Below are 144179 nucleotides of genomic sequence, written 5' to 3' on the forward strand. Positions count from 1 at the left end.
ACTCATGCTGCCAAACATACCCTTGTCAAACTGACCATCCTACCAATCCTCGACTTCGGCGATGTCATTTACAAAATAGCATCCAATACCCTACTCAACAAATTGGATGCAGTCTATCACAGTGCAATCCGTTTTGTCACCAAAGCCCCATATACTACCCACCATTGCGACCTGTACGCTCTCGTTGGCTGGGCCTCGCTTCATACTCGTCGCCAAACCCACTGGCTCCATGTCATCTCCAAGACCCTGCTAGGTAAAGTCCCCCCTTATCTCAGCTCGCTGGTCACCATAGCATCACCCACCTGTAGCATGCGCTCCAGCAGGTATATCTCTCTGGTCACCCCCAAAACCAATTATTTCTTTGGCCGCCTCTCCTTCCAGTTCTCTGCTGCCAATGACTGGAACGAACTACAAAAATCTCTGAAACTGGAAACACTTATCTCCCTCACTAGCTTTAAGCACCAACTGTCAGAGCAGCTCACATATTACTGCACCTGTACATAGCCCACCTATAATTTAGCCCAAACAACTACCTCTTTCCCTACTGTATTTATTTTATTTACTTAGCTCCCCATTATTTGTATTTCTACTTTGCACATTCTTCCACTGCAAATCTACCATTCCAGTGTGGATATATTGAAGCAACATCTCAAGACATCAGTCAGGAAGTTAAAGGTTGGGTTAAATGGGTCTTCCAAATGGACAATGACCCCAAGCATACTTTCAAAGTTGTGGCAAAATGGCTTAAGGACAACAAAGTCAAGGTATTGGAGTGGCCATCACAAAGCCCTGACCTCAATCCTATAGAAAATCTGTGGGCAGAACTGAAAAATTGTGTGCTAGCAAGGAGGCCTACACACCTGACAGTTACACCAGCTCTGTCAGGAGGAATGGGCCAAAATTCACCCAACTTATTGTGGGATGCTTGTGGAAGGCTACCTGAAACGTTTGACCCAAGTTAAACAATTTAAATGCAATGCTACCAAATACTAATTGAGTGTCGTAAACTTCTGATCCACTGGGAATGTGATGAAAGAAATTAAAGCTGAAATAAATAATTCTCTCTACTATTATTCTGACATTTTACATTTTCTAAAATAAAGTGGTGATTGTAACTGACCTAAAACAGGGAATTTGTACTAGGATTAAATGTCAGGAATTGTGAAAACCTGAGTTTAAATGTATTTGGCTAAGGTGTATGTAAACTTCCGACTTCAACTGTATCTAGATTTTTTTAAACACACATTTCCTTAGTCATATTAATGGTGTAAATATGAAATGTGGTATTGGAAATCATAACTCACTTGTATGCGATTGACTGTTGTAATACTGATTTATGTTTATGATGTAACCGCTGATGCAGTGTATTTTAATACATGAATCAGAGCCCCACTGCCTGAACTCAAACATGATCTCATCAACTGTCAATACCAGTGTCAGTGTGTGCCATGCTAGGGCCACCCTCCCTGACTTTCCATCCCTCATCTCCCCAGCCGACTGAGCCAAGTCAGACACAGATCTGTCTAAAACAATCTTCCACACACACTTCATACAGTCAACACAGTCTGATAAACACATGGTATGGTTTCAGGCAACCTTGCAAAGAGAGTGGACATACTGTATTCTCCAGCCCCCAAAAATGATTATGCTCACACTCAGTCACACAGTTAGTTCATCTGTTATTCTCTTAGCTAACATGGATTAATAGAAAGCGAAGACATTAGGTGTGACCTTTCCAAATGAAGTCCTTTCCTTTAGGTTCACTCAAAGTCAAGATGATATCGTCCAAGGAAGCTTCTGTTGCTAGGGAAATAAATAAACCCAGGATATTCATTAGCTAGTTAGCTACTGGCTACACCTGAGAATGTTAAGTATTATTCGATGATGGAATTAGTTGCTTAGTTGCTCAAATTACAGTGTGAATTTAACTCTAGTTCCACCGAGCCATACGTGTGCGTGCATTTCTGATTCGGTCTCTGTCCGGCATACCCTAACAAGTGTGTTTGGAGTGAGATGCATTAGTCTGTTAAAATGTGTTTTGAAGTGTGTAGTTGTATTTTGAATCAAATCCAAACTGCCAAGGCACCACTCCTTCACAGGTGAAAGAGATAGAAAGGGTGAAATATGAGAACATACAAGACGGTTTGTTTTACTCTTAAAATATGCCAGAGCAGAGATCTGAATAGGGTTGAAAAAGCTACCGGTAGTTTATCAAAGTTACCGGAACCTTCAGTAATTTTGGTAATTAATACTTGAATAACGTATATATGAGAGAGAGTATCACTTTTTTATATCGGTCTCCACATTGTCCATGAGTGTCTAGTACATAGACCATATGGTTCAATTAGTAATAAGGCCCAAGGAGGTGTGGTATATGGCCAATATACCACAGCTGAAGGCTGTTCTTATGCACGACGCAACGCAGTGTCTGGACACAGCCCTTAGCCGTGGTTTATTGGCCATATACCACAAACCCCCGAGGTGCCTTATTGCTATTATAAACTGGTTACCAATGTAATTAGAGCAGTAAAAATAAAATGTTTTGTCATACCCGTGGTACGGTCTGATATACCATGGCTGTCAGCCAATCGGTATTCAGGGCTGGAACCACCAAGTTCATAAGAGAAAATAGCCTAACTAATAAAAAATCTCCCCACTGGGCACAGATGTCAACTAACGTGAATGCAACGTGGAATCGACCAAAAATGTAACCCTATCATTGGATTTAGGTTAAAAGTTGGGTGAACAAAAATACAAAATTCGCTTATTTTGATAACTTTTGGCAAGTCCAGAAGTATTTTGGGGTTGAAATTACATGGAAACAAAGTTGATTCAACTCGTTTTTGTAATCAACAACGGCATTATTTTCAATTAACTCTGCAACTTTTCCAACTATTTATGTTTTTCAAAACTGCCATCAGTTTGACACCAAAACATTGACAACAAATACATACTGACATCGTAAAATAAACAAGTGTGTAAAATATAGATATTTCATGCTGAAACCCTAATACTAAACAACGGTATTCACTAAGTTGATGGTTTATATTTAACATTGTTTTGTTTTTTGGAAAATCATATTGAATTATTTAATGCATTTTACATGTGATAAGGCCACACAGAGGGACAGAGATAATTACAGACACCTGTAAAAATCTGAAGTACCCAAAAGGGCCACTAGATGTCTTAAATCCTTAAAAAAGTAAAGCATTTGGGTATTTTACTAGTAAACTTAGAAAGTTTCAAGTGATATACCCTTCTTTTGTAACCCTAGATCTGAATAAGATAAAATGACATGAAAGCCCTTTCTTCCAGAGAACAACTCTAGAGGAATCCACACAACTCCATACATCAACCATCATGACAAATGTTTTCCCGCTTTATTTTGACAGGGAGTCAATGCTGAGACCAAGGGCTCTTTTCCAGATGAGTCATGTTTAGCCCAACAATACACATCAAAATACAACATACACATTAACAACACATCCACATACACATTAAAATGCATGTTATAATACGCAACAATACATGAAAAGCAAAACACAGTCATAAAATATAGCTGGAAGCAGCAATGAATGGGGTTCACAGGATGACAGAAATGACAAGATCAGAGTGGATTTACAGTGGTTTAAAATGGACAGGTAAAATCTGACCAATTCCTTAGCTAAGTTAAGACATACGATAGGCCTACATTCCAAATGTGGTGTCATTTGGTCCTATGGTTCATGAGAAGAAGATTTCTTTAGTATTTTTAGCATCTTTGAATGCATCAATGTTATTTTCTCAAACTCTTTAGGGACTATTGACAAAGATTAAATTCAGAGTGAATCAGACTTTTAGACCATGACAAGATGATATGATTATTTGAAGTATTAGCGTTACATCGTCAAAAGTCAACTATTAAATAGTTTCCTTATTTTTTAAGATGTCAATGCCAAACTTAACATGGTTCATAATGTCTTCGGTAACCCTAAACAGTTTCAAGCGGTTATGCCATTGTGAAGTGGATTCACAAAGGATTTAAATGGACACATAACATCTGATTTCCTGCTTTATCACCAAGTCAGCCATCTCTTAACAAATCCTTTAGCTTTTCTCAAACTAAGTTAAGATATGTAGCATGGGCCCACATACTGAATTTGGCATTATATGGTTTTCCAAAATGTTGAAAGACAATCTATTCTGATGGCCCTTATCGGTCTTTGAGGCAAATTTGTTTAGTACACCTATTGTACATTTTCTTTAGGAATATAGTGGAGTAAAAGTAAAAGTTGTTAAAAATAGTAAAATACAGATATCCCCAAAAACGAGTCAAGTAGAACTTAAGTATTTTTACCTAAGTTCTTCCATAAAAACTAAAAGCAGATCAACCCAACTGAAGGGATCTCCAGAGTTAACCATCCATGAGACAGGGTCTGGCATCTCGTACATCTGTTAACAATGAAGTAAGGTACGGTGGAAGCTTATGCAGGAGGGATTTATAAACAAAGAGTGCAATGCGACAATCTACGATACTTCAAAGAGTGCAAGCCTACGTTCTGATACAAAATACAGTGATGCGTACTGAACCTATCGCCCACCAGGTGCTTTTGCTCTCTGAGCCTGACGTGAGGAAAACTCTCAATAGAGTAAACACTCACAAAGCAGCCAGCCCAGATGGTCTCCCAGGCTGTGTCCTCAGAGTGTGTGCTGACCAGCTAGCGGGCGTCTTCTCTGAAATCTTTTACCTGTTCCTGTCCCAGGCTGTAGTCCCTACTTGCTTTAAGGAGACCCCCATCGTCCCAGTGCCCAAAAATAACTACGTGACATGCGCAAATGACTATTGTCCCATCGTGCTCAACTATGTGATCCTGAAGTGCTTCGAGAGGCTGGTCATGGCCCATATCAAGGCCGCATGCCAGGCACACTGGACCCACTCCAATTTGCCTACAGCCACAACAGATCCACTGAAGATGCCATTTCTATCACTATTCACACAGCCATAACACATCTGGACACGAGGAACACCTATGTGAGAATGCTGTTAATTGACTGCAGTTCAGCAATCAACACTATTGTTCCCTCCAAGCTCGACACCAAGCTCAGAGCCCTGAGTCTGGACACCCTCTGCAACAGGATCCTGGACTTCCTGACAGGCAGACCACAAGCTGTGAGGATTGGCAAGAACACCTCCTCCACACTGACTCAACACAGCGGTGTGTCATCAGTACTCCCTGTTCACCCCACGACTGCGTGGCTTTGCACGACACCAACTCCACCAAGTTTGCTGATGACACCACGATTGTAGGCCTGATAACCAACCACGACAAGTCAGCCTATAGTGAGGAGGTAAGTGAACTGGTGTTGTGGCATCATGACAACAACCTCTCCCTCATCGTCAGAAAACAAAGGAGTTGATTGTTGACTTCAGGAAGCATTGGAGGGAACATGCCCCGATCCACATCAATGGGACATTTTCAGAGAGTTCCTCGGTGTCCACATTGTCATGAACCAACACCATCACCACACTTGGCAAGAGGGTGCAACAGCGTCTCTACTTCCTTCACCTTGTCGAGCTAACCACTATGTGCCGGGTTACCAGAGGTATTGCCGGATATATGAGACAGATGTGAAGAAAACATTTCCGACCAAACTGATATGAAAGGAAACAGCAAGAGGTCATAACTTCAGCAGAAGAAGAAAAACACGCAGCGAGAAGGCATTTCATGCATCACTGAGTACAGTGTGTCACTGCTAACGCCAGGCATGACTGCATGGTCACAAAGCAAATCTCCCAAACAGCAAGAGAAAATAACATTAAACCAATGAATTGGTTACAGTACTTGCTCTACAGATTTATGTTCATATTTTCATGATGTGGTTAAACATAAAACATTTAAACAAATTACATTTGATCCCATTAGAGCCCCTGTGAAATGTTATATAAAGAGTCAACAGTATTGTTACACTGGCTCCTTCGGTGTGAATTGATTGACCCCTGGGTTCTTGTTCTGCTTTGAAACTTTGATTTATGAACTCTGAATGTCTCAATGTTTGACCGCTTAGAGCAACCAGTCCATCTTTCATTGATTTACAACTGCATAATTCACAATAGAAAAGCCTATTTCTCTCTCTCTCTCTCTCTCTCTGTTCTGGGGAGATGTTGTACTTTAAAACCAAACTCCTAATGTAAGGAGGGAAAACATGCAGCAGAAAATAATCTGTGCAGAGTGTGAAAGGTCAGCTACGTTAGTTCCCATGTGGGTCGTTTAACCTAAAATTACTCAGGCTGTGTGGCCAGGACATGGCCTGGGAAGACATGGGAACGGGAAAAGGGATGGGGGCATCATGGGGCAGTTCCAACTAAGACATCCTTAACAGGGGCAGGGCAAACCCCTGGGAAAGAGAGTGCAGTAGAGAACACTGTGAACAACTTATGCTAAACACAGAAGTCAAGTAAGTCAAGACCTCTGGGTTACTACTGAGCTTGACCCAGTGCTGATGCTTCCCTGAAGGCTCTCAACCAATGATGTATGTCTATGCTCTCCACACACCTTCAGTTATGAATCTGAGCTGAGGAATCCTTACGTACCCCTGAAACTGGGAGCAATTCACATATATTGAGCAGCAAGAATCCCAGAGGACCTATTAAGATAATAACTACTTGTACATTGAACATAAACTAAACATGCAACAATTTCAAACATTTTACTGAGTTACATTATATATAAGGAATATAGTCAATTGAAATAAATTAAATTGGCCCTAATCTTTAAATGACTGGGAATACAGAGACGCATGTGTTGGTCACAAATACCTTAAAAAGAAAAAGGTAGGGGTGTGGATCAGAAAAACTGTCGTACACGTCGACCCAGAGCATCCCAAACATGCTCTAATCGGTGAGTTTGCAGGCCATGGAAGGACTGGGACATTTTCACAACTCCAGGAATTGTGTATATATCCTTGCGACATGGGGCCGTGCATTGCCATGCTGAAACATGAGGTGATGGCGGCGGATGAATGGCACGACAATGGGCCTCAGGATCTCGTCACGGTATCTCTGTGCATTTAAATTGCCATCGATAAAATACAATTGTGTTCGTTGCTCGTAGCTTACGCCTGCCCAAATCATAACCCCACTGCCACCATGGGGAACTCTGTTCACAACGTTGACATCAGCAAACCGTTCCCCCATACAACGCCGTAAACGCTGTCTGCCATGTGCCCGGTACAGTTGAAACTGGGAGTCAGCCGTGAAGAGCAAACTTCTCCAGCGTGTTAGTGAAGTCGATTACGACGCAGAACTGCAGTCAGGTCAATACCCCGGTGAGGACGCAGAGCACACAAATGAGCTGCGCTGAGATGGTTTCTGACAGTTTGTGCAGAAATTCTTTGGTTGTGCAAAGCCACAGTTTCATCAACTGTCCGAGTGGCTGGTCTCAGACAACACCGCAGGTGAAGAAGCCAGTACTGGAGATCCTGGACTGGCATGGTTACACGTGGTCTGCAGTTGTGAGGCCGGTTGGAAGTACTGCCAAATTCTCTAAAATGACAGCTCTGGTTGACATTCCTGCAGTCAGCATGCCAATTGCACGCTCCCTCAAAACTTGAGACATCTGTGGCATTGTGTTGTGTGACAAAACTGCACATTTTAGAGTGACTTTTTATTGTCCCCAGCACAAGGTGTAATGATCATGCTGTTTAATCAGCTTCTTGTTATGCCACACCTGTCAGGTGGATTATTATCTTGGCAAAGGAGAAATGCTCACCAACAGGAATGTAAACAAATGTGTGCACAACATTTAAGAGAAATAAGCTATTGTGTGTTTGAAACATTTCTGGGATATTTTATTTCAGCTCATGAAACCAACACTTTATATATTTTTGTTCAGTGTACTTAAAAAGAAACAAACAGGAAATAGAGATAAGTTTGCTCAAGAGGCTATGTTGATATGTCGTATCTGTGCTGATATGTCGAATCTGTGCTGATATGTTGTATGAATTCAGAGTCACTCTCAAAACCAAAAACACACAATGAATATTACATAATGTGATGAACGATAAAAACCTGACAATGTTGCAGAAAGAACCTGGTATTGAAGATAGTTTTCAACTCAAGCTTATACACAAGGCAGCATCACCTGTGCCTGCACATGTTAAAGAAAGTATTAAACATTCATTTAAAAAACAAAAAGCATCATATTCATATGTTATTACCTTAATTATAACACTTTTACTATGTCATATGTCCAAGGCTACTGTAACAGAATGACACAGACTGTATGCCAGACAAAAACTATTGATTGCAAAGTTCAACAAAGCATACAGCTCTATGCACAAGGACTACTTTTAACATTTTCCACTGAATATTTTACAAAAACATTACCTCAAAGAACAGTGCAGATGTAAAGTTTGGTAACAGAATGCCAATATAATCTCCCTCAGTTTTTTTGGACCACGTTTTACTCCAAATTAAGATTCAAAGAATCGGTGTCAGCTATGATATGACAACTTGAGTTTGAAAAGAAAAATCTACTTTGGTTATTGAACTACATACAGTAAGTGAAGTGGATTAACACCCAGAAACAGATGGTCACATCATGAGACCATGATCTGTACTATACAGAAGTGCATAATTATGAATGTCCTTCTCCTCATTGTGATGTATCTTGAAAAGGTACACAAAGGTAGAACAAATGTAATGCATTATTCTACACAATGGCTATTATTCTGATGAGCTCTGGCCCCAAACAAGACCAAATTTGGTTGGTCCGGTTCGGACCAAATCTGTACCAATCATAGACGTCATTGTTTCACACGTTTGGACAACAAAGTACAGCACCAAAATACAGCACAGTAGAGCAGAGTACAGTAAATGTCAGTACAGCACAGTATAGTTCAGCATAGTAAAGGTCAGTACAGTACAGTAGAAACAGACATCTATGATTGGTTTAGATTTGGACTGACAAAATGTAAACCAGTTTTCCACGTCCATGGACGTCCGGTGTCCGTCGGTGCTCAGTGGGTGAGAGGGCTGGTTACAGTAAATGGAAATAGAGAGGGCTCATGAGAGTCATGGCTAGGTGACAATAAGAACCAGGAGAAGTGACTTCAACTGGAGAAGTCATTCCGTTACCAATTTGGTAACAAAATGACATGTTTTAAATCACTTAATAAATCATAAACCAAATTGTTATCAGTAAAAACACTCAAATCGGTAGGTCTACCTTTAATTGTTACTTATGTGAACTTTCATTATCCTCCCTCCTCATGAGGGAGAGAAATTAGAAAATATCTTAAAGATATGTTTCTGGCAAGAGAATGATAAGACACAAGGCAATATTCCTTAAACTTACAGATGCCAAAACTTTTCTGCAAAACTAAATATAAATATATAGATATTACTTGGAAGGGTCTTTACTTCAGCATTACTGGGTTTTGATGTATTTCTAATACCTTTAAGACTTTTTCTGGTATATGTTTTATAAGACCCCTTTTCTATCTGGTTGAACAGAAATCAAAGCCTTTGCTTATTCCACGTTTTGCATTGGAAATGGTTGAAAAATGTATATATAAGTTAATTTCTCAAAAATATAGACTCTTAGCTTTCATTTGACAGCAAATTTGATGGGCTCCGATGAACTTCACATGTTACTGCTCATGGGACTGCCCATAATCATATCATTGTCCAATGTCTCATGTCCAATGTCCTGTCACTGTATGTATTTTTTCCCCGACCTTCTCTCTCATCCAAATACAACCCTAGCTCCTAGTCTACTATTCAAGTGTCTTTAGGTCCTTCAAAAGAGCTTCATAAAACCCATGTATTATTAATATTACTACTAGACGTCAGCAGTGTGACTGAGACTTTTCTGTTCTCGTTGGAGGTGGCCACCTCGGAGTCTGTACCTGTGGCTGTGACGGGGCTGTGCTGTCCCCTGTGGCAGCAGCAGCAGAGGGCCTGGGTACAGGCCTCCTGGGCTTGTTGGATACCCTGCTGGGCCCTCTCACTGACGAAACAGTACAGCGCTGGGTCGGCCACGCAGTTGAAGCTGGTGAGCAGCAGGGAGACGTGGTAGTAGTTGAAGATGTTGATGATGAAGGGGCAGTCTCTTTCTAAGATGGTACGCACCAGCAGGAACACGTGGTATGGAGAGAAACACACCAGGAAAATGACAATGGTGCTGGTCACCAGGTTCTTGATGCGCGTTTTCTGGGTGCTTTGCGTGCCTACACTTTTTCCGACCGCCCGCAGGACGCGGAGATACGACACGGACAGGATGCCTAGTGGGAACAGGAAGCCAACGGCGAAACGGTAGTAGTTGATTGGGTACTCCCACGGCTGCATGGGGTAGTGCTCAAAGCACACCGATTGGTTGGTGCTGTCCCTGCTTAGCTCCTTGTGTCTGAAAAAGACAACACCCACAGCAATCTCTTTCAGCCAGATGAAGGCGCTGGCCAACGTGGCTGCCCGCATACTTCGAAAAGCTGTGAAGCGGAATGGGTACACTACGGCCAGGTAACGGTCTATAGAGATACAACATAAGAATCCGATACTAACATAAATGTTTTCATAGAGCAGGAAGCCACACAGCTGGCAAAGCCACTCAGTTTGTCTCCAGTCATCTCCCTGGAAGATGTACTGCAGCCAGAGAGGCAGAGAGGCCAGATAGAGGAGGTCTGACACGGTCAGGTTGAGCAGGTAGATCCCCAGCTCGTTCTTGTCTCTCAGCTGAAGCCAGGCATGGTAGAGGGAGTAGGCGTTGGTGGGAACGCCAATCAAAAGAACCAGGATGTAGGCCACAGAGAACAGGTACTGGTGGATCTCATGGCTGATGGTGCAGTTAATGTGGTCTGGCTCAGACATGTTGACTGTCATAGCAGACGTGGTCCACATGCTTTGTTCCTCTCTGTTAGCACCCACACAGTACCAGGCTGTGGGGCCCAGCACAGTGAGTTTGACTCAAAACAACGACAGTCCCGGCCATTCCACTCACTCAGCTCTGGAAGAAGAAGAAACAACAAAATGTCACGAGGAAAGGATTTTTGTTTTGTCATTGAGTTCCTGAAATCAAAATGATACAATGAGAGTCCTTTGATAGAGTAATATAATAATGCACGGACTAAGAACAAGGCTTTAGCAGCAGACTGGGACAATCTGATTTTCTCCCCCAATTTTCACCCAAAATGACTAACTGCCTGTAGCTCAGGACAGAAAGGAAGGATATGCATATTATTGATACCATTTGAAAGGAAACACGTTGAAGTTTGTGGAAATGTGAAATGAATGTAGGAGAATGTAACACATTAGATCTGGTAAAAGATGATTAAATAAAATACATGCATTGTCTATAAAAAAATTGTTCCATCATATTTGAAATGCAAGAGAAAGGCCATAATGTAATATAGGGGTTTAGGAGCAATTTAGATTTTGGCCATTAGATGGCAGCAGTGCATGTGTAAAGTTTCAGATTGACCCAGTGAAGCATTGCAATACTGCACAGTATTTTGTATTAAGTCTGCCCAAATGTGCCGAACTGGTCAATTGATACATTTTCAAGTACATAACTACAGAAACATACAAAAATTATGGGTGCACGTGGGTGTGGACCCAGAGACGGCATGGCCTTAAACTGTAGAACCCTGTTCCTACATTTGAATTATAAAAATTGATTTTATCAATCTATGCTACGTTTCATCTCTGGGACCCTCAGGATGACAAATCAGAGCAAGATTACTGAATGTAAGTACATTATTTACCTTCAGAGGTGAATATATCAAACCAGTAGCCGTGATAAAAGTGTTTTGTTGTTGTGCACTCTCCTCAAACAATAGCATGGTCTTCTTTCACTGTAATAGCTACTGTAAATTGGACAGTGCAGTTAGATTAACAAGAATGTAAGCTTTCTGCCCATATAAAGACATGTGTATGTCCTGGTAAGTTTGCTGTTACTTACAACAGCATTATAGTCACATTAGCGCACGTGAGCAACAACCGTCCCGGTATGGGGACACCGTAGTGTCTGGAAGAAGAAACAACAAAATGTCACGAGGATTTATGTTTTGTCATTGTGTTCCTGAAATCAAAATGATACAATGAGAGTCCTTTGGTAGAGTAATATAATAATGCACGGACTAAGAACAAGGCTTTAGCAGCAGACTGGGACAATCTGAGATAGCTACTCACATCCTAAAATGTGACTAGTTTCAGCAAATTAGGCGTATATCGCAAGTCACAACTTCACAGGAGAGGCATTCGAAAGTTTATTTTTTATATTTGTTTTGTATGCTGTTTTTTGGCAGAAATGCCTTCTGTAACATTTGAGCTTCCGTGTTTTATTTAACCATGTACCTTAATAACAAAGTTGTATGTCATGTGTAAATACGAAAAAAACTTAAGGTTAAATTAAAAGCCTAGTTGGTTTAGCCACAGAAAAAAAGACAGGAACCTTCCCGCTAGCCGTGATTGGCTGAGATAATGAATGGGCTGGACATCCTGGGAGATGAGTTTCAGATTGGTCTGCTGTGTAGCATCTTCTGTCTATAAAATGAGCTGCTCGCTATGTGCAATCCTTTCTACAGCAGTTGTTTTTTCTAAAGATATAAAGTTAGCCATGGAGTACTGCAAATGTGTTGCTACTGCTCCCAATAGCATTGATCCCATGAATTTATCAGGCGCTATCGACAAAGGTCAGTGGGAAAGAGTTGTGATGGACTACTTTCAGGTGGACGATTCTTATGCCATTTGCACACGGTCAGTGTGAACCAGAGTGACTTGACACAACGGACCAAGTAAGCTGTACAAACAAAACTCAAAACGACGTCTTATTTAATGAAAGGGGTCTGCCGTGAAGTGTTCATTTTTATTTTATAATTTTAGTTAAGAACAAATTCTTATTTACAATGACGTCCTACCCCAGCCAAACCCTAACCCGGACGACGCTGGGCTAATTGTGCACCGCCCTATGGGACTCCCAATCATGGCCGGTTATGATACAGTTAAGAGTCTAGCTATAGTTTCCGATATTATACATTTCTAGAAAGACCAGAGTGAACACCTTTGCCTGAGATTGCTGGTGTAGTGAAGGACAGCACTGTGACAGGGGTCAACATCCCACAGCTGGTTGGACTGGAGGATGGTACGGTGCTGGTGGAAAGCTATGGCTGGCAACAACACCTTCAGGCTGCTGCCACAGATCAAGCAGTACCAGCACTTCAGGTGAATATCATTTTCATTGCATGAGGTTATTCTTCTTATCTAAACTTGGGAGGTGAATTGATGTCATGCAAGGTTGTAATGTATTTTCAATTTGTTTTGTTATTTCCTGTTTTACAGCTTAGATGCAGATATGGGGCTGGCTGCAGGGTAGCCTAGTGGTTAGAGCATTGGACTAGTAACCGAAAGGTTGCTGACAAGGTACAAATCTGTTGTTCTGCCCCTGAACAGGCAGTTATAACCCACTGTTCCTAGGCCATCATTGAAAATAAGAATTTGTTCTTAACTGACTTGCCTAGTTAAATAAAGGTCAAATAAAGATGCATTGGAGCCTGGTGTGGTCGCCAAGGAGCATTCGGACTCAGTTGGGACCAGGTTTCAACTGCTGAGCAACACTGACATTCTTCCTCCCATAGATGGTCTGCCTGTACAAGCACCACTTGGACTGGACACAGCTAGACAAACTTCTATTTTTGAGAAGATCAGGGAGTTTTGCGACAAAGAGACTATGGACATCACATGACCTACACCAAAGTCAAGGGCAGGACAGAAACAGGCTCTCCGAATAGATTCCCTTGTTCATGTGTGGTTCGGACAGACCAGTTCATCACTGGTGGTGAGTTCAGTCATCAACACTATCTGCAGTGCCTCTATTCACATTACTCTCTCCTAACACACACCATATGTTGCTGCTACTATTTATTTTTTTATCCTGCTGCTCTGCCACTTTGCCCCTTATTGTATGCATACAGCTTACAGTTGAAGTCGGAAGTTTACATACACTTAGGTTGGAGTCATTTTCAACCACTCCACAAATGAATTGTTAACAAACTATAGTTTTGGCAAGTCGGTTAGGACACCTACTTTGTGCATGACACAAGTAATGTTTCCAACAATTGTTTGCAGACAGATTATTTCACTGTATCACAATTCCAGTGGGTCAGAAGTTTACATACACTAAGTTGACTGTGCCTTTAAACAGCTTGGAAAATTCCAGAAAAGTATGTCATGGCTTTAGAAGGTGTACCTGTGGATGTATTTCAAGGCCTACCTTCAAACTCAGTGCCTGTTTACGTGACATCATGGGGAAATCGAAAGAAATCAGCCAACCTCAGAAAAAGAATTGTAGACCTCCACAAGTCTGGTTCATCCTTGGGAGCAATTTATAAACGCCTGAAGGTACCACGTTCATCTGTACAAACAATAGTACGCAAGTATAAACACCATGGGACCACGCAGCCATCATACCGCTCAGGAAGGAGACGCGTTCTGTCTCCTAGAGATGTACTTTGGTGCGAAAAGTGCAAATCAATTCCAGAACACCAGCAAAGGACCTTGTGAAGATGCTGGAGGAAACAGGTACAAAAGTATCTATATCCACAGTATAACGAGTCCTATATCGAGAGTTGCACCCCTTCTGAAAAAACCTACACTCGATCCCTCCGATGTCAACAACTACAGACCAGTATCCCTTCTTTCTTTTCTCTCCAAAACTCTTGAACGTGCCGTCCTTGGCCAGCTCTCCCGCTATCTCTCTCAGAATGACCTTCTTGATCCAAATCAGTCAGGTTTCAAGACTAGTCATTCAACTGAGACTGCTCTTCTCTGCATCACGGAGGCGCTTCGCACTGCTAAAGCTAACTCTCTCTCCTCTGCTCTCATCCTTCTAGACCTATCGGCTGCCTTCGATACTGTGAACCATCAGATCCTCCTCTCCACCCTCTCCGAGTTGGGCATCTCCGGCGCGGCCCACGCTTGGATTGCGTCCTACCTGACAGGTCGCTCCTACCAGGTGGCGTGGCGAGAATCTGTCTCCTCGCCACGCGCTCTCACCACTGGTGTCCCCCAGGGCTCTGTTCTAGGCCCTCTCCTATTCTCGCTATACACCAAGTCACTTGGCTCTGTCATAACCTCACATGGTCTCTCCTATCATTGCTATGCAGACGACACACAATTAATCTTCTCCTTTCCCCCTTCTGATGACCAGGTGGCGAATCGCATCTCTGCATGTCTGGCAGACATATCAGTGTGGATGACGGATCACCACCTCAAGCTGAACCTCGGCAAGACGGAGCTGCTCTTCCTCCCGGGGAAGGACTGCCCGTTCCATGATCTCGCCATCACGGTTGACAACTCCATTGTGTCCTCCTCCCAGAGCGCTAAGAACCTTGGCGTGATCCTGGACAACACCCTGTCGTTCTCAACCAACATCATGGCGGTGGCCCGTTCCTGTAGGTTCATGCTCTACAACATCCGCAGAGTACGACCCTGCCTCACACAGGAAGCGGCGCAGGTCCTAATCCAGGCACTTGTCATCTCCCGTCTGGATTACTGCAACTCGCTGTTGGCTGGGCTCCCTGCCTGTGCCATTAAACCCCTACAACTCATCCAGAACGCCGCAGCCCGTCTGGTGTTCAACCTTCCCAAGTTCTCTCACGTCACCCCGCTCCTCCGCTCTCTCCACTGGCTTCCAGTTGAAGCTCGCATCCGCTACAAGACCATGGTGCTTGCCTACGGAGCTGTGAGGGGAACGGCACCGCAGTACCTCCAGGCTCTGATCAGGCCCTACACCCAAGCAAGGGCACTGCGTTCATCCACCTCTGGCCTGCTCGCCTCCCTACCATTGAGGAAGTACAGTTCCCGCTCAGCCCAGTCAAAACTGTTCGCTGCTCTGGCCCCCCAATGGTGGAACAAACTCCCTCACGACGCCAGGACAGCGGAGTCAATCACCACCTTCCGGAGACACCTGAAACCCCACCTCTTCAAGGAATACCTAGGATAGGATAAGTAATCCTTCTCACCCCCCCCTTAATGATTTAGATGCACTATTGTAAAGTGGCTGTTCCACTGGATGTCAGAAGGTGAATTCACCAATTTGTAAGTCGCTCTGGATAAGAGCGTCTGCTAAATGACTTAAATGTAAATGTATATCGACATAACCTGAAAGGCCGCTCAGCAAGGAAGAAGCCACTGCTCCAAAACCACCATAAAAAAGTCAGACTACGGTTTGCAACTGCACATGGGGACGAAGATCATACGTTTTGGAGAAATGTCCTCTGGTCTGATGAAACAAAAATTGAAATGTTATAATTTATATGGATATATTGAAGCAACATCTCAAGACATCCGTCAGAAAGTTAAAGCTTGGTCACAAATGGGTCTTCCAAATGAAAAATGACCCCAAGCATAGGCTTAAGGACAACAAAGTCAGGGTATTGGAGTGGCCATCACAAAGCTCTGACCTCAATCCTATAGAAAACTTGTGGGCAGAACTGAAAAAGCATGTGCGAGCAAGGAGCCCTACAAACCTGACTCAGTTACACCAGCTCTGTCAGGAGGAATGGGCCAAAATTCCCCTAACTTATTGTGGGAAGCTTGTGGAAGGCTACCCGAAACGTTTGACCCAAGTTAAGCCATTTAAAGGCAATGCTACCAAATACTAATTGAGTGTATGTAAACTTCTGACCCACTGGGAATGTGATGAAAGAAATAAAAGCTTAAATAAATAATTCACTCTACTATTGTTCTGACATTTCACATTCTTAAAATAAAGTGGTGATCCTAAACTGACCTAAGACGGGGCATTTTTACTAGGATTAAATGTCAGGATTGTGAAAAACTGAGTTTAAATGAATTTGGCTAAGGTGTATGTAAACTTCTGACTTCAACTGTAACTACCCCATCACCAGTATCATTGATATTGATATTGCTATTGTATACACAGTATATTACTTTGTTCTCTCTCTCGAGAATTGACACCATCTATTTTTGATAGTATGCAAGTAACCATTTCGCTGTAGAGACACCCACTTAGCAAGAGTCTGGGTAAGTGTCATTTAATATTTGGACACTTTCTGTTTGCCGTATTTTAGGCTTCTACGTTTACCACTTTTGGTCGTAATCTTTACTACACTACTCACTGTTTAGCACATGACCTCACATGTGAATCCTTAAAGAGATGGGTGGGGCTGGTTTAAGGGGATGTGAACAATGCTGAATTGGTGTAGACAAAGAAGAGCTCTCCACTAGGTACCACAGCATTCAAGGGACATTTTCTCGAAAAATACTTTCCCCATTCTTCCTCAACTGTAGTGTATGACATACCATTTTATGGCTGTGTCTCTGATTTTATCCAATGTAAAAAAAAAATCCTACATAAGACCGAATCAAGGCGGTCGGTAAAAAATAGCATACCAGTATCCTGTTACAGATGCAACTATTTGCAAGCTTTACATAATAACTCCAGACCTCCAATTGGAGTGATTCTTCTGTGCTGCTGTGAGTAACCTCAGGAGGACAGAGGAGAGTACAGGGAACAGTTTGCCCAACTTTATCTCAGACTAGCCCTCCACAAAAAGGCCTGCAGGACAGAGAGAAGATCTCATCATAACTTAGACCCAGTCAAAACTTCACAGCTTCTCAGGGAAGCCATATGCTCTTTTGTAAACCATTAACATATGAATGACAAACCTAATGAAAACGTATATTATGCCTGTGTAGTAACAGTTTATTGCACTAGTAACAACACTCAAACATTCAGTGTGTGAGCATTAAAATACAGGGAATTGCTCTGTTCAGGCATGATAAATTACACACACTAGCTGGTGTGATTTCCCAAGAGCTTTTGCTGTCCTATGTGAAATGATCCTCTGCTTTATCACACAGGCAGAGATCAGAGAGGTCTGCACTCTACTAGCTGGCCTGAACTACATGTATTGATTGGCCAGGCCTTGCTACCAGGTGATTAGTGAGTCTGCCAACAGCCCCAAGCATTTTACCTTGGCAAACTAAATTGGAACTACTGTGGCTTTATATCAGAAATACAAGATAGTCGACACAGAGGGAGGACAGCATGGTAACCATGGAAACATGACAAGCAAGAGAGTGTATGTCACATGACCAACATTTGATAAAAGTTCCCCCTGTGGCCAAGATGCACTGTACTCATGCCTGGAGTAGTAACACGTGCTGCTGAAGAACAAGGAGTTTGTCTCAAATCAACATCACTTTTCAAGAATGATGTGATGAAATATTAAAACGCATCATTAGCCTCAGGTCCTTCCTACACTGTGATATTATTCCAAAATGAACACGTCCATCAGTTACTCTGCGCTAACGTCTGTCCTCATATAACCTGTTTAAATATGCCCATGCCCATGTGCAGATGGAGATTTGGATCAACACAAAGCCATAAACCATCCCCACTGAAACTGAAGTGTAGCCACGGGCGTGTTCAGTAGGCAGGAAATGTGAAACCATTTAGAACACACATTTGGTTGCAAAAACGCTTAACTACGTTGTGCTGAACACAACAAATATTTGTTTAAACTGTGTCCCCTATTTCACACAGCAGATCTCTGTAGTCGAGGAACAGCCAACCCCTAGAGGTGCTCAGGCTGAGGCTGATGATGTTGTTGACAGGCAGGTCCATCTCACAGCAAGTCCTGGAATTCCCAGTGGACCCTTAGCATGTAATGAGCATCTATTTCCAATAAAGACAAGCCTAGAATAACAAATTTGTCCTATCTGGGCTAATTCAGTCTAATCACGTCTGACATGGAATTATGTACGTGTCTGAAATAGCACCTTATTCCCTATATAATGTACCATATTTCCTATATAGTACCTTATTCCATCTATAGTGCAATACTTTTGACCAGAGTCCCATTGGGTCCCATTTCAGACACAAACCATGAGAACTCAAGTAACGCATCAACATGTGGTCATTCTGTATTGTCACAAGCAAGACTATACACTGAGAAAAAATATTTCCAAAAGGGTTCTTTGGCTGTCCCCATAGGATAACCCTTTTTGGTTCCAGGTAGAACCATTTTGGGTTCCATGTAGAGCCATCTGTGGAAATGGTTCTACATGGAACCCAAAAGGGTTCTACCCGGAACCAAAAACAGTTCTTCCAATACCCACACCAGTATACCACTTGAAAAAAGCAATGTACTGGTAATGCATTCTAATTTGAAGTGTTATGCAGGTGTGGATATTGGAACATGCCTGTTCCACAGGCGTATGTCCTTCTCTGGTTCTATTCAGTTCAATTAAATACAGATTTATATATCCCATCAGGGGCAATTACAGAGCCGTGGAGGAGAAGCAGAGAGAGCAACAGGTGTACCAGGCAGCAAGTTGGTCATTATAACCACCACATCCTCATTATAATCATAATGTACACTCACATTAGTCCTTTGTTGTGTGATCCATTGGGCAAAAGTACAGTACCAAATCATAATTGGTTTACGAGGACATTAGCTACTGATTGTTATTGTATTAGGATGATTTCTAGTATTAATATGTTAGATCAATAACAACATTCCCTGTCCTTTCTACAGGATGTGGCTGACATTATGGTCATAAAGAGGAGTCTGTAAGTGCATACCAAAACTTCCTCTACCAGCACCAGACCAATAAAGACTGAACAATAAATCAGCAGAATACAAACATCACAGCACAATCATACCTTGAGCTAATATCTTACTGAAAGTTTAAAGGATGTCACGCTGCTTGCTTAGGAAGTCCCACTTCCTCCTGACTCGAACACCGAAGCTCCAACCCAGGCCCTCTGCCTTGCTAGAACAAGTGACCGCTCTCCTGAAGCTTCTTACCAGTCTGGGTCTCACGAAAAGCTAGCTATTCGCTGGAGCGGGTGAGGACACTTCAGGCTTACGATTAAGATTCACACATCCCTATGTGCAACATTCATCCCTCAAACTTCATTAACAGTGAACCCAGCATTGAACTGAGTGCAACTGTAGATCTAGGTCACAGCACCACTGTAAATATATGACCGCACATTACTTACTTAGAGAGCACTGCTTCCTCCTGATTCGGCGCACACCGACGCTTGAACCTAGGACCTCTGCTTCGCTAACACAAGTTACCACCCTCCTTGACAATGTACCAACCATTCGAGTTATCCAAATAGGATAGCTCCATCGGTGACATTTCAAGCAAGCTGTGGAGTGAGTTTACGGTGCGTTCTTAAGTCTGTTACAAAAGCACTACTGTAAGTTGCCAATGAGTATTGAGATCCACTTCATGTCTGGTTAATTTCAGCAGTCTTTCCTTTCTAAATAGTCATTTGGGGATTGTGTGTGTAGGAGACAAAGTCTGAATCAATTCATAGCTCAATGCCAGCCAAGCTATTCATTCATAGACTAATGCCACAGGAGATGAAGACTGGCAGCTCTGTGGTACCCAACTTTTGTCACCGGAGGGCATTGCTTGGTCCACTAAGAGAGACTGAGGACATGGTTTGGCCCACTGAGAAGCTCCAATATGCATCGGCATATTTTCTTTTCCTCTTTGTTTGACTTCTTAAACTTCTTAAACTTCTTAACCTACGTAGTACTCTTGTGCTAAACTCCCAAACAGTACTTATTCCACCACCAGTTGAACATAATTTAATGCATACTCCAATATCGGACAATGATAAAAATATAGCCTAATACCACCCAGAATAAAAAATACGTTAGAATAATGTCCCCAACGAGGATATGCTACTATGTTTATTTTTTTTAAGCTAGAAAATACATTACTGTTATTGATATTACTCGCTCAACAATATGCAAAATCCTTTCCAAAATCTTGCACCTGTTAATCGCATTGGTCTCCATGCAGAACTCTTGTCCACTGGCTAACCTACGGTCCACACCACAGCACCATGCACTTCCCATTAAGTAAGCTACTGTAAAGATGTTCAATAGGATAACTGTATTTAGAAGGCGTTAATAGGATACATACAAATGCAGGCTACTTAGGATACATACAATCTAGGCTACTTCCCTCAGACACCAAACACAGGAAAGCCTATTGTACAATTGCAAATAGCACAACATTTTGTAATTATTTGCACAGATAAATAAGCGTACTGAGAAAATATAATAGTGCATTTCAAACAATACTTTTAAAAAAACAATTAGATCCACCAAGGCTTAGCCTATACATTATTCAAAAACTCGAAATGCATTGGTAGTGCCGCAATGAACAGGCTATATTGCACTATACAGTAGACTAATTAAGCCACAAACGCCAATAATTAGCGATATACTAAAGATATGATTTTACCTTAGCCAGGCCCCTTGAAATAGGCTGTTCGCGGTCTTTGGTGAGAGTCGCTAGGTTTCTCGGCAGTAACTCTCTCAGTGCTTTGAAGAACCAAGCGCTTGGTTACTGACCAATCCGAAAGTAAGGCTGCTGTAGCGCGAAAGAGGCACTGCTCACATCTGGCGTTAGAGACGGGAGGGCACGGCGGTTACGGTCTTTATAGGGCTCAGTGCCACAGACCGACAGATACTGAGAAACCCTACTTTCATTATAAGAATGCTGGTTTCGCTAGTGCCTTATTTTGTCAGCATATCTTCTTGAGCTATATCATCATTCAGAGTAATTTCATTCCCCTTCCCAGTACATTTACAACCCTAGCCTGTGTGTCTATTCATGCGATTAATGTTAGAAACAACCCTCTGGTAATATTTAAACTTGAGTCAGTTGCACGGTATGGGTGGGTCTAGCTCTTATTCAGCAGTGGCTGTATGGTTAAAGGATAAGGTATTTTTCATGTAAAGGTACCAAAGAGAACCAAGTTTATATGAGTATATCAAATTGTGTCAAATTAAAGTGAAGTGTCTATATTTTTGTGAAATGAAGGCCTGGATACGTTTGCTTATTCTTAATATTTAGGATAAAAATGGTTGACAAAGGCTTTGATTTCTGGGTCTAAAAAACGACTAGAAAATGTATTCAAAAGTATTAGAAACACAATGTTTAACTAAAGGCCCCTGAAAACGAATATTAACATTTATATTCAATTTTGCATTAATGATTTGCCTTCATAATAGTCACAAACCACGTTGCAGTAGAGCATAGTCCAGCACTGTAGAGTATAGTTCAGCACAGTAGAGCATAGTCCAGCACTGTAGAGTATAGTTCAGCACAGTAGAGCATAGTTCAGCACAGTAGAGCATAGTCCAGCACAGTAGAGTATAGTTCAGCACAGTAGAGCATAGTCCAGCACTGTAGAGTATAGTTCAGCACAGTAGAGCATAGTCCAGCACAGTAGAGTATAGTATAGTTCAGCACAGTAGAGCATAGTCCAGCACTGTAGAGTATAGTTCAGCACAGTAGAGCATAGTTCAGCACAGTAGAGCATAGTCCAGCACTGTAGAGTATAGTTCAGCACAGTAGAGCATAGTTCAGCACAGTAGAGCATAGTCCAGCACAGTAGAGTATAGTTCAGCACAGTAGAGCATAGTCCAGCACTGTAGAGTATAGTTCAGCACAGTAGAGCATAGTCCAGCACAGTAGAGTATAGTTCAGCACAGTAGAGCATAGTCCAGCACAGTAGAGTATAGTTCAGCACAGTAGAGCATAGTCCAGCACAGTAGAGTATAGTTCAGCACAGTAGAGCATAGTCCAGCACAGTAGAGCATAGTTCAGCACAGTAGAGCATAGTTCAGCACAGTAGAGTATAGTATAGTTCAGCACAGTAGAGCATAGTTCAGCACAGTAGAGCATAGTTCAGCACAGTAGAGCATAGTCCAGCACAGTAGAGTATAGTTCAGCACAGTAGAGCATAGTTCAGCACAGTAGAGCATAGTCCAGCACAGTAGAGCATAGTCCAGCACAGTAGAGTATAGTCCAGCACAGTAGAGCATAGTCCAGCACAGTAGAGCATAGTCCAGCACAGTAGAGCATAGTCCAGCACAGTAGAGTATAGTTCAGCACAGTAGAGTATAGTCCAGCACAGTATAGTCCAGCACAGTAGAGCATAGTCCAGCACAGTAGAGTATAGTCCAGCACAGTAGAGTATAGTCCAGCACAGTAGAGTATAGTTCAGCACAGTAGAGCATAGTCCAGCACAGTAGAGTATAGTCCAGCACAGTAGAGTATAGTCCAGCACAGTAGAGTATAGTTCAGCACAGTAGAGCATAGTCCAGCACAGTAGAGCATAGTCCAGCACAGTAGAGCATAGTCCAGCACAGTAGAGTATAGTCCAGCACAGTAGAGTATAGTTCAGCACAGTAGAGCATAGTCCAGCACAGTAGAGCATAGTCCAGCACAGTAGAGTATAGTTCAGCACAGTAGAGTATAGTCCAGCACAGTAGAGTATAGTTCAGCACAGTAGAGTATAGTCCAGCACAGTAGAGTATAGTTCAGCACAGTAGAGTATAGTTCAGCACAGTAGAGCATAGTCCAGCACAGTAGAGTATAGTTCAGCACAGTAGAGCATAGTTCAGCACAGTAGAGTATAGTCCAGCACAGTAGAGTATAGTTCAGCACAGTAGAGCATAGTCCAGCACAGTAGAGCATATTTCAGCACAGTAGAGCATAGTCCAGCACAGTAGAGCATAGTCCAGCACAGTAGAGCATAGTTCAGCACAGTAGAGCATAGTCCAGCACAGTAGAGTATAGTCCAGCACTGTAGAGTATAGTTCAGTGCATTACAGTTCAGTACAGTAGAACACACATGAGTAGTGTACAGTATGTAATATTCAACTTAACTACACTCTTTACTGTGCTCTACCGTACTGAACTCTACGGTAATGTACTGTGCTGTGATGTCCAAACTTGTGAAATATAGACATATATGATTGGTACAGATTTAGTCTGGCTTGGACCAACCAAATTTGGTCTTGTTTGGGGATCGAGCTCATTATAATAATAGCTTGTGTGTAGAATAATACCCAAACAAATATAACGAAGGGAGGGACATTCATAATTATTCATTTCTATAGAGTACAGATCAACGACCCATAATGTCCCGTTACCAGGTTTTACTGTCATTCTGTTATGAAACGTTGCATCTGCACTGTTACTCAAATAAAATGTGTTTTAGTAACATTTTCAGTGACAATTGTTAGACTACTACATATAGTGTGTAGTTTGATACACGGTAATAATCACTTTCACTTTAGAATGTATGCCAAGCAAGAGCCATTTGATTGCAAAGTGTAACTGCCCATAATACAATGACATGACAGTCATCTCTTAACAACCTGATGGTGACATATTACCATGACAATGGTCAAACCATAGTAACACAGAAACAGAAATGCACTACATGACCAGAAGTATGTGGACACCTGCTCGTCGAACATCTCATTCCAAAAGCATGGGGATTAATATGGAGTCGGTCTCCACGTTTGCTGCTATGACAGCCTCCACTCTTCTTGGAAGGCTTTCCACTAGATGAATGAACATTGCTGAGGGGACTTGCTTCCATTTAGCCACAAGACCATTAGAGGTTGGGCACTGATGTTGGGCGATTAGGCCTTGCTCGCAGTCGACATTCCAATTCATCCCAATGGTGTTTGATGGGGTTGAGGTCAAGGCTCTGTGCAGGCCTGTCAAGTTCTTCCACATCAATCTCAACAAGCCATTTATGTATGGATCTCGCTTTATGCACAGGGGCATTGCCATGCTGAAACAGGAAAGGGCTTTCCCCAAACTGTTGCCACAAAGTTGGAAGCACAGAAGCGTCTAGAATGTCATTGTATGCTGTAGAGTTAAGATTTCCCTTCACTAGAATTAAGGGGACTAGCCCGAACCATGAAAAACAGCCCCAGACCATTATTCCTCCTCCACCTAACGTTGGCACTATGCATTCAGGCAGGTAGTGTTCTCCTGGCATCCGCCAATCCCAGATTTGTCTGTCGGACTGCCAGATGGTGAAGCGTGAGTCATCACTCCAGAGAACGCGTTTCCACTGCTCCAGAGTCCAATGGCGGCGAGCTTTACACCACTCCAGAAGATGCTTGACATGGTGCATGATGATCTTAGGCTTGTGTGCGGCTGCTTGGCCATGGAAACCCATTTCATGAAGCTCCCGACAAACAGTTATTGTGCTGACGTTGCTTCCAAAGGCAGTTTGGAACTCTGTAGTGAGTGTTGCAACCGAGGGCCGGTGATTTTTACGTTCTTCAGTACTCACCGGTCCCGTTATGTGAGATTGTGCGACCTACCACTTTGCGACGGAGCTGCTGCTGCTCCTAGATTTTTCCACTTCAAAGTAACAGCACTTACAGTTGACCGGGGCAGCTCTAGCAGGGCAGAAATTTGACTAACTGACTTGGAAAGGTGGCATCCTATGACAGTGCCATGTTGAAAGTCACTGAGCTCTTCAGTAAGGCCATTCTACTGCCAATGTTTGTCTATGGAGACTGCATGTGTGCTAAATTTTACATCTGTCAGAAACAGGTGTGGCTAAAATAGGCAAATACACTAATTTCAAGGGGTGTCCACATTCTTTGTAGGTCTACACTACATATACAAAAGTGAGTCAGGAGAAACGTAATTTTACAAATCTTTATTTAAAAAGGTTTCCATTGTTTTTGGACAGAAAAGGTCTATGTATCTACATTAAGCTATGAAAACATTTGCAATATTTTCATTTCAGTATCTGTGCACGTTGGTAGGTGTGTCTTTTAGAACTCCAGTCATTTTTTAGTAGTGTTTGGTCATGATTATCAAAATCAAATCTCTAACCTACTGTACATTACACACAGAAACTGTGCACCAGTTAGACAAGACCTTAGACACCTGTACACATGGTGATGGCACACATTGTGCATAGGTGTGTATGTGTGCACCCACACACACACACAAACACGTGTGAGATTCAATGCAAAACAGATGATATTTCTCTTGGGAATGCCAACCATACCAACCTTTCATCAATCTGAAGAGAACAGCTGTGGAAGGGAAATTTGATTTAGTAGAGAAAAGTGCCAAATATGGTCAATTTTCATGCTCTATATAGTGATCTAATGCATTGTTACACTGTAACAGGCAGACTAATCATCCACCTAATACAGGAGTCTAATTAGAATTTTATCCACTGACTTTTTACGAATACAGAAAACGCATCGATACTTTTTAAATTAATGAGCTTGTGCACAATTCAAACACCACCAACCTTACAATGAAACACACACTGTTCACTTCACAACAAACACATTTAGGTGAGAAAAAAAAAAACATGCAGACAAAGTGTAGTTTTATCATCGAGGGGAACATAAATACATCGAGTCTTATTGCCATTTTATAGCTGGGTAGCAGACAGTATCTAAAAAAAACAACTTACATTTAACACTATCAAGAACTCAAAATGAAAAAGACAAACTCTTAACCCTTGGTCGACAATGTACTCGTTTTCTGTAGTAAAAATGTATCCAGTGTTCAGACTCATTATCTACTTCATTGTATAGTGCTTTTTGGAATGATTTTGGAAAATAATATTCATCATATGCATATAGAAAACATCAAAACTGACAGTGTTCTACTGTATATAGCAGGGCTCTCCAACCGTCCTGTACGTTTTCACTTCAACCACAATCTAGTGCACCAGATTCTAATAATTAGCTGAATCAGGTTAGTTACAACTGGAGTTGGAGTGAAAACCTACATGAAGGTATCTCTCCGGGAACAGGGTTGGAGAGCTCTGGTATAGACACTAGTTTCTGGGGGCATTCACGGTGGTCAGTCATGGACAGTACGAAATATTTCACCGTTTTATTTCTCAACCTGACCAATCTCTAACTCTCATCTTCATCTGTTTTAATCATCATGTCACCATTTCCATCGTTGTCCATATTTTATTTTTAAACTCACTTTCGCTCCATCTCCATCACTTTCTCAATCCTCCTTCACTCCTTTCATTTAAAAAGTATCCCCCCTCTTGCTACAAAATCCCTGCCTTTTCTCTTTTCGGAAGTTGGTCAGTGCGGTGCTCTCTCCCTCTACTTTCTCGTCCTGCCTCGCGTGCACAAGGACAGATATGGGATGAATTACATGCTCCCCACAAGCCAGTTTCACAAAGCCCATAGTTTGGTCACCCACAGGCCACAACAGAAAACAGTATGTTCGAAGTTGGAGCAGACCTTTTTCCAGTAATGTGTCACTCCGAGGCTGTGTTGAGACAATCAAACACTGTCTGTCCTTAAGCTCCTAAAGATGGAGGACAGAAATTACCATGCAATTACTCTGGGAGTGGTTCTTTTCTCCTTCCCCAAAATGTTTGTTTTTCAGATTCAGAATATAACTTCTTGGACGAGGCCAAGGTTGTATATACAGTGCACAGAGAGCTGAGGGGAATCAGTGGTGTCCAATAGAAAAATATTAAAATACATTCGTCGCTCCCTAGTGCCTTTTGTCTCCCTCAAAGCATTCATGTGCTAATGTAACTGCGGTACTGGTGGTCCCTTGGTCATGCAAATCAAATCAACCATATGTTTTGCCAGCTGGGTACAGGCCCCTGTGATGTGTTGAGGTGGTCTCTGTGTGGCAGCATCTCCTTTATGAAGCTTTAAATCCGCAGTAGGAGGAAACAGCGCCACTGGCCGCCACACCAACACCGTTATTGTTTTTGATGCCGAGCTGAGAAGACGTTGCGCAGCATGGTAAAAAAACAAACAAGCAGTACATATTTTGCTCTCCTGTCGTGCGTGTAATGATGTCTGAGGGGAAAAACAGTGTTCGTTGTGTGCAGTAACTTCTTTGTTGTTGGCTGTTTCACCATTAAAGATTACAGTTAGGAAGTTTCAAACAGTCCGAATCACAAAGGATATATCCAGTACAGTAAGGACCAGCCGAGGAGTGCCAGACAAGACCAGGCCAGACATCATGTGGTTTAGCAGGAAGAACAGTGTTTGTACAGTACTGAGGCTGTGGTCTGTAACTACACTAACGCCTCCTAGACACAGCCATATTCATACCACACAGTCTGGGGGTCGTTATTGGGGTCTGGGGAGGCAGGGGTGCTCGTGGGGGGCTCCTCTGTGCCACAGCTCAGCCCCCCTCCTCCTCCCACCTCCGGTTTCTTCAGTAACGGGGAGTCCGCCTGTAGCCGCACCTCCCTGCGCTGCACCTCTTCCTCCTGTGCCTCCTCCAGTCTCAGAGCCGGCACTGCCCTGACTGGCGTCACCATGGCAACCTCCCCACGATGGTTCTTCTGATTCTGCTGGGGGTTGGGTCGTCCCTGTTGCTGTCCGGTGCTGGGTCCGTTGTTCCTGGGGGTGGAGCCTGGTGTTGTTCTTCCTCCGTATCGCTCGGGCTGCAAGGATAGGGAGGAGGAGTGGTGCTGGGGAAGGGTCAGGCTGAGTGGTTCCTCTTTGGGTGGAGCCAGAGGCAGCCTGCGGGGGTCTATGTCCGAGGGTCCTGCTAGCCTGGCAGAGTGGGGGCGCTCTCTGGCCATGGTTCCAGCCCCAGGCCTCCTGACCACCCCATCCACACTTCCACCACCTCCACTCTGGCTGGGTGAGCCACCTGCCTCCCTGTCTGTCCGGTAGCTATCTGGACCGTTTGAGCGCAGCAGGTCAGCAGAGGCCAGGCTGAAGGTCCGAGACAGACTGCTGCTGCCCAGACCACCTCCACGGGGTGCAGGAGGTCCCAGGGGTGAGGGCCATCCCCCTGTCCCTAACCCGTTGCTGGCCCGGTTGGGTAGGGTCTGGGACTGAGGTGTGGAGGTGGATCCCTCAGGGAGCTGGACGATGGGCCTGACGCTCTGGCCTGGTTTGGAGTTCCTGCCTGGCACCTCGCCGGCCCGTTGGAGGTCTGTGTCTCTCTTCACGGTGGGCGTGACATAGCTGGTTGGGGTCTTGGCTCCATCTCTCAGAGCGGGCCGGCCAGAGGTGGATCTCTCCCGCTCTCCTGTTCTGCTGAAGTATTCCTCCATCAGGTCCTCCCGACTGCCTGTCTGCACCTGAGGGGAGGGATGAGGGAGACGGACACACAGCACTTAGATGAATCAAGGAAGTAGACTTCAACACCAAACCCTTATCACACAAACCCCCATCCAAAGCTATTATTGTCCATGTTCAACTACCTGGATTACTGTACAGACACAACATGGGACTCAGGACTGATCCAATCAGTGAAGTGCTTGTTTAGATTGTCTATTGTTAAACAGTATAAAGATTCCTGGAAATATGACCCATGGGTCTGTCTGCCTGCCTATGCCTCTATGATGCAGATTCATTAGGGAATGTGTTTACAACACCAGGGACCATACACATCTCACTGCAGCACTATATAAATGATATTACATTAATGGAAAGACAAGCAGAGCGGCCCGCTGCTCGCAAGGCTAACAGCCAACGACATGAGAAAACAAAGCTAATCTAATGAGGAAGAAGAAATGCCTTTATAAACAAAGAGAAGTATTGATTTGGTCTCATCTACTTGCACCATTAAAAATAGAGGGACTATGGGAGGTAACACCACTGCTCAGATGTTGATTGATACAGCACTTTGGGATGCAGGTAAATGTGAGTGTTTAGGCATGAACATCTCTCAATCATATTTAGTCAGGTTTGTAGGCAAAAACTTTAGGTGTGTTAGCCCATTTTACACCGATTTAGGTGGTTAGTCAGGGAAGCGAGAATCAGATTGATCTCTACATTCTTTAAAACAGAGGTAGGAAGAGAACAAGAGACATGGCGAAAAAGAGCAAGAAAGAAAAATGTACATTGTGTGGTGTTGAACCCCCCCTGTTGCCACAGTATGCCCACTAAGTGATGACCATTTTATTTACTGTGTGAGTTAGGAAGTGAGGTGAATGGAGAGTGTGTAGATGTGCACATCCTAACATTTCATCTACAAAAGCCTGTCAAGTGAGGTGAATGACCAAAAACTAACAGTGCCACCCATCCATCATCCTGGCCTGGTGGCACCAATACAGAGCCTCAGTCAGAAGAGTTCTCCTGCAGAGGGGCTGGAGAGAGGGAAGCTGTGCTTTATGTAGCATCACTTCAATTGAAGCTACAACGCCTTCCCAAACCTTTCATCCATTTCTCTATGACACTATATGCTTATAGCTGGTTGGGAAAATTAACTCAGAATGTGTCATATTAAACTAGAAGCTATATCCACGATTCCATCCATGCCAAACCACCATACATCACTTTATGGCATAGAATGTGCAAGTTCGTACAGTGGTTGATGTACAGTGCATTCAGAAATTATTCAGGCCCCTTGACTTTTTCCACATTTTGTAACATTAAAAATAATGACAAAGTGAAAACCGGTTTTAGATTATCTTTGCAAATGTATTAAAAATAAAAAAAACAGAAATACCTTATTTACATAAGTATTCAGACCCTTTGCTATGAGACTCAAAACTGAGCTCAGGTGCATCCTGTTTCCATTGATCATCATTGAGATGTTTCTACAACTTGATTGGAGTCCATCTGTGGTCAATTCAATTGATTGGACATGATTTGGAAAGGCACACACCAGTCTATATAAGGTTCCACAGTTGACAGTGCATGTCAGAGCAAAAACCAAGCCATGAGATTGAAGGAACTGTCCGAAAGAGCTCCAAGGCAGGAATGTGTAGAGGCACAGATCTGGGGAAGGGTGCCAAAAAATGTCTGCAGCATTGAAGGTCCACAAGAACACAGTGACCGCCATCATTCTTGAATGGAAGAAGTTTGGAACCACCAAGACTCTCCCTAGAGCTGGCCGTCCAGCCAAATGGAGCAATTGGGGGAGAAGGGCCTTGGTCAGGGAGGTGACCAAGAACCCAATGGTTAATCTGACAGTGCTCCAGAGTTCCTCTGTGGAGATAAAATAACTTTCCAGAGGGACAACTATCTCTTCAGCACTCTACCAATCAGGCCTTTATAGTAGAATGGCCAGGTGGAAGCCACTCCTCTGTAAAAGGCACACGACTGCCCAATTGGAGTTTGCCAAAAGGCACCTAAATGACTCAGACCGTGAGAAACAAGATTCTCTGGTTTAATTGAAAACTTTAGCTTGAATGCCAAGCATCATGTCTGGAAGAAACCTGGCACCATCCCTACAGGGAAGCATGGTGGTGACAGCATCATGCTGTAGGGATATTTTTCAGCAGCAGGGACTGGGGGACCAGTCAGGATCGAGGGAAAGATGAATGGAGCGAAGTACAGAGAGATCCTTGATGAAAACCTGCTCCAGAGCATTCAGGACCTCAGACTGGGGCGACGGTTCACCTTCCAACAGACAACGACCTTAAGAACACAACCAAGACAATGCAGGAGTGGCTTCGGGACAAGTCTCTACGTCCTTGAGTGGCCCAGCCACAGCCCGGACTTGTACCCAATCTACCATCTCTGGAGAGACCTGAAAATAGCTGTGCAGCAACACTCCTCATCCAACCTGACAGTGCTTGAGAGGATCTGCAGAGAAGAATGGGAGAAACTCCCCAAATATAGGTGTGCCAAACTTGTAGCGTCACACCCAAGAAGACTCGAAGTACCTTTGGCAGCAATTACAGAATCAACAAAGTATTGAGAAAAGGGTCTGAATACCTAAATGTAATCAGTTTATTTTTTATACATTTAAAAAAAAACAGTTTTACTTCATCATTATGGGGTAGTTTGTATATAGAGAGAAAAACATCCACATCCCAAACCATTCATCCATCTCCCTATGACACATTATCCCTCTATTCTTACAGTCGGTGGTGAGAGGGTGTTGCTCTCCTCCAGGAACTCTTCCAAGGTGACCATATCGCTGCCAGGGGAGGAGGTTCGGTGGCGGCCCGGCCGGGGTGCACTCCTCTTGGTCGGGGTGTGTGTATGGGTGTCGTAGGGAACCGTGGAGCTCCGGGGGAGAGACAGGGAGTGGGAAACGTCTTGACTAACGCCCACTACGTCATCACTGGACAGGCTGGCAGAACGGCCCTGCAGGCGCTCCAGGGAATCTAGATGGACAGAGGGAGGTAGAGAGGTAAAGATAAACAATCAGGATAAGAGATACAGTATTGCTTTTTAGTCAACTAAACGCTGAAAATGACTTAAGTCCACAGTGGGGGACAGTACTAGAAAGCAGGCTAAAACAATGGCCTGAGATATGCCCAATATAATGACACATCTGGTATAGAAATCAGTTAAATATAAAATGGCATTTATTGAAGTAATTTGCAGGGTTTGCAGATAGGCATAATGTTGGTTGTACCTTTGCAGTTAACAGGGGAGTTGCTGCTGGAGGTGTTGTGGCTGAGCTCAGCAGAGCCTGGTCGATAACCTGCAGAGAAAGAGACAGAGGCGGGAAAGAGAGCAAGAAAGAATGAAACAGAGCGGGACAGAGAGTGAAAGGGAGCCCAAGGGTCCAGCAGCCGTCTGAACTTGTATTGATCAGCCTGGTCTTTTACCTGCGTTTCCATGGATACTGCTCCCAAACAGGGTGTCGGGGGAGTGAACCCGAGGGTCGTCCTCGTGGATAAAACCTGCAGAGCACAGAGGGAAGTGAGTTACTCCGCCACGTCATCACATATTGATAGAGAGATGAAGGTATGTGTGTTACGAGTCATTTGTCCCAACAGACAGGTAACCACACATGCTGATACTGTCCCACTTTACAATTACAACTGTGCACACTAAAGGGCAGTAGTGTTTAAGGATGATTAAGGGGATATTTCTAAGCTGTAGGAAAACCCCATGTTTATACACAGTAGATCAACTATAGATAATCCACTTCACTTCTACATACTGAATTAAAATGATGCTACTGATTAATATAATGTAACAACTGGCTCTGTACGATGATGTCGCCTTGAGCCACAAGGCTCCTTCCTGTAAGTGTTTGTTCCATCAACTGGAGAATAGATACACAAAGTTCTGAGATTGGACCACAAGGTTTCAAGGAAAGTAAACAAATGTTCCGACTGTGATTATTGATTAAGGATGGCAGAATTATTCCAAAACACTGATAACTGACCTCTTGGTAGACTAAGTGACGTGTCAATTTTCAGCACTGCGCTCTGGGAGATTAGGGATTTAAGTCACCTGTTGGTGTTATTCTGGAACACTAGATAGGTTTCCATCCAATTGGCGACAGATTTTCATGCAAATATTCTAAAACCTGCATTAAAAAAAATGCATGTTCTCTCACTGGAGGTACGCGTCTTTCAAACTGATTTATTGTGGATAAAATGGTGTGTGTGATAACGCAGTGCACATAAAAATCACTTTGGTGCTGAAGTTTCCATGCACCAAATTTAAAGCAGAAGTTCAATGCCGTGTCGACCCTCTCTACCGCACTTGCTGTCTCAAACTCTGAATGAATGCTTGGCTATGAAAAGCCAACTGACATTAACTTCTGACCTGTGGCAACCACTTATTATTTGACCCTGCTGGTCATCTATGAACATTTGAACATCTTGAAGAACGATCTGGCCTTAATGGCCATGTACTCTTATAATCTCCACCAGGCACAGCCAGAAGAGGACTGTCCATCCCTCAGAGCCTAGTTCCTCTAAGTTTCTTCCTAGCTTCCTGCCTTTTTAATGAGTTTTTCCTAGCCACCATGCTTCTACATCTGCATAGCTCACTCTTTGGGGTATTAGGCTGGGTTTCTGTATAAGCACTGTGACAATTGGTGACGTAAAAAAGGGCTTTATGAACACATTTGATTGATTGAATGGGGTTTCGTCACATTTTAAACTCTACCGATGGCTTTGTCACAAAAACTGTTGCTATAAATTGGAAACTTGCCCAATCTGGTTTTGGAGCATTCTCTCTAGACAACAAGTCGCTAATAAAGTGGACGGGATAGGTTATGAAGAGATATGGATAAGAGCAATATAATGTATTTGATCATTTGCAGCCAAGCATCGATCATCATGTCACCAGCATTCAAATAATACCCTTGATCTTTATTGTAAATTTGCATCAAGCTCATCACCATCCATCAGTTAACCACCATGAAGTTGAACTTATTTAATCTGCCTACAAACGCAACGCTTTTCCACATTGTGGTGGTAGTACAACATAGCATATCATCACGTGACTCCATATCGTGGGCATAAAGGACTTTCCACCGCATAATACATTTTACCGACTCAAAAACACCACACCATGTCAAACAAATTGTCTGTCAACATTTGACATTGTACAGACATCGTGTTTCCATCACACCCATCTTGATTTATTTAACGGAATGACTTTACTTAATTGTGAATGGAAACTTAAATGACTGACTTTAAGAAGAGACATAAGCAAACGTGTAGTTTCATAGAAAGAACATACTGCAGATCTACACTACATCATAACATCTTAACATTGAAGATGGCAGCTAGTCAGTAAATGGGCATTGGGGCCTACCGTACCTTTGGGTCTGCGTCCAGGCCTGGAGCTTGAGTTGGGTGTCAGGCCTGAAGTGGAGGTGTGGTTGGCGAGGGTGGAGTGAGCAGCACCCCCTAGCTCCACACCTCTTCTTCTGGCGTAGAGCTCTTCTGTGCCATTGACACTCTCACTGCTACCCCCTGGAATTCGGTACAGCTCCCTGCCTCGGGACACTCCACTGTCGTTTAGTGCTAGGGGAACAATAACAGAGCAGTTAGTATCTATGATGGTACCACATCCGTCCAAACAAACAACCCCATTCTCCACACAGCAGAGGCAGGTGAGCTGGAGGCTGCTGGACAGTGGACAGTTAGGGCAGGTAGACGCTAGAGTGCGTGCTAGAGCAGTGAAGCGCAAGTGTCAGCAAAAAGCTTTCAAAGGACACAAGTTGACTCCATTTGCACATTTGCTACAGTACACAATGATATACAATAGTCTCAACTAGCATTTCTTCAGTCAGACCACTTTCCAAATGGCAAGATACTGTACGCACATCAATGGTTTTTAGATGCATTTTGGACCTACCAATGTTTCTATCTGATCAGTCTTTTTTTTTTACCAAAGAATAAAAAGCTAAATCCCTTTATAGTAAGTCAGACTGAACCTTGGACTGCTGAGACAGAATAGAACACTGACAGTTCTACTATTCTATAGGAAGTGAAGGCTTTGAAGAAAGTGAAAGAAAGAGAGTGTGTGGGTAGCCTACAAAACAGTGGCGTCTCAGACAGCAGAGTGTCTGGTAGGCTACTGGCTCCGGGAGGGTCTTAGTCTTATTGCATTCCCTGCTCCCTCTCTCAGTCCAGCAATGGATTGGTCATTTATGCAAACATCACTGTGTTAGTAGTCGCAGACATCAATAGATCCAATAGAACAGCTATTCTGTATTTTTGCAAAGGGATAATGCGAATGGTGTGGAGGGAAACGAGGTGGACAGAGAGAGGCTAAAAATGCATGGCAGAGAGTGAGACAGATATGAGTACAGGATATGGAATAAAGGATAGGATGATGTTAGACTGTGGTGCGTGTTTGACAAGGAGAGTCAGAGTATGATGCAAGCGGGAGGCATTCGTATTATCAGCAACGTGACACAGGCTAACACAACGCAGCACAGACAGCATGTGCACACATCACTCCCCAAAGTGGCATTTCCTTTGCACGGGGATTAAAAGCACAACCCTTTAAACAGCAGTAAATACTGCAGATTGCCCCTGTAACAAGTTCTCCTCTCATCACCCCTCCAGCCATGTGCAACATGAGATTTATACCAGCTGCCAGACTAAGAGACACAGCAGACAGAGTAATTGCCTTCATTGGGCTGGTGTCATCGCTCTTCAGTTGCCCACTTTACATGATTAAACATCAGTTGACAGACACACAGATCTCATTTTCACAGAGAGAGGCAAAGCTGCTGGCTGCAGTAAGGGCTGGCTGCAGTAGGGGCGGGCTCTAATCCAAAACAGGGCTACTTACTGCAGGGTCAAGCCAGAGTCCAGAGGAGTGTGCAGGGTATGAGGCTAGAGGCCTCAAAAGGTTCAGTTCAGAGTTCAGTTTGTGTGTGTTGGTATGTGTGATAGTGTATGTTGTGATGGGAGGCACGTGTGCATTAAGAGGTCAGTTTTCTGTAAGTAAATTATGACAGAGGGCCAAAAAGTTAAGATGTTGCAGATTTAAAAAGGGGGGGGGGGGGTGAGTGAACATGAAGATGACGAAGATGGTGGTGGTGGTATTAGAACTGTCCAATGATGGGCAAGAGAGGCTCGGTGGTACAGGTGGAGATGTCAGAGGAGGACCAGAAGCGAAGTTGTCTAGAGAGAGAATGCCGTGAGAGAGGAGTCTTCATTTTCTCCTGGCTCTTACTCCTCAGAAAACCAAACCGCTTGGCTGCTGTGACAGGGAGTACCGCTGGCCGGGCTGAGGGTGCTGAATGATAGGGGATTATGTTATACACACAACGACAAAGAGAAGGGGGAGAAAGAGAGATGAGTGAGTGAAAGAAAGTAGTTAACTACATGCATTACATTAATGAACAGAGTCCAAAAATAGTCCAACAGAGAAGATGAAGAGTTGAAGTATTAAAATGTTTAGACATGCAATAGATCCTCAATGAAGTAGTAGATAATGAAGAACATGCAAGATGAGTTGGAGGGGGAGGAAATGTGAGATTGTGTGTAGCTCGAGCTCCCTCTTGTGGTAAATAGAACTGTATGGCCTTGACACCTTTCCTTATTCAGTTAAGAACAATCTTGGATGAGTAGACGAAAATACACTGCATTTTCCTTTAGTTCCCCAACCCACCCCCGTGTCAGTCTTACCTCTGCTGGAGTGGGTGGGGGTGGGGGTGAGGGTAGGGGAGTGCCCCTGTCCGTGGTGGTTCTCCTCCTGAGAATGGTTCCCCACAGAGTCCAGGCTGAGACGGGACTGGCGGGGGGGTAGAGGAGGGGGAGGCAGGGGGAGGTATGTCAGGGAAGTCCAGAGTGGGAGGATCAGGCAGGGGGATGTCTGGGGCACTCCGCACCCTCTCCCTCGAGCTGTCCTGTCTGTTCTTGGGCTTGATGAGTTTGGCCAAGGCCTTTGCCCCGGCCCAGTGGTTCTTCCTGACAGACAGGAAATCACAGTTTCACTCAGACATCCATCTATCCTCAGGCCATAGGTCATCTTCACTTGCGTCATATTTCTTTCCTGTCTATGTATGCTCTAGGGCCCACAAAGTAAGCTCTCCACAAGTGGCATAGCTAGGGTCAGGAGGGTTTACAGACCATGTGACCTGACCAGGAACAACTCAGGGACATAGGGCTTGCTAAATGCATCCATTTGTCATCCTATTCTATTGACTTAGATTAGCAAGTCAAACTGTAACAAAACTTACTTTTTAGGCGTTGGATCATAGAACTTGTACTGATCCATGATCTTCTCCTCCAGCTTCTCTTTCTGCCTCCGGAGTGAGTTCAACTTGTCACTGGAAACAGGATTTGTTCGATTTATTTATGACATTAAACAAATCAAATTCCAGTAGAAAATATCTCCCTCTATATACCCGCACACCCTACTCACATGTACTGTTTTTGCTCTTCGTGGTAGAGCTCCTTGCTCTCCATGGTTCTCTCCAGAAGGGTCTGGTTCTGTTGGCTCAACATCTGGATCTGACTCAGCAGGTGGTGGTTCTCCTCCTCCAGGTTCCCCTTCAGACGCGTCAGCAACTGGGACAGAACACACAATAGAGATGAACTGTTTTATCTTAGACATAGACAGTCCCTTGTGCAGTAGCTCATTGAGGTCCCGGTGTGGTCCTTCAGTCGTCTCTGTACCTCACAGTGGTTGTCCAGCTTGGTCATGGAGATGTCCAGGCCCTGGTGCTGCTCCTTCATTGAATCATATCTGGCCTGCCAGCGGTTCACCTCCAGCTGAGCTCCATTCAGACTAGTCTTCAGCTCCTTGGTCTGCACCTGCAGCCCATTATACTCCGCACGTAGCTGGGTATGTGTCTGGGTCAACCTTCAGGGGGTGTGGAGAGACGGTATGGAGAGAAATGAGTTCCTGGTGCTTTGCAAAACAAATTCATCTTCAAAATACCAATTGTAGGGTCAGCTAGTCAGTGTTGTAGTTAGTTAATTTTGTTAGATTTTTGTTGAGAGGTGAGTTTAGCCATACTTGTTTTTTCTGCCAACTTGGCAACAAAAGCCAGTTTAATCTAACTGTAGTGTTAAAAAAACATGGCCAAGTGTGTGTAGCTGGAGAAAGATAGTTAGAAACAGCCATTACAGTATGTAACCACCAGAGGGTGCCAGGGTCAGGCTGTTCTCTATGTGGTGCTTTGAAAAGCTGGAGTAGGTTGTCGGTGCTGTATTCAGAAGCTGCTGTGCTGACTGAGCTCACCTGTCCACTTCCCCCCTCAGGCTCTGGTTCTCCCCCAGGATCAGGGCGTTTTTGTGGATCTCCTCTCCTAGACTCTCCCTCTCCTTCTGGAGGGTGGACTCCAGCGCCTCCATGGCATCTTTCTGCTTCAGGAGCACTATGTACCTGCACACAGAGACCCAGACAGAAAAACTGAAACAAAGACTGGGTTAAAAGACAATTTCTCCTCGGAGGTCAAAGTTTTCCGACCCCTTGGATTTCATTTTTATTGTGGGATTAAAATGGATTTGTCATTTTTTTTGTCAACAATCTATACGCTATTGTCACAGTGGAAGAACATATGCATAAATAAAATAGTCATTGCATAAGTATTCAGCTCCCTGAGTCCATACATGTTAGAAACACCTTTGGCAGCAATTATAGCAGTGAGTCTTTTTGGGTAAGTCTCTAGAGCTTTGCTCACCTGGATTGTGAAATATTTGGCCATTATTCTTTTCAAAATTGTTCAAGATGTTGGGGATCATGACAGTAATTTCTATAGTATTTCAAGCGAATTTAAGTCAAAAGTGTAACTTGGCCATTTAGGAACAGACACAGTCTTCTTGGTAAGCAAACTCAAGTGTTGATGTGGCCATGTATTGTAAGTTATTGTACTGCTGAAAGGTGTCCTCTCCCAGTGTCTGGTGTAAAGCAGGTTTTGCACCAGGATTTTCCTGTGCTTAGCACTATCCCTTTCTTTTAATTCTGAAGAACTCCTCAGTATTTGCTTATGTCAAGCACACTCGTACCATGATGCAGCCACCACCATGCTTGAAAATAAGGAGGCAGTTAAATGACAAATACATTTTATTCCCACTTTGTAACAAAATGTGGGGGAAAATCCAAGGGGTCTGAATACTTTTGCAAGGCACTGTATGGTGCCTAATTAACTGTCCCCAGGTTTTGTATTGTGTTACATCTACAAATAGGCCATGGCAATCCCATCCCATATAGATTCCTATTACCACCGAAATAACAATATCGATACTGGGTCCGACAAGAGCAGGATGGAAAAGTCATGAAGTATTGAGCATCCATGATATATGTGGTGGTGTGTTCAAAGAGCTGCTAAGATCACAGATCAAAGCAATCCCATCAGGTTTGTTTTGATTCTTTCATAATTTCCAAAAAATTAAAGAAACTGACTGGAAAAGGGAGGGACTACCTCAGCTTGTCCAATAAGAACCTCTGATTTTAGTTGTGTGTACCCTAATGTCCCTCCCTTGTACCCTAATGAACACAACCCAGGCCTTTGAGGCATATATGGACCATCTGATATCCAGGCTGATTAGGTCCTTGACGGCACAGCAGGCAGACTCTTCTAATCCCTGGGCCTCAACCCCGGCCCCAAGGGACACTGCTCCATTATTCAAAAAATGAGAGATTTTTAGTTAGCCAGCTCAGCCACGTCACATCTCTCCATGTAGACTGATGTGATAGTAAGCTTCCGAATAGGACCATTTTTCCAGTACAGGACAGTGTGTGGGTTCTCATCATGTCTCTGTGTGTATGTGATATTAGGGCTGGGCGATATGTCCAAAATATTATATCACAGTATTTTAAGTATAAATTCAAGTATAGAAGTAAAAATAATTTAAAATTACTTATTACACAAACCAGATGGCACCATTTAAAAATATATATATTAACGGATAGCCAGGGTCACACTACAGCACAATTTACAAACAAAGCATTTATGTTTCGTGAGTCCTCCAAATCAGAGGCAATAGATCACCAGAGATGTTCTCTTGGCAAGTGTGTGAATTGGACCATTTTCCTGTCCTGCTAAGTATTCAAAATGTAATGAGTACTTTTAGGTGTCAGGGAAAATGTATGGAGTAAAAAGTACAGTATTTTCTTTAGGAATGTAGTGAAGCAAAAGTTTTCAAAAATAAAAAAATAGTAAAGTACAGATACCACAAAACAACTTAAGTAGTAACCAAAAGTATTTTTACTGAAGTACTTTACACCACTACTCAATTGAGAATGTCCACACTGCCACATAGAGCTGCACACTGCTGCGTAGGGATGCACACTACCACGTAGGGATGCAGATATGGGTCCTGTGTGGCTCAGTCGGTAGAGCATGGCGCTTGCAACGCCAAGCGTCGTGGGTTCGATTCCCGCTGGGGCCACCCATATGTAAAAGTAGTGGCCCCAGCCGACTTGTAAGTCGCTTTGGACAAAAGCGTCTGCTAAATGGGATATATTATTATATTAATAATCTAGGACTATTAACCAAATGTTGCAATTGCGATTTGACTTGAGAATTAGAGCAAAACTGTTTGGAATCATGGGAATAGAATGACTATTATAAATTCAATAGTTAGAATAGAACAGTGTTTGAGATGACAACGAATTAAAATGTCAGGAAATAGTTATTGTGACAGGATAGGAACTAAAGTGTTGATACGTGTTTCCTAGGGGACCCTATAAGCTTTGGCTACATTGCATGTTCTCTCGTAGCTACTTCATGTAGTTAACATATTTTTGCTTGGCATATTCCTCTTTGATTTATAAGATAATGTTGCACAAACAACATGCTGATTTAGGTCTACACCATCACTGGTATTAGCTAGTTACGTTCTCTTACTCAGTACATTTATTAGCTAGCTATTAACATTAGCGGCTAACGATTAGCATCTCAAGATTTAGAGCAACTTGCTAAGAAAAGACAAACTAATAGTGTCATTATAGAACGCTGGTGGATTTACATTAAGAAGAAAAGTGAACAGCATCGGTGTCATCAACATTGTTGCATTGACCATGCAGACTGAACGCAAGTGTCTCGTGGTTGAGGAACATCAAATGAGCTCCTTGAGTGACAGGGGGCGTGGCTAGGTCTGTGTGAAAAGTGGCACGGAGAGAGAGTGGACAGAGATGAGTCAAATCGCAAAGTAAAAATTAACATTACAGATGGCATTTAACAAACCAAACATTAAAATAGTGGTATAGAAGTAAAAACCAAAACGGTCCCTGCATCAATACCTGTACGTCATAAACTAAGGTATACCGCTCAGCCCTATGAGATATACGTACATAATATAACCACAGCAAACAAACAAAGAGAACACTGTCCCCATAGTTAGAGGAGTGATGTCGCCCTCCGGCCCTCCCCTCAGGAGTGGCCTGCCTGAAGCAGTACAGGTTATAAGGTTCCACTGTAAAACAATAAAAAGCAGCAGACTAGAAGAGTTCCACTGACATCCAAAAACCCTATCTGAACTCCAACTGAATGAAATTAGTCTCCCAGAGTTATTGAACAGTCACAGTTCTGGCCTGATGTTAATTTCTGTTGTCTTGTCCCTCCCTAGCCCTAGTGATAGGCTACCTGTCTCCACCCAACCCGACCGTTGCGGTGTCAGCAGTTTCTCCCAGCTCCAGCCAGGGTGTAAGTGAAATCACACCCAGTCTGTTACTGCTGCACTGTTCCAGCCCCGTGGCATGGAGTGGTCAGGCGAGAGCAGGGGAGAGGCAGGAAGGGTACGCAACACATCCCCTAGGTCACTTCCTTAGGGCGGTCTCTCAATGTCCCAGTGCCAAGCCAGTCTGGAAGGACATACTTTCACTAGCCTATGGCTGTTTAGATGTGGCTTATCAAATGAGGAAGTCTGTTATTGGAAAATTAACTTCAGAGAAATATATTAACACAGTTCTCTTGATCACATGTAACCAACTTATATTTTACGCACTCACACCGAGGTCAATACACATGACATGGACATGAACAACCATGTAATATGACCACTCTGTAATAATATACATTTATTTTAAATGAATCTGACCTTTTTCTACTACACCTCAGTGTAACATCTTGGTGAGTGTATTTGTGTATGACCGCTTGGTGTGTATGACCCATTGCGGACTCTTCCGTGTGTGTGTGTGTGTGTGTGTGTGTGTGTGTGTGTGTGTGTGTGTGTGTGTGTGTGTGTGAGTGAGAGAGGTGTGAACCTGTGGATTATGACATGTATGTGTGACCATTGTCACTTTATTTATCCTGTGCCCTTTGATGATTTCTGAACATTGATAAAATGTCCGTAAAAAAATCCCAGTCAAAATGACAAGTACTAGGTGGTTGCCTATAGTGTGATTTCTAGCTCCATGTTGATTTTTTTTTCCTATGAATTTGGCTCTAGCGTTTAAGCCACAAAATATTATGACCCCATTCCTGAAAGTTAAGACCAAGGAACAAGTACATGCCTCCTGTTTCCCTCTCTGATACTCACAAGGACTCATTGTGTGTGACAAAAAAAAACACACCTAATGACCGAGGGAAATTAATTCAAACCTCCTTCAGACTGGAATTTGGCATTAGCTGATTGTCATTTATTGAGATGCCTAGTTTTCAGACGATAAAAAAAAACGAATTTCTTTTAAAGATGCAATATGTAACTTTTTGGGCAACCCGACCAAATTAGCATTGAAATAGCCGTATTGTTATTTTATTGTTGCTCTTTTATTTTTTTAAACTTTTGTTGACATAAGAAAATATTTACTAACTAATTTTTCTTAAAACTGCATTGTTGGTTAAGGGCTTGTAAGTAAGCATGTTGTATTCGGCACCTGTTGTATTTGGCATGTGACAAATAAAATGTGATTTGATTGGATTACAATGACTACACTATACTTGCTTGTTTTGTCAAACTGAAATTAGGCAAACTATTCTAATTTTAGCAACCAGGAAGTGGTGGTGTGATTTTAATAGCGTTGAGCCTTTTCAACGATGCTAACATTTTTTGGTTGCACTTTGACTCACACAAGTTGAGTGCACTCCACTTCTTTCATAATTACTTTAAGCAACATTCCATTTTAAGAAGAGTAATTTATTGGCGGTTGTGCTGGAGAGCGAGTCAGTTCTTCTGAAGAATAATGTGGAAAATATCCAGCACCCCTGCAATGAACTTTTTTTTTTTTTTTTTACATATGTCCCCAGTAAAAATATCGTTGAATAGCCCTGCCTTAGGGTATTACCACTTGGTGTGTGTGTGCCAGGTGGTTTGTGTAACCCCTGTGTGTGTGCCCCATGTGTGTGACCCACTTGTTCTCCAGTGTGCGGTGCTCTTGCTCCAGAGCTCTCTGGTTGCCCTTCAGGGTGGCGTGTTGGGCGATGAGCTGCTCGTACTCTGCTGCCTGTCTCTCATGCACACTCAGCAGGCGCTCGTGATCCTGCAGCACGCTCTCCCTACCCACCCGCGCCTCCTCCCGCTGCCGCTGCCACGCCTCTGACTCGCTCTCCAGCGCCCCCACCTGGCCCTGCAGCACAGCATTCTGGGCCATGAGAGATGCACTCTGGGAGTTGAGGGTGGAGTTCTCCACCTAAAAGAGGGAGACATTTCTTTCATTTTAGAACATCTATATGTTGGCAACAACTGACACAGCTAGTCTAACTAGGAATTAGGGCTGACCCCATTTAGTCGATTGGTTGATTATTTGGTCGATAGGCTGTTGGTCGACAGATTTTTTGTTGTTGAGAGGTCACAAATATACATATTTTTTTCCATGGCACATGTGTAGGGCTGACAGACAAAAAAAAATGTGTTGTTCTTTAAACCAATCACTTGGTAGACATTATTAAACGTGTATTTTTCCATATATTGACACATCCTATGTGTTTTAATCAAATCAACTATATTAGCTTGTCTGATGCTTTAAGCACACAGTCTGATGAAATAATTAGGACACAGAAATGACTAGAGGGAGTCTGACCAGCAATTGATTTGATTGTGCCGGGGTCGACTCAGACTTGCTGCTCTGTGTTAACAAAAAAAAAAAAAGACAGCGAGTGACTGACTAGCACCCGTTGTCTGTCTCTCCTCCCGGCTACATCGTCTACCACAGAACATCAAAGTGTTTATCGAGCGGTCTGTGTTGCTGAAGCTTCAACATAATTACAGCCATTTCTGACTGAAAAGATCTGTTACCGGAATCCATCATTTGTTTAGGAAAAACCTCCTATTCCCTCAACCCTTGCTCTCTTTACGTGACACATGTAATGCGTCGCATGCACATGAGCAAAGACCTGTTCGCACAGGACAAGTATTACTGGAGAACGTTGGTTATGTAATGTAATTATTACTCCAGAATGCCCGTTATTCCAGAGGACGATTTGGATGGGATAATATTTTCCCCAAACTGCCCCCTGTAATTTTATATACATTTACACAGTTATGAAGGTCAAACGCAGACATTTCTCTCAAAACACAGGGATGTCGATTTTGCACGGGACTAGAATTATCAGAGGACCTTGGAGTTTGCCAAAAAACAGTATGTTATTCTGGCTGGAATTGTTACTCTCCTGCAATGTAAAAATGACTGACATGGCCAAGACTAATATTACAGATGTAATTATGTGCCTGAGCACAAAACGCCACATTTCCCCGACCTCCCCAGTAAAACTAATACTGTCCGAATAGGGCCTGACCTATAGATAGGGTCGGTCTTCGCCTTTCTGCCGGCACAGGTGAGACCAAAAATTACACCGGTTTATTTCATGTTTAAGGTAATTATTCAAGGCTTGCTTAATTTTATATATATTTTTTAAAACTAAAATGCTTGATTCCATTTCAAATCATGAATGCTGTGTGATGACATGAACAATTGATTGATACAGTAGCCTAAAAAAGTATTGAAATATAGGCCAAAGTAAAACAGATGTTTTTATGCCTGAATCTAAAAATGGTGGTTATACAAGGCTGCTATACTAAGCCTACTAATGATAATGACATTACTTATGATCATAATAATAACACCACCAATAAGAAGGAGATCAAGAAAAAGGAGCATTATCCTGACCCCTCCTGTCTCAGCCTCCAGTATTTATGCTGCAGTAGTTTGTGTGTCGGGGGGCTAGGGTCAGTCTGTTATATCTGGAGTACTTCTCCTGTCTTATCCGGTGTCCTGTGTGAATTTAAGTATGCTCTCTCTAATTCTCTTTCTCTCTCTCGGAGGACCTGGCATGATGACTCCTTGCTGTCCCCAGTCCACCTGGCCTTGCTGCTACTCCAGTTTCAACTGTTCTGCCTGCGGCTATGGAACCCTGACCTGTTCACCGGACGTGCTACCTGTCCCTGACCTGCTGTTTTCAACTCTCTAGAGACAGCAGGAGCGGTAGAGATACTCTTTATGATCGGCTATGAAAAGCCAACTGACATTTACTCCTGAGGTGCTGACTTGTTGCACCCTCGACAACTACTGTGATTATTATTATGAGACCATGCCGGTCATTTAGGAACATTTAAACATCTTGGCCATGTTCTGTTATAATCTCCACCCGGCACAGCCAGAGGACTGGCCACCCCTCATAGCCTGGTTTCTTCCTAGGTTCTGACCTTTCTAGGCAGTTCTTCCTAGCCACTGTGCATCTACACCTGCATTGCTTGCTGTTTGGGGTTTTAGACTGGGTTTCTATACAGCACTTTAAGATATCAGCTGATGTAAGGGCTATATAAATAAATTTCATTTGTTATTCTAAATATAATGTCTCGGACAATTTGGAACAGTGTAAACATTAAATAAATAACACCAGAGAGGCTGTTCTAATGAAAAAAGTGTAAAGCCTTTACAGCAAAGATTAAAAACAGCTGAATTTGGCTTGGTACCCGAGGAATCAGTAGGCTATTAAACACACTCAAACAGGCAACTGAAGTATCTTATTTCTGTAGATATATTGATGACTTATAAAGTCGGGCACATTTAACAGTTAAACTATTGATTATAGATCTAATTAAGTTTGGATTTCCCCTCTCCTGACTTTTCTTAGACAATGAGGCAAGGGGTGTTTTCGCATCTCCTCATTCTGCTGCTGCATTGTTCTCAACTTGTTAACGTTGCTATTATGCACATAGCAACATGGTCTAGGAAAAGGCGCCAATTCAACAGCACACCAATGTGTTTCAGAACCGTGGACAGCGATCACTATCGAAAGAGGGAGAAAGCATATTTGTTATAAAATATAATTTTTATTAGTGTTGCACTGTTGTTCTTATGTAATATAACCATATACAATTTCAGTAGCACGTCTTGGACTGATGTACAGTGCCATCCCCACAGCCTCCAAAGTATGTTTTTACTTCCACTGAGAATGACAATAGTTTCTCAATGTATTTGAAATTTTTTTCTAGCTTTGTTGTAGCTTTGAGCTTTGGACCAGACCCAGTTGATTGAATGTTTCAAGTTCATTGCAGACAGGCCATGCGTAGCCAATGTGATGTATAAGATATTTATTTTTAAAATCAGGATATTTTCTACCTGCAATGTTTTTATTTGTTGGTTTTATGTAGGCTATTTGCTTACCTCTATAGAAGTAACTTTTAGATGTGTATAATTTTCAATACAGATAGAATTGAGATTAACCACATGACAATGATTGAGATGCTATAATTAAATAACACTGTTCCACAAAAATGTGCATATGAAAATCATAACTGGATCGGTAGAAATGGTAAGATAAATAGTAAATTGGCACTCAACATGAAAATGTCCCACCCCTGGTGTAGCCTATTAAAGGCCAGCAGCAGGGGGGGGCATAGGGTGTCTATATATGGAAAAATACATGTTTAAAAATTTGGACCAATCGATTGGACGAAAGAACAGAGGACTGTCGGTTGACCAAGATCTTTTTTAGTCAGGGGACAGCCCTACTAGGAATGCAAACAAGGGGGTGAGTAACTAAAAAGGAAACAAGGGGGTGAGGAACAACTGCCAGACCGACACACATCCAAGCTCAGAGAGAGAGAGAGAGAGAAGCACAGTAGCTGTGCGAACATGGTGGAGCAGAGCCCCTGTAGTATGTATTGTCGTACCTGTAGCTTGGCTGTCTGTGTGTGCAAGGCCGTGTTGTGCTCTTGCAGTACAGCAGACTGCCTCTGTACGGCCACAGTCTGGGCATTCAGCTGACTGTTCTGGGTGTCCAGCTGTCTCAGCTGCTCCTTCAGAAGGTGCTTCTCTGTCTGCAGGGTTGCATTCTGAAGGGAAAGGCATCCAGGTAAGATTAAACATGCACAATATACCATTTGTATAACAATTGCCTGATGCTTGTATTGGCCAGTATGTTGTGACCGTTACTGTAGTAGCTGTTCTGCTACGTATGATCTAAGCATTCACAGCAAGGGTTGAGGGCTCGACAGGAAGAAGTCCTTGTCAATGGTCAACTAAAAATCCAACCCTTTTAAAATTCCATCCCCACTCACATTCTTCTCTATGTCGATGAGGCGGTCCTTGAGTTTGAGGAGCTCCGCGGTGGCCTCTCTAGTCTCCGTCTCCCACTTCTCCTTCTGGCCAGGCCTGCCCTGGCCCTGACCTACAGCCTGCAGTGTGGAGCTCTGGGTCTGGGAGTGGGCCTCCTCTTCCTCCTGCCTCTGTCGCAGAGCCTCTAGAGCCTTCTTCACCTAATCACCGCAACACAAGAGGGCAACAGTGTGAGTAAAAAGGATTGTAAGTGAATAAGTTACATAAGAGAGTAGAAATAAGAGTGAAAGTGTTTGTGTGAGAAAGATTGAGTACGTGCAAGAGTATGATTAGTAGACTGTGTGTGTACACACGTCTGTGTGTGTGAGTGAATGGGAGAGGCGTATAGGTACGTACGGTGCTGAGTTCAGTGCGTAGCTGCTGGTTGAGACTACTAGACTCCTCCAGTCGGGATTCCAGCCCCTGAATCTTCTCCTCACGGATCTCCAGAGTCTTCTTCAGTGTTGACTCGATCTTACTCTCCAAGATCTTGAACTTACTGAGGGGGCAAAGAGACAGGCAAACAGTATGTCTAAATGTCATGAAGGCCATTAGAAAGTCCCAGACGAATGAATTCATTGGGATTCAAATTTATCAGCAACGTGGGGCTTTTATTTAAGTCCGATGATGAGCAAACATAATGGAAATTCCTGTAGAACGATGTGCATTTACTTATCTATGTTTGAGGCTGAATGTACTATTTTTTGTACCTTATTTGTAATACCAAGAGGGAGAACGCATGTGTGGCAGATATCAAGCCTTCACTTCGGACAGACTCGAGTAATACTATGGGATATCAAGTTTGAGACAGAGGTTTGCTTGCTGAGGTAATCTGAAAAGTTTTACAACCATACGACTTTCATCTGTACTAAGGAGTCACTGTATTAGCATTGCACTATGACGGAAAAATATGAAAAACCCTAGCAACAAGCAGTTGAACCTAGTAGTTAAATAAAAGAGTGCAGAGCACATGAGATTACTAAGTGCTGTAGAAATGTAACTCGGGGTGGTGAATTTATTTGACATTAACTGATTAGTGGCAGCTTGGGTTTCATTGAGCACAAATAGCTGGAGAAGGAATGTCTTGGTTTTTAATCCAATCTTCCTGGGTGACTCCCAGCTGGGTCTCTAAGTCGTACCTTGAGAGGTGCCTCTTAACACTGAAGAAAAACCCCTCAAGTAGAGGCCCTCCCCTTTCAGGCAATACAAGTTTTTCCAAAGTGTCTTATTTCATATATTTTCCCTTCAGAAAGGCTGGAGTTCAGGAGTGTACAGTTCAGCTATTCCCACAGCGCTGTCCTGTTGCTTGCCTCACCGGACCTGGGGTTCAAATAGTATTTGTTTTTTCTTTCAAATACTTTAGTTTTTTTAAACTTGTCTGATACAATTGAACCAATGGAATTGTCCCAAAACCTCACTCATCTGGCACCCCAGGCAGGCAGACTCAAATGCTCAAAATATTTGAAGGAAATATTTGAACCCAGGTAAGGTGCTCCCGGTCACTGTACATTACCTCACCCAGCAGGACTAGATTCTAGAACACCTTCGCTCTCCAGGGAAAATTAAACTGTTCCAAGATACAGAGGAAAGGAAACGATCTTTTCCCTGTCATTTTCCCATACAGTCATTTGAAATTGGTTGTAATAGAACATTGCACACCTGCTGCTGGAGATCACTTAAACACATACACGTGTTCATGCCACCAACTGCACCAAACAATTAAAAACAAGAGCCTAATCAAAATGTCACATTAAATCTGTAGAGAAAGAGATTAAACACTTTCACAGGTTTCAACAGAAACCAGAACTCACCCACTATACCTGGCACGGGAGGTGGGGCAGAATCCATTAAAGCAAATAAACATGAAAAGCCCCCTTACAACTCAAAACCAACATGTCCCCTGTACCTCATCCAAAGTGGACATTGGGCACACATTTTCACAAGCACTTCAGCACACACACACACAAATGCTATAAATACCTGTTACAAAATATTAGTACACTCCCTTTTTTATACAAAAAAATGGCTGCAGTATTATGAGGGTAAGGTATTAAGTCTGAGACATGGGTCTGAGACACCGGTAGTGTGACGGCATGCTGGTACAGTGTAGATGTAGTTAGTGTGATGCATGCTGGTAGACAGTGAAAAGCCTCTTACTTGTCTTCACAGCTGTGCTCCTCCTGCAGTAGTTTCTCTCTGTTCAGTCCGATCTTCTCCAGCTCATGGCTCAGTGTCTCCAACTCGTTCCATTGCTGCTGCACCTTTAGCTTCTCATTCACCAGGTCCTGGACAGAACACACACAATATATTGCTGATTCTACTGAGCTGTCCACCAAACAGTTTTAAAAGAGGCAGTTGTAGCAGAAATGCAGATCTAGAAACAGACTTGAAACACGCTGCACATTCAGTATACAGATAGACTACTGTAACCCTTACTGCAGTTTTAGAGGCGAATTGACATAAGCAGAGTATGCACAGAATACTAATCTCTCATGGTGTGATCCATAATTTATATATAAAAAACAAAATCTTTATCCCTTCATCGGCACCCTGCATTTCCTTTTCTACTTGAACTCTATGTGCTGTATGGTACATCTACACCGAACAAAAATACGAAACGCAACATTTAACAATTTCAAAGATTTTATTGAGTTACAGTTCATATAAGAAATATAATGGTCACTAATATCTTACAAGAAAAGGTAGGGGCGTGGATCAGAAAGCCAGTCAGTATCTGGTCTGACCACCATTTGCCTCATGTGAGGCCGGTTGGATGTACTGCCACATTTTCTAAAACGACATTGGATGCGGCTTATAGTAGAGAAATGAACATTCAATTATCTGGAAACACCTTTGGTGGACATTCTTGCAGTCAGCAATTTAACGTTCCCTCATCACTTCAGACATCTGTGGCATTGTGTTGTGTGAAGACTGCACATTTTAGAGTGGCCTTTTATTGCCCTGAGTAGGTGCACCTCTAATGATTATGCTGTTTAAATCAGCTTCTTGATTTGCCAAACGTCTGGTGGATGGATTATCTTGACAAAGGAAAAAATATCACTAACAGGGATGTAAACAAATTTGTGAACAAGATTTGAGAGAAATAAGCATTTTGTGCAGATTGACCATTTCTGGGATCTGTTATTTCAGCTCATGAAACATGGGACCAAAACTTTACATGTTGCGTTTAGATTTGTGCTCAGTATACACTATACCCTTTGACCTTTTGTTACGTTACAGCCTTATTCTAAAATTGATTATATTATTTTTTTCCCCTATCATCAATTTACACACAGTACCCCATAATGACAAAGCAAAAACTGGTTTAGACATTTTTGATCATTTATAAAAATTAAAAAACTGAAATATTACATTTACATAATTATTCAGACCCTTTACTCTGTACTTTGCTGAAGCACCTTTGGCAGCGATTACAGTCTCGAGTCTTCTTGGGTATGACGCTACAAGCTTGGCACACCTGTATTTGGGGAGTTTCTCACATTCTTCTCTGCAGATCCTCTCAAGCTCTGTCACATTGGATGGGGAGCAACACAGCTATTCTTTTTCTCCAGAGATGTTCGATCAGGTTCCAGTCGGGGCTCTGGATGGGCTACTCAAGGACATTCAGAGATATGTCCCAAAGCCACTCCTGCATTGTCTTGGCTGTGTTTTTAGGGTCGGTGTACTGTTAGAAGGTGAACATTCACCCCAGTCAGGTCCTGAACGCTCGGGAGCAGGTTTTCATCAAGGATTTCTATGTACATTGCACCGTTGATCTTTGCCTCGATCCTTACTGGTCTCCTAGTCCCTGCAGCCGAAAAACATCCCCACAGCATGATAATGCCACCACTATACTTCACCATAGAGATGGTGCCAGGATTCCTCCAGACGTGACACTTGGCATCCAGGCTGAGGGTCTTTAGGTGCCTTTTGGCAAACTCCAAGCGGGCTGTTTATGTGCCTTTTATAGAGGAGTGGCTTCAGTCTAGGAAGAGTATTGGTGGTCCCAAACTACTTCCATTTAAGAATGAGGCCACGGTGTTCTTGGGGACATTCAATGCTGCAGAATTGTTTTTGGTACCCTTCCCAGATCTGTGATTCGACACAATCCTGTCTCGGAGCTCTACGGACAATTCCTTCGACCTCATAGCATGGTTTTTGCTCTGGCACTGTCAACTGTGAGACCTTACATAGACAGGTGTGTGCCTTTCCAAATCATGTCCAATCAATTGAATTCACCACAGGTGGACTTCAATCAAGTTGTAGTAACATCAAGGATGATCAATGGAAACAGTATCTATTTTTTATTTTTAATACATTTGCAAAGATTTCTAAAATATGTTTTCGCTTTGTCATTATGGAGTATTTCCAGATTGCTGAAAAAAATTTAAGCCATTTTATAATAAGGCTGTAACGTAACAGAATGTGGAAAAAGTCAAGGGGTCTGAATACTTTCCGAAGGCACTGTATATACTGCATAGTACACGTACTTCTCTACAATCTACTGTAGCCTATATTATCCTCACACCTTCCCCATACATACCTCTCGGAGTGTGGCCAGGGTCCTCTTGTCAATCGTGGCCTGTTTCTGCAGCTCCTTGTTCTCCCTCTCTAGCTCTTTGACCTTCCCAGTCACCTCCTTTAACCTCTCCAGCTCTTTCTCCTTGGTGATGCCTTCCTTCTCCAGGGAGGCCAGCCTCAGAGCACTCTCCTCCAGCACCCTCTCCTTCACCTCCAGCTGCTGCCACAGCCTCCGTGCCTCCTTCTCCAGCTGCTTACTCTCCTGCAATTTAATTTAATTGAAATCAGGAGTACTTAAGACAAAGCAACTACAGTTTACACATAACACACAGACTTACCTTCTCTGACTGGCCCAGTTCTTGCTCCAGCCCCCTCTTCTCCTTCTCCACTGCCTCCAGGCGTTTCGCCACCAGGCACACCACCTCCAGCTCCCTTCTTAGCCCCCCTGTCTCAGCCTCGGCCTGCCTTAGCTCCCTTTCCAGCCCCTGGATCTTTGTGGAGCTGTTGTCCAGGCTCTGCTGGAGCCTCTGGTTCTCCTGACCCAGGCTGCTGATGCTCATCTCCAGCCTCTCTGCCCTTTTCCCCTGGGACCTCAGCTCCTCCACAGACCGGGCCAGCTCCTCCCTGTCCCGCTCTAGCTCCCCATTCTCCTGCTGGAGCTGGGCCAGGCGCACGGCGGCCGGCCGAAGAGATTCCACAGTGCGGCGGAGCTCCAGGTTCTCCTGGTCCAGGAGGCTGTGGTCCTTCTCCAGAGTAGTCAGGCGCAGGCTGGTGTTCTGGGCCGTGTCCGCCTGCTTCTTCAGCCTCCGGTTGTCCTGCTCTAGGCTGGCGTTGTCTCTCTCCAGGGCCTCGGCCCGGTCACACGTAATCATCAGCGACGCCACCTATGTTTACAGTTACAGTAGTCATATTGAAATCATTGTGATATGTGATTGTTTTACTTGCAGTGATTGTGGATCGCATTCTTCAAAGACCTTTGCAGATATGGCAAAACAAGTGTGAGCGCAAGAATGACCTCCCTCACCTCCCTCTGAAGCTGCTCTTTGCTCCTCCCAAGATGTGCAGTCTCCCTCTCCAGCTCCTCACAGCGCTCCCCCCTCTCCCTCAGTGTCTCCAGCTCCTTAGTCGACTGCTTGCCCTCGGCCTCTAGCCGGGCCAGCTTGGACCCGGTGTCCGTGATGGTCTGGTGGAGGACGCGGTTCTCCATCTCCACCTCCCTGACCCGAGCCTCACTGTTGGCTTGGGCGCGCTGACGCAGGGAGCTCACCGCCTGGCTCAGGTGCTCCTTCTCCTGCTCCAGCTCAGAGATCTGGAGAACACACAAAGACAGTCAGGTGGGACAACAGTGACATACACAATCAGTGGTGCATTTAGCATGCGCAAGGTTAGAAGTAGTGTGTACCTGTCTGTCCTTGTCTTCCTGCAATGTCTCCAGAGCCTTATCCAGTTTCTGCTTGTCTTTGAGTAGATCTTCCCCGAGACCCTCCATGTCCTGGGTTGTCTGCTTCTCCTGGTCCAGCAGGGTCTGCAGATGCTCCAGCTAGGGAAGGAATGGATGATGACAATCATGATAGAAAGCACAAACAAATTCATCAAGCCAGAGCAAAGAGGTCATAGCAATGAGGTCAAAGCAATTGTCTGTAGAGATCCGAGACAGGATTGTTTCGAGGCACAGATCTGGGGAAGGGTACCAAAATCTATTGAAGATGCCCAAGAACACAGTCAACTCCATTCTTAAATGGAAGACGTTTGGAACCACCAAGACTCTTCCTAGAGCTGGCCGGCCAGCCAAAATGAGTTATCGTGGGAGAAGGGCCTTGGTCTGAGACGTGACCAAGAACCCAATGGTCACTGACAGAGCTCCAGAGTTGTCTGTGGAGATGGAAGAACCTTCCAGAAGGACAACCATCTCTTCAGCACCTCACAAATCAGGCCTTAATGGTAGTAAAAGGCACATGACAGCCCGCTTGGAGTTTGCCAAATGGCACCTAAAGGACACTCAGACCATGAGAAACAAGATTCTCTGGTCTGATGAAACCAAGATTGAACTCTTTGGCCTGAATGCCAAGTGTCACACGTCTGGAGGAAACCTGGCACCATCCCTATGGTGAAGCATGGTGGTGGTAGCATCATGTTTTGGGGATGTTTTTCAGCGGCAGGGACTGGGAGACCAGTCAAGACTGAGGGAAAGATGAACAGAGAAAAGTACTGAGAAATCTTTGAGGAAAACCTGCTCCAGAGTGCTCAGGACCTCAGACTGTGGCGAATGTTCACCTTCCAACAGGACAACGACCCTAAGCACACAGCCAAGACAACGCAGGAGTGGCTTCGGAACAAGTCTCAATGTCCTTGAGTGGCCCAACGAGCCTGGACTTGAACCCTTGAATCTAACATCTACGGAGAGACCTGAAAATAGCTGTGCAGCAACAATCCCTATCCAACCTGACAGAGATTGAGAGGATCTGCAGTGAAGAATGGGAGAAACTCACCAAATACAGGTGTTCCAAGCTTTTAGCGTCATACCCAAGAAGACTCGAGGCTGTAATATCTGCCAAATAAGCTTCAACAAAGTACTGAGTAAAAGGATCTGAATACTTGTGTAATTGTGATATTTCACTTCATTATTATGTTATTATGTGGGGTATTGGGTGTAGATTGATGAGGGGGAAAAAAACAATTGAATCCATTTTAGAAAATAAGTCTAACATGACAGTGACAACATATGGAAAAAGTCAAGGGATCCGAATACTTTCCCGAATGCACTGTACATTAAAAACATCCACACCGGTTCTGGGCCAATGCCAAATAATAGAGAAATATTGCATTAATCTGGTACATGCTGCTCTGCTCCCACCCGTATGCTCTAACTGCACCACAAAACATACTGCAGACCAACTGTATAGGACATGTGGGACCAGCATATAGTATCCCATAACACAGAGACTGTCAATCTATAAAATAATGTGGGACCCGCATACGGTACCTTCTGCATGCTTCTTTTCTGTATTCAAGGTGTGTGGCCCCCATCCCTGTCCATCAGAGTGGCTGAACGTGCATGTACGCAAGTCTGTCTCTAGTATGTGTGTCTTTGCGCAATCAGTGTGTGTCTTTGCGCAATCAGTGTGTGTCTGTACAGTACCTTCTTGCAGAGGCCCTGGTTCTCACTCTCCAGCTCCAAGGTATGTAGCTGGCCCTCCTCTAGACTTAGGGAAGCCTCTCTGAGCTCCTGTATGGTGGTCTGCAGAACCTGGTTCTCTTTCTCCAGCTTCAGCAGACGGCTCGACGTAGACTCGTTCAGCTCAAACACAAACGACTTGCGCGCTGCACAGGGAGGGGGGGGGGGCTTGATTAATCCAATGCATTTGTGTACTGTACAGTATGACATTGGGATCCTAAGTATGTCTATTTATTTAGAATAGTGTGTGGAAGTAATTGAGAGAGCAGCTTTAGTTGCTTGCATACTGGATATTTTTCGTTTTGACTGAATCGGTGTGGAAAGTTGAGTCAGCCACATTTATAGCACACTGTAGATTTCTATATTATAGGTATTGTGTGTAGATTTACATAATACATAGTCGTGCTCAAATTTGTTGGTACCCTCACAGCTCATTTAAATAATGCTTAATGCCTCCTGAAAGAAGTGATGAAATTAAAAGCTATTATATCATGTATACTTGCATGCCTTAGGTATGTCATAGAATAAAGCAAAGAAGCTGTGAAAATATTCTACAAAGATATTCTATAATGTCCTGGACACATTTGTTGGTACCCCCTAGAAAATATAATAAATAATTGGATTATAGTGATATTTCAACCTAATTTGTTTCTTTAATTAGTATCACACGTCTATAGTCTTGTAATCAGTCATTCAGCATATTTAAATAGAGTAAAGTAATCCCTGAGCTGTTTGGGATCATTGTGTGCACCACACTGAACATGGACCAGAGTAAAGTAATCCCTGAGCTGTTTGGGATCATTGTGTGCACCACACTGAACATGGACCAGAGTAAAGTCATCCCTGAGCTGTTTGGGATCATTGTGTGCACCACACTGAACATGGACCAGAGTAAAGTAATCCCTGAGCTGTTTGGGATCATTGTGTGCACCACACTGAACATGGACCAGAGAAATCAAAGGAGAGATTTGTCTGAGAAGATGAGAAAGACAATAATAGACAAGCATGGTAATGGTAAAGGCTACAAGACCATCTCCAAGCAGGTTGATGTTCCTGTGACAACACTTGCAAATATTATTAAGAAGTTTAAGGTCCATGGAACTGTAGCCAACCTGGGCGCGGCCGCAAGAGGAAAATCGACCCCAGATTGAACAGAAGGAGAGTGCAAATGGTTGAAAAAGAACCAAGGATAACTGCCAAAGAGACAAGCTGAACTCCAAGGTGAAGGTACGGCAGTTTCTGAACGCACCATCTGTTGCGTTTTGAGCGAAAGCGGGCTCCATGGAAGAAGACCCAAGAGGACTCCACTTTTGAAAGAAAAACATAAAAGCCAGAAAGGAATTTGCTAAAATGCACATTGACAAGCCACACTCCTTCTGGGAGTATGCCCTTCGGACAGATGGGTCAAAACTGGAGCTTTTTAAGAAAAGAACACCATACCTACAGTGAAACATGGAGGCTCGGTTCTGTTTTGGGGCTGCTTTGCTGCGCCTGACACAGGGTGCCTTGAACCTGTGTAGGGCACAATGAAATCAAGACTATCAAGGCATTCTGGAGCGAAATGTTCTGCTCAGTGTCAGAAAGCTCGGTCTCAATCGCAGGTCATGGGTCCTCCAACAGGACAATGACCCAAAACACACAGCTAAAAGCACCCAAGAACGGATAAGAACAATTCTGAAGTGGCCTTCTATAAGTCCTGATCTGAATCCTATCGAACATCTATGGAAAGAGATGAAACTTGCAGTCTGGAGAAAGCACCCATCAAACCTGAGACAGCTGGAGCAGTTCTCTTGTGAAGTGTGGGCCAAGCTACCTGTTAACAGGTGCAGAAGTCTCATTGAGAACTACAGAAAACATTTGATTGCCTCTAAAAGTTGTGCAACAACATATTATGTTACGGGTCCCATAATTTTTGTCCATTCCATTTTCATTTGTTTTCTTATTCACAATATTATGTTGAATAAAAATCTAAAGCAAAGATTGATTTCTATTAAATATGGAATAAACAATGGTGGATGCCAATTGCTTGTCAGTTTCAAGTTATTTCAGAGAAAAGTGTGCATTCTTCGTTTTTTGTGGAGGGGTACCAACAAATATGAGCACATCTGTATGTGTTGACAGTTAGAGGACCAGGCACAGTGATAAATGTGGGGCCGAGGGAAACAGCTGAGCCAGCTGCTGAGTTACTATATTACCTTTCTGACAATACAGAGTTAAATATTAACTTCAACACAGAGGCCAAAATATAACCCCTCACACACACCACTGCAAAGACATGTCGTGTAAATCTACAGTGACGTTCAACCTCTCTAATAAAAAAACTGAAATTATGATACAATTCAATTGTCTAATTCAAGTATCAACAGCATAGTGACTGATCTTAATTTTTATTTTAGGTTGCGCCACAAGTTCTGGCAGGATTCACTGAGAATCTTTGATTTTCAGCATTTTTCAACCAAAATCTCCATCAGCCACTAATCAAAGATGATTTATACATGTTGGCTGTCAGCAGAATAATATATGTGCCATTTAGCAGACCCTACAGTGACTACATGCGTGCAGATATGTTACGTATGGGTGGCCGCGGAAAACAAACCTATGAACTGAACAGTACAGGCCCACTACTCAAAGTGATATAGCTGGGGAAAAACCTACACATGTTTTGAGTGAGAGTGTGAGAGAGAGAGTGAGAGAGAGAGAGAGTGAGAGAGAGAGAGAGTGAGAGAGAGAGAGAGTGAGAGAGAGAGAGAGAGAGAGAGAGAGAGAGAGAGAGAGAGAGAGAGAGAGAGAGAGAGAGAGAGAGAGAGAGAGAGAGAGAGAGAGTGAGAGAGAGTGTGAGAGAGAGTGTGAGAGAGAGAGTGAGAGAGAGAGTGAGAGAGATAGTGAGAGAGATAGTGAGAGAGAATATGCATGTGTATGTGCCTTTACTGTCACTGTTGTCATTGTTCTTAGCAAGCTGCTCCAGCTCCCAGCCAAGGTGGGTAGACTCGTTCATGCTCTGTTTCTGAGAGATCTCCAGCAGCATGTTCTCCTCTATCAGCTCCTCCAGGCGCTTCTTATCTGTGACCCGGTCCTGAGAGGGACAGCAGGGTGAGTCAGACACACACCAACATATACACAGTTAACAGAGCACTCAGACCCCTTGATTTTTTCCCACATTTTGTTACGTTACAGCCTTATTCTAAAACAGATTCAATTCATTTGTTCCCCTCTTCAATCTACACACAATACCCCATAATAACAAAGCTAAAACAGGTTTAGAAATTGTATATCACATCATTTATTTGCTATGAGACTCAAAATGTAGCTCATGTGCATCCTGTTTCCATTGATCATCCTTGAGATGTTTCCACAACTTCATTAGTCCACCTGTGGTAATTCAATTGATTGGACATGATTTGGAAAGGCACACACTTGTCTATATAAGGTCCCACAGTTGACATTGCATGTAAGAGCAAAAACCAAGCAATGAGGTCAAAGGAATGTCTGTAGAGCTCCGAGGCAGGATAGTGTCGAGGCACAGATCTGGGGAAGGGTACCAAAAAATGTTGCCATCATTGAATGTCCCCAAGAACACATTGGCCTCCATCATTCTTAAATGGAAGAAGTTTGGAACCACCAAGACTCTTTCTAGAGCTGGCCGTCCAGCCAAACGGAGCAATCGTGGGAGAAGGGCCTTGGTCAGGGAGGTGACCAACAACCATATGGTCACTCAGAGAGCTCCAGAGTTCCTCTGTGGAGATAGAAGAACCATCTAGAAGGACAACCGTCTTTGCAGCACTCCACCAATCAGGCCTTGATTGTAGAGTGGCCAGACGAAAGCTTATCCTCAATAAAATGCACATGACAGCCCGCTTGGAGTTTGCCAAAAGGCACCTAAAGGACACTTCAGCCAATGAGAAACAAGATTCTCTGGTCTGATGAAACCAAGACTGATATCTTTGGGCTGAATGCCAAGCGTCATGTCTGGAGGAAACCTGACGCTTGATGAAAACCTGCTCCAGAGATCTCAAGACCTCAGACTGGGGCGAAGGTTCACCTTCCAACAGGACAATGACCTTAAGCACACAGCCAAGACAATGCAGGAGAGGCTTGGAACAAGTCTCTGAATATCCTTGAGTGGCCCAGCCAGAGCCTGGACTTGAACTGGAGAGACCTGAAAACAGCTGCGCAACGACACTTCCCATCCAACCTGACAGAGCTTGAGAGGATCTGCAGAGAAAAATGGGAGAAACTCCAAATATATTTTCAGAAATGTCTAAAAACCTGTTTTTGCTTTGTCATTATTCGGCATTGTATGTAGATTGATGAGGGATTTTTTTTAATAGAAAAAGGCTAACATAAAATGTGGAAAAAGTTAAGGGGTCTGAATACTTTCCGGATGCACTGTATACACAAACACTGCATTGACATAACATACACTGACATATAGCACACACAGATGGACAGACAAACAGACAGATGAACCAATCCCTACTGCATTTCTTACCATCTCCATGTCATGGAGTTTGGAGCGCAGCTGCAGGTTCTCCTTCTCCAACTCATGTAGTTTGTCACAGCGCCCCCTGGCTGCCCCCAGCTGCTCTTCCAGCATGGCTTTGGTATCAATCAGAGTCACGTTGTCCTCTCTCAGCTCCTGGAAATACACACAGAGAAGAAACACAGACAAACTGTCAGATGGAAACAAAGTAGGGTTAACCCCATTTAGTCGACTGGTCAATTGTTTGGTCGATAGGCTGTTGGTTGACCAAGATTCTTTTAGTTGAGCATCGCAAATATCTACATTTAAAAAAAAAAAATCCCTTAATGGCACACGAGACACCTGTCTGATTCACAGCCATCTCAGTGGACTAATCTATTGAGGTCACGGAGATGCCACGGTCCAAGAAAAAGGGGTGTGTGGCTGAGATGCAAAAGGCACTTAGTCTCTCTCCAGAATGTGCTCTCTCCTGCGAATTCATGGTTTCATAACTTAATTGTGTGAATTGTTTTCCCTTTGATTGTTAATGTCTATCAATTTCCCATTACTTATATCACCATGGACATGTTTGCAATGCTCACAACGCATGCTACACCTGTGAGAAACAAGTTTTGGTTTATTTCATTCCATTTACGAGTTTTGCCAATTTATTAAATCGCCTCTTGTTTGGAGCACTCCTGTCAATGTTGAGTAAGGACACACACCTGATTATGCATAGAATTAGGCATATAAAGCATTTTTTCTTCACCTCAAACAGTAAGTAAACAAAGTATTTTTATTATCCAATGAGAATGAGTTCCTCAAACTATTTGAAACATTTTCCAGCTCTCTCCCTATCGATAACCACTCGACATGAATGGGAAAGATGTTGTGCTCAGATCCAGTGAAAACATAAAAACACCCAATTACTTCTTATTCCTTGCACAAATAGCCTACAGCTGTCTGTCCTGAGCTCACTTGCGCAGGAAACTGAGGGCCCAGAATATTTGATACAATGTTGGACGTTTGCTAGCGTGAGCGTCGGGCCGGAAACAGTCGATAGTTGATACAAGTTCATTGCAGACAGGCCATGATAAAAATGTATATAAATCACATTGACTATCGGGATATTTTCTACCTGCTTTTAGATTTGTATAATTTTAATATAAATTCAGATTAAACACATGACAATGATTGAGACTATTATAAATTAAGCAAAACCGTTACACAAAAATGTGCATACGAAAATCATAACTGGCAAGCAGATCGGTAGAAATGGCAAGAGTAAATTGGTACTCCAAATTGAAAAGGTTGCCAACCGCTAACGTACCCTATTACCAGCAACATTATTGAAGATTATTGATAAAAAAATCCTAAAGATTGATTCTATACTTCGTTTGACATGTTTCTACGAACTGTAATATGACTTTTCGTCTGAACTTTCGCCTGGCCTTGCCCGCGCCTTGTGAGTTTGGATTGCGTACGCGAACAAAAAGGAGGTATTTGGAAATAAATTATGGACTTTATCGAACAAAACAAACATTTATTGTGGAACTGGGATTCCTGGGAGTGCATTCTGATGAAGATCAAAGGTAAGTGAATATTTATAATGCTATTTCTTACTTCAGTTGACTCCACAACATCGCGGATATCTGTATGCTTGTTTTGTTGTTGTCTGTGTGCTGTACACAGATTATTGCATGATGTGCTTTTTCCGTAAAGTTATTTTGAAATCTGACACAGCGGTTGCATTAAGGAGAAGTGGATCTAAAATTCCATGCGTAACAGTTGTATCTTTTATCAATGTTTATTATGAGTATTTCTGTAAATTGATGTGGCTCTCTGCAAAAATCACTGGATGTTTTGGAACTACTGAACATAACACACCAATGTAAACGGAGATTTTTGGATATAAATATGAACTTTATCGAACAAAACATACATGTATTGTGTAACATGAAGTACTTTGAATGTCATCTTATGAAGATCAAAGGTTAGTGATTCATTTTATCTCAATTTCTGCTTTTTGTGGCTGTGTGTGACAAGGTACTGACCTAACAATCATTTGGTGTGCTTTCGTCGTAAAGCCTTTTTGAAATCGGACACTGTGGCTGGATTTACAACAAGGGTATCTTTAAAATGGTGTAAAATACTTTGTATGTTTGAGGAATTTTAATTATGGAATTTCTGTCGATTTTAATTTGGCGCCCTGCAATTTCACTGGCTGTTGTTGAGGTGAGACGCGACCGACTCACATATCCCAGAATTTGCGAAGGCCAGCAGCATTGGGAGGAAGAGAGTCAGGAACAGTTTTTTTCTTCTTCCAGTTAGGCCATCTTTATCTCTGGCTCCCTCAAGTCATTTGTGTGTCTTAATGATTTAATCAAACAGCATGCTTAAAGCATCAGACAAGTTCAGTAGATATAGTTGATTTTATTAAAAACACATGGGGTGTGTCTATATATGGAAAATACATGTTTACAATTTTTGACCAATTGATTGGTCGATGGAGATTTTAGGGACACCCCTAAAACAGAGGGACATATACAGCGTGTTGAAGGGGATTGGCCTGAGACGCTGTGCAGGTTTTCTAATCATGATCACATTATGAGTAGTTATTTGGGAATCAAGGTGATTTGTAATTCCGTTAAGTCGGACTGCAATGTAGCGAATATATCCATATATTTTTTAATCTAAGTAAGGAGACAGTGAAATATAAAATGAGGCATAGATGGAGACAATAGGAAATATAGTGATTCAAAGGCCTGCCACTAACAGCTGTGGAGCTCCCTTCCTGGACAAACTCAATTCTGCTGATCAGGAGGTGCCATTGTTCCCCTGTGACAGAGACAGCAGGGGTTCTAGTCAATGAAGTGGAACTGATTTGACCCAGAGACATGAAAGATGTGCTGCTAAGGATTATGGGTCTTAATATGCACAACCAATATTAATTCGTCTTGACAGATGAGATAGGCTATACATGCGGATGTGTGTTGATAATGAGAAAAATAAATGCTGTCCCTACTTCACTTGCAAACAAAGGTGCGTGAACAGTGGAGCAAACAAAGGTGTTTTCCTTTTACATGTGTTGTTAATGTACAGTATTGTATTTTATTCTAGCTTTCATGAAATTGATGTTGGTGAGTTTAAATCAATTAAATTCAATGCTCAGTGTCTCTCACCTCGACTCGTGTCTTGTAGAAGTGGACGTCGTGTAGCCTCTCCTTGCAGCGTGACAGCTCTGTGTCCAGTCTGTCCACCTTGGCTGCCTTCTCCCTCAGAGCATCCACCTCATCCCTGTAGGCACGCACCGACCGTGCCTCCGCCAGCACCTGCATGTTCTGCACAGGGCATAAAAGCACACTATGGATCTGGTCTGGAGGTTATAATTGCAGAAATTGTATACTGCCTCTGTTTGGTTGTTGCAAAGTAAAGGCACATGAATTATACAACAAACTAGATGGACTGGATCTTTCCATTTCAGAACTTCCTAGTCTCATATGAATATCCAAAAATTGTAATGGCTTTGAGAATGTGACATCAGCTAAAATGTTCACTACTGTGAAACTTCTGAAGATGGAATTTCAAAGCTTTTTTTTGACCTGTTAGTCATTTGTGGTCAAGATTTGGAGGAAATCTTTCTAAAATGAAAGAGGAAATTCACACCTCTTGCTTGAGTTTCTGCATCTCCAGGTCCAGCCTCTCCACCTCATGTTTGGTATCCATCAGATGCTCAGTCTTCTCCTCCCTGGGAGAGAGACGGCACACATTAGGTTGGCAAATAAATGGATTCAGACATGTAATCATGTATAGTATAGTTTATTTAGAGCCAATATTTTTTCTCAGGGTGCTTGCAGTGTTTCTGAAGTTAACATCTTAGGGAATTATTTGTCTTAATAAAATGTACTAAATGCTAAAATGTTACCCCTGACTCTAACTTGTCCCCTATTCTGACTCACAGTTCCTGCCGTGAGCGTCTCAGTTTGGCTTTAGTGTCGGCCAGCTCCACAGCCAGGTGCTGGCGGTCCTCTTTGGACAGCAGTGAGACGGGTCCGTCCAGGCCCAACACATTCCTCTCAGGACAGGGGTAACCGATGTGATTGGAGGGCTGCTGGGACTGGAGGTAGTCCTTCTCCTGGGTCAGCTCCACGATCACCTGGAGGATGTTGGAGAAGAATTCTGTCAGTCTATTGACTGGGTATAGAAAGGGCACAAATCAAGTCTGAATGACAGTACATTTATTGTGGGTAATACAGTTGATTTGGACGCGTTTCAGACTTGTTCCGTCTTAGATGCCAACCTCTGCACATTCATCTCGTTCATCTATGAGTTTGCGGAGGTGAAGGGCCATGTTACGGGACAGGGGGTTGAGCTCCTCAGGGGGCATGTCTGGCAGCTCCAGCCACTGCATGTCCAACACATTCTCCTGGTTATGGGTCACCTGAAGGGGTAGGCAGACAATATAACAATGTAAACAGGAATGCCATAAGTTCTACATTGAAACCCAATACATGTGTAGTAACAGTGCCCCCTCCCTTGTATTTATGTGTCTGTGAAGAAAAAAATAACAATATTGTAAAAATAAATATATTACTGTAGGCCTGGGAATAAGACTTTAATGTGTCTATGTGAAGATGCAAAGTACCTGTGATAAAATATTTGTCAATAAACAAATTGACAGACACGCATGAACATGATCCCCTAAATGTCAATGGAAATGCCATACTGTTAAAGTGTAGGCCGAGGAGTAAAACCTGAATATGTCTTTACATCATTAGATTTATTTGACAGGGACAGTGCACATCAATCAAGGTTTCTGTAAATGTGCCAGATTTAGCCAGATGCGTACCTGAAGATAACATGAGAAAAAAAATTCACTACAAAAAAAAGGAAGTGCTGATGCGCATGAACATGTGTGCCTGCTTCGACGTGAACACCTGCACTACTCACCTCTTGAATGTGGGAGACGATGGCTGCCTGCTTCTCGATGTCGAGCAGTTTGATTTTCTCAATGATCTCTTCTTTCCTCTCACACTGCAGAGGAAGTAACATTGGCAGGCATTTCTATTAGATACCTATAGGTCGTGACTATAAGCTAAAATCAGGTTTTCACATTCTCTATTGAACACAAAGGACTGGGTGTTTGAATGGTCATAAATACAAATAAGCCATATGAAAAGAATGTTCTAAATCTTATAGAAATACAGTTAAGGGTAATGTGGAGGACTTGAAGAAGCACAGACTTGAGTAATTACCATTCAAAAGGGGAGAAAACAATTAAGAGGTGTAGATGATGTAGTACATTTTCAAAGTTGATGCATCTATGCATGACGTTGACATTTTTATTTTTTATTTTTTTTAGGTATCGGAAAAATAACTGAGGAAAAGTCAACAACTATTCAACACTTCATCTCTATCCGGCTTTTCCCCCAGGAACAAGAAAAACCAGGGCAGTGTAACAAAGAGAGAAAAAAAGAGGGGGAGAGGCCCGGTGATTGGAGGGAATGAAAACAATAGTGTACAGAGCTGAAACTAGAGAGATAGAGCCACGGGAATGGAACAGTACAGCCTCTGGTATAGGTACAGGTGGGTGGGCCCTGCACTATTTAACCCTTTATCTCTATGAGCCTCTTACATGCTCTGTTATACTGGTGCTACATTGGACATGTTGACTTCAAAAGAGAAATTAATCTCAAAACTTTTTATGGCCATTTTGAATTGATTCCTAAAATGCTGATAAGATAACAGGTCGTTGCTGTTGCACTAATGTTTAATGTTATCTGTTTCAGTTAATACAGGGATGCGTTCTAACATGTAAAGTTATGCCAATGAAGCTTTGCTTCCTGGTGTGATCATGTGCAAGGTGGGGCGCCAGGTAGACTAGCAGTTAGAGCGCTGGGCCAACCGAAATGTAGCTGGTTCAAATACCTGAGTCAACAATGTGAAAAGAAATATAGGCACTTAACCCTAATTTGCCTGATGGGGCACCATACTACTATGGCTGACCATGTAAAACAGCACATTTCACATCCGGTATATGTGACAAAACGTATACATTTATACACATTCAGTACCAGTCAAAAGTTTGGACACCTGCTCATTCCAGTTTTTTTTTATTTTTACTATTTTCTACATTGTAGAATAATAGTGAAAACATCAAAACTATGAAATAACACATGGACTCATGTAGTAACCAAAAAGTGTTCAGCAAATCAAAATTTATTTGAAATTTTTCAAAGTAGCCACCCTTTTCACACTCTTGGCATTCTCTCAACCAGCTTCATGTGGTACCTGGAATGCATTTCAATTAACAGGTGTGCAGTGTTAAAAGTTAAATTGTGGATTTTCTTTCTTAATGCGTTTGAGACAATGAGTTGTGTTGTGACAAGGTAGAGGTAGTATACAGAAGATAGCTCTATTTGGTAAAAGACCAAGTCCATATTATGGCAAGAACAGCTCAAAAAAAGCAAAGAGAAACAACAGTCCATCATTACTTTAAGACATTAAGGTCAGTCAATCTGGAACATTTCAAGAACTTTGACAGTTTCTTCAAGTGCATTTGCAAAAATCATCAAGCGCTATTATGAAACTGGCTCTCATGAGGACCACCACAGGAATGGAAGACCCAGAGTTACCTCTGCTGCAGAGGATACGTTCATTAGAGTTACCAGCCCAAATAAATGCATCAGAGTTCAAGTAACAGACACAATTCAACATCAACTGTTCAGATGAGACTGCGTGATTCAGGCCTTCATGGTCAAATTGCTGCAAAGAAAACACTAAAAAGGACACCAATAAGAAGAAGAGACTTGCTTGGGACAAGAAACACGAGCCAAGAAACACATTAGACCGGTGGAAATATGTCCTTTGGTCTGAAGCATGGAGGAAGTGGTGTGATGGTTCTTTGCTGTTGACACTGATTTATTTAGAATTCAAGGCACACTTAACCAGCATGGCTACCACAGCATTCTGCAGATGTACGCCATCCCATCTGGTTTGCGCTTCGTGGGACTATAATTTATTTTTCAACAGAACAATGACCCAAAACACATCTCCAGGTTATGTAAGGGCAATTTGACCAAAAAGGCGAGTGATGAGTGCTGCATCAGATGACCTGGCCACAAACCCCCGACCTCAACCCAAATGAGATGGTTTGGGATGAGTTAGACCGCAGAGTGAAGGAAAATCAGCCAACAAGTGCTCAGCATATGTGAGAATTCCTTCAAGACCATTAGAAAAGCATTCCTCATGAAGCTGGTTGAGAGAATACCAAGAGTGTGCAAAGCTGTCATTGTGGCAAAGGGTGGCTACTTTGAAAAATCTCATATATATTTTGATTCGTTTAACACTTTTTTTGGTTACAACAATGATTCCATATGTGTAGTTTTGATGTCTTCACTATTATTCTACAATGTAGAAAATAGTAAAAATAAAGAAAAACCCTTGAATGAGTAGTTGTGTCCAAACTTTTGACTGGTACTGAACACAATATGTATAAGGTTTGCCAAAGCCGATAGTTTACAGTATAATAAAAGGATATGACTGACTGCTTCTACACAGACTCAGTCTTCAATTGGGAATCTAATTCTAAAGTAGGCCTACCTGATTGGCTCAATTAAAAGGGTTTGTTAATGTTTTGTAATTTTAACTTTATTCATTCAGATTATCATTGAGATCAAATCAATTTTGCAAGAAAGATACTCTGTTTAAAATCTGTTTAATATGTTAGAAAAGGCTATGTTACCTGTACAGCACAGCCTAGGATCAACAGCAGCAGTCTCTTCACCTCCTCCATGCCCTTGCCTGTTGAAGATGAAAGATGAAGACATAACTGATTAAAAACACCCTTTCCTTATAGCCAATTGATTTTGAGCTCAGATTCGATTTTGGTTTAAATCCCACAACTCTGCAGGGCAGTCACTATCTGACACAGCCATAAAATATCATTTTAAATCTAACCTTTTCCCTAACCTTAGTGGCACCCCAGTCTAATTTAACACTACGATGGAGCCGGAGGAGATGGCTGGCGTTTTACGATCCCCTCACCAATAGTGCTATTGCGTGTGTTTTTTCACGTTATTTGTAACTTATTTTGTACAATATCGTATGACTGAAAATAGCTTCTAGATAACAAGACAGCGATTACTCACCCCGTACGGGAGGAATACTTTTTCTTTAACGAGTCGGACGGAAAGGATTTACTTCAGATGCCCAACAAGGCCCCTCATCCCAGTCATTTGCAGGAGAAAGAGACATCGAAGGCGAAGGTCTGGGTGCCTTGTAAGGATCCGACGGCAAGTGTGTAATCTCCCTTTACCATAGGTCCCATTTTTATTACATTTTTTACCTTCATTTAACTAGGCAAGTCCATTAAGAACAAATCCTTATTTTCAATGACAGCCTTGTTCAGGGGCAGAACGACAGATTTGTACCATGTTGGCTCAGGGATTCGATCTTGCAACCTTTCCGGTTTCTAGTCCAACACTAACCACTAGGCTACCTGCCGCCCCAATGTACAACGCCCTATTAGCCAACGTACAACCAATGGCAAATAAAATCGACTTACTACGATCACTTATATCCTACCAACGGGACATTAAAAACTAACATCTTATGTGTCACCCATTCGTGGCTGAACGACAACATGAATAACATATAGCTGGGGGGGGGGGGGTTTAAGCTTTTTCGGCAAGATAGAACAGCGGCCTCTGGTAAGACCAGGGTTGGCGGTCTATGAATATTTGTAAACAGCTGGTGCATGAAATCTAAGGAAGTCTCAAATGTTTTGTATCTCATGATACACTGTAGACCACACTATTTACCAAGAGCATTTTCATCTATATTCTTCGTAGCTGTCTATTTACTACCAGAAACCGATGCTGGCACTAAGACAGCACTCAATGAGCGGTATAAGGCCTTAAGCAAGAAAACTCTCATCCAGGAGAGTGGCACTCCTAGTGGCCGGTGACTAACACCGGGAAACTTAAATCAGTTTTACCGAATTTCTACCAGCACTTTACATGTGCAACCAGAGGAAGAATAAAACAATTTTTTTTAAATAAAAAATAAATTCTAGACCACCTTTACTCCACACACAGAGACAAAGCTCTCCCTCCATTTGGCAAATCTGACCACAATTATATCCTCCGGATTCCTGCTTACAAGCAAAAACTAAAGCAAGAAGCACCAGTGACTCGGTCAATAAGAAAGTGGTCAGATGAAGCAGATGCTAAGCTACAGAACTGTTTTGCTAACACAGACTGGAAAATGTTCCGGGATTCTTCTGATGGCATTGAGAAGTACACCACATCAGTCACTGACTTCATCAATAAGTGCAAAGATGTCACCGTACGTACAAACCCCAACCAGATGGATTACCAGGACGTGTGCTCCGACCATGCGCTGACCAACTGGCAAATGTCTTCACTGACATTTTCAACCTGTCCCTGACGGAGTCTGTAATACCAACATGTTTCAAGCAGACCACCATAGTCCCTGTGCCCAAGAAGAGTAACCTGCCTAAATGACTACCGACCCATAGCACTCATGTCTGTGGCCATGAAATGCTTTGAAAGGCTGGTCATAGCTCACATCAACACCATTATCCCAGAAACCCTATTCCCACTATTTGCATACCTCCCCAACAGATCATGCAATCTATTGTACTCCACACTGCTCTTTCCCACCTGGACACAAGGAACACCTATGCAAGAATGCTATTCATTGACTACAGCTCAGCGTTCAACACCATTGTGCCCTCAAAGATCATCATGAAGCTAAGGACCCAGGGACTAAACACCTCCCAATGCTACTGGATCCTGGACTTCCTGATGGGCCACCCCCAGGTGGTAAGGCTAGGCAACAACACATCTGCCACGCTGATCCTCAAAACAAGGGCCCCTCAGGGGTGCGTACCCCTATACTTCCTGTTCACTCATGACTGCATTGCCAGGCACAACTCCAACACCATCAACAAGTCTGCCAAGAAAGTCCTGAAGCGGGAAAGACAAAGCCTATTCCTCCTCAGGAGACTCAGCATGGGTCCTCAAAAGGTTTTACAGCTGCACCGTCGAGAGCATCCTGACAGGTTGTATCACTGCCTGGTATGGCAACTGCTCGGACTCTGACAGCAAGGCTCTAGAGGGTAGTGCATATGGCCCAGTACATCACTTTGGTTAAGCTTCCTGCCATCCAGGACCTCTATACCAGGTGATGTCAGAGGAAGGCCCTAAAAATTGTCAGACTCCAGCTACCCTAGTCATAGACTGTTCTCTATGCATACCGCACAGCAACCGGTATCCGGAGCACCAAGTCTAGGTCCAAAGGCAGCTTCTACTCCCAAGCCATAAGACTCCTGAACAGTTCATCAAAGGGCTACCCAGACCCTACTTTTACGCTACTGCTAATCTATGCATAGTCTCTAACTCTACCTTCATGTACATATTACCTCGACAAACCAGTGCCCCCTTGTAATCGGTTTGAAATGTCTAGTTAGTTAGCGGGGTGCGTGCTAATAGCATTGAAAATCAGTGACATCACTTGCGGAGTCCTTGAAGTAGTTGTTTCCCTTTCTCTGCAAGGGCCGCAGCTTTTGTGGAGCGATAGGTAACGATGCTTCGAGGGTGACGGTTGATGTGTGCAGAGGGTCCCTGGTTTGAGCCCAGGTAGGGGCGAAGAGAGGGAAGGAAGAAACTGTTACACCCACACATCAACTCTGTACCGGTACCCCTGTATATAGCCTCGCTACCGTTATTTTATTGCTGCTGTTTAATTATTTGTTGCTTTGTCATTATTTTTTACTTTACACCTATTTTTCTCAAAACTTCTTTAAAGCATTGTTGGTTAAGGGCTTGTAAGTAAGCATTTCACTGTGAGGTCTACACCTGTTGTATTCAGTGCATGTGACAAATAAAATATAATTTGATTTACTTAACAAAAAAGGCACATCTGAATTAGGTGGTCCAGGCAAGTCATTGCACAAGTGAGTGAGTGGGTGGAGGGGGGGGGCTTTCCTCTATTGTTCTCTATTTGCTCCTCAAGCAAGGGGGAGGCCAATGACCTCACGGAATCCGATCAGACCAACTCCTTGAATGCCCCTACTCCTTCAAGTTGTGTATATCGCTTTTCAACAGTACAAGCAAAAACATCTATGGGAGGACATCTTGAAATGAAGACATTTTTGTTTGATTTTTTAGCGATATACAGTGCCTTTAGAAAGAATTCATACCCCTCGACGTATTCAACATTGTTGTTACAGCCTCAATTCAAAATGGATTAAATACATCCCACCCATCACCCCATAATGACAAAGTGAAAACATGTTTAGAGAAATGTTTACAAATGTATTTAAAATGAAAGAGAAATATCAAATCAACATAAGTATTCACACCCCTGAGTCAATACATGTTAGAATCACATTTTGCATCACTTATAGCTGTGAGCCTGTCTGGGTAAGTCTCTTAGAGCTTTGCACACCTGGATTGTACAATATTTGCACATTCTTTTCAAAATTCTTCAAGCACTGTCAAGTTGGTGGTTGATCATTGCTAAACAGCCATTTTCAAGTCTTGCATTGATTTTAAAGTCAATTTAAGTCAAGACTAACTAGACATGGGAACATTCAATTAGAAAACCTACCAGGTCTTTGTGGTTGAATCTGTGTTTGAAATTCACAGCTCGACTGAGGGACCTGACAGAAACATGTGTGTGGTACAGATGAGGTAGTCATTCAAAAATCATGTTAAAACACTATTATTGCACACCGAGTCCATGCAACTTAAGTGACGTAAGCATATTTTTACTCCTACACGTATTAAGGCTTGCCATAACAAAGGGGTGTAATACTTAGAGTCAAGATATTTCAGCTTTTCATTTAATACATTTTAAACATAATTCCACTTTGACATTATGGGGTATTGTGTGTAGGCCTGTGACACAAAAGCTCAATTTAATACATTTTTAATTCAGGCTATAACACATTTGCAAAAGTTAAGGGGTGTGAATACTTTCTGAAGGCACTGTGTAGCCAATTGACTTTTCAGCTGGCCTATCTAGTGGTAAGGGAAGGCCCCCATGAAATGGATCAAAATGAATGGCTACTTATTGGCATTGGGCGAACCATATACACAATCGCAAACACCAATCAAATGGACGGCAATTGATCAAAAACATACTGCAAGCGAAACATGGCAAATGCCAGGGGTCACAATCCAAAAATCCCAAACGGGGTGAGCGCGCTCCACTGTAGGATTTCATATGGGAAATGGTCAAAGTCAGGTCTCAAGGTTGAAATTTTCAAAATCTCATTTTTTTTCAAAATTGTAAACCCTCATATCAAGTGTGTTCTGTACCATTTTTCGAAATGTCTTTAGGTCAATTATACATATGTAGTAACCATATGGACATACATTTGTCTTATTATATTGAGTTTGCCCAAAAGGCCTTTGTTTTGTCCATTTGCCATATATGATCATGGGACGTTAGCCAGAGCCCGAAAATCAGTGAAGCATGTCCAAATGGTGTATGCATGAGATGTTTTTATATATATAAGTACTAAATCAGGCTGTTATGTCCATTTGCCATATATGATCATAGGAAGTCAGCTTTCAAACAGTGAACCATGTGCAAATGGCATATATAAATGTTGAGATGGCCTATATACTGACCAAATGATATACATCACTATGTTAACCTGTTGATGCTCTGGGGGCGCAATTTCATTTTTGGATGAAAAACGTTCCCGTTTTAAACAAGATATTTTGTCACAAAAAGATGCTCGACTATGCATATAATTGCTACCGTTCGAAAGAAAACACTCTGACGTGTCCAGAAATACAAAGATCTTCTCTGTGCGTGCCCTAAAACGTGAGCTTCAGGCAAAACCAAGATGAGATGGCATCCAGGAAATGACAAGGATTTTTGAGGCTCTGTTTTTCAAGATCTCCTTATATGGCTGTGAACGCAAGAGGAATTAGTCAGCCCTTTCTGTCGTTTCCCCAAGGTGTCTGCAGCATTGTGACGTATTTGTGGGCAGATCATTGGAAGATTGACCATAACAGACCACATTTACCACGTGTCCGCCCGGTGTCCTGCGCCGAAATTGGTGCGCAAAAGTCACCTGCCAGTATTTTTCCATGGGACACAGAGAGGAAAGCAAGCTTCCACGAACTGCATGTCAATGAAGAGATATGTGAAAAAACACCTTGAGGATTGATTCCAAACAACGTTTGCCATGTTTCGGTCGATATTATGTAGTTAATCCGGAAAAAGTTTCACGTTGTAGGTGACTGCATTTTCGGTTCGTTTCGGTAGCCAGACGCAATGTAGAAAACAGAACGATTTCTCCTACACACAGACGCTTTCAGGAAACACTGCGCATTTGGTATGTGACTGAGACTCTCCTCATTGAAAACATCAGAAGCTCTTCAAAGGTAAATGATTTTATTTATTTGGTTATCTGGTTTTTGTGAAAATGTTGCATGCTACATGCTACACAAAATGCTATGCTAGCTTTGCATACTCTTACACAAATTAGTCAATTTCTATGGTTCAAAAGCATATTTTGAAAATCTGAGATGACAGTGTTGTTAAGAAAAGGCTAAGCTTGAGAGCAAACGCATTATTTTAATTTTATTTGCGATTTTCAGAAATCGTTAACGTTGCGTTATGCTAATGAGCCTGAGGCTTTAGTCACGATCCCGGATCCGGGATGGGGAGTTTCAAGAAGTTAAGCCCTGAATCAACCGAGAAGTTCTATTTGATCAAAGGAAGGCAGAATTTCTCATTGGTGATGATTCAGCATTTCCATTTCGTAACGGGGAGATCTTATGGATATACATTGGCAACTTGCAGAAGAGCATGTTCACACTGACAATATAGCATGTGTGTAATTGGACACTGTCCAATCGCTTGTTGGTGTTGATTTCGGCCTGTCCATTTGGTGTAGGTAAATCCCTCATTAAATACAATGGAAATGTACATTGTCCATTCGCAATGTAAAACGTACAATACCAATATATTTATACTGTCATCAAGTCAGCCATCAGTCAATAAGATATCATACTGGCACCAAACTTGGACAAAGTATGTTTGTCAGTATGTATAACTCTTTTAGAAACCAACAATCGCATATTTCAAAGCCGGCCCACAATTCATAGCGCCTTCTGTTCAAACCATTAAAAAAACAAATTGGAGCTGCGGGTCCAGTTCTGACATTGCGTAGGCCTAGCTGAGGCGACCCCAAATTCATCTCGATAGGTCATTCGGAGCCAGAGCAGCGCCCTTAATTAGTGCTGAAAATTCACGTTTTTTCAGGGGTTGCTACGGGGTCCGTGAACAAGCTTTCGGACAGAAACCTGTTGGGTCGGACTCTAGGGACCAAGGCGGTTTCAATGTACATAGTCTTGTGATTCTGGGACATCTCAAAATGTCGTCATTTCTGCGACGTTAAATTAATTGAAGACACTGCAAATTGACGAGGCTGTTTCTCAGCCTGAGAACCTTCTAGACACACACAACTCACCGTGCACTACCGAATAAAGCTCTAGAACAGGGTTCTACAGTTTCAGAGCTCTAGATCTAACGGTTCTTTGATGGTTTGAACGCAGGTAACAATTGCAGGCTGTGTGTGTGTCTGTAAGCCCCACACTATGTCACACCATATTGAGTGAGTGAGTGAGTGAGAGTACAGAAAAATCACATGGAGCCCAAAAACCTGCTTTAATGGAGTTGCCTGAACACGCCTCAACTGGATCTTCAACTTAAAAACAACACTTATTTAAGCATCATGAATTGGACTTTGTATGAATTCTTGTAAACTACGATAGATAAATGGCTGGTTACACAGTTGAAGTCGGAAGTTTACAAACACTTAGGTTGGAGTCATTAAAACTTGTTTTCAACAACTCCACAAATTAACAAACTATAGTTTTGGCAAGTCGGTTAGCACATCTACTTTGTGCATGACAAGTAATTTTTCCAACAATTGTTTAGACAGATTATTTCACTTATTCACTGTATCACAATTCCAGTGGGTCAGATGTTTACATACACTAAGTTGTCTGTGCCTTTCAACAGCTCAGAAAATTCCAGAAAATTATGTCATGGCTTTAGAAGCTTCTGATAGGCTAATTGACATCATTTGAGTCAATTGGAGGTGTACCTGTGGATGTATTAAGGCCTACCTCCAAACTCAGCACCTCTTTGCATGACATCATGGGAAAATCAAAAAATCAAATCAGCCAAGACATCAGAAATAAAGTGTAGACCTCCACAAGTCTGGTTCATCCTTGGGAGCAATTTCCAAATGGTTGAAGGTACCACGTTAATCTGTACAAACAATAGTACGCAAGTATAAACACCATGGGACCACGCAGCAGTCATACGCTCAGGAAGGAGACGCGTTCTGTTTCCTAGAGATGAACGGACGTGGTGTGAAAAAGTACAAATCAATCCCAGAACAGCAGCAAAGGACCTTGTGAAGATGCTGGAGGAAACAGGTACAAAAGTATCTATATCGACAGTAAAACGAGTCCTATATCAACAAAACCTGAAAGGCCACTCAGCAAGGAAGAAGACACTGCTCCAAAACCACCATAAAAAATACAGACTATGGTTTTCAACTGCACATGGAGAAATGTCCTCTGGTCTGATGAAACAAAAATAGAACTGTTTGGCCAGAATGACCATCGTTATGTTTGGAGGAAAAGGGGGGGGGGCTTTCAAGCCAATGAACAACATCCCAAACATGAAGCACAGGAGTGGCAGCATCATGCTGTGGGTGTGCTTTGCTGCAGGAGGAACTGGTGCACTTCACAAAATAGATGGCATCATGAGTTAGGAAAATGTGGATATATTGAAGCAACATCCCAAGACATCAGTCAGGAAGTTAAAGCTTGGTCGCAAATGGGTCTTCCAAATGGACAATGACCCCAAGCATACTTCCAAAGTTGTTTTAAAATGGCTTAAGGACAACAAAGTCAAGGTATTGGAGTGGCCATCACAAAGCCCTGACCTCAATCCTATAGAAAATGTGGGCAGAACAGAAAAATCATGTGTGGCTAAGGAGGCCTACCAACCTGACTCAGTTACACCAGCTCTGTCAGGAGGAATGGGCCAAAATTCACCCAACTTCTTGTGGGAAGCTTGTGGAAGGCTACCCAAAACATTTGACCCAAGTTAAACAATTTAAAGGCAATCCTACCAAATACTAATTAAATGTATGTAAATGTACTAATTGAGTGTATGTAAACTTCTGACCCACTGGGAATGTGATGAAAGAAATAAAAACTGAAATACATCACTCCAATATTATTCTGACATTTCACATTCTTAAAATAAAGTGGTGATCCTATCTGACCTAAAACAGGGATTTTTTACACGGATTAAATGTCAGGATTGTGAAAAACTGAGTTTAAATATATTTGGCTAAGGTGTATGTAAACTTCCAACTTCAACTGTATTTTTCCTTACACCGTAGGTTTATATACTTTGACGTGAAGTGGTCAAATTAGCACTGCATTACTGTTTTCAATATTTAATCCCACAAAATGTGCATTAACTCAGAGTGTTGTGGCCTCGATGCCATATTGTTTCTGGGCTAAAAGTACATTTGGCCACCTCTGTGCTCACAGAGTTTCATTTGAAGTCTTCTGTTTACGAGAAATGGACATGTCCATTTGCCATATATAGCCAGCTGGTGGAATTTTCCAGAAGAGCAGAAATTATTTTTTATTACAATTTGATATTGCTGAAACCAATTGTCCAGGAAACTTATTTTCTTTTTTTACTTCCCGGAACACCGGGCCCAGGGGAACGACCTGAGGCCTTCAGCCTATTTTAATAAACACTCGCAGAAGTCCAGTAAGGGACCATCCATTTGCAATATGAAGGTCCTCATCAATCATAAGGGAAATGACACAAGCGTCATTCCAATAAATGTCAACCTGCCAGGCAGGCAGCAAATCCCAAGTGACAGTTTTGTGGACCTTTCCCTCTTACCCCAGTTCTTACACCAGTGGGCTGGAAGATCTCCCGTCACTGATGGTTAGGAGCCATCAGTTAGTGGGTCAATCATTAAAATCTGCCACAGCTCAGGATTAGGTTTGGGTGTTTTTGTGGATGTAGCAAGCTCTTCCTTTTAAAAAGACTCATATGATGGTAAAAAACTATTTACCACGTTGTTTTGTACAGGGTTTGTCTGGGATCAGCTGTTTGTGTGTGTGTGTGTTTGTGTGTGTGTCCGTCCCCTTGGGCCTGGAAGGGACTTCAAAAAAGCTTGATCAACACTCTGGGGAAAGGGCAACACGGTTGCCACGGAGACCCTGTCTGCGACCCAGCTCTGCCCTTATTCCATTGAGACCAACTAAAAAGACAAGAGAGGTACACAGGGTAGGCAGTGGTGTAACCCTGAGAGGAGCTTTTCACTGTTTCTAATCTACACTTAACATATCTTTGTATGGAATGGCCTCAGGAAGTTAGGAAGTCACGGAAAAGCTTACGCATCAATCCACACAATAATATTAACACATACCCCATTAACCAATATTGAGATTCAGTTCACATACCAAGGCTGGCTTACAGCTAAAGCCTCCCAACAACTCCACCACTCAATGTTAGATCACTATTGTCCTTGATTGCTGAACACGTTTTCATATGGAACCAATCAAGAGGCCTAGATCTTGATAACTTGGCTCCCGGCAGGAAAATTAAAAAAAAAACAAGCCACATGGGTCCTGATAAGTTATTTGTGTGTCTGACAGACAGTTGCAGGAACCAACATGCAAAACAAGCAGGCGAGCGGCATGGTAGTGGCCCAACCCATGAAAGGCCTAGCCACCGGGAGAAGGAACAACAATGTCTGGCGGTGAAGCTGAACACTTCAAACATGACGTCATTATCCTGAAGATACTCTACTCTCACGCCAGCCGTTACAAAAGCCATAGAAATAACTGGTCTGGTGTTCCTTTTATTCATTCATGCATACAGTAGCGCACAGCAAGTACATGCATGAACTACATACAGTATGTGTGTGAACTACATACGGTATGTGTGAACTAGCTTTATGGAGTCATCTAGCTAGGTCGAGTTTCAAAAAAGTCATAAGGGACAGAGACGGCATGAACCACACTAGCTAGATTTAAACTCTCATGACAGTAGTGTACACAATATAGAGTTCTGGGTTCAGAGATTAAAATAAGATGAGGAAACAAAAACAACTCTTCCTTCTCATAAAATATTAGTTGGTCCCATCAAGGCTTAATATACCATAGTAGCCTTAAGTGAACTATCCCCAGCTATACCTGTATCTTGCGGACAGCAGGCCTCTATCTGACCTTTCCACACCACTATATAAGGTCTGACTGTCTCCATAGCCACATCTAGTCATATCAGGTCTATCCTGGCGAGGTTGTCGACACCAGACCGGAGAGCCCACACACTCAGCACTCTCCATGGCCTGATTAGCCTCCTACAGATAGAAGGGCTCCAACGGACTTTTCCTGCCTTTCCCACTTCCTGACTGACCCCAGTAAAAGGCTACAACATGTGCATCCTTTCCACCCCAACACGCCCTCATACAGTACATTATCTGGACCGAGATTACAAGGGAATACTTAAAGGCATTTGTAAGCACTTATTGTGAGTGTGCACAAGAGATGGGGACCCCTACATTAAATATTGCACTAGCCAGCTGGTCAACTGGATTTAGAGGAATAGCTACCTGAGGATTGTTGTGAGTTTGTGAACAAGAGAATGAGCACCACAGTACCTGAGAGGGGGTCCTTCGCGATGGTCAGCACATTAGGCAGGGTCATCAGGATGAGCTGCTGGAGACTGTCCTGAAAACACAGAGGAGAACATACCGGATTAAGTAAGAGCAGGACCAGAGGAAGGAAAACATTGCAGCAGAAGTCCTGTATTGACTTGTAACGCAGTGCAGGGGTTAACTATGCTAACTAATAAAGCCACAGACTCCAGCTAGAACAGAACAGGAAGCTTCCACCGGCATGAATTTGAAGGGTGAAGTCGCTAACAGAACTTAAAACAGGGACCCACAGCAAGGTGGGAAAGGGAAACGTATTAAACACAGACAGGAAATATTGATGGAAAGAATGACCATTTTCAGTTTGTAGAGAACACGTTTGGGGAGGAGGGGAGTTCATACAGTAACCAACGCAGTGCCCAGCTGAAACAATCTCCTAGTGAGAGAGAATATGTGCAGGGTTGTAATAACACACAAAAAAACAAAACAAAAATCCAACAAAAATCACAGAACGGTACATGTTGGGAATCAGGAAGGAACACAATCGCATACATACATGTGCTTGCATGTACGTACTGTTTGTTCTCTCGTTTGTCACACTCACATGGGTAACAAATGAAATGCTCAATGTCGGTCTGTGTGAGAATGGACCAGAAGAACAATGGACACCTTGGTAACAAGCTATAACACATCACACAGACACAGTAAACCAGACCCAACACGTCCAAATGACCTTAGCTCCTCGTTCAAACACACACCTACATAGAAAACATTACACCCACACAACTTGACACTGGTAGGTCACCTGTAATGGTTATAGCTGTAAAACCCAGGCACGTGCTTCAAACAACTCATTGTAGTAAAGTGAACAACTTGACACTTGGAGAATTTAACTGAAGTCTGCTTGAATTAAACAGTCTTCAGGTAAAACTGCAGGAGATGTAAAAAGGGAAAACTGAAAGATTAGGGTCAGGTTAGCCTCATTGTGAGACAGAGTGCGAGAGAAAAAGAGTGAGAGCGATAGCAAGAGAGCATTGGCACAGAAGTTACTATGACATCTTTACTCCTTTTCTTTCCCATACAGGTTTCACTGGACTCCGGAGGCATTAGATTAGACCGGCCTGGGGGAGAATCAAAGGGCCTGCCACCACTACAAGGGAGGGGCCTTCTGTATAGAGGGGCTGGATGGTGGTGGTGTGGGGTAATGAACACTTTCACTCTCCCTCCCTTCTATTGCAGCAGACCCTTGGCAGAGGCCCCAGCCTAGCTACAGCTCTATTGTCAGGTAAAAACCGTTGGGCATTCTATTTTTTACCCATGTCATCCTGAGAAACCTCGAACACAAAAAACACCCGACTTCTCTGTTTCAAATGCACTGAACTAGAAAGTCAGCACAAGATCGGTTAAGAAACAGCAGAACAGAGCTGAGTCTAACTGCCTGCTAGGCTCCTCATCTTACACTAGCAGCAGCTCAGTGAAAATGTCAGCAGGTGTTGCTTGTCCTTAGTTCCCCTGGTAGTCCATAAATTCCATGGTGCAAATACATAAACATAGATACATAACATAGATCCAGACATGAAACAATTGTTCTATTCCTTGATTAGCCAGATTTTTACATTATTTAAAATTAAGTTATGCTCGGCATGGCTTTGAGTTGCTGTGGTAGTTTGTTCCACTCAACCTTGCCAGTATATAAAAAAGGTGATATTACCAGATACTCTACAGATAGCCAGACTAGCTGTTTAAAATGCTTGACTTTCGATGAGTACGAGGAGGGAGTTAAGTACAGTTTCCACCAGCTTGTTTTGGCTGGTCTGTAGCTTATTTTTTAGCCGTTTAGGGATGCTGGTGAACCATGATGTTCAGTATCACTTTGATTATGCGTGCACTAGCGCACCTGCCAGAGTCTTTAGGCTGTCACCAAGATATTTTGAGGTCCGAGATAGAAATTCCAGTGTCACCAGTCAAGTACCCATTCAATTCACACCCGAGGTAGCTGACCGAGGTAGCTGACCGAGGTAGCTGACCAAGGCTTTTTGTGTAACCACCGAGTTGCCCACGCGGACACTAAAACCAGGGGACCTTCAAGCTTTTCTCTGGATTCTGTTTTTTTCCAATATGCAGAGAAAGGTTTTCTGAAAGTCATTTACTGATATTGGATAACTCTGCACTAAGTATCTTTTCCACTGAGGCTTTGTTCTTATGGGATACCAGTAGAGCAGAGTCATCAGCATACAAAATCAATTACGAGAGCAGGCTGATTTCATATCGTTCACGTGTGTGTATCTTCATGCTCCTTTTTTATTTATTTTATTTTATTTTTATTTTTTTATTTCGCCTTTATTTTACCAGGTAGGCTAGTTGAGAACAAGTTCTCATTTACAACTGCGACCTGGCCAAGATAAAGCATAGCAGTGTGAACAGACAACAACAGAGTTACACATGGAGTAAACAAAAAGTCAATAACACAGTAGAAAAAAAGAGTCTATATACATTGTGTGCGAAAGGCATGAGGAGGTAGGCAAATAATTACAATTTTGCAGATTAACACTGGAGTGATAAATGATCAGATGGGCATGTACAGGTAGAGATATTGGTGTGCAAAAGAGCAGAAAAGTAAATAAATACAGTATGGGGATGAGGTAGGTAAATTGGGCGGGCTATTTACCGATAGACTATGTACAGCTGCAGCGATCGGTTAGCTGCTCAGATAGCAGATGTTTGAAGTTGGTGAGGGAGATAAGTCTCCACCTTCACCTCACCTTAGTCCTGCATTCGACACCAATTCGAGCCCAACATTCTTTTGGGGGGGATTGGAAACCACATTTGATTTACGCAGACAAGTTCAGATCTGATCTGTCAGAAATATCAGTTAGTCTCTGTGGATGATTCGGTGTTCCTCAAGGATCCCTTCTAAGACCACTACTGTTCTCCATCTTACCGCTTGGTAATGTCATTCGGAAACACAATGTCAACATTCATTGCTATGCAGATGACACACAAGCAGTGCATTTCGATCAAACATGGTGAAGCCCCAAAATTGCCTACCCTGTGTTCCAGACATAAGTGGATGGCAGCAAATGTTTAAAAGTAAAACTCAAAACAGTGACGCTAGTTCTAGGTCCCGAGAAACAAAGACCTGCAGTCAGACCTGACAATGAATCTCAATGGTTGTACAGTCATCTCTAATAAAACTGAAGGACTTGGGCATTACTCTGGACCCTGTTCTCCCTTTTGACAAACAAAAAATATTTAAATCTTTAACATTTCAAAAATCTAACTTTTTTTTTTTAAAGCTAATCCATTATTTTGTGACATCAAGATTAGATAACTGGCTACCCAGACAAGGCACTCAAAACTTCAGCTAGTGCTCAATATGGCTGCTAGAATCTTGACTAGAACCCCAAAATGTTATCATATTACTCCAGCACGAGCCACTACACTGGCTTCCTGTTAACAAGGCTAGGGCTTGCTCCTACCCATCTCACCAATTTGGTTCTGCAGTACATAGCTACACGTACGTTACGGTCACAAGACACAGGCCTCGTTATTGTTCCTAGAATGTCTAAGCAAACAGCTGGAGGCAGAGATTTTGACTATAGAGGTACATTTTTATGGAATGGTCTGCCGATCCACATGAGACGCAGACTCAGTCTCAACCTTTAGGTCTTTACTGAAGACATATCTTCAGTAGGTCATATGATTGAGTGTAGTCTGGCTCAGGGGTGTGAAGGTGAACGGCAAGGCACTGGAGTGACGAACCACCTTTGCCGTCTCTGCCTGGCCAGCTCCCCTCTCCCTACTGGGATTCTCTGCCTCTGACCCTATTACGGGGGCTCAGTCATTGGCCTGCCTTTCCTGTCCTCAGGCTCATGCAGTGGGGGAGATCTACGTGGGCTATACTCAGCCTCATCTCAGGGTAGTAAGTTAGTGGTCTGTTGATATCCCTTTAGTGGTGTGGAGAAAGTGATTTGGCAAAGTGGTTGGGTTTTTAATCTTGCTTGGCCCTGTCCAGGGGCTAACATTGGACAGGGCCACAGTGTTCCCCGATCTCCCGTCTCAGTATCTATGCTGCAATAGTCTATATGCTGCAATAGTCTATATGCTGCAATAGTCTATATGCTGGGGGGCTAGAATCAGTCTGTCATATCTGGTGCAATTCTCATGTCTGTCCTGTGTAATCTTAGGTACTCTCCCATCTCTCACTTTCCCTCTTCCCCCTCCCAGAGGATCTGAGCCCTAGGACCATGCCTCAGAACAACATGGCCTGATGACTCCTGGCTGTTCCTGTCCCCAGTCCATCTGGTTGTGCTGCTGATCCAGTTTCTGCTGTTTTGCCTGCAGCTATGGAACCCTAACCTGTTCATCAGTCGTGCTACCTTGTCATGCTGCTGATCCAGTTTCCGCGGTTTTGCCTGCAGCTATGGAACCCTAACCTGTTCATCAGTCATGCTACCTTCTCGTGCTGCTGATCCAGTTTCCGCGGTTTTGCCTGCGGCTATGGAACACTAACCTGTTCACAGGTCGTGCCATCTTGTCCAGGACCTGCTGTTCTGACCCCCTCACTTGCACTCTCTCTCCCTCTTGCGCCTCCCCTAATAAAGTATGTTAAAAACAATAAATGCGTCAGTGGAGTGGGACTTTCTAAAACCGGACCAAGACAAAGAATATTAGTCTTACTCTATTCATAAATGACTTTTTCCAGCACTTTAGACCGCACACTCAAAATAGACACATCTATAGTTGCCCTTGTTGGTGTTTCTGCCCTTCTTGTGGATAGGGATCACTCTAGCATGTTTCGTAACTGTGGGAACTCTACCTTGCTCAATAAAGATGTTGATTAAATAAGACTTTACTACTTCTCTGTTATTAACAGATGCTTGGGTTTGGGGGCAACATTAGTAAATAAGCATGGTGCATCTGGACTGGAGCCTCTTATGGCCATAAAACAAGACTGTCTGACTAGAGGGCCCCATATGTCTGTTATTTTGTTACCTCATCAATATTCAAACAGGCTTACGTTCTATCCGTCACACACCCTCAGGCCTTTTTAGAAAACACCACTTAATTGAATGGCTACTTAAAATAGATCAATTTAGGGAAGCAACACCATTAAACAATGTCCCATTACAAGATTAGTATAATATGGCTAGCACTGGGGCTTTGAAGAAGTGTTACAGGCTCAAACCATCATGTTTCAGCAGGCAGGTGATCATCGAGAGGAACCTGAGGGAGAACGGCAGCTCTGAGACAGGCTGCCTACCGGTTTACCCTCTGGAGAACGGGCCAGTGAGGACACTAACAGTAGCTGCAGGTGTTGGCTATAATGCATAGCTAAATAGAGTTCCCTAGCTATCTCTGTCTACGACCCAAATGGCACCATATTCCCTTTATAGTGCACTACTTTTGACGAGGCTCTGGTGAAATGAACCGCACTATAAAGAGAATAGGGTGTCATTTAGAAAGCATATTCTCTTTGCCTGGTCAACTCCTGCTGTCAGCTAGTTGAAATCATCTCAATCAGCATAAGAGAAACCAAACCAGTGTAAATTAAACATGACAACAGCCAGGCAGATGGTGCCTTCAAGGCTCTAACTAGACCTTATTGATGGAGATATTTGCCTTGTTTTTCCAGTACTGGGTCATAATCATTGGGCACAAATAAAAAAATATATAATTGAAATGACAAATAGGGAGAGAGGGACTACCTGGACTTGTATATTTTCAGGTTTAACGTTTTAAAAAGGTGATGGAGATGCTATGGTAGGCTGGTTTATCAGCCATGTTAGTGGAAAACAGGCTGGGACACAAACAAAAAGAGGTCTGGTTTACATTATTGATAAGTGCAGATCGATTTCAGCCTGTGGGAACAGGTGAGGTCATGTTCAGGTACTGGAGTCAAATCTCTCCTCTCCAACCCTCTCTCCATTACCCACCCAACAATGATAACTCCTTCAGTAGAATAACGAAAATAGTTTTTGGCTGACCTCATCCCTTCGTGTGCGCAGGTGTGTATTGTGCAATAGGTAGACGTGTCCCTTGACAACAGCCCTCTCCTCCACTGTAAAATCTACCTTTGTTTAAACAGGGAAGTGGGGAGGAGAAAGAAAAGGACTTCATCATCTACAGCTCAGTAACATTATGGAACCATCATTGGGAGGAATGGCTTTGAAGATGTGTTGGGAGGGTCAAAGAAAGATCAACGGCCAGAAATGTTGGGTAAAAAAAAAAATATATATATATATAAAAATAAAATAAAAATCAATGCCTGGGCCCCATTTCCTGTTCCTCTGTTGCTCTGCAGAACAATACAGAGCTCTGTAATCTAGGATATCCATAGGCCACGTGTTTTTGTTTGTTTTTCTGGACCTTTGGCTTGATGGTGCTTCTACACTTGCATTGCTTGCTGTTTTAGGCTGGGTTTCTGTACAGCACTTTGAGATATCAGCTGATGTAAGAAGGGCTTTATACATAAATGTGATGGTTAATTGGAGACCGATTAGACTGTTCACATAAAGCTGATGGAGCTGTATACCAAGTGTTTCAAATTCTACATGTACGTCATTAGGAGTGAGACGAGTCAGCAAGTGAAAGCAAGCACGAGTGAAAGGTTGAGACAAAAGCAGAGAGGAGAGCTTCAGCCTCCTCACCTCCTCCCCAACCAACCAAGATCAAGGAGACAGCAGAGGCAGGCGAGGTAGCTCCGCACCAGTGCTGGGCTCGACACAGTAACGTCAGTCAGAGGATGTTCCCCCAGGCCTCGCTCTCTCCTAATCACAGAGACTCTCCCCCTCAGCACAGACAACCCATGAGAACAGCAGGACTCCTGCATCCATCCACTTTGCCAGGACTGCTTCAAAGCACCGCATACAGTTGAAGTCGGAAGTTTACATACACCTTAGCCGAATACATTTTAACTCAGTTTTTCACAATTTGACATTAAATCCTAGTAAACATTCCCTGTCTTAGGATCACCACTATATTAAGAATGTGAAATGTCAGAATAATAGTAGAGTGATTTATTTCAGCTTTTATTGCTTTCATCACATTCCCAGTGGGTCAGAAGTTTACATCTACCAAATGCTAATTGAGTGTTATTGCCTTTAAAATTGTTTAACTTGGGCCAAACGTTTAGGGTAGCCTTCCACAAACTTTCCACAAGAAGTTGGGTGAATTTTGGCCCATTCCTCCTGACAGAGCTGGTGTAACCGAGTCAGGTTTGTAGGCCTCCTTGCTCGCCCATAATTTTTCAGTTCTGCCAACACATTTTCTATAGGATTGAGGTCAGGGCTTTGTGATGGCCACTCCAATCCCTTGACTTTGTTGTCCTTCAGCCATTTTACCACAACGTTGGTAGTATGCTTGGGGCCATTGTCCATTTGGAAGAACAATTTACGAACAAGCTTTAGCTTCCTGGCGGATGTCTTGATGTTGCTTCAATATATCCACATCATTTTCCTACCTCATGACGCCATCTATTTTTGGGAAGTACACCAGTCCCTCCAGCAGCAAACCACCCCCACAACATGATGCTGCCACCCCCGTGCTTCACGGTTGGGATGGTGTTCTTCGGCTTGCAAGCCTCCCCATTTTACCTCCAAATATAATGATGGTCACTATGGCCAAACAGTTCTATTTTTGTTTTATCAGACCAGACGACATTTCTCCAAAAAGTATGATCTTTGTCCCCATGTGCAGTTGCAAACCATAGGCTGGCTTTTTTTTAATGGCGGTTTTGGAGCAGTGGCTTCTTCCTTGCTGAGCGGCCTTTCAGGTTATGTCAATATAGGACTATTTTTATTGTGGATATAGATACTTTTGTACCTGTTTCCTCCAGCATCGTCACATGGTCCTTTGTTGCTGTTCTGGGATTGATTTGCACTTTCCACACCAAAGTACATCTCTAGGAGACAGAACGCATCTCCTTCCTGAGCAGAATGACGGCTAAGTGGTACCATGGTGTTTATACTTACGTACTACTGTTTGTACAGATGAACATGGTGCCTTCAGGCGTTTGGAAATTGCTCCCAAGGATGAACCAGACTTGTGAAAGTCTACAATTGTTTTTTCCTGAGGTCTTGGCTGATGTCTTTTGATTTTCCCATGATGTCAAGCAAAGAGGCACAGAGTTTGAAGGTCGGCCTTGAAATACATTCACAGGTACACCTCCAGTTGACATTTAGAGACATTTAGGTATAGCACTTAAAATAAAGAAATTCCCTTCCAATGTACTGTATTTTAGTCGTACACTGTAAACAATGGGCTGTATAGACAGAGCTCCATGACCAGGTTACTATAAGAGGAAGGGACCACACCCAAAACAGTTTTCCTGAGGAGAAGACGACACTATAGTCTATAAACAGTGCTGCTGCCGTTTGCTGCTGTGTTAGGGAAGCCCTACAGTAAGTATGAAGCTCTTGTACTATGGTGAGGCCGCACAAGCACATAAACGTAGCAAAAAAATAAACATCCTCTAACTGTCAACTGCATTTATTTTCAGCAAACTTAACATGTGTAAATATTTGTATGAACATAAGATTCAGACAAACTGAACAAATTCCACAGGCATGTGACTAAGAGAAATTGAATATTGTGTGCCTGAACACAATATTCACAGATGAGCATGGACCCTGGGCATCTTTCTTTTGGCAATTTTCCAGTCAGTAGAAAGGCCTCTTTAGTGTCCTAAGTTTTCATAACTGTGACCTTAATTGCCTACCGGCTAATCTGTTAGTGTCTTGACGACTGTTCCACAGGTGCATGTTCATTAATTGTTTATGGTTCATTGAAAAGGCATGGGAAACCGTATTTAAAAACACTTTACAGTGAAGATCTGTGAAGTTATTTGGATTTTTACAAATCATCTTTGATACAGGGTCCTGAAAAAGGGACGTTTCTTTTAAGTGTATGCTAGCAGCTAACTGGTAATGTTGTGCACCAGAACTCTGCAATAGCCTAGGGACACAATCAACTAGCCGGAGACCCTCGAAGGTGTCACAACTAGGAACAGTCTGGCAGTGTGACAAAGCAACACCCTGCACCCAACTGCTGCCACCATACCTACCTAAACAAACAGCAAAATAACTGAAGATATTACCAGGCGGCACCGGAAACAGATTAGGACCTGCCTCCATCACAGGGTACACAATGGCTATCTTGGTTGGTTTTGTCACATTACAGTGAATGAAAAATGCTTTTTTTTTTTAATGGTCCAGGTCCTTCAATATCATTCAGATGTACTTTTAAAGGATGTGTAATAGTGTATAAAAAAGGTGCAGTAATGTGTATACCATTTCCATACCAAATAAAGAATGCCATGTCAATCTTTTTGTCAATCTCAAATTTGGTTGAGTGGATGTGCAGTAAAAATCCCAGAGAGTGGATCAATAGCCATTGTTGAATATTACAGCCTGGTGAGTGAGAATTTCATCATGTACCAGCAACCCATTTAAAAAGTGCACACCCTATGCCCCCCTTGGTCTGACCACTGACCCAGGCTATGATCAATAACACAGCTAAGCACACTCCCGTGTGTGTGTGTGTGTGTGTGTGTGTGTGTGTGTACGCACACGTGAGAGAGAAACAACTCGTCAATTAAATTCCCAATGTACGCAGCCCATCTCCCTTGCTAATTGACCCCCTGCACCATATTCCCTGTGGGGAAGACAGCCTTCCTCACAGCACTGACTACACATCTGTAAGCACTCATATCTATACATTTTAACATTGTCATTCTGTGAATGCTTCTGAAATAACACAGAACGCTTCTCTCTGCACTGATGATTGCATCAGCAGAGCTTCAGTGGCTGCAATCAGAGCTTCAGAATTCTAATCACAAGGTGGTGAATTATTTCTCACCTGGGCGTCTAGTCTACAGTTAAGTCACTAACCACAGAGTATCACATACACTTTGTAAAACCTTACAGGCGGAGAGATGGGAAATAACTGTCCGTGCAGATACAAATATACTGTACAGAAAACAGACGAGTGATTCATTGAAAAGATAAAGCGGCTAAAATAAGAAGGAACAGAGCTGGTATAGAACTTATTCAACACTGGATTAAAGAAACACTCAAACTTGACAGAGTGAGTAAATAGGGTACCTAGTCTTCCCAGCCTCCCAGACATGACAGCAACAAACACTAGGCTGACTGGGAGGTTCGCCGCTGTTCACATTTCAAAGACTTCTCTCTGTAACAAATGAATGAGAAATCATTCATAAACATAAAAATATTATTTTGGGCTGTCTGCCATATTTCATAGCCCAGACTGCATTAAGGCTTCTTGCCAAAAGACCTGGGACAAGGACACCCCAGTTGAAAAGAAAGACACATAAAGAACAAGACTGAAGCAATGTCCGAGACCCCACACTTGATAAATCCCACTGTGTGTGTCTCTCTCTCAGAGCCAATACACCCACCTACTAACTCCTCATTCAGTGTGAATGCAACAGCAGGCTGGAAAGAGGCATTCCTGCCACCATGATAACCCTGCCCCCCACTCCTGCTCTCCTTTATTGACCGAGTACAATGACACCTCCCCTGAACTCCCCTACCCCCTCCCCCAGCGTCCATTGAGGGGACGCAGTCTTGTGGAACCCTCCCCAGCTGTTCCATTCTCCTCTGCTGAGTTTGCTGTGAAGGTCTGAGGGCCAGAGCTGGTTGACATGATCCTGTCCCTATGAGTGGAGAGTGTAGAGGTCTGGGTGTCGGTGTGATAAGGCATGGGTTGACCGGGATGGGGTGACTTGATGACCAAGCCCCTATGGGGTACAAGCAGGGCTGGAGCTGATGCTAGTCTAGTGGCTTTACAGAGTACCGTACACGCGTCTCTACAGCCTAGGGCAACCTGGCTGCTGGAAACCAGTCGGTGCCTGCATCGTTGCTTCTATAGCCCAGTGGCAGCAGATCCCTGAAGCTATGAACAGAGGAAGCCAAGTCACCCATCCATGGGGTGTATGACCCTGATTTTGTTGCTCTAATGTTTGGGCCCAGTACCACAGAGGACAGGTTGGCAGCAAATGTTGTGTTAAAGTAAAACAGATGCCTATCAAAATACAGTTAACAAACACAGTCATGGCAGAAATGGCCCATATGGCAATTAAATGCAGACAGACATTGCCCACATGCTTTCCAGCCGAAACAGTTTGTGCATATATTATGTCATTTTGTGACATTTTGGACTTTGGTAAGGGTTCTCAGCACTTCGGGTAAACAACATTTTTTCTTAGGGAAAGCCGGAAACAGTAGCCAAAGTTCACACCCCTTCGTCAGTGATTGGTCAGCAGTAGGGATTCTGCGACTCGTTATCATGCACATTCTTTGGAGAAATACTGTATCAAACATCTTAGATGAAAAATTGTGCGACTAAGATCTCCGACAAAACATCAAAATTAATGACAGAACTCGAGTTCAGATAAATTGGGACTACTTTGAGGAAGTATGCTCCCAGATAGACTAAACTTTTTTTCTTGCTTTGAGGACAATACAGTGCCACGGCCCGCTACCAAAACCTGCTGGCTCTCCTTCACTGCAGCCGACGTGAGTAAAACATTTAAACGTGTTGACCCTCGCAAGGCTGCAGGACCAGACGGTATCCCCAGACGTGTCCTCAGAGCATGCGCAGACCAGTTGGCTGGTGTGTTGACGGACATATTCAATCAATACTTATCCCAGTCTGCTGTTCCCACATGCTTCAAGAGGGCCACCATTGTTCCTGTTCCCAAGAAAGCTAAGGTAACTGAGCTAAACGACTACCGCCCGCCCCTTAGCACTCACTTCAATCATCATGAAGTACTTTGAGAGACTAGTCAAGGACCATATCACCTCCACCCTACCTGACGCCCTAGACCCACTTCCAATTTGCTTACCGCCCCACAGACGACGCAATCGCTACCACACTGCCCTAACCCATCTGGACAAGAGGAATACCTACGTGAGAATGCTGTTCATCAACTACAGCTCAGCATTTAACACCATAGTACCCTCCAAACACGTCATCAAGCTCGAAACCCTGGGTCTCAACCCTGCCCTGTGCAACTGGGTACTGGACTTCCTGACGGTCACCCCCAGGTGGTGAGGGTAGGTAAAAACATCTCCACCCCGCTGATCCTCAACACTGGGGACCCACAAGGGTGCGTTCTGAGCCCTCTCCTGTACTCCCTGTTCACCCAAGACTGCGTGGCCATGCACGCTCCCAACTCAATCATCAAGTTTGCAGACGACACAACAGTGGTAGGCTTGATTACCAACAACGCTGAGAGGGCCTACAGGGAGGAGGTGAGGGCCCTCGGCGTGTGGTGTCAGGAAAATAACCTCACACTCAACGTCAGCAAAACTAAGAAGATGATTGTGGATTTCAGGAAACAGCAGGAGGGAGCACCCCCCTATCCACATCGACGGGACAGTAGTGGAGTGGGTAGTAAGTCAAGTTCCTCGGCGTACACATCACGGACAAACTGAATTGGTCCACCCACACAGACAGCGTTGTGAAGAAGGAGCAGCAGTGCCTCTTCAACCTCAGGAGCCTGAAAAATTTCAGCTTGTCACCAAAAGCACACAAACTTCTACAGATGCACAATCGAGAGCATCCTGTCGGGCTGTATCACCGCCTGGTACGGCAACTGCTCCGCCCACAACCGTAAGGCTCTCCAGAGGGTAGTGAGGTCTGCACAACACATCACCGGGGGCAAACTACTTGCCCTCCAGGACACCTACACCACCCGATGGTACAGGAAGGTCTTAAAGATCATCAAGGACAACAACCACCCGAGCCACTGCCTGTTGGCCCCGCTATCATCCAGAAGGCGAGGTCAGTACAGGTGCATCAAAGCAGGGACCGAGAGACTGAAAAATATCTCAAGGCCATCAGACTGTTAAACAGCCACCACTAACATTGAGTGGCTGCTGCCAACATACTGACTCAACTCCAGCCACTTTAATAATGGAAATTGATGTAAAAATGTATAACTAGCCACTTTAAACAATGCCACTTAATATAATGTTTACATACCCTACATTACTCATCTCATATGTATATGTATTTCCTGTACTCTATATAACCTACTGCATCTTGCCATCTTTATCTAATACATGCATCACTAGCCACTTTAAACTATGCCACTTTGTTTATATACCCTACATTACTCATCTCATATGTATATACTGTACTCTATACCATCTTGCCTATGCCGTTCTGTACCATCACTCATTCATATATCTGTATGTACATATTCTTTATCCCTTTACACTTGTGTGTATACGGTAGTAGTTGTGGAATTGTTAGGTTAGATTACTTGTTGGTTATTACTGCATTGTTGGAACTAGAAGCACAAGCATTTTGCTACACTTGCATTAACATCTGTTAACCATGTGTATGTGCCAAATAAAATTTGACGCACTGTCTACAGCATCTCAAATTTTTTCAAGCTAAGGTCTTTCAAGGGTGTGTGGGAGCACACGCATTCGGTTTGGCTAGCCACCAGCTGAACGGAAGCATGCTGACGCCTTTAGCAATCTGAAATCAATTCCAAAAACAGAAAACCCACCCACACACACTGGCTGCCTGTGGCCTGAAATAAGACATGTGACAAACGGATATGGAATTGTGTCCCTGAACAAAGGGGGGGTTTAATTCCCGGACACTTCTGGGGGGAATAGCGCTAGCACTCACCCGCCGATCCAACAGGTCCCAGATGTGCTCAATGGGATTGCGATCGGGGCTCTTCGCTGGCCATGGTAGAGAACTGACATTCCTGTCTTGCAGGAAATCATGCACAGAACGAACAGTATGGCTGGTGGCATTGTCATGCTGGAGGGTCATGTCAGGATGAGCCTGCAGGAAGGAGGATGTCTTCCCTGTAACGCACACCGTTATTGTCATTGCCTGCATTGACAACAAGCTCAGTCTGATGATGCGGTGACACACCGCCCCAGACCATGACGGACCCTCCATCTCCAAATTGATCCCCCTCCAGTGTACAGGACTCGGTGTAATGCCCATTCCTTCTACGATAAACGCGAATCCGACCATCACTCCTGGCGAGACAAAACCGCGACTCGTCAGTGAAGAGCACTTTTTGCCAGTCCTGTCTGGTCCAGCGATGGTGGGTTCGTGCCCATAGGCAACGTTGTTGCGGGTGATGTCTGGTGAGGATCTGCCTTACAACATGCCTACAAGCCCTCAGTCCAGCCTATTTTAAATTTTTTTTACCTTTATTTAACTAGGCAAGTCAGTTAAGAACAAATTCTTATTTTCAATGACGGCCTAGGAACAGTGGGTTAACTGCCTGTTCAGGGGCAGAACGACAGATTTGTACCTTGTCAGCTCAGGGGTTTGAACTTGCAACCTTCCGGTTACTAGTCCAACCCTCTAACCACTAGGCTACGCTGCCGCCCCTATTGCGGACAGTCTGAGCACTGATGGTGGGATTGTGCATTCCTGGGCTAACCCGGGCAGTTGTTGGTGCCGTCATCCTGTACCTGTCCCGCAGGTTATGTTCGGCTGTACGGATCCTGTGCCAGTGTTGTTACACGTGAATGCAAGAAGTGACACAATTTCCCTTTTTAAAAGAAATTCATGTTAGCAGGCAAGTTTAAAAAGATGTACTTATGTATTGATTTTAAGAAAGGCATTGATGTTTATGGTTAGGTACACATTGGTGCAGCGACAGTGCTTTGTTCGCGAATGTGCTTGTTAAATCACCTGTATAGCGAAGTAGGCTGTGATTCAATGACAAATGAACAGGCACCACAACGATTATATGCAACGCAGGACAAGCAAGAACCTGTTACGGGTAGACGTTCCGCAACATCCGGTGAAATTGCAGAGTGCGAAATTCAGATTCAATTATTAGAAATATTTAACTTTCATAAAAATCACAAGTGCAATACACCAAATTAAAGCTAAACTCCTTGTTAATCCAGTCAGATTTCAAAATGGCTTTACGGCGAAAGCAAACCATGTGATTATCTGAGGACAGCACCCCACCATACAATATGAAAATCATATTTCAACCAAGCAGGTGTGACATGAAAGTCAGAAATAATGGATATAATTAATGCCTTACCTTTGAAGATCTTCTGTTGGCACTTCAATATGTCCCAGAAACTTCACAAATGGTCCTTTTGTTTGATAAACTCATTTTTATATCCCCAAAATGTCCATTTATATGGAGTGTTTGATTAAGAAAAACATTGGTTCCAACTCGCCCAACTTGACTACAAATTATCTAATAAGTTACCTGTAAACTTGGTCCAAACATTTCAAACAACTTTCCTAATGCATCCTTAGGTATACTAAAACATAAATAATCGATCAAATTTAAGACAGTATATTCCATGTTCAATAGCTGATAAAAATCAACGTGGAGCGCATGACCTGGAGCGCGCACCAAAGAAAAGAGTACACTTGGCTTGACACTCATTCTGAACAGCCGTACCTCTTCATTTCTCAAAGGAAAAACATCAACCAATTTCTAAAGACTGTTCACGTCTAGTGGAAGTCATAGGAACTGCAACCAGGTGCAGATTCCTATAATAAACCAATAGAAAACAGTCCCCTCAACATTTTTTCACCTGGATGGTTTGCCCTCTGGGTTTCACATGCTAAATGTTTTTTATTTTACCTCTATTTAACTAGGCAAGTCAGTTAAGAACAAATTCTTATTTTCAATGACGGCCTAGGAACAGTGGGTTAACTGCCTGTTCAGGGGCAGAACAGATTTGTAGGTTGTCAGTTCGGGGGTTTGAACTTGCAACCTTCCGGTTACTAGTCCAATGCTCTAACCCCAATAAGATATGTTATACTCACAGACATAATTTTAACAGTTTTAGAAACGTGAGTGTTTTCTATCCAAATCTACCAAATTATATGCATATCCTAGCTTCTGGGCCTGAGTAGCAGGTAGTTTACTTTTGGGCACGCTTTTCATCTGGATGTGAAAATACTGCCCTCTATCCCAAAGAGGATAAACTAGTAATATCAACCATGTGTAGTTAACTAGTAACTATGTTAAGATTGATTGTTTTTTTATAAGATAAGTTTAATGCTAGCGAGCACCTTACCTTGGCTCCTTGCTGCACTTGCATAACAGGTAGTCAGCCTGCCACGCAGTCTCCCCGTGTGCAATTTAATCGGCCATAATCAGTGTCCAAAAATGCAGATTACCGATTGTTATGAAAACTTGAAAAATCGGCCATTCCGATTAATCGGTCGACCTCTACGCACTACCCTCTGTAGCGCATTGCGGTTGGACACCGAGCAGTTGCCAAACAAAGAGGTGATGCAGCCAGTAAAGATGCTCTCAATGGTGCAGCTGTAGAACTTTGAGGATATGAGGGCCCATGCCAAATATTTCTTGCCTCCTGAAGGGGGGGCTGCCCAATCTACAGACAGACCCAAGTCAAAAACCATCTGCTTAATGCCTTTGCAAGCTAGACTAGGCTGCATTCAAAAGATGTATGCCTGTGCCATATATGGGTCCATTTGCAGGGTGATAGAAGCATCACACATACACCAAACTACACAAAGCACAGGTGCTGGAGAGAAGGTACTTGAGGCATAATACAGCAGGACTTGAGAGCTGAGTCCTGACTGACAACACAGTTCTCCTGTAACACATCTGAGACTGAAGGAGTCATGTTACAGTGAGGTGGGGGTGAGGTGGAGTGCAATGATTCTCCACTGTTGTGCTCTCTTAACTGTTTTGGTGTGTTTGGACCATTATTGGTCCTTAGCGATGTGGACACAGAGGAACGTGCAGCTCTCGACCCGCTCCACTACAGCCCTGTTGATGTGAATGGCCCTCAGTTTCCTGTGGCCTGCGATAAGCTCATCTGTCTTTCCCACATTGAGGGAGATGTTGTCCTGGCACCACACTGCCAGGTCTAGTTGGTGATCAGGCCCACCATCGTCGTGTCATCAGCAAAGTTGGTGTTGGAGTCGTGCGCAGGCACGCAGTCGTGGGTAAACAGGGAGTACAGGAGGGAACAAGCACACATCCCTGAGGGGCCTCTATGTTGAGGGTAAGCCTTTCCGCTGCTCATAAGCCACTGAACCACAGGGCAACCACCACATACAGGTAAACGACATGCCAGCCAAAGGTCAGAATGGCCAAAACACTAGGACTGGTGCTCCTCATCTAGGGCACAGGCATCAGAGAGAGAATGTCAAGAGTTAAAAATTAAATACGTCAGAGGCCTCGTTTTTGTTTCCCATGGCAGCGGTCTCGGGAGGGGGTTTCCTGCACTGGGGGGTGGGGAGCCACACACATCAAGGCTTCAGAGGTAACAACAAAAGAGGAAAATACTTGAGGACAGGGAGAGTGAGAGCGAGCAAGAGTGTGCTACGTAGGAAACAAGTGTGCTAGGTAGGAAAAGGAATAGGACAAAAGGAGAGATGAGAGAACATAAAAGAAAGGAGAATGGGAATGCCTGTGGCTCTTGTGCTGGTCTCTAGAGCTTTACAGCTGAATACCATAGCCAACAGTGAACATTGAAGAAACTGAACACCTCTGAGAAAAGAGGAGAGCCAGGAGGCCAAATCAGATTACCCCAGCCTCAGCTGCAATGCCGTGCAAGAGACTCCACACTGCCCAAACTACAGACAGACACAAGTCAAAAACCCTCTGCTTAATGCCTTTGCAAGCTAGACAAGGCTGCATTCAAAATATGTATGCCTGTGCTATATATAGGTCCAATTGCAGGGTGATAGGAGCATCACACATACACCAAACTACACAAAGCACAGGTTCTGGATTTAAGGTACTTGAGGCATAATACAGCAGGACCTGAGAGCTGAGTCCTGACTGACAACACAGTTCTCCTGTAACACATCTGAGACTGAAGGAGTCATGTTACAGTGAGGTGGGGGTGGGGTAGAGTGCCCTGAATCTCCAGACAATAGCCGGGGTGAGGAGGAGGGAACCAAAAAAGGTCCCCCCCCCCCGCCCCCATGTCCCCATTGTCCACGTTTTGGTGGGGCTCTTTATGGTGCAGCGCACAGAGATTGTTATTTGGGAGCTAATCTAATTTGGGGAGAGTATATAAGGGGGAGTCGGGGGATGCAGACACAGAGATGATCCCTGTGAGTGAATAGGGGCCCTGCCTGCTGTCTCTGATCTACAGTGTGTAATACTGTGTTTGGGGCTCAATGGGATGGATGCGAGTCATCATAATATCGTCACGTCCGTCTCCCATTCCTGGATGAAATTGGGGCACTGCCAGAACAGTCTGGGTGGCTTAAGCAAGCAAATATGAGACACGCTTTAGGTTTAGACTGAAAACCAGGCTAAGCTGGTATATGTATTAAACCAGTATTAGATTTGGCAGTTATTGTTAATCCTGGTTGGGATGCCACCAGGAGTACCCCATCCCTTGTGACACGCAGAAATAGTCTCACCACATTCGTTCTACAAACACACACACAAAATGGCTGGTCTTTTCACTTGTAAACTGGTGTTTTAAACATATTATCAATCCTTAAGGTACAAAACTCAAATATTTTATAACAGCATAGGGTCCAGATGAAAGGTAAGGAAAGAAGACTTTTTGGTCCAGTTGCCAGGTTGTACTGTATAGTTGGGGGTTGGTGTAGGGGACTGTAACACTGCCTTCTAGGCCATGCTTTCTGTAAGCATGTCAGTTTTGAGCTGTGTTTAGCAAAGTTGTGAAACGGTTTTCAGTTCAAATTAAATTAATTTCCTGTGGGGCGAACACACACACACACACAATTGGTGCCTTAGATTAGTGGTTCCCAAGCTGTGGGGTGCTCTATACTGCCCTCCTACAGCAACATCCTGCTGAGGATTGCTCTAACTACAACTTCATTGCCTCAATGGCACATTATTCCCTACATAGTGTTTCTCTCAGATGGTGGCTCACACATACAACAGACCAGTCTGCAACGCTCACCATATCTTATCTAGCCAGGCCTTCTGAGCATGTTTGTGTGATCTTAACTTCTTTTCAATGGTCAATTGTGTGATCATATCACATCGTCCAGCCCTTACTGTACTAACATGCACGCCCTGAGGGTGTAAACGGTTGGTAGGGAAGGAGGGAGAGACCTACAACCAGAGAGCTGCGTGATCATTCAATGGTAGCTAAAGGGTGTTTGGTTGGTTTGCTATGCAGCATGCGGATTGCCATGGATTAATCTAGATCAAAAGTCAGGGCCAAAATTGAATCATGGTAAAGTACAAACCGATCTGTGCAATGGGTGATGGGAACCTGAGGTTAAATGTCAACGACATTAATCGATCTACATTAATATAAATGGTAATCCGCATACTGCATAGCAAATCAACCAAACTATAATAACGCATCAGAAGACAACCAACAAAACAACACTACTGGCCTGGGGGCAGGAACAGAACACAACCATCCATCCAGCTTGACAAAGTGAGTTTACTCTTTAGCTAACTGCTTTCACACAGAATTAAGGACAGAACACAACTGGGACTAATACGATCAGTCGTCTGAAACAAATGGAGAGTAGATTCATTACGAGCACACACACACTGACAGTGATATCTGTGTTAAACAAGAACTGCCTGATTGAGGGGAAATTAGACATTAGCGGTCAGAAGGCCGAGGGGTTAGTGAACCAGGACAGGACTGGAGTGACTTAGTTAGAAAACAAAACACCAGACGAGGCTAATCTAAAGTGAGAGGTCTAATGCATTACCAAAGCTAACCGTTTCTGTTAGCACAGGCTGGAAATCTTAAAACAGGCCTTCAGGGAGCAGGCGCCTGGAGGGGCTTTATAGTATGAAACACCACCAGACACCTCCCCTCCCCCACTATACATATGTAGGCTACAGGGGAGGCAGATGACCACAGGGCAGGCCAGGCAAAGACAACACATCTGTTCTTGATCAGGAGGAAAGGGAGAGGAGGGGTGAAGAGTGAAACTCCCCACCCGCCTCCTTCTTTCTCCCATCTCTGTCGACTCCCACAGCAAGGTTGGAGCAGGACCTGGGAAGACATCTCTCTACCCATCCACTGGCCATCATTTATTAGATCAGATAGAAACCCCTAGAAAGCAGGGGAGAGAGATATGAACCCTACTCCATCAAGCCCTATAGTGTTGACTCAACCACGTGAATTTGGCTCTATATGTTCAATACAAAGCAAAAAAGTTAACTGAAAAAGGCAAAACTTTACACAGGAAACCTTTGAGTTGCCATGTGGCTTGGTGAGTCTACTCACATTGATGGTGAGTCCCTGGTCTGAACAGACACAGATCTGTTACTCATTAGCCTAGTGTGTGTGTGTGTGTGTGTGTGTAAAAATTTAAACACGAAGCAGACCAAACTCTTTGGTTATTTACAAACCTACTGTATGTCAAATAGTGCATGCTTTCGCTTGGGAAATAAATAAGACTCTGGATGGAAACATGTTTGTTCCCAACATTAAGGTCGTTTTCCTAAAGAAGTTAAATCCGCTTTGTGTTTTGTTTCCTTGCCACGGTACTAATGAATAATGCAATACTGGCATCGTCTCCCGACCCTGTGTGTATCCAAGGCTCAGACCTAGCCCATCTACCTAATGAAAGGGGCCTCCCTGCCAGTGCCATGGGTGTGTGCACTTCGAGGGCTAGAATTTCTTCAGTCACACAACACACTAATTAAAAACACTGCATCAGAGGCATGCATCATCTATGTTTCCCCATTGCTTTAGCAACTATAACCAACCACTAAGCTAACAAAATCTACTTTCAAACAGAAGAATTAGAGAATGAGGCTCTTTTCAAATTAACTTAGTTTAAAACTTGCAAAGTTCTCACATCTTGAACGCCACCTCAAATTTATTGCATCACTTGCAACTGAACACATACATTTATAACCTTTTTACACAAATCGAGAACAAAAGAAAGTATAGCCAAGAGCAGGTTGGATTTTTCAACTATGGCAGCATTTTGTATAAGCTACCCTGTAACATTGAGTGTGGAAACTTAAACTGTCTTGCGTAACACAGTGCAGCTATGTGTGAGGAGAATGTAAACATTTTGTTAATCTTGCTACCTAGCTCTGTATAATATGAATGACACCGATACAGTTACTGTACTTTTATATTCTTATCAGAGATGTAAACGTACATTTTTTGCTATGCTGAAGTTAGGCCTACTTGATGTTAGCTAACATTAGCTAGCAAGCAGCTGTGCCATTGGCTATTTGCCTTGAAGCTAAATTAAATGTGCACGGATGAGAAAATAATCCATTGAAATGTTGCCACATGTTTGTGAATTGTTGCATTATTGAAGAGTGTAATAAGGTTTTGTCCCATTAATCAAGAGTTGAATACGGCAGATGCATGAAAGGTTGCTTGCATAACATTAGCTAGTTTAATAGTTTGCATGCTTAGCTAGCCTACTGGCTAGTGGCTACTGTGACATTTACGGTACATTTTAACAGCGAAGCAAGAACGTCCCAGACAGTCTCTCAGCTCGTGACATTTCCATTGCTAATGTGAATTGAACGCTCTTCAATGGGAAAAGCCTCTTACATTCAGAGTGTGAAAGTAAAACTGAAAGAGGGAGACTAGGCTAACTTCCATACAGTATTTGGGGTGATAACACTGCTTAGTTCGGTGTGATCAACTGAAGCGGGCGACACCATAAACATACAAAGCGGGCACAGATTTGAAACTTTGGACCTGGCGGGGCAGCCAGTGGCAGGGTCGGGAAGTGTTTGAATGGAGTGTGTGTGTGTTTTTGTGTGTTACAGCCAAGGGCGGTATTTGAATGGAGTGTGTGACGTCTGTAGTTGGGAAACCGAGGAAACAGAGAAGGAATGTGTTGAGAGAGGTCAGCCAGAACAGTTGGGTCGCTCTCCACTGTCTCACCGTGTGTGTAGTGGATTTCACCAACTCAATTACAGTGGAATAACAAGGTCGGCATAGTTTCTCCTAAAGCTTTCCACGTGAGGACTAGCGATCATGATTCATAATGAAAGACTACTAGCTTACTACATCTAAAGATAGTGTTTTTGTGGGGAAGCGTTCATTTTCCCAGATTACTATAATTACAGGTTGTGAGATGAAACCTACAGCAACCTAGAAAAGATAAGACTACTGTTGGTTTCTGATATAGGCTAATTGTCATACATGACTGACCTACCACTACCAAAAATATAGTGACAGAATTATCACCACAACATTTCTCATTAAAACAGAGGACATCATGCATTAGTAATTGTTTGATAATCGAGATGTCAGTGTAAGGACAGCAGACAAAACAATGAGACATTCCTCCAGGGATAACCACCACACCCAAGCAGCCAGGTCTAATCCCCAGGATGCTCTGGATGCTCACACACACCAGCTGCTGTCTGATCACCAAGATCAGAGACTACACACATCTCCTGGCTCTACACGTGAGGTGTAAATGAGTATGAGGTGTGCATTAGTAAGTAGCTATAATTTGATATGGTGAGCAGCATTAAAAGTAGTTAGGAAATTTTAAAAATAAAAAAGTGCGTGAAGTGAGTGAGCAGGAAGTGGATAGACAGAACTGAGCTCACCTGGTAGTAGTTCTTGATGTGCCTGATCACAATGTTGAGGTTCTGGATTCGTAGGTTCACATCATTGTTCACATTCTTATTCACTCTCTGATTTGTGGGGCTGGGGTCTCTGGATAAGAAAAGACATAACATGAAAAAATATTTTTGTAGTAAAGTACTAAACTACAAAAAAAGAAGAAACAGCAGCCTTTTCCTTTACTGAGTATTATATTGACTATATTTTCTTTGAACAGCTGCTTAAGGTGTCAGCATGCTTCAGTTCGGCTTGCGCCTAGCCAATCTCTGCTAGCCGGACCGAAGCAGCGTGCTTGCATACTCCCTTACAAAAACGTCGCTTAAAAAATGAGAAAAAAAGAGGAGCAATTGTACTGTTTGTCCACTTTGAGACGTTGTAGCCTATTCTTCAAAAGTCCGAATTAATCTAATACAGCCCAAAAAAAAAAAAAAAAAAAAAAAAAAACTCCACCAAGTCCAAAACACCACAAAATGATAACATAATATATGCATGAACTCTAAGGAACTGTTTCAGTTGGGAAGCGTTTAGTCTGGCATGCAAGACATACAACTATAATGTACATAATCCTGTAAATTCCTATTTTAGGCAACATTTGCATGTACTGTACACCAACTCTAGTGAAAGAGTTGCTTTTACCAACTATCCACACACAAAAAAAGGAAAACAGATTACTGTTGGGGATTAGCCTAAACTTTAGAGGGGAACGGCATATATAATATGGTGCTTATTCAGAACACACAGACGTGATGTCCTTCTTTCCTCCAAACAAGTAGGCCAACAACCCAATTGGTTTGGTTGACAGATGTATTATTATGGATGTATTATTAAGGACGACATTTAAATATGCTGGTCACAGAACTGCTGTACTTGTTAGGTAAACAGTCAGTGGACATTGGACTAGTAATAGTCTGATTTGAGTCCAGAGTGTTAGAGTTGAGCCCGGGTTTTCGTCTGAAATGACACCCTATTTGCCTTCTGAAAGTATCCATACTCTGACTTAGTCCACATTTTGTTGTGTTACAGCCAGAATTCAAAATAGACCTTGGCTGTTTTGAGGGCCTGGTCTGGATAAGTGTTGTTTGTGCTAACCTCATTTACATATGTTTTGTGGGCACACCACGCAAATGCTGCCAAGCTTGGGCCAGTACTTCAGTAAGTCTGTGAAAGGGCTTTAGTTTAGAAACAAGGAATATTTTTTTTTAAATTCAGGTAAACTTGTGTACTAGCTGCCTTTAGTTCTAAATGTACAGCTTTCTGACATGGCCATTTCCAGTTCTCACTGGCTGGCTGATAAAGCAGAGTGCATCCAAAAAACCTTTCAGAGTAGGATGGCTGATCTCGGTTCACCGCTCGCCCTGTCCATATAACCGTGTACATTATTACAGTGCATTCGGAATGTATTCAGACTCCCTGACCTTCACATTTTGTTACATTACAGCCTTATTCTAAAATGTAAAAATATATATCTTATTCCCCCTCAATCTAGACACAATACTCCAGTATTCAGACCCTTCACTCAGTACTTTGTTGAAGCACCTTTGGCAGCGATTACAGCATTGAGTCTTCTTGAGTATGACACTACAAGCTTAGCACACCTGTATTTGGGGCATTTCTCCCATTCTTCTATGTAGATCCTCTCAAGCTCTGTCAGGTTGGATGGGGAGAGTCGCTGCACATCTAATGTCAGATCTCTACAGAAATGTTTGATCGGGTTCAAATCCAAGCTCTGGCTGGACCACTCCTGAACGCTATGGACCAGGTTTTCATCACATATCCATCTCTGTACTTTGCTCTGTTTATCTTTCCTTTGATCCTGACTAGTCTCCCAGTCCCTCCCGCTGAAAAACATCCCAACAGCATGATGATGCCACCACCATGCTTCAACTTAGGGATGGTGCCTGGTTTCCTCCAGATGTGACACTTGGCATTCAGGCCAAAGAGTTCAATCTTGGTTTATTCAGACTAGAGAATCTTATTTCTCATGGTCTGAGAGTTCTTTAAGTGCCTTTTGGCAAACTCCAAGCGGACTGTCATGTGCCTTTTACAAAGGAGTGGCTTCAGTCTGGCCACTAACATAATGGCCTGATTGGTGGAGTGCTGCAGAGATGGTTGCCATTCTAGAAATTTCTCCCATCTCTAGAGGAACTCTGGAGCTCTGTCAGAGCTAGGCTACCCTGGGGCGGCAGGGTAGCCTAGTGGTTAGAGCGTTGGACTAGTAATCGAAGGTTGCAATTTCAAATCCCCGAGCTGACAAGGTACAAATCTGTCGTTCTGCCCCTGAACAGGCAGTTAACCCACTGTTCCTAGGCCGTCATTGAAAATAAGAATTTGTTCTTAACTGACTTGCCTAGTTAAATAAAGGTAAAAAATAAATAAAAAAGGAGTGACCATCGGGTTGTTGGTCACCTCCCTGACCAAGGCCCTTCTCCCCCAATTGCTCAGTTTGGCCGGGCGGCCAGCTTTAGGAAGAGTATTGATGGTTCCAAACGTCTTCCATTTAAGAATGATGAAGGCCACTGTGTTCTTGGGGACCTTCAATTCTGCAGACATTTTTTTTGGTACCCTTCCCCAGATCTGTACCTCGACTTTGTCATTATGAGGTACTGTGTGTAGATTGATGAGGAACATTATCTATTTAATCCATTTTAGAATAAGGCTGGAAGTAAAGGTTGACCTATTATGACTTTTCAACGCCGATACCGATTGTAGGACCAAAAAAAAGCAGATTCCGATTAAATCTGTAATTGTTTTGTTTTTGTAATAATGACAATTACAACAATACTGAATGAACACTTATTTTAACTTAATATAATATATCAATAAAATCAATTTAGCCTCAAATAAATCAATTTGGTTTAAATAATGCAAAAACAAAGTGTTGGAGAAGAAAGTAAAAGTGCAATATGTGCTATGTAAGAAAGCTAACGTTTAAGTTCCTTGCTCAGAACATGAGTACATATGAAAGCTGGTGGTTCCTTTAACCTCTTGAAATTCTAGGGGCGCAATTTCATTTTTGGATGAAAAACGTTCCCGTTTTAAACAAGATATTTTGTCAAGATGCTCGACTATGCATATAATTGATAGCTTTCAAAAGAAAACACTCTGACGTGTCCAGAACTGCAAAGATATTTTCTGTGCGTGCCCTAGAACGTGAGCTTCAGGCAAAACCAAGATGAGACGGCACCCAGGAAATGAGCAGGATTTTTGAGGCTCTGTTTTCCATTGTCTCCTTATATGGCTGTGAATGCGAGAGGAGTAAGTGTGCCCTTTCTGTCGTTTCCCCAAGGTGTCTGCAGCATTGTGACGTATTTGTAGGCATATCATTGGAAGATTGACCATAAGAGACCACATTTACCAGGTGTCCGCCCGGTGTCCTGCGCCGAAATTGGTGCGCAAAAGTCAGCTGCAAGTATTTTTCCATGGAATTTAGAGAAGAATACAGGCTTCCACCAACGATATATCAATGAAGAGATATGTGAAAAAACACCTTGAGGATTGATTCCAAACAACGTTTGCCATGTTTCGGTCGATATTATGGAGTTAATTCGGAAAAAGTTTGACGTTGTAGGTGACTGAATTTTCGGTTCGTTAGCCAAATGCGATGTACAAAACGGAGCGATTTCTCCTACACACAGACGCTTTCAGGAAAAACTGCGCTTTTGGTATGTAACTGAGAGTCTCCTCATTGAAAACATCTGAAGCTCTTCAAAGGTAAATGATTTTATTTATTTGGTTATCTGGTTTTTGTGAAAATGTTGCGTGCTAAATGCTACTCAAAATGCTAAGCTAGCTTAGCATACTCTTACACAAATTAGTCCATTTCTATGTTTCAAAAGCATATTTTGAAAATCTGAGATGACAGTGTTGTTAAGAAAAGGCTAAGCTTGTGAGCAGGCGCATTATTTTCATTTTATTTGCGATTTTCAGAAATCGTTAACGTTGCGTTATGCTAATGAGCCTGAGGCTTTAGTCACGATCCCTGATCCGGGATGGGGAGATTCAAGAGGTTAACGTGAATCTTCAATATTCCCAGGTAAGAAGTTTTAGTTTGTAGTTATTATAGGACTATTTCTCTCTATACCATTTGTATTTCATATACCTTTGACTATTGGATGTTCTTATATGCACTTTAGTATTGCCAGTGTAACAGTATAGTTTCCGTCACTCTCATCGCTCCCACCTGGGCTCGAACCAGGAACACAACGACAACAGCCACCCTCGAAGCAGCGTTACACATCGCTCCAAAAGCCGCAGCCCTTGCAGAGCAAGGGAAACAACCACTCCAAGTCTCAGAGTGAGTGACGTTTGAAGCGCTAACTAGCTAGCCATATCACATGGGTTACACCAGACTAATCTCGGGAGTTGATAGGCTTGAAGTCATAAACAGCTGCTGGCAAATGCACAGAAGTGCTGTTTGAATGAATGCTTACGAGCCTGCTGCTGCCTACCGTTGCTCAGTCAGACTGCTCTATTAAATCATACTTGGTTATAACATGATAACACACAGAAATACGAGCCTTGGGTCATTAATATGGACGAATCCGGAAACTATCATCTCAAAAAGAAGACGTTTATTCTTTCAGTGAAATACGGAACCGTTACGTATTTTATCTAACGGGTGTCATCAATAAGTCTCATTATTACTGTTACATTGCATAACCTTCAATGATATGTCATAATTACTTGAAATTCTGGCAAATTAGGCAGCCCAAACTGTTGCATATACACTGACTGCGTGCAATGAACGCTAGAGAAGTGACACAATGTCACATGGTTAATATTGCCTGATAACCTGGATTTATTTTAGCTAAATATGCAGGTTTAAAAATATATATTTCTGTGTATTGATTTTAAGAAAGGCATGGATGTTTGTGGTTAGGTACACATTGGAGCAACGATACGCACCGCATCGATTATATGCAACGCAGGACACGCTATATAAACCATGTGTAGCTAACTAGTGATTATGATTGATTGTTTTTTATAAGATAAGTTTAATGCTAGCATTCGGGTAAAACAGGCAGTCTCCTCATGGAGTGCAATGTAATCAGGTGGTTAGAGCGTTGGACTAGTTAACTGTAAGGTTGCAAAATTGTATCCCCCTGAGCTGACAAGGTAAAATTCTGTCGTTCTGCCCCTGAACGAGGCAGTTAACCCACCATTCCTAGGCCGTCATTGAAAATAAGAATGTGTTCTTAACTGACTTGCCTAGTTAAAGGATAAATAAAGGTGTGGGGAAAAAAAAAATTATAATAAATAAATAAAAATAAATCGGACAAAATCGGTGACCAAAAATTCCGAAATGGGCCCTAATTAATCGTCCATTCCTATTAAATCGGTCAACCTCTAGCTGTAACGTAACAAAATGTGGAAAAGGTCAAGGAGTTTGAGTACTTTCCAAATGTGCTGTATCTAAAAAGGTAAAGCCTGATCCTATCTAGAAGAAGAAAAAAAACCGCACACCTATTAAGACGAGGTGCTGGCTAGCGGAGTAGAAACTTGAAAATAAAAATAAAAGAGAGCCGCACACTCTTGGAGCTCAGATGCAAAAATGTAATACCAACGTTTCGACAGCCAAGCTGTCTTCATCAGGGTATCCTGATCCTATATCAGAACTACTAGAATACATACCTAAAGCAGGCCCAGGCTTGAGTATTGGAGGAACATTTACATGAAAATAATAAAGGGCATCTAGAACAGCAGAAGGGGGGGGGGGGGGTCTCTAACCACAGTGTGTACCCTCAAAGAGAGAGACACACAGAGAGAGAAAGACTTCTGCTGCTGGCACTACTGGCTTGGAGGATTTCAGCCATCCACTCATCTGTGGTAGAGGTTTAACATAAACAGCTCAGACACGTGTGCGTATCTAAGGGTGCCAGAAGTCGACCATAGAGGACCTAGGCTATATGATTGTAACCAAAAAGATCCAAATACACCCGTGTATTTTCTCAACAAGAAAAATACAAAGTTAATAACCTTTCATATGGCATAGTTTAAAGAAGGCCAAAACAATGACACCAGTCTACATGTATGCCATGTCATTGTGTCACTACATGATCAAAGGTATGTGGACAACTACTTGACCATCTCATTCCAAAAATCATGTGGATTAACATGGAGTTGGTCCCACCTTTGCAGCTATAAACAGCCTCCACTCTTCTGGGAAGGCTTTCCATTGGATGTCGTGAACAAACCATTTCTGTATGGACCTTGCATTGTGCACGGGGGCATTGTCATGCAGAAACAGGAAAGGGCATTCCCCAAACTGTTGCCACAAAGTTGGAAGCACAGAATCGTCTAGAATGCCATTGTATGCTGTAGCGTTAAGATTTCCCTTCAATGGAACTAAGGGGCCTGGTCCGTACCATGAAAAACAGCCCCAGACCATTATTCCTCCTCTCCCCAACTTTACATTTGGCACTAAGCAGTCAGGCAGGTAGCGTTCTCCTGGCATTCACCAAACCCTGATTCTTCTGTCGTACTGCCAGATGGTAAAGCGGGATTCATCACTCCAGAGAACGTGTTTCCACTGCTCCAAAGTCCAATGGCGGCGAGCTTTACACCTCTCCAGCCGACGCTTGACATTGCGCATGGTGATCTTAGGCTTGCGTGCGGCTGCTCAGTCATGGAAAACCATTTCATGAAGCTCCCGACGAACAGTTCTTGTGCTGACGTTGCAACCGAGGACAGAAGATTCTTTACACACTTCAGCACACGGCAGTCCAGTTCTGTGAGCTTGTGTGACCTACCACTTCCGTTGTTGCTCCTTTCCACTTCATAATAACAGCACTTGACCGGGGAAGCTCTAGCAGGGCAGAAATTTGACGAACTGACTTATTGGAAACGCCGCATTCTATGACGGTGAGACATTGAAAGTACCTGAGCTCTTCAGTAAGGCCATTCTAATGCCAATGTGTGTCTGTTGAGATTGCATGGCTGCGTGGTCTATTTTATACACCTGTCAACAACGGGTGTGGTAGAAATAGCCAAATCCACTAATGGGAAGAGGTGTCTACATACTTTATTATATATTGCGTATGATAATTACTAGACATACCAGTGATGTCACATGGACTTATTTACATGGCTAAATCCTGCATGGCAGAGTTACACACCTCATTGTCCTGGTGGGGGTTGTTTTCTGTCCCCTTGTCCTGTGCATAATAATATTGTCTTTGTTTGAGGAGGAGCATACAGCATTTAAACCCCTCATTAAGACAGATAGGCCAGGGGAAGCAGGAGCAGCTAGTCAGGGGGAAGTAGGTTAAAATACAGGACTTAGGAGGGGGAGGGGGCAGGAGGAGGGAGCGGGAGGGGACTGTATGGTTAGCACAGCTGGGGGCAACACAAAGGGACAGACGCTAGGCACAGTTAGAGAGTGAGGGAGAGAAGAGTATAATTGAAGGAGTGCAAGAGATGAGAGAGAACTGGTAGCTGATTTCAGAAACAAGTCACAGCATTACAGGGAGTTTCTTAAACTAAGTCAAAGACTGCGACTGCATTGCCTGCCATTCAGGGCACATCACTTTCCTTTGAAGTGACAGAGCACAGGAAATGGTTCAGAAACTTGAGACGGTTTAGAGAAAGACCTAGCCTGAGCCATGTCAGATTTCTGAGCAGTAATTTTGTGAGACGAGCAGCCCTTTCTGTGTCAGAGCAAACTATCACAATCATTATGGAAAAAAATATACACTTCTTTAATATTTTCACATTCATAATTTTCAGCAGTGAGATAATGGCTGTGTTCACTGTTTTCAGTAGACAGACTGAATGCATCTCTGAGCTCAAGAGCTCTGAGAGGCCTCCCAGTACTAACCAAACAGACAGCCACATTGTGCAGATATAATCGCAGCCTTAGGATCACATTGACTCATGAAAGGCAGGCAAGAGCGCGAGAAAAAGCGAGAGAGAGGGAAGGAGCAAGAGAGACTTTCTGTGTCAGATCACATTGACTCATGAGGGCCAGAAAATGAGCTGAAAGAGTGAGTGAGTCCAATCAGTGAGCCATGAAGGCATGGGGAGGATGTCTGAACACAGTTGGATACCAGTAGGGGAAACCATGCCAGGATGTGGTTACAAAAGGAGATAGATTGAGGCCACAAAACAGCTGCCAGATTAGCATGCACACACGCACACACACACACACGTTTATGTCCACTCACATGTGTGTCATGATCTTGTGCAGGAAGACACCATCCACCAGATCCATGAACATGGAGAGTTTGTCCTCTGAGCCAGAGCCCAGGGGTCCAAAGGTCTTCACCTGAAGAGAGAGGGGGAGAGGGAGAAAAGGGAGGGAAAATGGGCAGACAGGATTGGATTACTCTAAAGATCTCAGCTCACCTATGAAGAGATTGGCCACACCTGGGTGTAAGTGCTTTCGGTTTCCAAGAATACACAGACGTTTCCTGCTCTGACAGATGTCAATGCAAGTTTTACACTCTCAATTAATACTGTCTATGACTTTGTGAGCATGTCAAGATATTTAGGCTCTAGATCGAGGAACCAGGAGGTCCTCCTAGAGGTGAGTCAGGGAGAGCAGAGAGGACGAATCCCAGTGACCGAAACAAAGACCGGAGGGTAGAGAGTTGTTAGAGCGGAACAAGCAGCCAGCAGCTGAGGTCCAGCCGACTAGCCAAACAGGACATCAGGGCAGGATGAGGGGATCAGCCCCCCCACCATAGTCTGGTGCCATACTGTATGTGCTTAAGGCATAGCCTGGTACCATGGTGTGTATCCATAGACTGGTGACACACTGTGCAATGTTGTAGCCATTGCCTCATGCCATACTGTATGTGCTTTAGTCATAGGCCTTCATACAGTGTCACCAGGCTATGTGCTGTAGCCAACTTCTACCATTGTCATGCCATATATCCATGTAGCCATGCATTGCATTCATGGTATGGCAATAAACATACAGAGAGTTGTCAAAAGTTATACCATCAGGCTTCTGAAACCCTGTGGCATAGCTTACATACAGTCCTCATCTTTCTACTCTAGCGACATCGAGTTCAACCAACAACATTATGATTCCCTTGACTTAGGTGATGATAAAAATGGAGCCAAAGTACAATGACCTAGGCATGGCTCTGTGATAGACCAATATTGACAATCATGGACTAGATACAAAATTCAGGCTAGAGGTTGTGTTAACAGCTGGCATGGCTCTTGCTCAGTTTCATGAAAGGTCAGTTCCAAGTTTTAGGGAATAATAGTAGGTCATGCCAATAAAACCCATAGACCATAGGAATAAAACACAATAACAGATGTTGGCTTGTTGGAAAAATGTCAGACATCCTGGCTTTACAGCGAAGTTTAACACCAAACAGTAAATAAATCATGTAAAAACGAACAGGTCTACCAGTCTGCTACTGTATGTTTGAAATAAAAAAAAAGTTATTTTTTAAATGTCATTAGGAGTAGGAGATGGACAAGGATATTTAAAACAAAAATGAAAGTGGCCAAGAGCAGGTTAGCAGGACACCGAGTTACATTATTATCCGCCATGGCACTTGCTGAGTGCACATTCACTTACCCACACCACCAGCGGCGTATCCATGAAGTTTCCCATCAACTCTGACACTGTAATATCCATGTTCAGAAACTTCAGATATTCCACCCAGTTCTTAAATCCGAAAATAGTGTTCACCGCCCGATTGCTCGCGGCCACTCATTCCTCAGCTCGAGGGACCTTACATGCCTGGTCGAGACAGAACAATGCCGTGAGGCATCGAACATAAACCGCACGTTGTTGGGGATCTAGCGAAAACAAATCTTCACGTCGATATAGATTCCGAAGACGCAAAAAAAGTGCCTTCTATATTTTACAAAATTTAAATCCAGTGCAGGTCACAGGGATTCAATTTTTTGGGGGTAATTATAGCGTTCAGACTCCAGTTTTAGACTAAATTAATCTAAAACTTCCATAAGACAGAACAAAGTAAACGCGTTCACATGTTCAAGCTACATTGCCCATGTAAACTGACTGGAAGAACATCGAAAAAGAAGAGCAATCAAAAAAGAAACATTGTTGCCGCGGCCAAGAAGAGAAAAGTTACAGATGCTTCCGGCGACGACAAGTTCTGTACACCTCCACGGCCTGCCTCTGCCGCACATTATTTATTTCACACACAGCATCATACAACCTGTAACCGCTTGAATAGCGCGCTTGAGTGACAGCGTGGATAGCCTATCAAATCTGGTATCAGACCTCAAACCTAACAAAGAACAGCCAATGCACGACCCCAGAAAACTGAGTTTAAATCAAGATTACGTAATTAGAGAAAGAAATATGAAATACAAATTAAATATTTTAAATTACACACCATCCACCGTCTAGAACCAATAGCGGCAGTTGTTGCCTATGGGAATTGGTCACACATTTACCCAAAATGTAGGTGTGTCATCAACCATCACAAGTAGTGGTGGAAAGTACCCAATTGTCATACTTTAATAGAAAATGACTAATGTCAAAGTGAAAAACACCCAGTAAAATACCACTTGAGTAAAATTCTAAAAGTATCTGGTTTTATTAAATATACACTATATATAAAAGTATGTGGACAGCCCTTCAAATTACTGTATTTGGCTATTTCAGCCATGCCCGTTGCTGACAGGTGTATACAATCAACACACAGCCATGCAACCTCCATAGACAAACATTGTCAGTAGAATGACTTTCAACGTGGCACCGTCATAGGATGCCACCTATGACGGTGCCACAAGTCAATTTGTCAAACGTCTTACCTGCTAGATCTGCCCAGTCTGTTCATAGGGAGCTTCATGAAATGAGTTTCCATGGCTGAGCAGCCGCACACAAGCGTAAGATCACCATGCGTAATGTCAAGCGTCGGCTGGATTGGTGTAAAGCTCGCCACCATTGGACTCTGGAGAATTGAAAACACGTTCCCTGGAGTGATGAATCACGCCTCACCATCTGGCAGTCCGACGGACAAATCTGTGTTTGGACAATGCCAGAAGAACGCTATCTGCCCGAATGCATAGTGCCAACTGTATAGTTTGGGAGAGGAGCAATAATGGTCTGGGGCTGTTTTTCATGGTTCAGACTAGACCCCTTAGTTCCATTGAAGGGAAATCTTAACGCTACAGCATACAATGTCATTCTAGATTATTCTGTGCTTCCAAATTTGTGGCAACAGTTTGGGGAAGGCCCTTTCCTGTTCCAGCATGACAATGCCCCCGTGCACAAAGCGAGGTCCATACAGAAATGGTTTGTTGAGATCGGTGTGGAAGAACTTGACTGGTCTGCACAGAGCCCTTAACTCAACCCCATCAAATACCATTGGGATGAATTGGAACACCGACTGTGAGCCAAGACTTATCGCCCAACATCAGTGCCTGACCTCACTAAAGATCTTTTTGCTGAATGGAAGCAAGTTCCCGCAGCAATGTTCCAACATCTAGTGGAAGAGTGGAGGCTGTTATAGCAGCAAAGGTGGGAACAACTCCACATTAATGCCCATGATTCTGGAATGAGATGTTCGAGCTGGTGTCCACATACTTTTGGTCATGTAGTGTACTTAAGCATCAAAAGTAAAATATATAAATAATTTCATATTCTTTAAGCAAACAGGACAACACCATAAAAAAATAATTTATTAATGGGTTGCCATGGTTATATTGAAACATTCAGATATCATGTTCAGAAGAAGCATTTGGGTTAGGGATGGCAAACATGTTCTTTTGATAGGTGTGTGAATTAGATCATTTTCCTGTCCTGCTAAGCAGTCAAAACGTTACCAGTACATTTAGGTGTCAGGGAAAATGTATGGGAGTATTTTATTTTCAATGTAGTGGAGTAAAAGTAAAATATGTCAAAAATATAAAGTACAGATACCCCCCAAAACTACTTAAGTATATAATACTTCAAAATATTTTTACCACTGATCACAAATTAAGGAGACACAATTATTTTAGTTGCATAACAGTCTCCAAAAAAACGTATTTTGAAATCTTTCAATCTTTTCCAAATAGATAATATTTTAGGAGAAAAATAAATATATATTGTGTGTCTATAAAACCATAGTTCAGTACAGTCTCCCTACTATAGTCCAATAGGAAGCGTTGCTGTACTTTTATTGTGGTGTCCAAAACTGTCTGTGGTGCTAATATGCAGCTCGCTGTACCACCTACTGCCCAGAGGTTAAAATGTCACCTAGTTTGAAACAGGGTCGTTGCATAATATTTCAATCCCTTTCTGACTACACCCCTTATGATTTGAACGAAACCTTTCATACATGCTCGCTTGCACATTGTGGAAGTGGTCAGAAAGTGACTTTTTGGACCTGAATGGCAAATATAGACATATAGGATATAGAGGTGACCAAAGTTGACCCATTTCGCATAACCCACATAAGACGTCCATGTTTCCATCACTGAAAAAAGATAACAGTTGAGTTTGATATCATTTGAAAGCTTACAAGCAGGGTTGTCAAACTATTGTATGATTTATTGAAATAAAATATCTAAAAACGGGTAAACACAGATTTGTTTCATTTTCACAACTGTTGTATCTTAGAAACTTTTTTTCATAATCTGAATAATTTGTGTTGTGCGCATCATCAATTGACACAGCATACTCTTGAATACAGTGTGGGTGTCATTTCAACCATAGAAATATAATTCATAGAATGGACCTTTCCTTTCAGACCCCTGCAATTTATCTTGTACACAATAGACATTTAAATTAAATTGAAACTTTAACTTCCAATTACTACCAGTAAGATGGCCACCGGTCCACCCACTGTCGAATGCCAACTTTAATTGGAATGGCTATTCTAATATCCACCCTGCATTCAAGAGTAAGCTGTGTCTCAATCCATGGCAGGCACAACACAAACAATTCAGATGATGTAGAATCATGTCTAAGGTACAACATACTGATAATGAACTGTATGTTTTAGATAATTGACCTTCAAGCTTAAAAAATGACATACATTTTTTGTTTTCTCAATAAATCATAAACAGTTTGACAAACCTGTTTGCAAGCTTCACATGATATAAAACTCAATAGTTCATATTTGTCAGTGATGAAGACATGGAATTCTCATGGCAGTATGGGAATGCAGAACTTTGAGCACCTCTATCTCCTGAATGAAATTCAAGTCCGAAAAGTCACTTTCTGACCACTTCTACGTTGGGCAAACATGTATGGAAGGTTTCGTTCAAATCAAAAGGGGTGCTGTCAGAAAGTGATTAAAATCATACAAAACAACCCGACAGCAAAAGCTATGCCACTTGGTAAACAGTCAGTGTTATCAATTGGCAATAAAATAGAAAACAAGGAGAAGAGTTGAACTCCTATTACACTCACGTCTTCAATGTAATAATGTGTGAATTTTTCTTTTTGAACAATTTTACTTTTACATAATATTATATCATACAACAAAGCAAGTATATTTTTTATGTAACACAATACATAACACAGACAGTAAGACTCTTAACATGAGTAGAAACGTTCATTTCCCGATGCCTTCTTTACATACCGTCTAGATTACTGTAACACCTTTTTATCAGGCTGTTCCGCCACAAATAAATTAAATAAAAACATCTCATACAGAATGTTGCTGCCAGAGTCCTAACAGGAACCAACAAATATGAATACATCACCCAAATTCTTGCCTAACTGCACTGACTCCCCAGTTCGGTACAACCTACAGTCTAACTCTTAACATAAGTATAAAGCCTTAAATAGACACGCTACCACCTACCTTAAGGACATATTAATACAATACTAAGCCATCAGATCCCTCAGATCACAGGAAGCCGGCCTTCTCATGATTCCACATATATCAGAAAACACAGCTAGGTGCAGGCTTTCTCCTACAGCGCACCATCCCTATGTCTGGGCAGCAGATTCAGTCTAAGTTTTGAAGAATATGCAGAAAACACACCTTTTTAACCTTTGTTACATTTAGTATTTTTATTTACTTTCCAAATATGTTTATGTCTGGATCCTTTATGCCTTTGTCTTCTTTTCTAACCCTGCTTCTCTCCCTTTCCTCCTCTTGGCGGCCCGTGATGCCACCCATCCTGGCCCGGATCCAGATACCTGTCCAACCACAGACCTGCCCACCCGACCGGCTGCTTCCCCTCTGTTCAAGCCACCATACTCCATCCATTCTTCATCCACCCTGGCTGTGCTAACCTGCGATCCATCCACCTTACACCTGGCTATAATGGACTCACTATCACTTCTGCACTCCCTAATCTTTTACAATCCCATGTGTCTTAACCCCATGTAATTTCCCTGTACTCTGTCTCTTAATCAGCATTAACCAGCATTCATGAACAGGATTCTTGGGTGTCAACATCATTTGATACAAAATACACTACCCTTTCGTATATACAGTGCCATGTTGTAATCCATTTTAGAATACGGCTGTAACATAACAAAATGTGGAAAAAGTCAAGGGGTCTGAATACTTTCCAAAGGCACTGTATTTGTTGCCTGGCTAACCAAACTCCTTGCTCCGACCAAAAGCTACGCCACGCCAACGGACATTAGTTTATTCTCCGCAGGAATCCTGGTTACCTCCCCTACGATATCAAGAACATAAACACATTCTAACCAATCTGATTAGTCCTAGAAACCATGGGTTGGGCCAAAGCCAGAACACAAATGGGTAAAGCGCCGTTTTGGAAATTCACAATGACACTGATTGTTGAGCCAATCGAGCCAATCGCTGATGACTTTGTTCAATACAAAACCCCTAATTTTGACAGCACCACAAATCACTTAAACGATGGCAATCTCAGACTGAAGTACGTAGCGAACATAGAGTAGCGGAAGAATTCAGCTGGAGTCGTCAGGCATATTTATTTGGACAGTGACGCGCAAACTTTTAATTTGGTTCTATACTCCAGCATTTTGGATTTGAGATCAAATGTTTGATATGAGTTGGCAGTACAGAATGTCACGTTTTACTTGAGGGTATTTTCATACATATCTGTTTTACCATTTACATTTACATTACATTTAAGTCATTTAGCAGACGCTCTTATCCAGAGCGACTTACAAATTGGTGAATTCACCTACTGACATCCAGTGGAACAGCCACTTTACAATAGTGCATCTAAATCATTAAGGGGGGGGGGTGAGAAGGATTACTTATCCTATCGTAGGTATTCCTTGAAGAGGTGGGGTTTCAGGTGTCTCCGGAAGGTGGTGATTGACTCCGCTGTCCTGGCGTCGTGAGGGAGTTTGTTCCACCATTGGGGGGCCAGAGCAGCGAACAGTTTTGACTGGGCTGAGCGGGAACTGTACTTCCTCAATGGTAGGGAGGCGAGCAGGCCAGAGGTGGATGAACGCAGTGCCCTTGCTTGGGTGTAGGGCCTGATCAGAGCCTGGAGGTACTGCGGTGCCGTTCCCCTCACAGCTCCGTAGGCAAGCACCATGGTCTTGTAGCGGATGCGAGCTTCAACTGGAAGCCAGTGGAGAGAGCGGAGGAGCGGGGTGACGTGAGAGAACTTGGGAAGGTTGAACACCAGACGGGCTGCGGCGTTCTGGATGAGTTGTAGGGGTTTAATGGCACAGGCAGGGAGCCCAGCCAGCAGCGAGTTGCAGTAATCCAGACGGGAGATGACAAGTGCCTGGATTAGGACCTGCGCCGCTTCCTGTGTGAGGCAGGGTCGTACTCTGCGGATGTTGTAGAGCATGAACCTACAGGAACGGGCCACCGCCATGATGTTGGTTGAGAACGACAGGGTGTTGTCCAGGATCACGCCAAGGTTCTTAGCGCTCTGGGAGGAGGACACAATGGAGTTGTCAACCGTGATGGCGAGATCATGGAACGGGCAGTCCTTCCCCGGGAGGAAGAGCAGCTCCGTCTTGCCGAGGTTCAGCTTGAGGTGGTGATCCGTCATCCACACTGATATGTCTGCCAGACATGCAGAGATGCGATTCGCCACCTGGTCATCAGAAGGGGGAAAGGAGAAGATTAATTGTGTGTCGTCTGCATAGCAATGATAGGAGAGACCATGTGAGGTTATGACAGAGCCAAGTGACTTGGTGTATAGCGAGAATAGGAGAGGGCCTAGAACAGAGCCCTGGGGGACACCAGTGGTGAGAGCGCGTGGCGAGGAGACAGATTCTCGCCACGCCACCTGGTAGGAGCGACCTGTCAGGTAGGACGCAATCCAAGCGTGGGCCGCGCCGGAGATGCCCAACTCGGAGAGGGTGGAGAGCAGGATCTGATGGTTCACAGTATCGAAGGCAGCCGATAGGTCTAGAAGGATGAGAGCAGAGGAGAGAGAGTTAGCTTTAGCAGTGAGGAGCGCCTCCGTGATGCAGAGAAGAGCAGTCTCAGTTGAATGGCTAGTCTTGAAACCTGACTGATTTGGATCAAGAAGATCATTCTGAGAGAGATAGCGGGAGAGCTGGCCAAGGACGGCACGTTCAAGAGTTTTGGAGAGAAAAGAAAGAAGGGATACTGGTCTGTAGTGAAAGCACTGTGTATTTAGTCCCCTCATTTGAAGGTATCATAAGTATTTGGACAAATTCACTTATATTGTAGTAAAGTAGTCAATAGTGTTGTATTTGGTCTCATATTCCTAGCATACAGTAACTACATCAAGCTTGTGACTCTACCAACTTGTTGGATGCATTTGCAGTTTGCTATGGTTGTGTTTTGGTCTTCGGATTATGTTGTGCCCAATAGAAGTGAACGGGGAAAATATTGTATTGTGTCATTTTGGAGTTACGTTTATTGTAAATCAGAATATAATGTTTTTGAACACCTCTACATTAATGTGGATGCTACCATGATTATGGATAATCATGAATGAATCTTGAAGAGAAGATTACAGAAGCATAAATATCACCCTCCCCCCCAAAAAATGATCACCTCCCCTTATTGGTTATGGTGAGAGGTTAGCATGTTTTGAAGTCAAAATGCATCCAACAAGTTTGTACTAAATATAAATACTAAACTAAACTAAACTTTTGTTGACTTTGGGCTCCCGAGGGGCGCAGCGGTCTAAGGCACTGCATCTCAGTGCTAGAGGTTTCACTACAAACCCTGGTTCAATTCCAGGCTGTATCACAACCTGCTGTGATTGGGAGTCCCACAGGGCAGCACACAATTGCCTCAGCGTCGTTACGGGTAGGCCGTCATTGTAAATAAGAATTTGTTCTGAACTGACTTGCCTAGTTAAAAAGAAGTTAAATAAAAAATATATACACTGTAAGGGAATTTGTCCAAATACATATGACACCTTCAAATGGGGGGACTAGATACACAACGTGCTACTTAAAGAAGAAATTAAAGAATTGGTCTGTATGCAACCCATCTGGGATTTGCCAGAACTGCCAGATGGTCAATCCACCCCTGCTCGGAGAAAATTATTGCACAATTGGTAAATAGTAGCTTATAGATATGTCAGTCAGGTACCATGGCTAGCTGCCAGCAGAGACTTCTATTGAAGTAATGTCGAAGAGCTAGCATTACTTAGCCAGCTAGAAGGATGAATGAAGTAACAAGCTAACGTTAAACGGAGCCTACCTCAGCAAGAGCAAATAAAATGTGCGACTAAGTTCTCATAATAACTTTGCTTTACAAAGAGTAGACTACTGAGCCAGACAGTGATGTGGTGCTCAGTGATGAGGCTGAGGCGGGCTGAAATGCATGTAGGGGAACCAAAAGCGGGAATGCAGGCGACAAGCTTAGGTATGCATATAATGCCAATCAAAATGCATTGGGTTTATTAAGGACATATTTTGGCGAGAGTGAGCCCTCTCGCTTCACCTCTTCATCTCTGCTGAAACTAGCGTGTGAAACGGCGCCGCTCTGTTTTACTATATGTAGCCCAAGTATCTGATGCTTTCTGGACAGAAAAAGCTTGACATGCCATAGTCTTTTTGTCCAGACAGAATCAGATGCATGCTCTACACATATGCAGATAGAGGGACACTGTTTCGCTCGCTCGGATGCTTTATCTGAGATTAGTGCATCTTTCTGTAGGCGCGCATCTCGGTCAAATAAATGATCAATATTTCATTATTTTATTTGGACAGTGGAAAGGAGCGACGGTAGGGTGGGCCAGGCCCCCTAAGGACAGCTCATAACGTCGGCCCTGGTAGTGTATAATCAATTGGCACAACTCAAAAGCATGTTAAAGGGTAAATTAGAATCTTCGTAGGAGCATTGTAAAGTAACACAAAAGCGAAAATCCACTTTTTCAGCTGAAAGATGATGCCCAGAGCTTACCCATGATGTTGCACAACAATTTAAGTCAATAAATTGTCATTTAATTCAAAGTATATTTGGGGCTTGAAGTGGGAATTCTGAAGTGGGACCTTCGTGGAAATCTGTGTCAATGTGTTTCACCGAGGTAAAGACATTTTCAGGTTGGATATTCACCTGTAGTTTTCCTTAAGTCCACCAACAGCAGTTAGGGACCGTCAACATAGTGACAAATCAAATTGTTCAAATTTCAATAGCTCTTTAACCATTACTCATGAAACTTTCCAAACTGGTTGTAGCTAACCCGATGGCATAGACACACATTCAACACACTTTTTTGTCGATTTTCATCTCACACATTTGTACATTAATTTTTCAAAATGTAAAATGTCAATAGCTCCTTGATCATGTGACCTAGTGACTTCAAACAAGGTTCAGAATGTCCACTGGCTACCCTTCTATATTACACACTATTTAGTTTGTCAATTTTCATCTCACGCATTTTTACATTAATTTTTCAAGATTTAAAATTTCTACTCCAGAGACAGCCTGAAGAGTTCTGTTCAGGTCTGTGCCCAAACAGTTCTACTTTTAAAAATCTATCTTTCCAGAAATAAGTCTCTCACTATTGCCGCTTGTTACAGACCCTCCTCAGCCCCCAGCTGCACTCTGGACACCATATGTGAATTAATTGCCCCCCATTTATCTTCAGATTTTGTACTGTTAGGTGACCTAAACTGGGATATGCATAACACCCGGGCCGTCCTACAACCTAAGATAGATCCCCTCAATCTCCCCCAAATTATCATGGAACCTACCAAGTACAATCCCAAATCCGTAAACTCGGGCACCCTCATAGACATCATCCTGACCAACCTGTCCTCTAAATAAACCTCTGCTGTCTTCAACCAGGATCTCAGCGATCACTGCCTCATTGCATGCGTCCGTAATGGGTCTGCAGTCAAACGACTACATCTCAACAAAGTCAAACGCTCCCTAAAACACTTCAGCGAGCAGGCCTTTCTCATCAACCTGGCCCGGGTATCCTGGAAAGATATCGACCTTATTCCGTCAGTAGAGGATGCCTGGTTATTCTTTGAAAGTGCTTTCCTCACCATCTTAAATAAGCATGCCCCATTCAAAAAATGTGGAACCAGGAACAGATATAGCCCTTGGTTCACTCCAGACCTGACAGCCCTTGACCAGTACAAAAACATCATGTGGCGTTCTGCATTAGCATCGAATAGCCCCCGAGATATGCAACTTTTCCGGGAAGTTAGGAACCAATATACTCAGGCAGTTAGGAAAGCAAAGGCTAGCTTTTCAAACAGAAATTTGCATCCTGTAGCACAAACTCCAAAAAGTTGGGACACTGTAAAGTCCATGGAGAATAAGAGCACCTCCTCCCAGCTGCCCACTGCACTGAGACTAGGAAACACTGTCACCACCGATAAATCTACGATTATCGAGAATTTCAGTAAGCATTTTTCTACGGCTGGCCTTGCTTTCCACCTGGCTACCCCGACCCCGGTCAACAGCTCTGCACCCCCCACAGCAACTTGCCCAAGCCTTCCCCATTTCTCCTTCACCCAAATCCAGATAGCTGATGTTCTGAAAGAGCTGCAAAATCTGGACCCCTACAAATCAGCTGGTCTAGACAATCTGGACCCTCTCTTTCTAAAAATTATCCGCAGCAATTGTTGCAACCCCTAATACTAGCCTGTTTAACCTCTCTTTCGAATCGTCTGAGATCCCCAAAGATTGGAAGGCTGCCGCGGTCATCACCCTCTTCAAAGGGGGTGACACTCTAGACACAAACTGTTACAGACCTATATACACTGCTCAAAAAAATTAAGGGAACACTTAAACAACACAATGTAACTCCAAGTCAATCACACTTCTGTGAAATCAAACTGTCCACTTAGGAAGCAACACTGATTGGCAATACATTTCACATGCTGTTGTGCAAATGGGATAGACAACAGGTGGAAATTATAGGCATTAGCAAGACACCCCCAATAAAGGAGTGGTTCTGCAGGTGATAACCACAGACCACTTCTCAGTTCCTATGCTTCCTGGCTGATGTTTTGGTCACTTTTGAATGCTGGCGGTGCTTTCACTCTAGTGGTAGCATGAGACGGAGTCTACAACCCACACAAGTGGCTCAGGTAGTGCAGCTCATCCAGGATGGCACATCAATGCGAGCTGTGGCAAGAAGGTTTGCTGTGTCTGTCAGCGTAGAATCCTGAGCATGGAGGCGCTACCAGGAGACAGGCCAGTACATCAGGAGATGTGGAGGAGGCCGTAGGAGGGCAACAACCCAGCAGCAGGACCGATACCTCCGCATTTGTGCAAGGAGGAGCAGGAGGAGCACTGCCAGATCCTTGCAAAATGACCTCCAGCAGGCCACAAGTGTGCATGTGTCTGCTCAAACGGTCAGAAACAGACTCCATGAGGGTGGTATGAGGGCTCGACGTCCACAGGTGGGGGTTGTGCTTACAGCCCAACACCGTGCAGGACGTTTGGCATTTGCCAGAGAACAACAAGATAGGCAAATTCGCCACTGGTGCCCTGTGCTCTTCACAGATGAAAGCAGGCTCACACTGAGCACATGTGACAGACGTGACAGTCTGGAGACGCCGTGGAGAACGTTTTGCTGCCTGCAACATCCTCCAGCATGACCGGTTTGGCGGTGGGTCAGTCATGGTGTGGGGTGGCATTTCTTTGGGGGGCAGCACAGCCCTCCATGTGCTCGCCAGAGGTAGCCTGACTGCCATTAGGTACCTAGATGAGATCCTCAGACCCCTCGTGAGACCATATGCTGGTGCGGTTGGCACTGGGTTCCTCCTAATGCAAGACAATTGCACCACGTTGCACCACAGACTGTCCAGGAGTTGGCAGATGCTTTAGTCCAGGTCTGGGAGGAGATCCCTCAGGAGACAATGCGCCACCTTATCAGGAGCATGCCCAGGCGTTGTAGGGAGGTCATACAGGCACCTGGAGGCCACACACACTACTGAGCCTCATTTTGACTTGTTTTAAGGACATTACATCAAAGTTGGATCAGCCTGTAGTGTGGTTTTCCACTTTAATTTTGAGTGTGAGTCCAAATCCAGACCTCCATGGGTTGATAAATTTGATTTCCATTGATTTCCATTGATACTTTTTGTGTGATTTTGTTGTCAGCACATTCAACTATGTAAAGAAAAAAGTATTTAATAAGAATATTTCATTCATTCAGATCTAGGATGTGTTATTTTAGTGTTCCCTTTATTTTTTTGAGCAGTGTATATCCTACCCTGCCTTTCTAAGATCTTCTCGGGCCGACTCTCTTCTCTGTATACATCAATGATGTCGCTCTCGGATCCACCTCTACACAGACGACACCATTCTGTATACATCTGGGCCTTCTTTGGACACTGTGTTAACTAACCTCCAGACGAGCTTCAATGCCATACAACTCTCCTTTTGTGGCCTCCAACTGCTCTCTATATGCATGCTTTGCCCGCACCCGCCCACCCGCCTAGCATCACTACTCTGGATGGTTCTGACTTAAAATATGTGGACATCTACAAATACCTAGGTATCTGGTTAGACTGCAAACTCTCCTTCCAGACTCATATTAAGCATCTCCAATCCAAAATTAAATCTAGAATCGGCTCCCTATTTCGCAACAAAGCATCCTTCACTCATGCTGCCAAATATATCCTCGTAAAACTGACTATCCTACCGATCCTTGACTTTGGCAATGTCATTTACAAAATAGCCTCCAACACTCTACTCAGCAAATTGGATGCAGTCTATCACAGTGCCATCCGTTTTGTCACCAAATTCCCATATACTACCCACCACTGCGACCTGTTTGCTCTCGTTGGCTGGCCCATGCTTCATATTTGTCGCCAAACCCAGTGGCTCCAGGTCATCTATAAGTCCTTGCTAGGTAAAGCCCCGCCTTATCTCAGCTCACTGGTCACCATAGCAGCACCCACCCGTAGCACGCGCCCCAGCAGGTATATTTCACTGGTCATCCCCAAAGCCAATTCCTCCTTTGGCCTTTCCTTCCAGTTCTCTGCTGCCAATGACTGGAACGAATTGCAAAAATCACTGTACCTGGGGACTCATATCTCCATCACTATCTTTAAGGATCGCTATCAGAGCAGCAAACAGATCATTGCGCCTGTACATAGCCCAGCTGTAAATAGCACATCCAACTATCCTATCCCCATAGGATGCGGCGGAAGAGTAGCCTAGTGGTTAGAGCTTTGGACTAGGAACCGGAAGGTTGCAAGTTCAAACCCCCTAGCTGACAAGTTACAAATCTCTCATTCTGCCCTTGAACAGGCAGAACGACACTGTTCCTAGGCTGTCATTGAAAATAAGAATTTGTTCTTAACTGACTTGCCTAGTTAAATAAAGGTAAAATTAAAGTGTTTTTTATTTGATTTCTATTTTTTTTCTCCTTCATACCCATGTCTACTTGCACATTTATCTTCTGCACATCTATCACTCCAGTGTTTATTTGCAAAATTGTAACTATTTTGCCACTATGGCCTATTTATTGCCTTAGCTCCCTAATCTTACTTCATTTGCATACACTGTATATAGACTTTTCTATTGTGTTATTGACTGTACGCTTGTTTATTCAATGTATAACTCTGTTTTGTTGTTGTGTCACACTGCTTTGCTTTATCTTGGCCAGGTTGCAGTTGTAAATGAGAACTTGTTCTCAACTGGCTTACCTGGTTAAATAAAGGATAAATAAATAAATAAATAAAAAATATATATACTATATGTGGGAATGTCTTATGTCCATCCTACATGTAGTGTTGGTGCATGGAATATTCCTCCACTGCATATATCATAAATTGCTATTGCAAATAGAAGTATTATGTTCAACAACTGACATTTTCAGATATTATTTTGACAAACACACTTTGGTGCTTACAATTCATTCTCCATTGTCATAGATTTGGTGGGCAATGTCATCTGTGATCTTTGTGATATGACTTTCTTTAAGCATGTCCTAATGAAACTGTCACTTAATATTTTTTTCTTAAGGTCTACAAACGCTCTACATTTATTCACTCTGTGATAGGGTTGAATCCTATATGCTACTTTTATTATTGTCCTGTAAATGGTTCAGTGCCTATAATTTTAGCTGTATGTTGAATGGGGCATAAAGGAAATTACCTCTACTACTAAATTACTACTAGATTATAGTGATAAGGAAAACAGCATACAAATTTGGCCTGTGTATTCATTTGCCTATAACTAATCAGAATTCCATTATTTTTACATAAAACAAGAGAATACTTCAAAATGAGAAGATCCTGCCATGGAAAAGATGACTGGGTGGACATAAAGTGGAAAGGAGGGGAAATAACTCCCACCATGCAGCAGGACACCTTCAGCTGTGGGGTCTTTATAATGCAGGTTTGATAGTTGTATTTCGATAATGAATGGTTTGCTGTTATGTGACAATTAGGTCAAAACTTTTTTGGGGTGTAGATGGCCAAGGAAGTTGCACAGAACTTCCCCAACATCCCCTCCCAAATTGATATGGAACGTTCAAAAACACATGGAGCAACCGCGAAAAGAAATGGCTGAGGATATACTAAAAATGTCTGGTTTGTAATGACATTTAATTCAAAGTAAATGTAAATTCTTTATTTTTATGTAGTATGTTCAGTTCATGCCTATGATTTCAGAGTTCAACAAAGCCAACAACTGCTTCATGTGTGACACTGATAAAGAACCTGGATGTGGCCCAAAGACTGACTGGGTTAGTAACTTCATTTAACATGTTTATAATCTTTTGACAACAGTGACGGCATGTAAGACAATTTATGAAATAACACAATGGATGGCTAATTCGTAATTTGTCATACTGCATTGATATTTGATATTATTTACGCTTTGTTTTGTTTTAAAATGAATGTTTTGCATGCCAACGTTGGTTCCATGTGCTATGCCTAGGAATGAAGACAAAAGAGTTCAACATAGTAAAGAACACAAACTGGAAGTGTAGTCTTTGTTGTTGAAAATGTATGCTATACCCCATCCACACTGAAGAGGCTCTGAAATGTACATCAACCAGGGATAAAGAGAAAGTTAACACTGAGAAATGTTTCATACTTATTTGAAGTTGTGTCTGTTGACATGTTGGAAAAGATTAAAGGTCTACAATTTCTTTTTTATTTGTCAATATTACATTTTTATTCATTGATTTACTGGCTACCATTACTGTGGTTACATGTTCAGTATATGTATTGACCAGCCTCACTAGCTCTTTCCATCCCTGCTTTAGACAATTAATAATATGACTCTCGTACTTTGCCCTTTTCCTTCATGGTTGATATTAACGACGAAATGAGATATTATCTGTCTCTCTCCTGTTGTGTACCGCTGTTAAATATTATGAAAAAAATAAAAAACAGGGAAAATAAGTACTTAGAACGACCAATTATTATAGATAAATATAAAAGGAAAGGGTAAACACAACACTGGACTGAACCCCCTAAATATGACCTGTGCAATCTTGTGCGCAATTTTTCCAAAATCATGACACTTACTGTATTTGGAGTCTGTGGCTCAACTGCCACCCCCGTGCTTCACGGTTGGGATGGTGTTCTTCGGCTTGCAAGCCTCCCCCTTTTTCCTCCAAACATATCGATGGTCATTCTCTTTTGAAGAACATATCAAGACAATTTCAAGGACAGCTTTTTTCCATCTACGTAACATTGCAAAAATCAGAAACTTTCTGTCCAAAAATGATGCAGAAAAATTAATCCATGCTTTTGTCACTTCTAGGATAGACTACTGCAATGCTCTACTTTCCGGCTACCCGGATAAAGCACTAAATAAACTTCAGTTAGTGCTAAATACATCTGCTAGAATCCTGACTAGAACCAAAAAATGTGATCATATTACTCCAGTGCTAGCCTCCCTACACTGCCTTCCTGTCAAAGCAAGGGCTGATTTCAAGGTTTTACTGCTAACCTACAAAGCATTACATGGGCTTGTTCCTACCTATCTCTCTGATTTGGTCCTGCCGTACATACCAACATGTACGCTACGGTCACAAGACGCAGGCCTCCTAATTGTCCCTAGAATTTCTAAGCAAACAGCTGGAGGCAAGGCTTTCTCCTATAGAGCTCCATTTTTATGGAACGGTCTGCCTACCCATGTCAGAGACGCAAACTCGGTCTCAACCTTTAAGTCTTCACTGAAGACTCATCTCTTCAGGGGGTCATATGATTGTGTGTAGTCTGGCCCAGGAGTGGGAGGGTGAACGAAAAGGCTCTGAAGCAACGAACGCCCTTGCTGTCTCTGCCTGGCCGGTTCCCCTCTTTCCACTGGGATTCTCTGCCTCTAACCCTATTACAGGGGCTGAGTCACTGGCTTACTGGGGCTCTCTCATGCCGTCCCTGGAAGGGGTGCGTCAACTGAGTGGGTTGATTCACTGATGTGGTTATCCTGTCTGGGTTGGCGCCCCCCCTTGGGTTGTGCCATGGCGGACATCTTTGTGGGCTATACTCAGCCTTGTCTCAGGATGGTAAGTTGGTGGTTGAAGTTATCCCTCTAGTGGTGTGGGGGCTGTGCTTTGGCAAAGTGGGTGGGGTTATATCCTTCCTGTTTGGCCCTGTCCGGGGGTGTCCTCGGATGGGGCCACAGTGTCTCCTGACCCCTCCTGTCTCAGCCTCCAGTATTTATGCTGCAGTAGTTTATGTGTCGGGGGGCTAGGGTCAGTTTGTTATATCTGGAGTACTTCTCCTGTCCTATTCGGTGTCCTGTGGGAATTTAAGTGTGCTCTCTCTAATTCTCTAATTCTCTCTTTCTCTCTTTCTTTCTCTCTCTCTCTCGGAGGACCTGAGCCCTAGGACCATGCCCCAGGACTACCTGACATGATGACTCCTTGCTGTCCCCAGTCCACCTGGCCGTGCTGCTGCTCCAGTTTCAACTGACCTGAGCCCTAGGACCATGCCCCAGGACTACCAGACATGATGACTCCTTGCTGTCCCCAGTCCACCTGGCCGTGCTGCTGCTCCAGTTTCAACTGTTCTGCCTTATTATTATTCGACCATGCTGGTCATTTATGAACATTTGAACATCTTGGCCATGTTCTGTTATAATCTCCACCCGGCACAGCCAGAAGAGGACTGGCCACCCCTCATAGCGTGGTTCCTCTCTAGGTTTCTTCCTAGGTTTGGCCTTTCTAGGGAGTTTTTCCTAGCCACCGTGCTTCTACACCTGCATTGCTTGCTGTTTGGGGTTTTAGGCTGGGTTTCTGTACAGCACTTTGAGATATCAGCTGATGTACGAAGGGCTATATAAATTAATTTGATTTAATTTGATTTGATTTGATTATGGCCAAACATTTCTATTTTTGTTTCAGCAGAGCAGAGAACATTTCTCCAAAAAGTACTATCTTTGTCCCTATGTGCAGATGCAAACCATAGTCGGGCTTTTTTGTTGTGGTTTTGGAGGAGTGGCTTCTTCCTTGCTGAGCGGCCTTTCAGGTTATGTCGATATAGGACTCGTTTTACTGTGGATATAGTTACTTTTGTACCTGTTTCCTCCTGCATCTTCACAAGGTCCTTTGCTGTTGTTCTGGGATTGATTTGCACTTTTCGCACCAAAGTACGTTAATCTCCAGGAGACAGAACACGTCTCCTTCCTGAGCGGTGTGATGGCTGCGTCGTCCCATGGTGTTTATACTTGCGTACTATTGTTTGTACAGAAGAAAGTGGTACCTTCAGACATTTGGAAATTGCTCTTGAGGAAGATCCAGACTTGTGGAGGTATACAATTTTATTTCTGAGGTCTTGGCTGATTTCTTTTGATCTTCCCATGATGTCAAGCAAAGAGGCACTGAGTTTGAAGGTAGGCATTGAAATACATCCACAGGCACACCTCCAATTGACTCAAATAATGTAAAATTAGCCTATCAAAAGCTTCTAAAGCCATGACATCATTTTCTGGAATTATCGAAGCTGTTTAAAGGCACAGTCAACTTATTGTATGTAAACCTCTGACCCAATGGAATTGTGACACAGTGAATTATAAGTGAAATAATAAATAAATAATAATGACCTGTGTCATGCACTAAGTAGATTTTCTAACCGAGTTGCCCAAACTATAGTTTGTTAACAAGAAATTTGTGGAGTGGTTGAAAAACAAGTTTTAATGTCTCCAACCTAAGTGTCACACCCTGACCTTAGTATTCTTTGTTTTCCTTGTTATTTTGGTTAGGTCAGGGTGTGACATGGGTGATATATGTGTTTTTGTCATGTCTAGGGGTTTTTGTATTATTATGGGGCTGTTTCCCTTCTATGTATATTGTATGTCTATGGTTGCCTAGATTGGTTCTCAATTAGAGGCAGCTGTCTATCGTTGTCTCTGATTGGGAACCATATTTAGGCAGCCATATTCTGTGGGTAATTGGTGGGTGATTGTTTCCACACATGGTACTGTTTCGGTTTTTTCACGTTTCGTTTATTGTTTTGTACTGTTTCGGTTTATTCATTAAAATTTACCGGGCAGGGTTCTCAATCAGGGACAGCTGTCTATCATTGTCTCTGATCGAGAATCATACTTAGGTAGCCCTTTTTCCCACCTGCCTTGTGGGAAGTTGACTTCGTTTATGACACAGCCTGTAGCTTCACGGTTGTTTTCTGATTTGTTGTTTTGTTGGTGTAATTTTTTATAATAAAAGAAAATGTACGCTCACCACGCTGCACCTTGGTTCACTTTCTTCAACAGCAGTGACAGAACTTCCCACCACAAACGGACCAAGCAGCGTGGTAAGGTGGAATTGACGTGGGAGGACATTTTGAATGGCAAGGGATCCTGGACGTGGGAGGAGATCCTGGCCGGGAGGGATCGCCTGCCCTGGGAGCAGGTAGAAGCAGAGAGGAAGGCGAAGGCAGCAGCGAAGGCAGAGCGGCAGCGTTATGAGGGAATACGGCTAGCAAGGAAGCCTGAGAGGCCCTGAGCCAACTCCCCGTGTTTACCGTGGCGAGCGTCGTACTGGTCAGGCACCTTGTTATGAGGTGGAGTGCACACTGTCTCCAGTGCGTGTGCACAGCCCGGTGCGATACCTTCCAGCTCCCGGGCTAGAGTGGGCATCCAGCCAGGTCGGAGGATGCCGGCTCAGTGCATCTGGCCGCCAGTAGGTCTCTACGGCCCGGGAAATCTTGCGCCGGCTCTGCGCACTGTGTCTCCGGTGCGTCTGCACTGCCCAGTGCATCCTGCGCCCCGCATCTGCATGGCGAAAATAACCATCCAGCCAGGACTAGTTGTGCAGGCTCTACACTCAAGACCTCCAGTGCGCCTCCACGGCCCACATACATGACTGTGATTATGATCGAAGAGAATTCTCTTGGTAGATAATGCGGTCGGCATTTGATTGTAAGGAATTCTAGGTCAGGTGAACAGAAGGACTTGAGTTCCTGTATGTTGTTATGATCCCACCACGTCTCATTAATCATAAGGCATACACCCCCGCCCTTCTTCTTACCAGAGAGATATTTGTTTCTGTCTGCGTGATGCGTGAAGAAACCAGGTGGCTGTACCGACTCTGACATATCCTGAGTGAGCCATGTTTCCGTGAAACAAAGAACGTTACAATCGCTTATGTCTCTCTGGAAGGCAATCGTTGCTCGGATTTTGTCTACCTTGTTGTCAAAAGACTGGACATTGGCGAGTAGTATGCTTGGGAGCGGTGCGAGATGTGCCCGTTTAAGGAGCCTGACCAGAAGACCGCTCCGTCTGCCCTTTCTGCGGTGCCGTTGTTTCGGGTCGCCGGCTGGGATCCGATTCATTGTCCTGGGTGGTGGACGAAACAGAGGATCCGCTTCGGGAAAGTTGTATTCCTGGTCGTAATGTTGGTGAGTTGAAGTTGCTCTTATATCCAATAGTTCCTCCCGACTGTATGTAGGAAATCTTAAGTTTTATTAACATTATAAGAAATGACACATAAAAAACAACATACTGCATTAGTTTCCTAGGAACGCGAAGCGAGGCGGCCATCTCTCTCGGCGCCACAGTTCCTCTGTCCAGTGTCTGTGTTATTTTGCACAGCTTAATATTTAATTTTTATTGGCCAGTCTGAGATATGTCTTTTTCTTTGCAACTCTTTCTAGAAGGCCAGCATCCCGGAGTCGCCTCTCCGCTGTTCACGTTGAGACCGGTGTCTTGCGGGTACTATTTAAGGAAGCTGCCAGTTGAGGACTTGTGAGGAGTCTGTTTCTCAAACTAGACACCCTAATGTACTTGTCCTCTTGCTCAGTTGTGTACCGGGGCCTCCCACTCCTCTTTCTATTATAGTTAGTGCCAGTTTATGCTGTTCTGTGAAAGGAGTAGTACATAGCATTGTATGAGATTTTCAGTTTCTTGGCAATTTCTCGCTTGGAATAGCCTTAATTTCTCGGAACAAGAATAGACTTTTTTGTAACTCAAAGTTCTTTGTTTCTGGCCATTTTGAGCCTGCAATCGAACCCACAAATGCTAATGCTCTAGATACTCAACTAGTCTAAAGAAGGCCAATTTTATAGCTTCTTTAATCAGAATAACAGTTTTCAGCTGTGCTAACATAATTGCCAAAGGGTTTTCTAATGATCAATTAGCCTTTTAAAATTATAGACTTAGATTAGCTAACACGTGCCATTGGAACACAGGAGTGATGGTTGCTGATAATGGGTCTCTGTAGTCTTATGTAGATATTCCATGAAAAAATCTGCCGTTTCCAGCTGAAATAGTCATTTACAACATTAACAATGTCTACACTGTGTTTCTGATCATTTGATGTTATTTTAATGGACATAAAAAGGCTTTTCTTTCAACAAGGACATTTCTAAGTGACCCCAAACTTTTGAACGGTATTGTATGAAAAATACGGACTAATAAGTAATAGACATAAATATATTTACATATACAGGGACTTCAGAAAGTATTCATACCCCTTGACTTATTCCACATTTTGTAGTGTTACAGCCAGAATTAAAAATTGATTAAATATATTTCTCTCACCCATTTACACACAATACCCCATAATGACTGTGACATGTTTAGGCATTTTTGCTAATTTATTGATAATGAAACATGAAAATATTTAATTTACATAAGTATTCAGAAAGTTTTCATACCACTTCACTTTTTTACCAATTTGATTATGTTACAGTCTGAATTTAAAATGGAATACATTTAGATTTTGTGTCACTGAACTACACACAAACACCCATAATGTCAAAGTGGAATTATGATTACATATTTTTTTACAGCTTAATTAAAAATGAAAAGCTGAAATGTCAATAAGTATTCAACCCCTCTGTTATGGCAAGCCTAAATAAGTTCAGGAGTCAAGACTTGCATAACAAGTCTCGTAATAAGTTTTATGGACTCACTCTGTGTTCAATAATAGTGTTTAACATATTTTTTAAATTACTACACACATACAATTATCTGTAAGGTTCCTCAGTCGAGCAGTGAATTACAAGCACAGATTCAACCACAAAGACCAGGGAGATTTTCCAATGGTTTGCAAAGAAGGGCATCTATTGGTAGATGGGTAAAAAAAAGCAGACATTGAATAGCCCTTTGAGCATGGTGCAGTTATTTATTACACTTTCGATGGTGTATCAACACACCCAGTCACTACAAATATACAGGCACCCTTCCTAACTCAGATTCCGGAGAGGAAGGAAACCGCTCAGGGATTTCACCTACGAGGCCAATGGTGATTTTAATGACTGTGATAGGAGATACCTGAGGATGGATCAACAACATTGTAGTTACTCCGTAATACTAACATAAATGACAGAGTGAAGTCTGTACAGATAAAAATATTCCAAAACATGCATCCTGTTCGCAATGAAGCATTACATTAACACTGCAAAAAACTAAACATTTTGACCTGAATACAAAGCATTATATTTGGGCAAATCCAATACAACACATCACTAAGTACCACTCTTCAAAATTTCCAGCATGGTGGTGGCTGCATCATGTTATGGGCTTATGCTTGTCATTGGCAAGGACTGGGGAGGTTTTTTTAGGATGAAAAAAACATAATAGAGCTAAGCACAGGCAAAATCCTAGAGGAAAACTTGGTTCAGTCGGCTTTCCAACAAACACTCGGAGACAAACTCACCTTTCAGCAGGACAATTAACTTAAACACAAGGCCAAATATACACTGCTTACCAAGATGAGATTGAATGTTCCTGAGTGGCCTAATTACAGTTTTGACTTAAATTGGCTTGAAAATCTATGGCTGTCTAACAATGATCAACAACCAACTTGACAGAGCTTGAATAATTTTTTAAGAATAAAGGGAAAATATTGTAAAATTCAGGTGTGCAAATCTCTTAGCGACTTACCCAGAAAGATTCACAGCTATAATTGCTGCCAACTGTGATTCTAACATGTACAGTATTATACAGTGGGGCAAAAAAGTATTTAGTCAGCCACCAATTGTGCAAGTTCTCCCACTTAAAAAGATGAGAGAGGCCAGTAATTTTCATCATAGGTACACTTCAACTATGACAGACAAAATGTGGAAAAAGAAATCCAGAAAATCACATTGTAGGATTTTTAATGAATTTATTTGCAAATTATGGTGGAAAATAAGTATTTGGTCACCTACAAACAAGCAAGATGTCTGGCTCTCACAGACCTGTAACTTCTTCTTTAAGAGGCTCCTCTGTCCTCCACTCATTACCTGTATTAATGGCACCTGTTTGAACTTGTTATCAGTATAAAAGACACCTGTCCACAACCTCAAACAGTCACACTCCAAACTCCACTATGGCCAAGACCAAAGAGCTGTCAAAGGACACCAGAAACAAAATTGTAGACCTGCACCAGGCTGGGAAGACTGCATCTGCAATAGGTGAGCAGCATGGTTTGAAGAAATCAACTGTGGGAGCAATTATTAGGAAATGGAAGACATACAAGACCACTAATCTCCCTCGATCTGGGGCTCCACGCAAGATCTCACCCCATGGGGTCAAAAGGATCACAAGAACGGTGAGCAAAAATTCCAGAACCACATGGGGGGACCTAGTGAATGACCTGCAGAGAGCTGGGACTAAAGTAACAATGCCTACCATCAGTAACACACCACACCGCCAGGGACTCAAAACCTGCAGTGCCAGACGTGTCCCCCTACTTAAGCCAGTACATGTCCAGGCCCGTCTGAAGTTTGCTAGAGAGCATTTGGATGATCCAGAAGAAGATTGGGAGAATGTCATATGGTCAGATGAAACCAAAATAGAACTATTTGGTAAAAACTCAACTCGTCATGTTTGGAGGACAAAGAATGCTGAGATGCATCCAAAGAACACCATAACTACTGTGAAGCATGGGGGTGGAAACATCATGCTTTGGGGCTGTTTTTCTGCAAAGGGACTAGGACGACTGATCCGTGTAAAGGAAAGAATGAATGGGGCCATGTATCGTGAGATTTTGAGTGAAAACCTCCTTCCATCAGCAAGGGCATTGAAGATGAAACGTGGCAGGGTCTTTCAGCATGACAATGATCCCAAACACATCACCCGGGCAACGAAGGAGTGGCTTTGTATGAAGCATTTCAAGGTCCTGGAGTGGCCTAGCCAGTCTACAGATATCAACCCCATAGAAAATCTTTGGAGGGAGTTGAAAGTCTGTGTTGCCCAGCAACAGCCCCCAAACATCGCTGTTATAGAGGAGATCTGCATGGAGGAATGGGCCAAAATACCAGCAACAGTGTGTGAGAACCTTGTGAAGACTTATAGAAAACATTTGACCTCTGTCATCGCCAACTAAGGGTATATAAGAAAGTATTGAGATAAACTTTTGTTATTCACCAAATACGTATTGTCCACCATCATTTGCAAATAAATTCATAAAAAATCCTACAATGTGATTTTCTGGATTTTTTTTCTCTCATTTTGTCTGTCATAGTTGAAGTGTACCTATGATGAAAATTACAGGCCTCTCATCTTTTTAATTGGGAGAACTTGCACAATTGGTGGCTGACTAAATACTTTTTTGCTCCACTGTATGACGGGTGGGTCTAATCCTTAATGCTGATTGGGCAAAAGCACATTCCAGGCGGTATCTATTCCACAAGCTACCACCTGCTAACTCTATGACGTTAAATGCCTATTTACTCTGTTCCATCTGACTGCGAAATCCACTGTCATCAGCCCGGCCATGCAATTTATAAACTTGATCTCCACTATAAAAAGCATCTAGACATTATCTCACATTTCTTTTAGACTAACATTTCATTTTTCGACAGCGGAGATTTGTAAAAACCTTACTGTCTGTCTCTCCAACATTTGCAACATTGTTTCAATATTCAAATTCAATCTCCAGCTGTCCAATAGTAATGAACATGTCGGGAGTCTGGACGAGACAGACGGTCAGGCAGCTTTTCTCAGCCAGTCGAAATATTGAATCAGCTGGCATAATTTTTATGGATATATAAAAAGAAATGTACATTGAAAAAAGGTCAAACATAACAAAGTGCATCTAGTTTGCAGTCTTTCCAGCTCCAGATTGAAGTGATTTTTTTAGCTCCTCTGAACAATATTGTCCTGATGAGTGAGAACATTTTCTATGCCAGGCGAAATCACCCGTCATTAGCTCATTGTTATGGATGTATCCAAATAAATGTCACTAGAAAACCGCCTAAACAAATGCAGCTACTTTCCTGTTATTCTGGCTGTACTTTTCGATGTGACTGTAAATTAGCCGTAGTTGGTTAGCCAGCTAGCAAGCAAGGGATAACAATGTTGTCAGCCATTATACAATGGGTGGGTCTAATCCTGAATGTTGATTGGTTAAAAAATGCATTCCAGCCGGTGTCTATCCAACAAGTTACCACTGGCTAAATCTATGATTTTAAAATGCCTATTTACTCTGTTCCATCTGATTGCGCAATTCACTGTCTCATCAGCCCATCCAGGCACTTTTACCAATGCACGAGTTGAGACCCAGATGCTAACACAGGAGGCAGATGGTTGGAGTCTTACAATGTTTAATAATCCAACGGGGTAGGCAAGAGAATGGTCGTGGACAGGCAAAAAGGTCCAAACCAGATCAGAGTCCAGGAGGTACAGAGTGGCAGACAGGCTCATGGTCAAGGCAGGGAGAATGGCCAGGCAGGCAGGTACAGAGTCCAGAAACAGGAAAGGGTCCAAACCAGGAGGACTAGAAAAAAGAATAGCAAAAGGAGTACGGGAAAACCATGCTGGTTGACTTGACTAAACATACAAGACAAACTGGCACAGAGAGACAGGAAACACAAATCAAATTGTATTTGTCACATACACATGGTTAGCAGATGTTAATGCGAGTGTAGCGAAATGCTTGTGCTTCTAGTTCCGACAATGCAGTAATAACCAACGAGTAATCTAACCAAACAATTCCACAACTACTACCTTATACACACAAGTGTAAAGGGATAAAGAATATGTACATGCAGATATATGAATGAGTGATGGTACAGAACGGCATAGGCAAGATGCAGTAGATACAGTATATACATGTGAGATGAGTAATGTAGGGTATGAGGGGGGGGGAATCACAGGAACAGGTGAAACAGATCAGGGCGTGACAACTTTATAACTTTATACTTGATCTCCACTATAAAAAGCATCTAGACATTATCTCACATTTCTTTTAGACTACCATTTCAACTGCAGAGATTTGAATAAACTTTGTTGTTTGTCTCTGACATTTGCAACATTGTTTCAATATTCAAATTATATCCCCAGATGTCCCATAGTAACAGTGGTGGAAAAACTACCCAATTGTCGTAGTACTTGAGTAAAAGTAAAGATACCTTAATAGAAATTATTAAAGTGAAAGTCACCCAGTAACATCCTACTTGAGAAAAGTAATAGTATTAATCATTTCTTTAAAGTCTAAAAGTATTTGTTTTTTAATATACTTAAGTATCAAAATTAAATAGAATTGCTAAAATATACTTAAATATCAAAACTAAAAGCAAATCATTTCACATTCCTTATATTAAGCAAACCAGATGGCACCATTTTCTTGTTTAAAAAAAAATTGTATGGCTAGCCAGGGGCACACTCCAAGACATTTATTTACAAACGAAGCATGTGTTAGATTGTCCGCCAGATCAGAGGCAGTAGGGGTGAGCAGGGATGTTGTCTTGATAAGTGTGTGAATTAGACCATTTTCATGTCCTGCTAAGCATTCAAAATGTAACGAATACTTTTGGGTGTCAGGGGAAATGTATGGAGAAAGAAGAACATTATTTTCCTTAGGAATGTAGTGAAATAAAAGTTGTCAAAAATACCCCAAAAAACTCCTTAAGCAGTACTTTAAAGTATTTTACTTAAGTACTGTACGTCATTGAATACCATTTTCCTTTTTTTTACGCTGAAGGAGAAAAACGGAAACAAAAAGATCGGATAAGAGCATCACTTAGTGGTGGAAATAAGAAAGACAGGCTGGCCCTTTGCGACAGACTCGACTACTTCACAGCAACAGTCTTTACCAACAACCAGCATGGCTACTGCGTCTGGGAGCACTTGTCAAGAAGGAGAAAGGGATGAATGCGACGATGGAGGAGGCGACGTCGACAATCGCGACTCAGCACAAGAGACTACTTCGGGAAATGTTTCGCAGAAGAAACCCGTTTGTCTCATAGTGCTTGGCATGGCAGGGTCTGGAAAAACAACTTTTGTGCAGGTAAGCTAAAACGAGCTAATGTTGGCTAACTAACTGTTAGCACTACAGTGGCTAGGTAAGTTAGCTAGATAACGTTACCAGTACGGTGTATGAGACATAGCTATGCCACCTCAACCAAACTAAGCACAATTGTATTCTGGAATTTAGTATTTTTCTTCTTTGCTATTTAGTCAAGCAGTTTGGAATCGGTATATTTTAGCTAAGTCACGGACATCTGGGTTCTAACTTAGCTACCTATGCTCATGTTACCTAGCTAGAGCTGACGTTGTTGTTTCTTCACAGCGACTCAATGCTCATCTTCACACCAAGAAGTCTCCTCCATATGTTATCAACCTAGACCCTGCGGTGCACGAAGTTCCTTTCCCAGCCAACATCGGTAAGAAATCATTCACGCCACCATGCTTAACCATGCAGGTCTGGCATCATGTTGATACTGTGATACTTCTTGCCTATCATTAATGTGTTGACTGTTCGGAAAGGTATGTGTTTTTTCCCCCTTGGTATTCTATTGATATTATTGTAAATATGTTGATATCCCACGACACTATTGTATTAGCTAGCTAGCTACCAACCATGGCTAATAAGTAACTGAAAGCTGCTTATTGTCCCCTTGTAGATATCCGTGACACAGTGAATTACAAAGAAGTGATGAAGCAATATGGCCTAGGTCCTAATGGAGGAATCGTCACCTCGTTGAATCTCTTTGCTACGAGGTTTGATCAGGTAGGCCCAACTCTCTTTCTGTTATAACAGGACGTGTATTTGACACCTCGACTGTCCATTAGATGTCACTATTATTGCTTGCACAATTTGGATATTATGAATCAAAATCTCCCGTTTTGCCTTCTCAGGTCATGAAATTCATTGAGAAGAAACAGTACAATCACCAGTAAGTATTTTTGAAAGTTCGTAGATGTACTCCTGGTAAGCATAGAAGAAGCATAGTTAGTACAGCATTGTTCTGTTTTGCCATCCCCTCTTCTGGTGCGTACCTACCTGCCCTAACCTTTGACCTATGTCTACAGATATGTGTTGATTGACACTCCTGGACAGATAGAAGTGTTCACCTGGTCAGCGTCTGGAACCATCATCACTGAAACTCTGGTGTGTAGTAGTAATGTGTTATAACATTTAGGCCTAAAGATATGACTAGCTGCAACATAATTGTGATCTGTTTGGTGTGAATGTGTTTCCAGGCCTCTTCCTTCCCCTGTGTGGTGGTCTACGTGATGGACACGTCTCGCAGCGTCAATCCAGTCACCTTCATGTCCAACATGCTCTACGCCTGCAGGTCTGACACTGAAGGGAGCACTAGCTACTTTCTGATGGTCAAATAAAACCACAAATTGGTTTGAACAAATTGAATATTTTACATATAGGCAATTAAAGAACTAGTGTGGTGCTTTTGCTTGTTCACTTTGTGACTGTGTCCCCCCCCTACCCCCCAGCATCCTGTACAAGACAAAGCTGCCCTTCATTGTCATCATGAACAAGGTAGGAAATGATTGGAACACTTTCATCAAACCACTAACTTGGTAACAGTGAATTACTGAATGAGGGGGAAAAAAACTATAAGTCTGTATGTGTTGACATGCTCAAAGGAAATATGTTTTTTTTTGGGGGGGGGGGGGGGATAATAATACAGAGATAACAAACCACAGATTTTGGTACATGTCTGTGTTGTGTGGTTTCAGACAGACATAATCGACCACAGCTTTGCGGTGGAGTGGATGCAGGACTTTGAGGTGTTCCAGGACGCTCTGAACCAGGAGACATCCTACGTCAGCAACCTGACACGCTCCATGAGCCTTGTGCTGGACGAGTTCTACTCCAACCTACGGGTATGTGTCTGTCTTTCAGTGCCGTATGCTGCTTCAGTGCACACTTCTGAGAACTAGTATTATTTGTGTGTGATCTGCGTGTGCGTATTTGAGACACTATTCCATGAGTTTTGTGTTAGACTGATGTAAAAGTCCAAGGGGAAGTGTTTCTGTGCATTTTTGAGAGGGTTTATCGAGTTTTCACTCTGCTTGGTCACGTCTGTGTTTCATGTGCAGGTTGTGGGTGTGTCTGCAGTCACAGGCAGCGGATTGGACGAGTTCTTTGTTCAGGTGGCAGAGGCCGCAAAGGAGTATGAGACGTGAGTGAGGGGGCTGCTCTGCAAACACACCACTGTCTGTAATATTTGTATGACAATAAATTGTTTTGTGTTATTCAGGGATTATCGTCCTGAATATGAAAGACTTCATAAAGAACTGGTGAGTGTTTAAATACCAAATGTCCCGTGCACACACGTAGCATCTATCATTCTCTGACGGTCCTGGTATGCCCTCCAGGCTGATGCTCAGAGCAGGAAGCAGCAGGAGCAGATGGAGCATTTACGGAAGGACATGGGAGCTGTTGCCATGGAGACGACCTCACGGACAGGTGTGTGCGCCTGTGAGCGAGAGAGTGCCTCCCCCCCAATGCATTACGTGCTTGATTGTGTGTGTTAGAGATCCCATGTTGTGTATTATATGCTTGGATCAGGTACATGAGACCGGTGTTTTGTGAAATAAATAATAAAATGTCGCTTCCTGTCCTCCAGAGGAAGCTGATGTGGCGGGCCGAAGTGATCTCATCTTCAACCGTGGTAACCCTGATGAGGATGAGGAAGAGGAGGGGGAGGACAGCGACACTGATGACATAGATCACAATGGTAAGGGGAGAAACTTTTTTTGAGTGGCATCAAGGTCCTATCATTGATTTAACCAATAACATCCTTGCATTCCTAAAAACAAGCCTAATCATGATTTGTGAATGATTATTGTGTGGAAAAACGAAGATTTGTTACAAAAATATGATCAAACACAAAAATACTGGCAATATACACTGCTCAAAAAAATAAAGGGAACACTTAAACAACACAATGTAACTCCAAGTCAATCACACTTCTGTGAAATCAAACTGTCAAACTTAGGAAGCAACACTGATTGACAATAAATTTCACATGCTTTTGTGCAAATGGAATAGACAACAGGTGGAAATTATAGGCAATTAGCAAGACACCCCCAATAAAGGAGTGGTTCTGCAGGTGGTGACCACAGACCACTTCTCAGTTCCTATGCTTCCTGGTTGATGTTTTGGTCACTTTTGAATGCTACTCTAGTGGTAGCATGAGACGGAGTCTACAACCCACACAAGTGGCTCAGGTAGTGCAGCTCATCCGGGATGGCATATCAATGCGAGCTGTGGCAAGAAGGTTTGCTGTGTCTGTCAGCGTAGTGTCCAGAGCATGGAGGCGCTACCAGGAGACAGGCCAGTACATCAGGAGACGTGGAAGAGGCCGTAGGAGGGCAACAACCCAGCAGCAGGACCGCTACCTCCGCCTTTGTGCAAGGATGAGCAGGAGGAGCACTGCCAGAGCCCTGCAAAATGACCTCCAGCAGGCCACAAATGTGCATGTGTCTGCTCAAACGGTCAGAAACAGACTCCATGAGGGTGATATGAGGGCCCGACGTCCACAGGTGGTGGTTGTGCTTACAGCCCAACACCGTGCAGGACGTTTGGCATTTGCCAGAGAACACCAAGATTGGCAAATTCGCCACTGGTGCCCTGTGCTCTTCAAAGATGAAAGCAGGTTCACACTGAGCACATGTGACACCGTGGAGAACGTTCTGCTGCCTGCAACATCCTCCAGCATGACCTGTTTGGCGGTGGGTTAGTCATGGTGTGGGGTGGCATTTCTTTAGGGGCCCTGCACAGTCCTCCATGTGCCCTCCAGAGGTAGCCTGACTGCCATTAGGGACCGAGATGAGATCCTCAGACTCCTTGTGAGACCATATGCTGGTGCGGTTGTCCCTGGGTTCCTCCTAATGCAAGACAATGCTAGACCTCATGTGTCAGCAGTTCCTGCAAGAGGAAGGCATTGATGCTATGGACTGGCCCGCCCGTTCCCCAGACCTGAATCCAATTGAGCACATCTGGGACATCATGTCTCGCTCCATCCACCAACGCCACGTTGCACCACAGACTGTCCAGGAGTTGGCGGATGCTTTAGTCCAGGTCTGGGAGGAGATCCCTCAGTAGACCATCCGGCACCTCATCAGGAGCATGCCCAGGCGTTGTAGGGAGGTCATACAGGCACGTGGAGGCCACACACACTACTGAGCCTCATTTTGACTTGTTTTAAGGACATTACATCAAAGTTGGATCAGCCTGTAGTGTGGTTTTCCACTCATTTTGAGATTTTCTGAAACCAGACCTCCATGGGTTGATAAATTTGATTTCCATTGATAATTTTTGTGTGATTTTTGTTGTCAGCACATTCAACTATGTTTAAAAAAGTATTTAATAAGAATATTTCATTCATTCAGATCTAGGATGTCATTTTAGTGTCCCCTTTTATTTTTTTTGAGCAGTGTAAGTTCCCTTGTTGACTTAACATATCATCCCTTTCAGTGACTGAGGAGAGCAAGGAGGGCACAGCCTTCGGGAACTTCCTGAAGGAGAGGAAAGAAGTGGTGCAGGTACGAAATAGGAAGTCTCAATGATGTCTGGAGGACCCTGTAAGGATGCCACTTTAGATTACTAAGATATGCCTAGGTGTGTTGGCGACTGGGACCTCTATTCCCACCTGCATGCCTACTGGTCCCCTCTTCACAAGTGCTGAAATTCATTGGACTGAAGCGGTGTTGCAGTTCAACTCAGACTTAAATTAATATTCTTCCTTGTGAATGCAAGTGTTATGTAGGTTTTTTGTTTGATCTTACTAACTGCAACTTATCAAGTTAAGGACAATATTTTTGCATACGGGTTGGGAAAAGTGAACCACTTGTTTCCTATTTCTTTGTCAGTAGCTCGAGACTCATTTTGTTTATAAGGGAGGTTTATTGAGGTAATGGCTGATGGAATAATGTACTTGTATCCTATTTTTATCCGAAGTTGTTTTATTGCTTATTGTTTGTATGTTCATTCTACGAAGCTTTTTCTTCAGTGGAAGAACACATACCTGTAAGTCATTCCTATCTGGGTTATGCTCTTTAACAGTCACATAGTCCTTGACGTGTATATTTTTGTAACAGTTTTGTTTTCTGTTTTAGTTCAAATGTGCTCATGTTTGTTAAAGTCCTGTAGTGTTGTGTGTCTCGATAATTTTAAAAGCTAAATAAATTGGTTATGAATGTGTTCAGCCTAGTCATGTGTGGCTTCGTGAGATGCACACTGCCTTATGTGAATGAACTATGGGATGAGGGGGTGGATAGCCGGAATATTCTGGATTCTACTCCTTCTCACCATCTGGCCTAAGAACCAAATCGGCATTCACAAATACAGCAGAATGGTATTCTGTGAAGACTGAAAATACAGTCTTTCTTTTACCTTGCTGCAAATGGGTATGGCATCATTTGCCTACAGAATGACTGCATATGAGTTTACAGATTAAAACACATTTGTTAGAGGAAATCCACTCATTTTTACATGGGTTATTTTAACTCTTTCTGTGCTTCAAGGTGATATCCCAAATGGTTTTTAGTTTTTTTTCTCTCTTTACAGAGTCATTACTTGCCATAGACTACAATGCATTATGAAAATGTGTCTAGGCATGTTATATAAAATGCCGAAGCACTCCATACCGTATGTTATTACATCAGAATGTCATTGTGGATTTTGTTTCACCGCTACATTTAGATTTTTTTTTGTATGTGCCACTGTCCCATAAATCCTTATTTGCATATTTTAGTTGTTTTAAACGACGACATTCAAACACGGATGTGCTGAAGAGTGAAAATAAGGCCACTTAAAAATGGGTGAACTTTCCCTTCAATGCTTTGCATCGCTGAGTCCTCTTGTCCCAAATAATTTACCCTTCATTCGACCCTAACCATTCAATGTTTACAGATCTGTAAGGCAGATGCAGTTTTCATCTGCTCATATAGCTGCTGCTGTGGCTGCTTATTGTATATTCCTGCTATATGTGTAATGCAAATGCATGAGTCATGCCTGCTGAGTCGTGTTTGCAGCAGCACAGAAAGCCCAACAGATACAGGGGATTATTTTATCACAGATCTGTCTTAATGGCCAACGTTTCCCTCCATTTGTTCAAGATGAGTGGGTCTTACCACAGATTCACATAAACACAAACCGTCTCTCTGATGAGATGAAAGTGTTGTCGCGGCAACACAAACAATGGCAGCAGCCAGACGCCTCCTGTGTCGCTGTGTTCTTCCAGTGATGGTGACTCACTTCCGCGATGGCATTTGCAAGAACATTCACACACCCTCCGCGCCCCTCCCCTCAGCCCGTGGGCTAGAAATGTCAACACACACACAGGGAACAGATAGGATCTCTTGAGAGGAATTCACAGCTCAGTGGGAAAGTGTCAAAACGCCTACTCGTAGTTACATATCTACAGTAAAAAGCAGAATAATGTGTCAAAGTTGAACACAAGTATGAGAAGAATGTTATAACTACAATTGAGAAATCACATTTGCATGCAAGTGAACTCTGGGAGGTAGTGAATAAGGTCAAATGTCATGATCTTTTGTCTGTGCAAATCATGGCTGACTTATCTTTTTCATGCAATATCACATCTGATGTTTTAGTAGACGCTCTTATCCAGAGCGACTTACTGGAGCAATTAGGGTTAAGTGTCTTGCTCCAGGGCTCGTCGACAGATTTTTCACCTAGTCGGCTTGAGGATTCAAACCAGCGACCTTTTCGGTTACTGGCCCAATGCTCTTAGCCGCTAGGCTACCAGCTGCTTATCATTAGCAGTGATACACCCTTTGGGGTTCCTATTTGATACATTTACTTACCTTCACGTTTCCTTTCTCACATCATAACAAAGACCTAACCTCAATAAAACGTTTTCATTGAAGAGGATCTGTGGTGTCCAATGACGACATGCATTCTTCAAGATGACATCATCTGGGCGTGCAGGCATATTAGAAAAGATTAAATAAGAAACTGATTTCATCTGATTTATTGTTAGGGTAACTTTGGTCCAGCAGTCTCGCTTAGCAGGATGACTCATGCCCCCATTACAACATTGAGTCTTGTTCTTATGACGTCATCCTCTGGGCTTGATGTGAGGAGGGTAAAGTGGATTCAGGATGTGTGTTGCCCCTTTGGAATACAGTATGATGTCATTCTTACTGTATCTGATGGACATAAAATAAATGCTAGGAATTACTGGCAATGACATAAACATTGGCATACATTCTGCTTGGTCTCATTGCGTTCCATTCTCTTCAACTCCTTTCTGCCCTAAGGTCTTTCAAATGGTAATTTGATTGATTGATTGAAACCCTGAATTCTAATATCACTACAGAGGCTGTATAATGAGCAAGAGAGAGGAATGACGACCGAGTCTAATGAATAATGGATGGTGCTGTTTGGTATGGGTGAGTG

The 144179-nt window shown here is 43.0% G+C and overlaps 3 protein-coding genes across 3 annotated transcripts; 1 reads left to right on the forward strand and 2 right to left on the reverse strand.

The window, feature by feature from the left end:
- Positions 1-3353: 3353 nt before the first annotated feature.
- LOC135508039 (ovarian cancer G-protein coupled receptor 1-like) lies at positions 3354-21620 on the reverse strand. Its single transcript, XM_064927938.1, has 2 exons — positions 21275-21620; positions 3354-10982 (listed from the first exon to the last, which is right to left on the reverse strand). The coding sequence occupies exon 2, from the start codon at positions 10874-10876 to the stop codon at positions 9791-9793; it is 1086 nt and encodes a 361-aa protein (XP_064784010.1). The 5' UTR covers positions 10877-10982; positions 21275-21620; the 3' UTR covers positions 3354-9790.
- Positions 21621-25499: 3879 nt separating this feature from the next.
- On the reverse strand, positions 25500-110995 carry ccdc88c (coiled-coil domain containing 88C). The gene is given in 33 exon segments (XM_064927939.1): positions 25500-28907; positions 31642-31889; positions 32144-32212; positions 32340-32414; positions 34296-34502; positions 36624-36757; positions 36759-36905; positions 37178-37267; positions 37363-37508; positions 37617-37803; positions 38185-38328; positions 43241-43518; positions 47004-47165; positions 47391-47588; positions 47785-47926; positions 49585-49712; positions 51971-52210; positions 52287-52832; positions 52973-53257; positions 53351-53488; positions 55088-55269; positions 58052-58196; positions 59613-59759; positions 62765-62923; positions 63249-63330; positions 63542-63738; positions 63883-64023; positions 64533-64616; positions 67327-67385; positions 78349-78418; positions 100865-100973; positions 109043-109143; positions 110416-110995. Coding segments are annotated over 33 exon segments (6108 nt in total). The 5' UTR covers positions 110476-110995; the 3' UTR covers positions 25500-27899.
- Positions 110996-136564: 25569 nt separating this feature from the next.
- On the forward strand, positions 136565-141956 carry gpn1 (GPN-loop GTPase 1). The gene is made up of 13 exons (XM_064927940.1): positions 136565-136790; positions 137073-137166; positions 137407-137513; positions 137642-137679; positions 137816-137894; positions 137987-138081; positions 138239-138284; positions 138485-138631; positions 138848-138930; positions 139009-139048; positions 139127-139217; positions 139378-139488; positions 141231-141956. Exons 1-13 carry the CDS (start codon positions 136608-136610, stop codon positions 141320-141322), a joined length of 1206 nt encoding a protein of 401 aa, XP_064784012.1. The 5' UTR covers positions 136565-136607; the 3' UTR covers positions 141323-141956.
- Positions 141957-144179: the final 2223 nt, after the last annotated feature.

This window comes from Oncorhynchus masou, chromosome 21, assembly GCF_036934945.1.
Source record: "Oncorhynchus masou masou isolate Uvic2021 chromosome 21, UVic_Omas_1.1, whole genome shotgun sequence".
NCBI lineage: Eukaryota > Metazoa > Chordata > Actinopteri > Salmoniformes > Salmonidae > Oncorhynchus > Oncorhynchus masou.

Bases quoted from the DNA above. Each gene is read 5' to 3' on its own strand.
- LOC135508039 (XM_064927938.1), bottom strand. From the start codon at position 10,876: ATGTGGACCACGTCTGCTATGACAGTCAACATGTCTGAGCCAGACCAC.
- gpn1 (XM_064927940.1), top strand. From the start codon at position 136,608: ATGGCTACTGCGTCTGGGAGCACTTGTCAAGAAGGAGAAAGGGATGAA. The intron at 136,791-137,072 runs GTAAGCTAAAAC...GTTTCTTCACAG, and splicing joins GAAAAACAACTTTTGTGCAG to CGACTCAATGCTCATCTTCA. The intron at 139,489-141,230 runs GTAAGGGGAGAA...CATCCCTTTCAG, and splicing joins TGATGACATAGATCACAATG to TGACTGAGGAGAGCAAGGAG.